Genomic DNA, 144,179 nt, shown 5'->3' with positions numbered 1-144,179 from the left:
TTTGTGTGGTGTTTTTTGTGAGTTTGTTTTTCCCAGAACAGTCCCAGCCCACACCTATAGAATAGGCTGCTTAGCAACACTTTATGGAGTAAAATAAGTATCAGGACACACTGCAAAACGGTTACCTCTGAATATCTGACCAAAGTATGCACACAGCTTGGTACAGCTGTGAGTGTGGTGCTTAAGTAAAACTCCTCAGATGTGAGTCTGTGTGTACTTTCCACACACAAGGCAATAGGTACATACCCGGGGATGCTTCTGTAAGGCCAAGATCTGCATCTCCAAAGCTGAAGGGTTTCTGTAGCTGTTGGGCCAGCACTGGAAGGTGTGTTACTGCTGTAGAGGGTATAGCATTCCTGCCTGAGAAGGTGTAGGTGGATCTCAAGTCAGTGTTGTGCTGGCGATCTGCAGGAGAAATGATTGTGAGTAGTCATGGACGTTTTCCCTTAAATACTGAGATGTGAAGCTTGAGCTCTAACTGCATTTCTGAAAGATACCCAGGCCTGGTGCGAGAGAGCTCTTCTGTAGCTGGTGGCTCCAGGGAAAGGCTTGAGGTAGGGTGTTGCAGTGGGGAAGGCAGCAACCAGATCTCCTCAGGCGAGCGGCACGCACAGACGCCAAGATGGCAGAAGGTATACTAGTTGACTGCGGGGGTATGGAAAGCTCCTAAGTTGTGCTGTTAGGGCTCCGGCCTCTTAATTTCTTGTGGGGGTTTCACGGTCCTAGTGGAAAAACGCCATGTACTCCTACCTCCTCACCTGGGAGAAGGGCAATGGACGGAGCTGGTGCGACTTGTGACGGCGGCTTCAGCCGAAGGAAAGGTCGATGCATGGCAGAGCTTGTTTGGCCGGTCACCTCAGCCTGGGTCCGGTCGAGGCAGGAGAGGCGGTTCGCCCTGCCTGACTGCTCCGGGCTCCGGCGGCAGAATGCGCGGCTGCAGGGGCGGTATGCCACTAGGTGGCGCCCGTGGGCCGGCGGTGAGACCTGAGCCGGGCGCCGGGGGCGGCCGGAGCGCCGCAAGGTCCGGGACCAGGCTGTCCAGACGCTGCGGAAAGCTGCTCCCGCGGCCTTGCAAGAGGTGAAGTCGGAGGCAGTGCTGGGTGCCAGGAAAGAGGCTGTGCTTGTTTCAAGTGTGCTTTGTGCCACTGGAAGAGCTTCTGCCTGACTGTATTCCAAGGCTTGTTTGCAGTGACACTGAGAGCAAAAGAAAAAAAGTGTGCTTTTTCATTTCTCTCACATTATTATAATTCTACTTGAAGTGAGTGAAATAAATAGATTTGAAGGACAGATGGCAGCCTGCCAATGTAAAAAGAGGACTTGCTATTTTTTCCACTCCTTTGCTTGAGGTGTCCTCGTGTTAATTTGCACTGTCCAAAATTGTGCTTGAAACCCAGACAAAAACAGAACAAACTTGAAGGTCCCAGCCCATATGCTCAAAGATATCTTTAGATGTACATCTTTTAGGAGTGATATCTCACATCATGTTTTCTGTCAGTGTAAAATGTGTCAGAAAACCTAACAGGTAAAACTGGGGAATATGATGCGAAATGAAACCTTTGGCCTCGGGTTGCCCTGAGCTGACTGGAGTGGTATGGCAGGAACCAGGCTGTGACTCCTAGAGAGTGAGGTCTTATGCACTAGGGTTTTGTTCTACGGAAGTCCCTCTGGCAGGATGAGGACATGTGTTGGCTGTTGCTGCATCAGCAGCTTTGTGACTGCATAAGTGGTCCAAGCACATCGATGGAGTCAGGAGCCTAGTAACAGTCACTCCATAAACACAGGAGACAAGAAGAAAACCAAGCACTTTGCTGTCTTTCTCTAGACCCCTGGTGAGATGCCCAAACTAGTCTAACTAGGCCCAGAGAGGGGGAGTAAGGAATGGATTCTGCTGATTAGCCAAAGAAGTGCTTCCTTATCACCCTCATTCCTGCGGAGACTTCATACGGAATTGAGCCTGTCCTGAAGATATGGGAGTGAGATAGACCTGCCTGAGACTATGGGTGAAATGAGGAGGCCATTTGGGGCCAATAACTGTTGGGCCTCCTTTAGAAGGAAGGATGGACAGCTACTAAATTCAGGCCCCTGGAGTAATTCTGCATGGGTGGCAAGCTGCAGCCTGCCACAGATTGCCTGTAATGGCCTCAGAAGGAGAAGAGACCCCTCAAGAGTTCACTGAGACTTCAGGTGGGTTGTGCCTTGCAACAACAGTGTCTGTCTCTCCATGGTTTCAGGATGGTTATCAAATAAGGGAGAGATGGCACTCACTTGGCAAACAAGAGTAAGGGTGATAGCCTGTGGAGCCTGCAGCCAGAAGATTTTTGGATCAAAACTGTCAAGTGCTGAATCCTGAGCTGCAGGAATGGTTGAACTCTTCTACCTGGATTAAATTTGTCTAGCTGCAGAAGAATTACACTCAGGCAAAATATTAAATACTCAGAAGATCTTTTTCAGAAAAGAAATACAGAGAAATTACTGGCACTGCAGAACTCTAGCATCTGGCCAGTTGTTTAAAAAAAAAAACCATAAGCCAGGGTTTTTCCTTAGAATTTTAGGCATATGGTTTGGAATTTTTTGTCAAATTCTTGAGTATTATCCTATTAACATGAAAAATGTTACTAGTTTTATAAGCTTTCTGATGGGGCTGTGAAACAGAGGTGCAAATGAGTCACAAATACTGGTTAGTGCTAAACCAAACAAGATTTGTCTCCTTCTGTACCCTTCTTCCCACAAGAGAATAAAACATTCTTTCCGGGGTGTTTTTTTTTTTTTTTTTTTGTTACTTGAATTCAATGTTGGGAAAGGAAACCCTCAGTGGTAAATAATTAGGTTAGGAACTAGCAGGATGGGCTTAAATGAAAGTGCCTCCTTTAGTGATTCCTCTCCCTTCTTAATTATACAATGGACTTTCTCAACTGCTGCTTCCTGGTATTCATCCAAGTCCTCAAGCCCTGAGTACCTGTAAACAATTAACGTTCTCCCATATGGCCCACAAATTCTTGGTCAGTGTTTAACGGGGTTTTTGTGTGTGGCAGCAGTTTTTAACCTCCTTGAGGAATCCTTCTGTCTTCCTCCTGCCTTTCTCTTCCAAGTCCTTTCCTTCCAGTTGTTTGTTGATGTGTTCAATTTATATGCAGAGACTCCAAATACAGTTATTTCCATGTGATGCTACCATCTCCTGTCCTGAGAAGCTACAATTTTACAAAAATGTCAGGTTTTAATTGTATAGTTTTAATAGTCCCTGTCTAATGTTGTCCACATGTGCTTTTCAGTTTGTTACAGAAATAAGCTGCTGATGGGAACATGCTGTTCCACTCTCTCATGCTGGAAGAAAAATAATTTCTGTCTGCCTTGTAAGGTTTCTTGTATTTCTGTTCTAGGTTTGGCCAGAATGTGCTGCTAGTTGCCTCTGACTGGACAGAAAGCACGATACAGGGATGTGGAAGCAAGATTTACAATGAGATGTACATTACTTAGTGTGTAGGTTGGCCATTGAGTGACAGGGAGTTAGGATGTTAAAATGCATTGAAACTCAGCATGTAATGTGAGACTCTCCAAAGTATGTATACAGGACTACTGATGTGGAATATGAACAAATGAGCACAGTCTGGGAAATACTTATTAGCCAGCAGCTAAGGGTAAGCAAGTAAAATCAAACCATTACTACCCTCAGCTGAAAAGTAACAGTGGCTGACTTCTGTGCCTTTCTAGAAAAGGGGAGGTATCTAAAGTGACAGTGTTCTGAGCTAAACATTGCTCAGCCCTGGTGCTAACTTTATTGTGCAATCCTGAGACATCAAAAATACCACATGAAAATGCTTAGTGCTGCAGTACTGCTTTTGGAAAGGAAACCAAGCTCCAAAGTTTTGAATAGCATTCCATTAGTGTTCAGTTTTCATCAGATGATGCACGGCTTCAAGTATACCTGAATGAGTTTTGTAAAAAGAGCTCTTTTAAATATGAGGCAGCAGTGAAAACCAGCATGGTTGCATCTGAGATGCCAGTTGTCTGAACATCAAGAGCAATTGGAGCAGTTCAGGATTCAATATCTAATGAATTGTGTAATGCCTGTGATCATCCTGGTTTGGAGCACGCAGCTCAAGAAACTGACTTCAGGGATCAAAGTTGTCCATGATTTACAGCAGAAGAGTGAAGAGCAGAGAGCTAGAAGTAATTTTTCTCAGTAATGAGTGACTGACAAATAGAGACAGACCTTCAGAATATGGAAGGAATGAACCTGGCCTTTATTTAAAGGGGGGTGGGTTTTTTTTTCCTTAAAGTAGCTATGGTTTCTTAATAAACTTTGCATTAAAAAGTGCAGATACTTTCATTTGGAACTGAAAACATGTAAGTCTTACTGCAAATACTAACTGAATGTTTTGTCTGACTGACCATCTCTTACTAATTACAAAGCTAAGAATAGATGGGATTGGTAAGTCATAACCCTGAAGCTGCTTCCTGCACATGATCTTTAGTGTTTTTAAAATTCTTTTCTTATCACATTCTAATCATGTCTGGCAGCATGACACATGCCCTCAGGGGATGACAGATCATGGTCATGTGGGATTTTTGGGTTTGTACCCTGACATGTAAAGAGTGGTACGGGACTACAAAAAAAAGATCATGCAGGCAAAGTCTAGAGTTGTTATTCTGTAGTTCAGGGTTTGTGCTGTGACCAGAGTAAGCTAAGATTGACAGATCTCTTAGCTGAAGGAAAGCCAGCCATGTAAATAAAAACTAATCTCACTGTTGCTTTAGTCGCAAAGTCTCTTTAAAAGGTAGACAGCTCTTCATCTTCACAGAAGCTTATACTAAATGTCAAAGATGTTTCTTGAAATAAGAACAAAACACATTGAAAAACAAGAACAGGGTGTTTTTTCTTCTTCTGGAAGCTTAATTAAGCTGACTGGAGTGCTGATATTATGTGAATGACTACTGCCGATTGTTTCCACACAAGCACCTCTTTGCTTCATAAAATCTAAAATATTCCATGTCTCTTGCTGTAAAATGTATAGCTGTGGTGCCACTGGCTGTCTTTAACAGGACTGAATTCATTTGATAGATCTGGTTTCTGAGTTTGTTCTGTAAAGTCACTGTATGGTGTATCAGGGCAGCAACTGGACAATGCTTCACAGAAGTTTGTAGTACCACTGGGGAACCTAGCACATCAAACAAAATGAAGATCTAAAACACTGAAAAAGGCCACTTTCTGTAGCATGTACAGCTCTGAAATTAACTCTCCTGAACTGCTGTTTAATGAAGGCAATTCTTGGGCAAATTGACCTTATATAAAATATAATTAGACTTAATAACTTTGGACTACTATTGGTGAAGTCTTTGGAAGCTTCTCCCTTAAGATCAAATCCATCTTTGATGAAACATCTGTACTCTAACAAAGGCAAAAAATATTACTTTAAAAGAAAAAGGCTATTTTAAAGTGTTCATATCAATTTATATATTTTAAGTTATTCATCAGATTTGTTTTTAGCTTGTTTTATAAAATGCTACTGCACTATTGCTATGGAATATGTTAAATTTAAAGAACTGGGATAGTTTCATCTGGCAAGTATCAGTTACTTCTGCAGGTTCCCCCAAATGCTTTTTTTTTCCATCTTTAATGGATGGTTTGTTTAAAAAAAAAAAAAAAAAAAAAGGGAAGAATTTTGAGTATGAATGTGTTTGGGTTTCTATGTTCATGTTGTTTTTTTCCCAGTCCTTTTTATCAGCAGCCTCAGGAAAACATTTAGAAAATTAAACTTTATTACATCACTAGTCTCATTTCCATCTAAAGTATTGCACGTTCTTGCCTGCCACTGGTTAACTTGGGCTAGACTTGGTTTTATTCTTCTCCCACTCAAGGATGACTTAGTCCTTGATGATTTTACAGCAGGAAAACTACTCATGGGAACACAGAAAGGATGCAAGAGGTAAAGATCAACAAGTAAAGAATCTGGAGAGATAGATGGGAGACAGTAATTACTTTATCTACTTTTCAAACAGTTCCTCCTTTCATTTGCATAGAAACAAGCTTATAGTGACCTGATACAACTGGTAATGAAACATCAGTGTAGCTCTGACCCGAGTGGGAGTTGTACACTTCAAAGGATAGCTAGGGTGTTGCACTCATCAGGAAATAAAGTTAATTGAGTTAAGGTGCTCCTGTACCACCTCTCGTTTGCTTAGAAAGCAAATACAATGGACATCACCATTCACATTTACAAACTCATTTTAATGGAGGACAATAGTTCTGTAGCACTTTGTGTTTTCACCAAAGTGAAGCAGTCACCCTGCTGGATGGGGGAGTTTGATCACAACTGTAAGACACGAGACTTCACACCCCACGGATCATTGGAAAACTGATTTTTGGCCTCTAGACTGTGTCAGATCAAACCCAGTACAAAGCCTGTGTGAGAGCTGGCATAGTTACTCATTGTCCTCCCCACAGGAGAAAGTACAAGTGTTTTTGTATAATCATTCTGGTTGGAAGCAACTTCAGAAGGTCATATTGATCTAACCTCTCAAAGCAGGGTTAACTGAATTTGGACCACCCCATATCAATGCAGGTTTTGGATTTCTGCAGCACACAGCAGGTCTTTCAGTAAATAAGATAGTGTTTTACTAGTTATTTCTTCATAACTTAGAATCTCTTTAGTAAATCTTGTGTTCCCACTGGAATGACGGGGATAACAAGGAAAAAATTCCAACTCTCCTTCCCTTGTGTGTATAGCTTTTTTTCTTTGAGGGTGCACTACTGCATCATGATCTGTTACAAAGAGTACGTTGACCTGTTTGTGTGACTTCTTCATGCATGGATGCTGCATGCTGAAGCAACTGGCTGCATGGTTGTGTGTGACTTGAGTAACAGTATCTTCCCGTGCTCTTAGGAGATTATTTGGATTCAATTAATTTCTAATTTGGTTTTCTTTTGGAAATCTTAATCTAGAAGCCATATTTATGAAATACAGGCTTAATGCTACTATTTAGAGATGGGTGATACACGATGGACACTGAGCTCTGTCAGGGCAAGGCGACTTGGTCATTATGTGGGACAGCAGGCCTTACTCATTCATGGCCTATGCATGGTCAGGGTTTTGTTCTCAGAATGTTTACAAGATCAGGAAAGTCTTCAGAAACAGCTGCTTATGAGTGCAAGTTTAGAGTACTTTGAAAGGAAAATATAAATAAAGCAATAAAGATTGTAATCTCCTAAATCTGCATGGTATGAAAGAAGGTTGAGAAACTGGTCGTTCTGAATGAGTAGAAATCTTGCATCTCGCCTTGAACTTCTGAGTTTATTTCCCTTTTGTATGCAGCACATCTGCATAAGCTCTCTTGCAGGCAGCTGAAGTTGTGTGTTTGTACTCTTTTCAGAGAAAATTTTTACAAGTGTGAATTCTTTCCAGGTAATTTGGCAGTAAAGGGGAAGTTTAATAAATCATAGCTGTGCTTTAAAGAACAAGAACAGCTCTAAAATTTCAGATGGCCAAATATGTCTAGAGCAATTTGGTGGAAATTGGATTTGGGTGGGGATTATCACAGAGGCTGTGCTTTGGTATCTGTGGCTTCTCTGTGCATCTGAGGGTAGTTAAAAAACTGTTCAAGGTGTCTGAGTGTAACAACCCAATTGCCAGTCAGTGCTGGTGGCACTGGTAGGTAAGTTGGCCATGCAGGGAAAACATCTTTCTGAGGAATTCCACTGTTCTGCACCAGTACTCAAATCCAAGCTCCAAAGGAAATGCATTCTTTTTAATTTTTTTTAATTTTTTTTTTAATTTTTACTGTAAGTTATTAAGCAGTGCTTAATTCTGCTTGTGTAGGGCAGATATTCATATACTTCAGCCACAGAAGTCCATGTGTTATATTTAAAAACTCTTAAAACAGCTAATTCCTACCTACAGTGAATTTATCTTTGTGTCATCTTCCTCCCCTTTCCCAATGTGAAAATGCAAAAGAAGATAAAGACTTAAGATGTCACTCTTAAGAATGAAAGTGGAATCGCTGGGCATAGATACAATGATAATGGAAAAGTGCTCACAGAGGGCCTGGTTCCATTGGCTTAGAGCACTATTTAGATAAGTGCAGCTGTGGTCTGTCTTTCCCCTTGCAGTGGCATTATAGTTTGTCTGACCTCATGGTGAACTGGTTTAAAGAATCAAATCAACAGGAAATTTCACTTTTTTTTTTTTTTCTTTTTCTTTTGGTGGAGTTAGCTTTCTGCTTATTTAAATTCCTGCACAGTTCCACCATGTGATCAGCTGAGTGCCAGTGCTGGCACAAGGAGGCTGTGTGTGGTCTGCACAGAGGGAGAAAAGCTGGTGGATGAAAAGCTGGTGGATGAAAAGCTGGTGGATGAAAAGCTGGACATGAGCTGGCAATGGCTCACAGACCAGAAGGCCAACCATATGCTGGCCTGCTTTAAAAGGAGCATGGTCAACAGGTTGAGGGAGGTTATTCTGCCCCTCTGCTTCACTCTGAGACCTCACCTGAAGTACTGTGCCCAGCTCTGGAGTCCTCAGCACAGGAAAGGCATGAACCTGTTGGAGCAGGTTCAGAGGAGGGCCACAAGAACTATCAGAAGGATGGAACACCTCTCCTATGAAGAAAGGGTGAGGGGGTTGGAGTTGTTCATCCTGGAGAAGAGAAGGCTCTGGAGAGACCTTATTATGGCCTTTCAGTACTCAATGGGAACCTATCAGAAAGATGAGGACAATCTTTATAGTGGAGACTGTTGTAACAAGAGAAAGGGTAATGGTTTTAAACTAAAAGAAGGTAGATTTAGATTAGGTAGAAGGAAGATTTTTTTTTTGTTTGTTTGTTTTTCTGATGAGGGTGGTGAAACACTGGAATATGTGGCTCAAAGAGGTGGCAGATGCCACATCCCTGGAAACGTTTTAAATCAAATTGGATGGGGCTTTGAGTGACCTGATTTAGTTAAAGACATCGATGTTTATTGCAGGGAGATTCCACTAAATGACCTTCAAGGTCCTTACCTTACACAGAAGCATTCAATGAAGAATGCAGAATCCCTGCAGCATTCCAAACCTATCTGGGGTTAAGTTGTGTCTTCAAAGTTCCCGGTTACCCAGTTCTTGTGTGTCTTGCTTTGCCTTGTTCTACAGGTACACCCTACTGCTTTTTCAACTTGACTCACTTTTGAGACTTTCCTAATAGTGGGATGTTGGCATGTCCTAAAATACTTGGGGATATTACTGCCTGTGATTACTGCCCAGATGATTAGAGGTTGGAACCCTTTTCCTGCCTTGTCTGCATCAGCGTGGTTGTCAGCCCTGGCCTCTGCCAAAACTTGCTGACCCTCCCCAGTAGAGAGGATAGAGTGTAAGGTGGTTTGGGTAGGTCTCAGCCAATTCAGGGGAAGTTTCAGTTTAAACCATGGATAAAGATGAGTCTGAACTCAAATGATAAGTAAAGAGTACATGCCCTGGGGAAAAAAGAAAAAAAAAAAAAAAGAAAAAAGCTTATTCTCAGCTCTTTTAGGTCTAGGATGAGTTAAGTAATTAGTGAAGATGAAGTCTTCCACATGACAGACTTTTTCGTAAATGTTTTTCCTGTAAATAACATTTGAGAACTTTTGTTGCTGGTGCCTTTCTTCAGTGTGTGATAGGCAGGTGGAATTCAGTCCAATTTAAAAAAGAAAAAAAAAAAACCAAAATGTTTTGTATGTAGTCAGTGGTTGTTGGTTTGCCACCTGATCTTCTGAGTCTTTTTCTATGGTACTATAACTTATTTTGGCGTGTGAGTTTTTGGTTGGTGATTGCTTTTTTACCTTTTTTTTTTTTTTTTCCATAAAAGCACTGGGAAAAGACTCCAGCAATTGAGTTTACATTTTCCAAAGGAAGAGAGTTATCTTTGTGTCTCATTTGTGCCGTAGTGATCTTGATGCACATAAGGACTTGATCTTGATGCACAAAAGATTGAGGATCGCTAGAATCGCTGAAACTTTCTAGATCTTCACTGCTAAAATTGGTCTCTCTTCAGTCTTATTGTGCTATATGATTCTGTAAGTATCTCCTCTGTGTTCTGTCCTTAGTTTGATTGCTTGATTTGTACTGTGCCCACAAATGCAGACTCGGGGCTGGTGTTTATAAACAGCTTCCTGTATCAGATTTACAAAAGTAGAAAAACAAGAAGGCTTTAAAAAAAAAAAAAGTGCAATGCACTCTTATTGTGTGTCCACTACTGTGCTTTTAATGAGGCTTTCAGAGGTCCCACATCTAAGAGCTTGTAGAGAAGCACAGTGCCAAATTGTGTGTTGCTTCCTCATTCAACTGTAAGTGCTGGGTTTTGGTATTGAAAGAGATGAGTTCCTCAAGGAAGGGAGGGGTTAGAGAGTATTAAAGTTAACTGACTGTTATTTAAAGGATGGTGCTCTGACATGAATTTGTATTTTTATAGTTATCTGTATAATACATCTTGTTAGTAGTTCAGCTTTGTGATCTATTAGGTAACTTATCAAAAAAATCATGCAGTAATTTCAGTGGTTTTTTAATGCTGTGAACATGACTACATTTTTAAAATATTAGTGTATTCTTTTAGAGAGCAAACTGCTTGATTGCAGTACATTATTGTGATTCCCAAAAACCAGTGACAACAAACTTCATGCATTTTTTTAAAATAAACAGATTAAACTTGATTTAGGCGAGTTGTGGCTATGAAGTACTTGCCAAAAGTTGTTACTTCATTATATCCTGCTCCTAGGGAAGGGAGATCCCAGCTGCAGCTGTGTAATAAGTAGGCCACACCATGCTTTAGCAACAAAGCCAAGAATATAATAGGTGTAGAAATCAGTTCATTTGAGGTGATACCTATAGTTAAGTCATGATAAACTGATGTAGAAACTCTGTAATGGCAGCAATCTGGTGTCCTTATTGTGTTTATTTTCGTCTGTACTCTTCTAAATATAAATCTTAAGAAGAAAAATGAAGCACCAGATTGATTCATGCAATTAAGAAATGCAAAACAAGCCATGTATCTCCACATGGCCAGCTGAACTGTTACCTGATCTCTTCTAGTGTTACACTGTGTGCAGACATCTGCATGCTTAAAAAAGCTGAATACACAGAGCAGGAAAGGGCTGGAGAACAAAGTTGTCAGATTCTCCAGCTGCAGTATAAAGCAGACTCAAATTCTAGTTGCTGAGGCTTCTACAGCTCTTGGCTAGTAATGCATTCTCTTGCTATATTCTTGACTTTGAGCAGCTATTGTGCTAAAGTGTGGGTCCTGGCTGTCGAAGTCTTTCCCACTTTCTGCATGCAGGAATAGATGGATCTCTGAGAGAACAGATTGTCTGGCTCTTTTTTTCTTCTTTTTTAGCCAACCTTGTTTCCAATCTGGTCTGAATGCAATCAGTTATCTGTAGATAGCAAAGAGTGACTGGCTATGAATAATGTCTGTGTTACTTGAAAGTGACATCTGTGACTTGCCAGACTGCCTACGTGAAATGCTTCGAATGATCTAGCTGTTGCTCATGCACTTGTGTAGGAGGGGATCATAGCCTTTGTACAAGACCAAAGTGCCTGTTTCCCTTTGTTGACCTCAGTCACAGAGTTTTCTAGCCCAAGATCCCCAAATGCTGCTCTGTGTGATCCACTTGGAAATGGTACTTGGGCTGATGCAGTGACACAAGCCACTCTTGTTGCTAATGGCTCTACGTGCTCCTGCCATTGTACTGAATGCTGGTATGCAGGAAGACCAAGGCTTTGGAAATCCTGTGTTTTGACACATTCTTTAGAATGTCCTTTGCTGAGAGAACTTGTGTCAAGGTGTCATGATGATTTCACAGAGAAAGCTGAATTCTCACTTCAAGGGTCAAAAACCACAAATCTTTTGAAAGTGGTAATATGGGCAGTAGATCACCCCAGTGCTGGCTGAAGGGTGTATTTTAAGAGACTTCTGAGCCTCATCTGCTTCTGAAAACGGAACAGAAGGAGAGTTGCTCAGCTGAGGTTAAATCTGGGGTCTAAAAGCTTCTAGTCTCTCTGAGTTGAGGGCTTACAAAGTGCCATACAAAAAAAATAATTCTGATTTAAAGAGCTGCAGTTACTGCTTGCAGTATCTGGAGAAGATACTTCTGACTGCCATGGAAACTTCTTCATTCCACTATAATTTGTGATGCTTCTAAACTTCAGCCTAGTGATGGTGGCATCTTTCCCTACATGCCCATAGTGTTTGTACCATTTATGTTTACAGGTGGGTCAGTGTTTGCAACTCTTCAGAAGAGATGGAGATACATTTTTGAGGAGGTAGGTAAACTAACAAAGACTGTTAGCTGCCCAAAATCCACTTACTTACCTGTAACCTCTCACATCTGTTGGCTGTCCTACGCGCTGGTTTAACAAGGAATCTAGAAATATGCTCTGAAGCAAGCTTGTTTGCCATACCCACATCTTTCTTTCCAGTTGGTAGAAGTAGAAAATGACTTTTTTATATGGGTTGTAGATACGTTGTGCAAATAAGTGGTTTTTAGAAAGAGTTCTAAGAGTGGCTTCTGATTACAGCTTTGAAACCTACTGAAGGAAAAGACTGAATGCTGAGGATGCTGTTATATCTGATTTTTTTTTTTAAGTAAATCTACAACACGAGATGTTTAGAAGAGGGTTGAACATGTTAATGTAATCATATAGCCTGAATAACATGGCCAAAACATAGCTATTACTTGGTTTTGACAGTTAATAGGGGTGCAGGGTAGTATGCTTCATAGTAGTGACTACTTTTTTGTGCAGCTTCTCTCTGGACCTCCTGGATATTCTTCTGAGAATTCTGTAAGGACAAATTAATAAAGCCTCACTGCTGTGTCTGTGTTTCTCAAGCCAGCAGAAGAAGTTTAGGGCTTGGGATTTTTACTCCAGAATTTCTGTTAACTTCTTTTTTTATGCTCTCCAAAAATCTGGTAGCAAACTGGGTGGATTGTTCTCTAGCATGTAGTTACTAATTGATTGTTTTGAGGGACTATAGTATGCAAATATGAAACCAGCCCTTCAATCTGCACAAAGGATTTCTCTTGCAATGGAAATATTTTAATATCTGTGCTTGTTCACAGGTAGTAAGCTGTGTATTTATAGAAGTTCCTTTTACTACCTAGCCAGGAGATGGCTCTGTCTATCCATTCCCAATGGACATGAACATTTCTGAAGCTAGAGGTAATTGATATTGCTTGGGAGAAGTGTATTTAAAACTGGTATTTTTATGCATCTGTTTTGTGAATTTCTGGATAGCTGTAGGAAAAGGCATGAATGAGAAGGAATTCTGAGCAGAATTACAGTAAGAAAAATGGATGCATATAGATATGTTTACCTGTAATTGAAGATCTGTTTGTGGAAGGCCAAGATAAAGGTCTTACAGTAACCAGAACCTGGCTACAACAGCCAGGTAGGCACTTCCTGGGCTTCACACCAATGGAAACAGCCTTTGGGCTGAGGCATATGCAGCTGCAAAGCACGCTTTTCTTATTTCTCTGCAAGTGTTGTTACACCTAGAAGCTATTCCCACTGATCCCCAAATAAAAATGGTACATGCTGACTGGCCTCATGCTGTTAAGCCGCTGACACTTCAGTCTGTGTTACTTGCTGGGAAAGATGGGCCAGTGGTCAACTCTTTAGTACTTGTGGTTCAGTAGAAGATTAGGGGAGGAATGAACACAGACTATTTTACTAAGTTGGAGGGACAAGACAAATACTTGGGAAGATCCATCTGCAAAGAGCAGTTGTTAACCACTGTGCAATATGCAGAAAAAAGTGAGGAGAGCATGCTGAAAGTCTTAGGTGAACTATGGACATGAAAGAAGTGTTAGGCATATGTTGCAGCTGACAAAACAAGAAGCACCCTGAGCATGAATTTTAGTTCAGAAGTGTGAGTACTGATGTCAGCGATCGCAGTTCTTGCGCCGCGATACTCTTGTGTCATCTAGATCTGCACAAGTGAAACCTTGCTGATTAGGTCAGGTAACATAAGAACAGGGTATCTTGTTTACAGTCACAGCTTCTTAGGTCACAGAAACAGTAGTGATTTTCTGATAGGAAGTAGGTTATTAACTGTTTTCTAAAAGTAAATTAAAACCAGTTAATTGGCTAGTATACAACTTCTTGCTGTTCCTACGTTGTCCTCTCTTTGCATCACAGAGACTCGTTTTAATTTACAGCTACTTGCTAAGCCAGCATTACTGAAAAAGGAAGAAACTGCAATTTCCAGTCCATAAAGCTTTAAGTGAAGTCTTCATCCAGATTCTTAAGTTCCATGACACATGATGTGTTTGAAAATATTGTTGTAAGATTGTCTTTAAATGGCCAATGATTTTTTTAATTTTTCTTTTATTATTTGTAGACATTTTCATCAGTATTTAATGCTGAGAGATCAGCATTCAAGTTGTAAACGAAAACCTGTATGTTTAAACTCAGACATTTCTACTGAAAAGAGGAAAACGACATAAGCATTTAAAGTTTCAATAAATACAGTGTTTTGATGGGTAGCATCTGTTCTCTGGAGATAGGACTCCATTTAGGACTTCTTATTTTCTGGTTTTCTTTGTGTGCTTCTTCCTTTATAGGCAAGATGGTTTACATTTTCCTTGATACTAAGATATGTGATCTTGAGATAAGAATCCCAAATGATTTAACATTTCTGAAAAACTCTGGCTAGTAAATATTCGTAAGTTTGGCATTGTTACTGTTGCAGCTTTTGAAAGGCTGGACTTCTCTGTGAGGTTTCAGTATGGTCAGGTCTTCTTCAGTTGAGAAACATGTATTTAGTCGTGCTTTTTTTCCCTGGAAGTTTCACAGAACTAAGTAGATTTTGGGCACACAAAGTTGACTTGTTTGTATGCTTTGTTATTTTTCTCCTCCCCCTGAGATATTCATCGTTAAATACTCAATTGACTTCTTAGAAAATCTTGTGTGGCTGAATGGTCTACTATAAATATTTTGCCACGTGACATAAAGTGTGAAGATCTAATCAGCAGAGGGAGCTGTGTGTAAGACCAGTGTTTTCTTCTTTTCTCTGGTCCAACTGTACAAACACATTCACTAAGAAAAATAATAGTACTTGATTTTTTTTTTTTTTTTACTTCGTCGTCTTTATCCTCCTACTTTTTATAGCTCTGAAGTAGGGAGGTTTAACAGCTGCCTCATGAACAGCTGAGACATCCTCATTGCCACTCATCTTAGAGCAGGGTGGGACAAGCAGGTGGGGAAGAAACATCTACAGTCATGTAAGGATGAGTTACTCTGAACTCCTGGTGCATCTAAGCACAAGAGGATCTAGAAAGCAACCTTAAGCTTATTGTGAATCTTTGATCCAATTTTGAGTCTTCTAACTTCATGAGAATTAATAAGTGTGGCTTTTAGTACAGCACTGCAGTATAGAAGATTTGCATTAATAAGCACTTCACTTGAGATGCACAGCAGCTGGTTGTTGAACATGTAATTTTGCCAAGTTAAAATAAGAGATTTAAGAAAGAAGCTTTTTCTTGTAACTTGTGCTTCCATATAATTAGTAGGTTTAAACTTTTCCATCTGCATGATTGTTCTTTTGCACTACGTAAGTCTTCAAGAGCAGGTCTAATTACCTAATTAAGGCTATAGTTGTTATTTCCTGTGGAACATTTTAATTACAAATAAAATGTGAGGTGAAGTATCTGCTGTTGAAGGTTTGCTCTGAGATTTTAAAGCCATTTATGCTGGTGTAACTTAGTAAATGTTTCCCTGTGAAACCCTGAGGAGCAGAAACTCTTATTTGCATATATCCACCCACAGGAACAATGCCAGGAAAGGTAGCCTGCAGAAGACATTTTTGAAGTTGTTTTCAAGCCACCTTTGCTTCATACCTCGAAGAAGGAGGCCTAAAAATGATTGCAGTTAAGTGGCATATGTTCTTTAAATAATAGTTTCCTTGACTTAGGTATAAGGGGTGTTGGATTAGAAAGCTAGGTCATGATGGCCTAGTGGTCAGGTTCTCCACAGTATGTGTTTTTGAAGCTCTACCAAGATATGGGACAGGAAATAAAATTTCTTCAGAACCTGTAACACTGAAGTATTAAAAGGTATTAATGCGTTCTTAATGATTAACTAAAAAGAAATTCTCCTTTCATACAGTAGGGTTTTCTTCATGATGAGAAGCCAATAGAGTGAATGCATACTTGTACTTTTTTCAAAGATCTGGATTCTCAGGAGGGAGACTGATCTTGCAGATCAGATGGTGAAACCTGGGAGCAGTTTGGCTGAGCTGCTTTTCTGGTTCTTCAGAATTCAGACTTCCCAAGAGAGCTGTGGCATTTTATGTAGGAAGATACTCTCTTCTCCACCCCCCCGGCCTTCAAGAAAATCTAAGTCCAAACCTAACTTTTTCCAGCTGTTCTGTCAACAACAACAAAAGCCATAATACTGGCACAAGAACTAATGCTTGTACAATCATCTGAGCTTTCTGTTAAACAAGACCCAAAGCTTTAGTGTGAAAACTATTTAAAAATAAGCAAAGCTTACTCAGAAAATGACTCTATAAATGTTGAGTCCACAGACTGCATTTGTGAAGTGGAGGAAGCTACATTCTCCTTTTTACAGTAAGAAAGGTGAAACAGATGGACCAAGTGGTTTGGCAGAAACAGAAAGTTTTATTGTTGGAAAGGATTAGAGTTTAGGAATTTGAATTTAGTGGCTTACACACACCCTTCTGAGTATTTACTTATTAAGTTTTTTAATAAGGATGTGGTTTGAAATGCAGGATTTCTTGAGGGGGGTTTTGGAGAGGTAGTCTTGCTCAACAATTTAATTCATATGTGCTTAATGCCATGCACTGAAAATGCAGCATAGATAAAGCTCCAGTGATGAGCTCCAGAAATCTCTCTTGCTGTGGAAAAGAATATCCAGGATTTGTTTGCCCTGGTGAAGTGAAATGTGGTCAGAGATACGTGCTTGCATTCAGGCTTTCCAGTGACTTAGAGTTGTGGTCGAAACAAAACAGATCTTCATGCCGCTTGCCAGAAAGAGCATGAGTCTGCACACTCAGGAAGTTTATTGCGGGGCTGGTAATGAGAGAGGTTAACCTTTTTTTTATTTGCTGGTGAAACCTTATGAAATGTAAGGTCTGTGGATGATTCTTTGTCCAAGTGGAAGAGGGTTTGCTTTTTCTTCAGTAGTCTAGAGCTGGCTTAGAGCTCTGGAGTACAGCAAATCAGGCATCAGGAAGATCTATATCACCTGGCTGCTAGGTTAGTTAGGAAAAGCATCCATGGCTTTATGCAAACTATAGCTACAGCTATTTACTCTCTGCCCTTAGAAAAAATGAAGAAAAAACCCCCAACATTTTAGGGTTTGTTAATCTGGGCAGGGATTTCAAGATCAATTTATTTCAGGTCAAACGCATCCTGTACCCACGCAAATAATTAAAGTTATCTGAAGCCTGTTTGCATGAATTGCTCTGAAAACAAATTTTACTGAATACAAAATGAATTATTCCACCATAAAATAGATGGAAGTACGTCTTAAAATAAACTACTTTGCATCTTTTAGCTGTCAGCTTACTCTTTTAAATTGCCTTATTACTTGCTTGTCTCAGCCTGTCTACTGCTGTCCTGAAGTGCTCTGGAATCATTTTGCCTTCATACAGTCTTGCCTGTATGCGTATGCATTTGTATACACACTGGTAGTGTATACCTTGTTATGTGTGTACAGTGAGAGCATGCAGCCAAGCGTGTCTTCAGTGTAGCTCACACTCTGTGTGCCCTGCTTCCCTGTCATCCTGGCTCCAGATCTTTCCTTTCCTGTACTTCTGAGCCTTGTCCTGAGAATAGTAACCTCTCAGACCATGGTGTACCACAGCTTTCTGTCTTGCTGCTTTGAAAGCTCTGCGTTTTAGGGGATGGTGGTTCTGCTACAGTGGTATCTCCGCTTCTCCACTGCAAGAAAAGCCACTGAAAGTGCAGATGCTGTAGCTGAGCCTGCTTCAGCTGTCCCTCCCCCCTGCCCTGTGATCTCTCAGTGCTTCTGGAGCCTGGGGGACCAGGATCCTCCGGACAAGCACAGCAGGGTATGAGGAGAAGAAGTAGGAGGACATGGTGATGTTTCTCTGCCTCCTGCCCTCTGTTTTGCCTACTTGACGTGCTTTCCTTTTGAGTACAAAGAAAATATGGTGGCATTGCTTCAGTATTAACTCTTTAATATGAAAGAAAACAGAAGATAAAGTAGTCTTAGGCTCTAATACATGGTCAGATCTCTCTTCCCAGTACTTTTCACTCCCTGTAAGTGGTTCCAGTTGATTTATCGAGCTTAATGGAAGTTATCTTCTGTTGCCTTTCCCTTCCATGTTCCTCACAGGAGTATCTCATGTTTTGGCCTGGGGCTACAGGCCTCCTTGAAGGTTTCCTCCCTTTCCTGAGTCCCAGCTTAATCTGCTGCATTGGGTTGGCTTTTTCCCAACACTGCCAAGTGCTGACTGTGCTGCTTATTTATCCCATTGGGCTTCATTAAAACAAAGCTTCAGTATAAGTTTTAGGCTATTTGGCAAATCAGTGCTGTTTGCATCTAACACACAGACATTAAAAAACCTTAGCTGAAAGCAATGATCCTTTCTGACTTTACTCTGATTTTTGTCAAGCACTGAAGTCCTATCTCAAATTTACTCTTAGACAGCTTTGCACTTCTAACATTTTCTTTTTCCTTTGCTATCTTTTTTCTTTTTCTTCAGTGAGCATCTGTTTCCAGATCCAGATTGTCTGCATTTGCTCTTCTGTTCACCTGAATCCCCCCTTCTGCTCCTGGATGTTGCAGCTGCTTGTTAGGATGGGGGATGGGGAAGGAGGTTGGTTGCTAAATCTCTTCCATCCTTTAGCTGGCAGGAAGACGGTGATTCATCCTGTCAGCTTTGACTTGGAGCATTTCTAGACCCCAGATGTGTGTCCCCAGTGTTCCCAGATTGGCTGCACTTCCTTGGAAGCAGAGCTGTGAGGGAATGCGATAGAGACATCCAAGTTTAGCAGCACAAGAGCTATGTAAATGCAGCTATATCGTTGCTGGCCCAAGCTGAATATCCAGCTGCACTGCGTCATGTGGATTTATAAGACTGAGTCTCCACTAGGTCATGAATCTCTGCTTCTGATCTGTTGCTTGATGTAAGCACACTCATCGTTGCAGATGGATGCGCCCAGGGGTCTGGTCTGAGGTGGTTGTAACTCCTTGTATCTTACCATTTCGAGTACTGTTTCTTGAGCTATGACAGGCAAGGAGTCCAACAGCCATATGGCAAAGGACGTGTTGCCTAATGCCTGATTCTCTTTGCTGACTGCATTTGGAGTCATATCTAAGTTTTGAACACTCCAGTCTTTTGGATGGACTAGCCTGGCCTTCCGCTTTGAAGCACTCTCCTAGAAAACAAGTGGGCAGCTGTGAACTGTGAAAGGAGGGTGTAAAACATCATGAAATGAACTCTCCAGCAAGACCTTTCTTAGGATTCTTATAACGTGGTTAGCAACATGAGACTACTCCATCATCATTGATTTGGCTTACTTAAGATAATGACAATGAATCAGCTCTTCTAGATCAGTAGTAATAATTTTAGAAATCAAGTCCATTGGTTTCTGATTAAACTTTCACATGCTTGCTTAGCCAGTTTAACCTGTTGATGTGTATTTGATACCATGCTGACCTCATACCAGCTTTGAATCAAAGGTGCTGGCTGGATCAGGGTATCATGGGGCTTGAAGTTTGGATTGTAACATGAGAGGCTTCCTGGTTCTGGTTGCTGCTTCCAGCTTGGGGTGTTCATCTTTTTCTGCTTGGGAGATGGGTGGGGTTGTTTTGTTGCTGGCTTCTGCTGCTACTTCTGCTTTTGCTGTGCTCTTCTGCAAAACAGGCTAAGGTAATTGTGCATTGTATTATTTCCGTTAAACTCCTTATCTCAACCACAGGACTTCTTGTTACAGTCCCTCCCAATCTGCGTGTGGGGCACTTGCTTGTGACAGCGGGCTGTGTTAAGCTGGCACAATGCTAAATCTTGCTTTGTTCAGCTCCTGGCTTGTTGGTATGTTACAGTATAAAGTTAGGTGTGATACTTTTAGTAAGTACTTATTCCTGTGTCTTCATTGAATGAAAAGATGTTTCAGGATAAGTTGGACATTGCAAAATCTTGTTTCAGTGTTTTGTTTGTTTGGTTTTCCTCCAGTAAAGTTACAAACTGGAAAGCTGCACTGCAGTTAAAGCAGTGCTGTCAAGGAGAGCCATCTAGGTACTAACTGATGAGATCTTAACTGAGCTTTTCACTGTAGAGCTGTCAGGTCCCTGCTTATGAGTGCGTTGGAAGAGTGATGTTAAATTAACTGTTCTCTTTGAGTCAAAAAATTGCATGTGCATCTTAGCCTGCTGCTGTCCCATAGTTTTCTACTATAAAACTTGCCAAAACCAGTGCACAATGTCATGATGTTTAAATGTCCTGTAAATTTCCTGTTTTCAACAGGTGTGTGCAATAAAGGTGGAAACTCATGGCTCTGGAGTACATTTAGTACTTACTCAGCCTGAGGTCTGAACACAGGCTGCTGCTGCTTCCCCCCCTTCCCCCAAGCCTGATAAACATCATTAGATCCTCAAGGATTATGGATAATTTTTCAGTAATACTGGCTTAGAATTTCCTCTGAAGGGAGATATATTAATGTGTTGCATGTATTTGCTAATGGCTGGATGGTCCCTGGCAACCACTGGAGTAATAAACCTTTCCTTGGGCGTGGGTTTAGAGCATCCTCTGGCAGAGTGCTGTAATGGGGAGCTGAGGGAGCACAGCTGATGGGGCCAAGGTACTTGGTATTGAAATGCTTTCCATTTCAACGTGTATACACCTTAAACAATGTGTTTCCAGAATCACAAAGACTTACCTGTACAAGTTGTCTCTGACACTTGAGTATTGGAGGGCTAAAAAAATTGGGCAGCTCTAGAAGAGAGACTGTTGGTGGATGTGCTGGTTTTGTAAGCATACCAGAAGTCATCTGGTAGATTTACTTACAGTTGCTTGCCCTTAAGCTTTGAGAGTCCTTTCTGAATATATTTGGCAGAAACAAGAACAAAGTTCTTGTTAGGGGTTGCTGGCATACATATTTAGTACATCTCCTACCTAATTCCTCCAGTGTTGTCTTTATTCTTCTCTGAAAAGCAGATTCTTTCTGGAAAGGTTGCTTCTAATGTTTATAGATAAAAGATCATCTAAGAGATCGGAGAACTGTGTGTTTTGCTGTACTCCTATGACTGATTGAAAGATAATGCAGTAGAAGGGAGGTGGGAGGGAGAGGACAAAAGAGAGGAAGATAGACTAGGTGCGTGCGAGTCGCAACCACAAGCTGTACTTCATTGCTGCCAGGGGCATGGAAGGAGAGGGTGTATAAATGTAGGTAGGTTAGCTGAGATGGAATAAAGCCCTAAGACAAAACTGTTTATGACTTGTGAATTGTATCAACATCAGCTGTCAACAGTGGAGATTAGGGTTTTATTTTGGGTTGGTCAATTTTATCAAAAGTGCAACATGCCTTGTGCGCACCCTGGGGAATACAGGAGTTGCAGCCTCTGCAGGGTGTCATGCTTGCATAACACCCAAGCCCAGATGAAAGTTTCCTTTTCCCTTCTGAAGGGAACTAGAGTAACCAGAAAAAGGTAATTCCTTCAGTGAAGACTGAATTTTATCCCTATCTGAGTTTAAAACTGCTTTCTAGAATTAAGACAATTTAATCATAATCTGTGCTTTCAACAGATTTCAGAGTAGGTGACCTTGGTTTGTAGCAGGTCCTATGTTTACTCCTTTATGTAAACTGTGGCCTGTTGATCAGACAGGAAATGTTTGGGGTTGAAAAGCTTCCTGTCCTGTCCTCATTCATGTGAAAACGAAGCTTCTCGATGCTGCAATCTTTTCTGGCACATCTTGTTACTGGTGTCCCAAGGGTTATGAGCTAACAGGTCGAGGGAACTGCACTGCAGACATTCAAAAGAGGTTGCAGAACTGTTCTATCCAAGGAGATGATAGTCTGAAAAAACAAGGCTGGGACTCTAGGACATAGCTCTGAAAAAAATTTCTGGGAGATCTATGTGAAAAGGAGTTTTAAAAGATGAATAACAGGCAAACTTGCTCTCAGGGCAAGAGAGTTTTACTTGGTTTATGTGTGAGGAAAGGTCACAGATCAAATGCTGGGAAAGGTCTGAGGCTAGTCATCTAAGATAAGGGCATGGGTACGTGCATCCAGCACTGATGCAAACTGTCAGATGTTGGATGACTGCATGTGCACCTTAATATGTGTGATCTGTATCAGTTGATCCTGTGGTCACTGGAGAATGACCAGGTGCTCCATGCTGACTGTGTTCTGTCTCCCCACCTTCGTTCCCTAGAGCAAGGTAACAAACAAGCACCGTGTCCCTTTAATCAGCTGAGGGAGTATTGGCTCTCCCGCCTGGAGCAGCCAGCTTAGAATGTATCCAGCCTGGTGTCAGACGAGCGACTAATCAGCAGATCTGCTCTTCCAAACGTCTGCTCCTGCAAGTTCTCCACAGCAGTACCCCTCCCTGTTCGTGTGTTCGCTCCTGCCGGGAAAAGGGTTGCAGGTTTGTGGGATATAACCAAGTCCTGCTGACCCTGGCTCCCTGCTACAAGCAGGTTAGTTGAGCTTTATACTATAGTAGCCCCGTTTGTCCCTTGGTCAGGTACAGGCTTCTCTCTACCTAGGAAAACGTGGGGACCTGCTTTGAGAGTAGAGGCACAGTGATGGATTTGCTGCATTTCACACGACTTTTATTACCTGCTTTTCATTTGCCCACTGAAGAGTATGACCTCTGCATGAAAAAGTGTGTTCGATAGTGAAGGCATAGAGAACTTAGCAAAAATCAAAGCATTTACAACATCTATATCTTTGAAGTGCCTATTTAATACCGCTATTGTCATGCCAGTTGGAGGCAACACTTCTCTTTGCAATTGAAAGGCTCAGCAGAGCTAGCTGATAAGCGCTGGTGCCCTGCTGGGAAACTGACCCTTTGAACTGGGAAGAATCCCTCCAGATAAGAAAGTAATGGAATTTTTATCGGCTCCTGCTTTTTATTGTAGCATGTTTAGAGTTGTCTTTCTATGCAGCAAAAGTATTTTCTCTCTGGTTTAGTAGATGTGTGGGTTCTGTAATATTCACACTTTAAAGATTCTGCTTCCAAACTTGGAAGGAATAACCATGCCGTGCTCCCTCACAACAGAAAGGAAGTAATGACAATATAGCTTAAATAACAAATGTGTGTTGATTTAAGAGCCAAACTTGCTAAGCATCCTGTCTCCCAAGGGAAAGGAGAGGAATTGTGAGGATATTCTTAGCATCTTCACAGGATAGAAAACTGAAAGCTCCTCACTAATTTTTTTTTAATAAATCAGGAAATGTATTTAATGAACTTCTGTTTTCATTTCACTATAGAAATTAATGGCCTCTTCTACATTAAACCACATAGATGCATTTGTCTCTAAAAATACAGCATTTGTCTCAACAACAATATTTGCAAGCAAAGCACTGTTAAACACTAAGCTTTTTCTGTGTGGTTGAGAGTCTGCTTTCACTTAAAGAAGGGATTGAGATTTTTCAAGGCTTTTCTTTGTGAGCTATAAAACCGAACCATTAGATTTCTTGTTTCAAATCTCACTACCAAAAATGCAAAGAGAAGGAAACTAAAATTCAGACTTGACCTGATTTTGAGCCTTATTGTGTCCCTGTCTTGGACTAATGATATTTCCAGTGTGACCATCCCATGTAACTACAGCATGGGTCCTGTGGAAAGGCTGCTGTTGTCTGGGGAAAGGGTTGAGTTTGCTTCGTGTGTTCTGGGCAGGGATGTTGCATATTCAGCCCGTACAATCTGTTTGGCAAAGCAGCCATCTCTGGCAGGCTACACATCCGATACAGATGGTTTGAGTTGAGATGTTTGAGACAATAACAGAGAAGATATGGCTCTATTAAAAATATTGATCCAAACAGATTCATCTCTTGGACAACCTTTAGAACCAAAGGAAATTGTAAGGAAGGGTTTTGCAAAGCCATGTGGGAAGCTGCTGCCATTGCAGTGGAGGACGGGACACATTGCTCTGAGCACAAATTAATCAAGTTCAGGCTGACATTCCTTCGTGTCAGATTTCCCTTTTGGTCTTGCTAAGACACTGCTGCAGTGGGAAACCTTTTTCTCCAAGCAGTTTTATCCTACTTACTTGCTCTTTAAAATGTGCTTTATTCCTTACTAACACTATAGCTCTGCTGTGCTGTATTAATGAATTTGTAATTTCAAGGAGGGGGGCAGGGAGGCACATATGGCAAATACATGCTTTAGTTCTGGTAAGCACATGATTTTGAAGATAAACAAAGCTGTTTCCTTATCCTCAGCATGTACTTATTTTGTTTTGCTGATAATGAGAAGCAATTAACCCTGCTAAGCATGATTGAAAACAGCAGTATCCCCTGAAATTAATGTCTGTGTGAGTGACATTGAAAGTCTCTTTTTGCATCTTTGCATTTACTCTAGAGTTCATTTATAAGTGTAAGATGAATTAAAAAACATTATCCTAACTCCAAAAAGTAGTTTCAAATATCTCTGATTTTCTTTTCAGCCTTGCAACAATGGTCTTCTCAAAGGTGTATAAGTAAAACCAATTTTTATTAAATATTGGATTCTATCCAAAACTTCCCAAATGGTGGGAGAGTTTTAACAGTGTTTTATAACCCAGGAGTTTTGCGCTGAAGGTTGTAACTACTTCCAGTACTTGGGTTGGAGTAAATCATAGTTCCAAAATGTAATTTCATTAGGAAACCTATGTGAGCCTAAACATTGAGAGAAGGCAACAGTTATTCCGCTATTCCACATGTTAAATGTGTTTATTAAAGTCAGCAGAAGACTTCTCAGAAGCCCAGGAGTACATCTATTTGGGCAGTATTTCTTTTAGCAGTAACTGGTCCCCTGACCCTGAGACCAGATGCCAGACTGCCGAAATCCTCCTTGCATAGCCTGTGCTCGTAGTTGCACTGTGCTGTGTGCCCCACCACGCATGCCCTTTGCAGAGACATGGCTCTTCAGTGGATTGTCTTTTTTTCCTTTCAACATGTCTGAAGTACTCACAAGGGAGCTGAGAGCATCTGTTGCATGTGTGGGGGTAATACATGCAGGCATGGGCTGAGTGGTTCAGCCAGTGCTAGCTCACGGCCTCTTTGAGCTAATGCTGGAAGACAACAGAGGGTGGGTGGAGGAAACCAAACCAAACTCTTTCTGGCCCACCTGTTAGGAACAATCTGTAGGCTTTCCTGTATCCCACACACTGTTCAGTAGTGCTCATTATTCAAAAACCATGCCATGGAGTGTACCACCAGTGAAATGGTATAGGTGACTGAAGGCAAGTGCTTGAGCTTATGCCCTGGCCCTGTTTAATATACTAGTGCAGGGATGACTTGAATGTCCTTCATGTTAAAGAAGGGTTGAGGAACTCTTAAGTGCTTCTTGGCTGTATTTAGCACTCTCCAGGCTGCAGCTGCACCACAGACTCGTGGCTCATGTCTCACTGGTCCTCCCAAGCCATGCTCCAGCATGAGTGCTCTCCAGTGCCTACTGAACTGGAGGCTGAATGCTTTAAGCACTGTCCTCTACCAAATTGCTCACTGTGACCTGCACGCTATGGCTGTCTGCCCAGTCTGTTCCTGTTTCCAGAGGAACAGCAGGCAAGGAATCCCCAGAACACCATTCTGCACAAGATAAATACAGAAATTATTATGCATATGCTGTGAGATGAAGAGCAGGGATGGGGAGGTGCTGTGGTGGGTAACTCTCTCAGAGTCTGAACGGAGATCAGTAGTCCGCTCAGAAAAAAAGCTGACACCACAACACTGTTGCAGAGGTGACATCATCTGTAACTCTACTGAAGCGTTATAGCAGAGAGTTGCACTGAAGTCATGGGGAGTGAGACTGATGCCATTAAAACCAGGAACTTAAGTTTATAAAGATCTCTGCCATAACCTAGTTTTTATCTCAGTTTGAAAACCAAAGCTTCTATTAATACAAAGCCCAGCCTCTGAAGCAGCTTTTCCATGAGAGCTGAAAAATGTGTCCTGGAGTTGTGAGAAGAGAAAAAGAAAAGCATGCAATTTGGATTGTGATTCCCCCCCCCCCCTTAATGCTATGGTGTTCTCCTACAAAGTGACTGCATTGGGAACAGTACAGAAACAGCAGCAGGTTGTTTTATACTGCTTCAGCTTCTTCTGCTTAATGATGTCTGATTTCTTCTAACACTTCTCATACAAGTGGTGTTCTAGCTCTGCTCTTTGAAATAGTTGTACAACTGTGGCAGTAATTAGATGAACTCCAGCGACCAAACTTTGCCCACTGTTCCCAGAGTGCTTCTCCTGTTTTTCTTGCATCACCTCCTAGGAGCAAGAGAGAGCTATGCAGAGTAAGACATGTTATTCAGATGGAAAACCAGATGCCGTTACTGCATTGGTCTTCTAGAGAAGAGATGTGCATGCTGCAAACTTCACTAATCAAGCTCCAGTTACTCAGAATAAATTAAGCTAATCATTGTAAGTATTTCACAGATGCTGCTTTGCAGATAAATTGAGGCAGCAGCACTGCTCCTTATCATGAAACAAGTTTTGTTGTAAAATAACCAATTTCTCTGAAAATTTTAATGGTGTCACATTAATTTCTCCGCTAATGTGAAAAGCTTCTCTTTACCTCCATTTAGTAGTGTCAAAGAAGTGAAATGCTGATAATACAATGATGTGCTATTTTCCAGCATTGTCAAAATAGTGTTCAAAGAAGTAGTGAACTTTTTCAAGACAGTGTAGTGTGAACCCATCTTTCAGATGAGGAAAGGTGACAGCGTAAAGGTTCTGCTGAAGATCTGTGAGTGGTCACAAGGTGATACCAGACCTTCATCCATATCTGAGGGTTTCAGTTTGTATCAGGTACTCTGTTTTCATAGCTGCCATTTAAATATTCCATTTAGTTCTAATGATACAGAAGCTTGGATCAGAGTTGAAAGGGTAACTCACACATGTCTTGCTGGAAAACGTGACTCGATTTGATTATTTGCCAGTGGAGTACACTAAAACATACAACTCTGCCTCAGGTAGTCAGTGTTCTCCCAAAAAAATGAATGCCCACTGTTCAAGAGATTCAGTCTTTCCCAAGACAGACCATGTGCTGAATTATTGACTTGCTGTTCCAAGCAAAGATTGGGCTTTCCATACAGGGGGATTTGCTTTGGGTTCTTATTAAACGTTGTATGCCGTAGTGTGACACACGATATGCTCTGTGGTGTGTCATGTGCTGTGATGCTAATCAACATTCAATACCAAAAGAGGAGAGCAGCTGCTCCCCAGCCAGCATGTCTGAACAGTCCTGCACCCAGCAGGGTATCGCTTAATTCACGCTAATGGATCAAGGACTGGCTTCATAACACTCACATAAATGAGGCGAAGGATCAGAGAAAAAATGCAAAGTAGTTTTCATTTATTCATAGGGATAGGTGTAATTAGAGGTAATAGCTGGATCCAAAAAACTTGCTCTCCAGCGTTTGTTTGTTGATGGTACAAAATGTGAATGGCTTGTTCCACTGTTTGTCTCCTGTGAAGTTATTAACTTCCTATAGCAGTTGAAGTATGTGAGCTCTAATGCTTATTGAGAGAGTTACAAGGCTTAATGCAGAAAAGCTGCAGATAATTGCATCTCCTAAGCTTACTGTAGTCATTTTCACTGTGTAGTAATGGATCTCTATTGAAAATCCACTGCTAAGATGAGCAGCATATTGACTCAGTTTTTTACCTTTTTGCATTAGCTCTGCTGTCTTCTGTAGATTAATCAAGAGGAGGCGGCCTAGCCATTATAGTTGTGGCAACTGGGTAGTAAGGTTATAACTAGGTGCAAAGGTCTTACTTCAGCATCTAAGTTGTAGACTACTAGCTACCCTCCTCCATTTCCCACAGCATTCTTCCTCTTTTGTGAAGTCTACTGTTCCTCTTGTAAGTCTGTCAACTCAGTGCCATGTGATTGATCATTCATGTCTCGAAGAATCAGTCAGTTATGGTGGCATAGTCTAGTGGTATCAAGCAGGAGCTGATAAAGCTGAAATTTCAACAAGTCATCATCTATTTGGGTGTTTTGTACAGTGCCAGCTGTGTGCTCCTGACCCAACACTACAAGCTGGTTTTGGCTATGCATTTCTCCAGGAGTAGTCTTCCTGGTGTGATACGTAGTGAAACAAATTCAGCTTTAATCTCATTTACAAGAGGAAGCTGAGTAACACTTGAGGCTCTGTGGTCCTGACAGAGAGCCAGTCTGGGTTGTTTTCTGTAGTTCAATGTGGTGCAAACTAACTACATAACATTCTGTGAGAGCTGGTTTTGCTCCTGCTGAGTGGACATCTTTCTTGACCCTTACATGGTAACAAAGATATTATCTGACAGTACACCAAGAATTAATTGAGGAAGGACTTTAGCTGCCTAATGGCATCAAGTTGGTTGAGAAAGCAGTGGCAATGGTCAAAATAAGGTCAGAATTATCCATTCTGTAACTGAAGTCTTCTTAATAAAGCTGCAGCTAATTTATCCTGATCAACTTTTTGTATTTTTTTTTCTTTTATTTAATGTGTCCATTAGTAATCTGTTAAGGTCTTCTTTCTGTGAATGAAGCTTACACCAGTCAGGAGGTGAAAGCTACTGAAAGCTGATCATCCAAGCCTAAAAAGTGATTCTTGCCCAAATTATTGCCCTGCTCTTTGTTGGGAAAAGTATTTCTTGCTTTAAAACTTGTGCAGTGCAAGGTTCAGAGTACATTCAGAAGACTCAATGTAGCAAGGCCACATCATAATGACAGACCGGCTGTCAATTGATTGCATTTACAAAACCAGTGGAACTATCACTGAATTATCACTGACTCATTACTTCTGCATATCAGGGCAGGAGAATCCTGAAGGAGCACCACTGAAAAGAAAGTAGATGATGAGTGAGGAGGGAGGGATGTGTGTGTAACACAAAAATCCAAAGATTGTATCAGGCTTGGAGAGTTATGTGTATATAGCTGTTGTGAAACATTTATTCTCATCTTTCCTCTGCTTACTAATTGTCTGAGAGCTAATCTTGTCTTAGCAATAATCATTGTAGACAAGAAACCAAGACAGGAAAATATGCAAGTTTAAAGGTACTAAATTGTCAAAAACTTAACCTAACACTAAACACACATGAATATCCTCAGGACTTTTCATGCACTCTGTATGTGACAACTGCGATTTCTCCAACCTGTAAGAATGCCATGTCATGACAAATCCCCTGTCAGACACATCTGAAGCTGTATTGAGCAGCTCTGATATTCACAGCTTTTACTTAACAGAATCTGGTTTGCCAAAACTTAGGGCTCTGCCTTGAGGTCACATTGCTATCTCAAATACTCGCTTTCAAAACCTGTTTAAAAGATACTACTGAAGCATTACATAGTGGAAAGATGTTTCAGGATAAGACTGCAGAAAAACTCTGACCTTTTTTCTCCATACAAACTTCAGAACCAACAAAGTTAACCTTGAACTGTCTTTGTGAAAGTGACCTGACACTTGAGCAGATTTCCTCAATCTCTGATGTAGGAACTCATGGTGACAATGAAATGCTTCACTTCATAGTGGTGGAATATAAATATATTCTTAAAAATGGGGGGTGGAACTTGTCCATTCTAGAAACAAGTGTTGTCTATGACCATAGATTGTATTAGCACTTTCAAACCTAACAATTATGTGATTCTGTGTTGGTACTCTTTCAAAGCTAGGCATTATTACTTCAAGGCTACACATCCAAAGGAATCCATCCTCCTGAGCAAGCTGGTAAGAAAAGCTGGGATATCCTGGCAAGCCCAGGTGGGTGTATCTTAAATCTCTTAGGTTGCCTGCTGAGTATCAGGTGTCTGGTATTGTCAAGAAGTTGCTGTTTCAGGATCTGACAGTACCATAAGGACTTAAGAGTAAATGGATGCTCATACAAAGGTCACTCATGTTCAGGGTACTAGTGGAGTGTTCTTAGAACAATCTTCATTTGTATTGTGTGCTTCATACATAAGGATTTTCGTTACTATGATAATCTAAAATCTCCTCCTCTGACAATTTTCTTTATATATTTTTAAGAAGAATCTGCAAGCATTTCTACAAATACAGTTAAGGAGGAACATATGTATTGGAGGCTCCAGACTCATCTGTAGTAATGTCATGATGATGAGGGGACTTGAAACTGATTTTCCCTGTTGTAGTTATGACTGAATATCTTGCTAGTGAGTGTGGAAAGGGTAATAACTGCTAGCTAGGAAACATAATTAACTGGGGTTCTATTTGAATGTTTGTCTGAGATCTTCACTATTATCCTACTGAAAACCAGGCAAAACTCACATCTTGAACAGACACTACCTGCCCACTTGGCCTTAAACTTCAAGTGCAGTGGAGATGAAGAGAAGGAAAAAAACACTTTTATGTCTCCAACCACCCCATCCTGTGTATCTAGGTTCATGGTGAAGTGAATACTTGGATGAGAAATTTGACATTCAAATGACTTTGGACTGAGGCATTTACTGATCTAGCACTTCTTGCCTAGTCTTTCTTCTCAGTTTATACCTGTGTGTCCATTATTCCAAGGCTACTTGGCAGGCAACCATGAAAGTGATGGTGAAGCCATCTTCCCTGGTTGCTTTTTGATGTGGTTTTGATGTATCAGTGTAGTTACAATACTTACTGACCAGGAGCGGGACTGGACAGTCTGGGCTTCCCCACAACCCCTCCCTAATACCAACAATTGCACTCAACTCATCCTGCAATAAACCTGTTCTGGGAGCTAAATCAGCAGAGAAAAACTAATCATACTTAGAAACAGGGTTAAAAAAGAAGGTGGGAAAAAAGAAAAACAAAAATAAGTAGCCTCCCAAATCAGCATTCCTCACTCTGTTAAGCAGAAAGCCTGTTTGAGTTTCCCAGAAAACATTCTCAATCATCACCTTCCTAGGAAAAGAAACTTGCATGTTTACCCTGGATCTTATTTAGTCAGGCACAGTTTAGATTCATGTTAGAAAGGTAGTTTGTACTAAGGGCAAAACCTCCTTACTATTTGTCCTGACATATAAATGGAGGCTGTTTAGGTGCCTCTTTTGGAGTAGTGGATTATACTGCAGCACTTCCATTGGGAAACAAGACTGGGAATTCATTTAGCAAGATGCCGTCTTATGAAGATTTGTGACACATTCAAGAAAGATGTGGGATTGAGGGGGGAACCTTCATGGCTGTCATATAGGGAACTTCAGTTAGGTGGAGGACTTTCTTTTTTTTTTTTTTTTTCCCAGGGTAGGGGAGAATAAGAAAGGGAAAGAAGAGATTTGAGTATCATTTCTGTTTTACGGTAGCAACAAAGCATGGGAATTAATTGTAAAACTGTGCATTAATGTTTGGAGTCAGGGTGTCATTTAGATGCTGCCTAGTCCATGACAAGCCTTCTTTAGTATGGAAAAAAAAGAAGCCTTATAAAATCAATAAAGCTACAGTAATAGTAGCATGAGAGAGTGACATGACCCATAGAAGAGTGATTAACCTCTGTTGAAGTAGAAGCATGCCCATCCTTGAGAGAGGGTTTTTTCTTTGCTGAGCAGGAAGTGAGAGGACTGTTCCCAGGCTTACCTGGCTGGGATAATTATTTAGCTATTGGTCTTTCTATGCAAAAGACTGAAACACTTACCTTTTGTGGTGATGCTTTTGGTGGTAGAGTTTCGTGGCCTTTGGTCTCAACACCTCAACAATCTGGTAGTCTCTATTTCTGTCTTGCAACTGCTCTAGTAAAGAAAGCCAATAAAGGTGTGATGTATCTTGTTATCCATTTGACATTTCTCATATCTTCGTTGTATCACTGTCTGCCTTAGGAATGGTCTGTGAGATTAACTTGGTAAAATGTACTCATAGTTAATTCAAGCATTGTTCTCTCCCCTGTGTGTGTAGTCTGCTGTAGATACGGCTTCTGGAAAATGGCAGCATAGCACTCTGCTGGATATTTGTTTCACTGACTGCTGGATTTCCCTCCTTCTGTGGATTTTGAGCAAGAGGAGGTTTCCACAACCTGCTGCAAATCTCATCTTCAGCTTAAAAATGAGTTTCGTTTTCCCTGGATGTAACGCTGCAACATCAGTAGTAATTCTCCATCAAACTTTGCCTTTGATTAAACTTAACCACCTGGGGTTTTTCTCTTAAGTTTAGGATGTTGAAAAGCTTTGCTAGGGCAGACTGACTAGTGGAACGTTACTTGTGTGACAAAACTGTATTTGTAAAGGATTTGAAGTGTATTTTTTAAACACTCATTTAAATATTTGTTTAAATAATAGTTTACAGACCAGTTTCTTTACATGGATGCCCCACTCCTGGGGTAAGTCTCCCTTTGTGTGCTTGTGTGTTACGTTAACCATAGCAGAAAGAGCCACACCGTTTGCACCATTTATGTTTTCTTAATCTAAATCAATTTCCAAACTAATTTAGATAAATTGCTAGGAGTTCTTTGGAGACAAGGCCCGACAGCGGAGCTCGACACAGATAAGAGTGACATCATTCATCATCCTCACAGGCTTTGGCACGATGCTTGGCTGAAAAGTTCCCTCACTAAGCACAGAGCGCATTAGTGCCGGCTCTGCAACACCTTCCCCGTTGCATAATGGAGTGTTTGCGCTGGGATGGTATCAAAAGCCCAGGCAGCAATTCCACCCTGCGTCAGCCTCTGTTACCAGCAGAGCGTTGCAGGTGTGTGTTGGTACAGAGCACTTCGTGGTGCCTTGTGCAGCCTGGCTGAGAGGGTGCTAATTAACCAGGGGTGTCGGTGTGGGTGGGAGAGCCCTGCTCACACCCGTCAGCCCGTGGCTGCGGTGGTACTGTGGGCACCTGGGCAGTTCCCCCTGGCCTGTGTGACTGTGGGCTGCCCGGAGCCAATTATGATAAAATCGAGATTGTTGTCTTCAGAAAAGCCTGTGGAGTTAAGAGTTTCCAGGTATGGCAACAGACCTGTTGGTTCAGGAGCAAGTCCTAGCCCGATCCAGCAAGGAAGGGCATTTTAATGAAATTTTAATTCTTTGCTCCTGAAGCAAAGCAGGGTTGTGGTTTTAAAAGGTGCTTTGGTCTCTAACTCTGAGAATTTTAAGCAAAGGAAATAAAAATCCTCTCTTAGACGTGCATTCCTAACACACAGTAGCTGATGCCAGCCAGTCCTCACTCTCCACAGCGAGCTACTCAGCCATTGTTTCCCTCCTTGATGCCTCTTGTGGGATGCCTTAGCAAGTCCCTGAGTGAAAATAAATATTTCACTTTTTAAAAGTTGTTTGGGGCATTGTTGCAGTTTTGTTGACACTGAGGCAGGCAGAGGGCAGACTGTTAGGATCACAGGCATCAAAGAGTGGAAACTGAGCATCCTGACTCCATCACAACCTCCATGGGGCAAGAGTGCTTATTTTTTTTAGCTTGTTGCATTTCACCTGCACATTTCCTTTTAATACCTGTATTATCCCCTCTCTATTGTGTATCATCTCATGTGTTTTACCTGCATCTCTCCTCCAGAGCTGATATTCTCTGTATTTTAAAATGTTATTTATATTTAAATGTTATTTAAAAATAGGCAGAGGTTCAGGCTTTGGAGCCATCAGAACTCATGAAGTGCTGCTGCTGTGCCCCTTCTTTGCAGCCTGAAAAAAAAGAAAATACAGGAAGACACCAGTCAGTGACACTGCTGAGAGGCCCCAATACACCAGCAGTACATGGTGATCCACTGTTGGTGCCAGACTCCCCCGTTCTGGTGGGCAGGAGGAAGCAGTGTTGAAAGGGGAGAACACAAGGAAGGTTCACCTATGGCTGTAGGTGCAGATTGGCAGAAACATGAGTGGCCTTGCTCTGGGGGTCTATTAAGATCCTTCAAGGCTTCAGCTTTGCTTCAAGGCATCCAGTGTGTCAGGTATCTCCTAATGGTCATAGAGAGCAGTAACATTGTGCAAAATGTTCCCACCTATGAAAGCATAATTCCACACTCATGTACTTAACCTGTGAGAGGAGGCCTAGGGCCATGTTTGACAAGATGCCCAACTATCTAGAGATGTAGGTGAATGCACAAAGGCGAACAGAGTTAAATTCCACTTCTATTTGAGCATTATGTATTGTGGTTTTGGAGATCAGGCCATTTATGCATTGGCTGAGCCTTACAGGAGTTGGTCCTGCTTTTCCTTGTGCTGACACTGGCAGGTCCAGGGAACTAAACCTGCATATTTGCACTGGGTTGGGTTTTCCAGTAGATCAGTTGCAGCCAAGGTGAAACCATGTCCCTTACTCTAGCCTTTTCTCTCCCTCAGAGCATGGACATGGGACCACTCTAAAGGTGGAAAAGACCTTGGAGCTGTAAACACGTCCTAGAGCTCCCTGTGTTGTAGCCTGCAGGCACGACCATACATGTTTGAGTCCTTGTCCCTAAAATTCCTGAAGGGCATACCCGCCTGCCTCAGGCAGGCTTTGATTTGTGCATAAACCCTTGGGGAGCAGCTGTAATTCCTGCTCTGTGAACTCCTCCTGTGCTGTCAGAAACATTTCGTGGTTTGTTTTGTTTCAAAACACAAAACCTGGATTATTTTAAATTGTTTTCTCATTGACTGAACTCATTCTCTGAAAGAGTTATTACTCACAGATTTTATTATTTTTTTTATCGTAGCTTCCATTCACCTTACTGCATACTTTCACCTTTCATAGCTGACTCTCGATTTTTTCTTTTAAATGAACAGGTGAGATGATGCTTAATTAAAACTTTTGGAGTGGAGGTGGTGATCATTACAGGGTGATGATGTAGAGGGTGAACTCCTCTGTTTATCCACAGAACTGATTGGGCTTGAGAGATGGGTGTTATGACACTGTCCCACCCAGAGAAGCCATCTCTGAAGCACAAAAGGTTAATTCATTTTCTGCTCCTTGGTCTCTCTTATGTGACTGCCAACAAAGGTAGCAATTACCAGTGTTATCTCAGGGATTGTTCCCTGATGTGGATAATTGCAAACTGAAAAACCACAGTGATACGCTTAGGGAATTTCTTACAGGCCAGGGAACACCCCTTGCCTGGTCAGTAGTACAAGAAAGTTGTTACCTAGACTAAATTTGTGCTAATACCTTAGGGCAAAAGGTTCCATATCTATTACAGGTCCCTTGAAACATCTGTTTGTTTGAAGGATCAGCGCTACCCAGCCACAGTCAAGAATTTTTAGCATGCCTTAAAGGGCAAGCCATTTTCTGCCTGTCTTTTTCTTTTTTTTTTTTTCCCCAGTTTCTTTGTTTTTTTTTTAAGGCAACTTCTGTAGCATTCTTTATGTTTTATGTAACAAATGTGTATGCTGTCATATTTGTTGTGTAAAAAAAAAAAATGTCATAGGAACACATTTGTTCTTGTGGAAGCAGCCTGAATCAAAAGAGAAGGAATGGCTTTCACCAGTTGAAAATGCCTAGAGGGAGTTATGATAGCTGGTTCTTTAGCCTAACATTCAAGGGTACTTTATGATCAGCTTTCCAGCGAAACATAGCTAGCTGAGATTTTTTTTTTTAATTAAAAAAGGGAGGGAAAAGTTTAAAATAGACTACTTGAAACAATTTAACAAGGGCTGTAGTGGATTTAACAGGAGTTGTGGTGGCTTTTCCATTGCTGGTACTTTCAAATCAAAATCAAATGTTTTATTCATGCAGACAGTAATTTCAGGGAAATCTTCTGACCATATGAATTCAGGCTAGAACGGCTGGTTTTGGCCTGATAATCTTTAAGTACATTGCCCAGAACAATATAGTAGTTTCTGTGTTCGTGCCAGGAAAATCCAGGAAAATAGAGCCATGCAGCCAACTGTCTCTGTACGCCCTCAAACACTTTAGTGTCAGGGAAAGTGTTAGTGAGATCTGGGACAGTTTCACTGCCCAGTAAAGTAAGTGAGTGTCTCCTCTTTGGCTTCAGTAGCCTCTAGGTCAGGAAACTTTGCAAATTTATCTGCAGCCATTGAGTGGGTTGTGCTGCAGAAGTCCCCAAATGAGATTCTCCTTTTTGCAGCGTGCTGTGCAGATGCAGTGAGCCCTCGCTGCAGGGAACTGCTAAGAAAAGGTCAGGCACCCCTGGAAAAAGGAGTAGACAATATATGCAAATTGTTGGTATTTAATTCAGTCATGAAGTGGGGAAGAATAAACATTATTCCTGACATTTCCATTTTTGATTAATGATGAATGGAGTTGGCAGATGTTCAGCTGGCCACCAGATGGGGTCTGCTCAGTCCAACAAACAGAATAGAAACAGTCTGGGTCTTGTAAAGCTAGCACTGACAAAAGCTCTGACAATCTCTAGTTCATCCCAGTGATACACCAACTTTGACCTCGAAACAACTTAGCAGTTTGAGAATGGGGGTAGTACAACCAGCGGAACTGTTTATGGAAGTGAAATGGGGTGTGGAAGGATTGGAGCTGGTTAATTTGCAGGAGTTTCAGCAGGTTTTTTCCGCTGCAAGAGCCACGGTGTGCAGCTTTGAATTCATGGGGCTGGATCCATGCGACATCTCGCTGCTCACCTACGGTGACAAATACAACTGTAAGGTCTCTGGGTACATGTCATGGCACTGTGGGTTTGTGATGGGGATCGGCTGTGTTTTTAACGTCGTTAACCCAGGATAGGCCTGGCGACTCGAGATCAGATAGCTCAGTATTGGTCCTGATCCATCAGTCTGCTTTTCTGTCTGGCTGCGTCTGGCGATGGTTAATCAGCACAACGGAACGAGGGGTGGCAGCTCTTCCTGGCCCGCCTTGAAACTCCCGTTAGCGCCGGGGTCGGGACTAGGGGGGAACACGCCAGGGACAGGGACGCTTTCCTGAGCCTCTGCCCGCTGCAGCCGCCGCACCTTTACCCGTCAGGGCCGTCTCCCAGTAGCACCCTGCGGGAAAAGTCATTCAAATTTAGAAGAGTGAATTTAAATTCATGCAAATTGGTTCCCGAGGGAAGCGATAAGTGTCCGCGAAGTGCCTCCGTCCGTCGCCGTCCCGCATGGGGGTTAAGGCACCCCCGGCCTCCGTGGGGGTTGGGAGAGTAGGAGGAGGCGAGTCGCTGCTTGCCCTACTGTTTGCCCCGTTGCCCCTCGCAGCGAGGTTGCCGCTTTGACCCCGAGAGGCAGTCGTTCTCTTTGATAATGACTTCCCAAGGGAAACAAAGAGCGGGAGGGGAAGAGGAAAGAGGAAATCTGAGCGCGCTGTTCACGGTTACATTCACGGTGCCGGAGGGGAAGCTACTCGCCAGCCTTTGAAGCCAAACCACCCGCCTCTCCTGGCGTTTTATGCCCACACTGGGGGGTGGTGGTGGGGTAAAACTAAAGGCCGGCAGTTGTTTGTCCAGGTAGCTCAAGTGCACTTTACTGTGCACGGGCAGGGTCTCGAACACCTCTTTATCACTTGAGATGTGCCGAGGAAGGCAGTGATGGTCATCTGCTCGCTGTGGTCCTTGGCTTCGGAGTGATTTTAATTTTTTAGTTACTTTTATTCATACACAGCGATCTAGAGCAAAGGTTTTCCCTTTGCTTACGCGGGGTCCTTAACTCTGCAGTACGCTGCGGGGTGACAGGACCGCGCTGGCCAGGCCGGGCAGGGTCAGCCCCGAGCGCGGCGTAGGGTGGGGTGGGAAATCTATTTCGGGCGTAAACACGAACAAAAGCGCTGTCGGTAAAACACGTCCGTCGTGTTCTGAGCGCGGAGATGTATTGCTTCTGAAAACGCTTGGTCCCCGGGGTGGGCAGGCGGCGAAGACGGCGGGTGGAGTGGCTCCTTGCTTGTCTTCCTCTCTCCCTCCTCCGCCTTGGGCAGCACTTTGAAGGGAAGATCACTGGTGAGAGAAACTCCTCCCGCGGCCGACGGGGAACCGGTGAGGGGCCGCTCTGTGGCCGCCGCACTCCTGTCCGAAGCAGGGGATGCCGGGGGTCGACGCTGACGGTGCTGGTCCGGGGCGCGTTTCGGGAGGAGCGCTCGGGAGGCTGCTTCCTCCCCGGCTGGCAGCCACGGGGGTGGAGAGGTAGGAGGGCGCGGGGGCGGCGCAGGTAGCTCTCCCGCCGCGCTCCCAGCAGGCGGGACGAGGAGGGGAAGTGTCGGCGCCGCCCGGCAGGGACTGGGCAGAAGTCCTCCCCTGCTGCCCCTCTCTTTGGCGGGGCTGTGCCTTGCGCTGGCCGCTCCTCCGGACCTGCTTGGGGAAAGGAACAGAAAGGGGAGCAACGCGCCCGTCCCGCATCTGTGGACGCCTCGCCGGGACTTTGCAGCCCCGGCGTGACAGCCGAGGAAGGGGGATCGGTTTAAAACAGTGAGTGCAGCGAAGAGGTCGGGTCAGCAGCAGGCATCGCTTCTCCTACGCCTCCGCGTCCAGCTCCGCCAGCAGCCCAGCTACCCTTCGGTGCTGTGAAGAGGTAATTTGCCGGTCCTGATGCCACTCTCCCTCGCGGCGGGTCCGCCGGAGCGGCTGGGCGGGGGCCAGTGCCGTGGCGCAGCGTTGGGGAGCCGGCGGGAGGAACTGGGGGGCCTCGGGTGCTTCTGACCCATGGTAACGGCCTTGAAACTTGGGAAGGACCGGGAGAATTTCTGTCCTTCAGAAATCGGCCTTATGAAGAAGGCATCGTCCCGGTCCCTCTGAGATGAGCGCATCTGGCTCGGCCTGCCTGTCAGAATACACTGGGCTATGCGCGGAATTAGTTTGGGGGGTTTTACAACTCCAGCCTTGTGACTTACTGAACACTTTCTTGAAGTGTTTTCTCTGGAAACTTGTCTGAAATGAGGGCTGTGAGCCCTAACAAAGAAGGGTGTTGTTCGGGAGCCAACAGGTGACGGGGTGAAACCCGAGCATATGTGTACATTGGAGTAAAGTCTGGCTGCTGTTTAAAATAGAATTTTAAAAATCAATGGGAGACTGTAAAAGTCAAGATTTCGTTCTTTCTAAATCTGTACACTCTCTTAAGGAGGGCAGGGGGGGAGAAGCATCCGTGAGAATACCTCTTCCTCTGCTAGAGGTTTAGTTCTTACCTAACTGCAGCGGGCGCTTGTATTCCCCCTCACCGCTGCGCAGCGCCAAGCATAACATCCCAGGCAGATGTGCTGGCGGGGGGCGATACTTTGTCACCGGCCTTCCTCCTTTTGTTAATACGGGTAGCCTGTCTTTGCAGTGTGGCTTGTCAAAAGCAAATACTCCGAGAAGCATCGTCGGACTTCCAGTTGTAAAAATGATCTTTGTGCTAGGATGCTAGAAGAGGGAAAGCAGTTAACTCTTCTCTCCTTGCATGCTGGTAAATGAAAGGGAAAAAAATTCTTCTAAAGCTCTGCTGATTGAACAAGTATATAGGCTTTATTCCTCCCCCCCATATTCTGGATACTTCATTATGCAAAGGACCCAACACCTGAGGAAGTCATTGTGTGATAGTGCTGATGAAACTCTGCTTATTGACTCTGAATTCAGGTTTCCCAAGTACAGAGCTGTCGAGCTGTCTGTAAATACATTATTTGTACTGTAGCTAGGGAATGGGACTTTCTGATCATTCGTGTAACACATATTGGAAATTGTTTTTAAATAATTAATGGTTATTCTATGGTAGTTTATTGCTGCTGTATTGTGCTCTTCCTAAACAGGTGAATGAGCTGGCCATGCTAATCTTAACTCCTTCATTGTGAATGGATGCATGCGATATGCATCTTGTATCCCCTATAGCCTTGTTAACAAGCCTTCTAACAAAAAAGTTGTTAAACAATTTGCCCTGCAGGACAGAGTAAAACAGCAGGGGATGGGCAAGGAGATGTTTGTCTAACTGTGCTCACAAATCATGACCTTCTCTATCTGATCAGGGGTGAACATAATCAGTGAGTTGGAAATCCTAGCACGTAGGAACCTTCATATGGGGTTCAGCAATAGCTTTGCTCTGAGTTTGCTATCCTGATACTTTGTTTTGTAGTTAGAAGTGTAGTTTGTCCTCACTTCTTAAGAACTTCATTGTAATACAGCTGGCTTAATACATTTGTGGAAAAAACGTAATAACTGCGTTTCTTTTTAAAATCAAATTTAGCTGTTTAATTTCAATTATGTTATTCATAGTTGTCCAGTTTCCAGTGAAATACCTTGCAGCCTATGAAGCTTTTTTTTGAGAGGTAATATTTGAATGGAGTTGAAACCTCAAAATGTTTCAGACTCTTAAGAAAGCAGAGCAAAACATCCTTGCTATGTTTGGTAGATGTTATGGCAAGAGTGGAAAGACCACCTTTCTACTCTACCCTCTGAAAGCATTTATTTTTTCAGCTGTTGTTTATATTCATTCGAGTTCTCCTTAGGATGTAATCATTTTAAACAGATCACTTTGAAGGATGAGTGTGGTTGGGGGATGGGGAGGAAGAACCCTGTAGTTTTAAAATGCAAACCAAATTACACTTGAGCAGGAGAGGAGGAAGAACTTCTAAACAAGCAATCTGTAGATCACCTGCTGTTAAGGAGGGCTGGTTTAGAAACCTCATTCTGAGCAACACCCCAATATTTGTGACAGGGCCATACTGATATATGGTGCACTGCCAGTCATTTTATACCTGGCTTAACATTAGCTCCATGGTGGCGTTTCTCTTTTAAAGTGAATGCTGTCCTTTCGGTCATCTCGGGTCATGGAGGTTTATGAACCTCCTCCTCCTTCTCTGGGGAGGAGCAGCACCCTGATGGTAAAGTTGCATTTAACAGTTGGCTTGATGTTCTACCAGCCATACTTTCACCCTGCTATGTATCACTGGGAAACGGGCTTATGGGTCTGTGGTTTTCTCATGTTGGAGCTGGAACGTGTGCTGTCTGAAATGGATGGGTCAAAGGCAACTCAGGCAGGATCAGTCTCTGTGGAAAAGCAGTGTGGTCTTGCTCACACCAACGCCTTGTCTTCATTTGGAATTAGGCAATGCTCCTGCACTTACGTACCTTTGCTATACAGCATTATCTGGTGTGGCTTTTTGCCACGTAGAAGCAGCATCTAGCCTTTGAAAGTTCAGAAATTCTCAGAAAAGTTAGCAAGGCCTCATGCATTCAAATTTTGGGTTGTCTCTGTCTTTCAAAAGAAAAAAGTAGTCAGAGAAGTTAATCTTTGATCTTATAGAGAAAATGTTTTGGAACAATCAGTATGAGGCAATTACTCAATTACCTGTGTGCTGGTGAGTGTTGGGTGTGAGTGAGCCACAGGTACGCCCTGCTTGAGTGCCTGGGGACTCGCAGAGCTGAACCTGTATCTTTGGCTAAACTGCATAGCAGATCTGATTCTGGTGGTGCAGTTGAGGTCAGGCTGCCTAACAAAGTGCAAAGATGTTTCGCCTAGTGACTCCTTTTATTGCTGGGTTATCGGACAGGAGTCAGTTCTTCAAAAGCGAGTCTAACCAACACAAGTTCTTGTGTTGCAAGGCTGTGATAATCGGAAATAGCATCTTGGGTGTCGGTGAGTGGCATGTAAGCCACGTGTATCTGTTTCTGAAGGGAAATTGCAAAGCAGTTCATCTACTGCTGAGGTCATCTTGGAAGGACTTGGGCTTCTCATTGACGGTCATAGTAATTTTACCCTTAAGAATTATTTGGGCATAGATGATGTGGAACACTAGCTGCCTACCTGAGCATCCCCATCCATCTGGACAGAACAGTCAGCACTGCTGTTGCTTTTTTGCTAGAGTGATTTCTTAACTTCTGCTAGAATGAATGTAAGACATTTATCTTAATAAGCTTTTTACTGAAGAATGCTTATGGATGTCGGTGAGGGCCTTCTGTGCCAGTTGTGACTCCTGCAGATATTCAGCTTTGCAGGCTTCGTGAATCAACAGAAGAATGTCCCTGTAGGGTTTTAAATTGACAGAACAATCATAAGGTATTTTACAGAGCCTAATCTGGCATAATTGGATTTCAGATATATAGCTGGACCAATGCCCTTCCCCTCCAAAGTTCTCAGAGGAATCCAGCAGATAGTCACTGCTCTGTGTCTACCTCACACACACTACACACACAACCAATAATTTATTTTCTGTCAAGTGGTTGTCATGTCTGTTGTGCTACTAGAATGGTGGTATTAAGGACTTGAGGAAGAACTCCTGAAATCCAGAATCTAGAAATGGGTAGATTCAGATTGGATGTTAGGAGGAAATTTTTCACCATGAGGGTGGTGAGACACTGGAATAGGTTGCCGAGGGAGGTGGTAGAAGCCCCATCCCTGGAGGTTCTTAAGGCCAGGCTGGATGTGGCTCTGAGCAACCTGATCTAGTGTGAGGTGCCCCTGCCCATGACAGGGGAGTTGGAACTAGATGATCCTTGAGGCCTCTTCCAACCCTAACAATTCTATGATTCTATGAGTTCGTGTCATTCCTTTTGTTACTATCTGCTCAGTGAGCCTTTCCTGGATAGACCTGCAAATAACTTGTGATGTGACACAAGCTGAAGTGTAAAAGCAGCTGTGCTAATACCTAAATACATCGTGGTTGTTGAACATGGTAGTGTGTGTCTAGTTTTCTTTTTCTTGATTAGTTTTATTTTTATAACTATTTTAAGCACCTTTGAATGACTTGTGGCAAGCTGCAATGATGCTTCAATCACTGATTGTTCTGGGCAACTCAAAGAATAGTAAACTGTTGAAAGATCATTTATGCTGATAATTAGTTACTGCATGCTCAGATTTATTAAAGCTCTGTTAATCTCTTCTTCCAGATCAATTACTTGATGAGCCGCAGCTGAAATATTTAACGCTTCACACTTATGCCATTGGAGATGGAGGCCAAAGCCAACAATCTCGTTTTTGGGTGTCAGCGAAGCTCAACATCTGATGATGACTCTGGCTGTGCCTTGGAAGAATATGCTTGGGTTCCCCCAGGCCTCAGACCAGAGCAGGTACCAACTATGCTTCTGCATTTTTAAAATAAGCCTTGCAAGGACTGTCTGAGGGAGTGATACGCTGCCTCTACAAATCTAATTAAATTTTTATCATGTCTAAAACTCTTCACTTCTTACAAAGTTCATATAGAACTTCCCACTCTTTGGCTTTTGTCCTATTCCAATAAAGCTGTGTGTAGGGAGCCTAAAATCCTCCACATTGAGGAGTTTTATATTAAAAAAAAAAAAATCCCAGTCAAGATTTTGCAATAAGTATGTGCTGCAGAGGTATATAGTGTCAAGTCTAAAAGCAGCACAGAAATTTGCTTGCTCTTTGAAATAAGTTGTTAGGATAAATTAAAGCTCATGGCATACCTCGTGGCATTGTGCTACTCGGCCAGTACTTCACTGCACTTGTACAACTCTAAATAATTAGGCATTTGACATCTAGAACATGTATGCTGCTACAGCACACATAAATGAAAGTGTTCTGTTAGTGTGACAAGCAGTAGTGTATGTTATGCTTGTTTAAATAGTTGTATGCTTGCAATTCGTTCATGCTGGGATTTCTTTTGTGTGATCTCTCAACCTGACGCTCACGGGTTGGTTGGGCTGTTCCTTCCCCTTTCTCTTTTCTTATTCTATAACATCACAGTAATGGAAATAAAAGTTGCTATGGGAGATGAAAATGCGGCTCTCGTGGGTATTCATTGCAGCTGTGCTGAAGCTGCGTACTTGGTAATATCCAGAATTCAGACCAGTGTTAAATGGAAAGTGGCTTTGTAGCATCTGCTAACAGAGGCAGAGCAGCCCTCCTTCAGATGGCAAGCTCATACAGTCTAGTTGAAAAGGTGCAGAAGATGTCTCCTTTTTTGCTATGCTCAGATTTTCTTAATCCTGAATAAAGTAACAAGTCAGCAGGAATGGCAAATGATGGGTTATTTTATGGGAAATTGTTTTTATCACTTACTTAAGCATATATAAAAATCCTGATGAACCAGACCTTAAGGCAAACAGCAAGCTTAACATTCTGCCAGAGCAATTAAATGCCCTAATGATGCTCATAATCCAGCTAGATCAAACTTACTGCAGATTTTTTTCCAAAAATGACTTGAGAACAGTGCAAAAAACTTGAGAAAAAGGCATAACAAATATCTTTAAAGCTTCACTTCTTACTGTGTGTTGTTATCTTTGCCTGCAGCTTCTTGAAATACAGTCAGCAGTGAGTGGGTTTACAGTAGACTTCTGATGTTTTAATTTTGGTTAAATGAAGACCAAGTCATGTTTTGTGTGACCTTTCCCAATTGCTTCGTGAGTCAGGTGACTGATGACTGCTACTTTTTCATCTGTCTTGCACAGTAATAAGGTGTTGACCTGAGCATTATTTAAATGTAGATGGCAAGTAATATTTTTGCCAATAGTCAGCTCTTATTTACAGCCCCAGGCCTCGTGACAAGCTGGAAACTGCATAGGAAAAACAATAAATCTGCAACTGTTCCACAAAAATATTTTTTGCCATTGGGCTTTGTCATAATGTTCATTACAGCTTTCCTGTCATAATTTTGTTCTGAAAGAAGGGAAAAAAAAAAAAAGAAGAAAGGTTGATAGGTGTGTACACATAATATTGATTTCTTTATAAAAAAAACCCAGCCTGTGAAAATTTCTTAGTTCAGTTGCATCTGATTGAAATTTTTGCTGAATCCAGCCTCCTCCCAAGGGAAGGATGTTTCCACCTTCTTACCAAAGCCCCACATGGAAGCAATGAAAGCTGATGCTTTGGGTGAACCTGATCAGCAGGAGACTACAAAACAGCTTTTGTCTCAACAATGTGTAAATGCAGAGAGCAAATTAAATGTGTTTATATAGTGGCTGTTTTCTGGAAAGCTTCATGCCTTATGTGGTAAATTGCAGAGGGAAACTTGGAATTTCCAAGGGGTTGTTGACCAGCCCTGAAGGAGAGTGGGAATAATGAGAACATTAAATGTGCATAATTTATGATACCCCCCTAATTGTCACTGCAAATTGCATTCCAGAAAGGCAATTCAGCAGCTGGGTGCTAGTTTTATCAGAGACAATTCAGGTTTGCTGAGCTGGTTCATCTGGGTCTCCTATTTCCAGCACAAACCCTGTCACAGATCTAATGCAGCGTAACCTTTTTCCTTCATAAATGAGACCTGAGATAAAACGGTAGCTGGAGAAAGCTTGCAATGCATGGATGATGTGCATCTCTTGGTCTGAACTCTGTGTTCCTCCTGGTCAGGTCCAGCTGTATTTTGCCTGTTTGCCAGAGGAGAAGGTCCCTTATGTTAACAGCCCTGGAGAGAAACATCGAATTAAACAACTTCTCTATCAGCTGCCACCCCATGATAATGAGGTAAATACAGGTTTTAGGATGCACCATCAGGGCTTATGTCTCCTGTCAGCTTTTCTTGGAGAATTACCTACCTGTGCATTTATTACAAGCCTAAACTGTGGCCTGCGGTGGCATCTGACCTATAAAGCAGCACGGTGTGTACACTGGGTCCATTGTTTAGCTGTCCAGTTGGCTTGTGTGCAGATAAGAGCTGTCTGGAAGGACACTGCCTTTGCTTGTTAGGGGGGCTGGTATCACTGCAATAAACTTAACACAAGTTGGGTTTATAGTGTTTGCAGCCACCCACCAATTACCAGGAACCTACAAATTCCTGGAATTGCATTGTAGCACACAAAAAGGATGCTTTGTGATAGTAAAAGGTTTGCATCTCAGATATGCAGTGTAATTTGGAGTAGAAGTGGAAATAACAAACAAGCTCTTTGTAGGGAGAGGGGGCGGGGGTGTCAACGCTTAAGATCTTGTGCATACTGCAATACTTAGTTGTGGGCACTTAACCATAAATCTAACGGACAATGTTACGACTGATTTAGGTTCATTCCATTACTTCAGGATAGCAGCAGGTTTTGGGTTGGCTTTTTTAAACCTTTTTTCTTGCTTAGACAACTTCTTAGTTTAGTAGGTTATTTTTTTCCCCTTGTAATGCAAAATGTCCCTCTGTACAGCATGATGCTGTATTAGATAACTATTCAGATGGTAAAAACAAGAAGTTGGAAAAGTTTAATGATTATTGCCAGCATGAATTTCTTTGCTATACCCACTTATTAACCTGTTGCTTTAAAAACTCAGTACCTAAAATAAGTTCTCCTGTGTTTTCACTCGTAGGTGAGATACTGCCAGTCTTTAAGTGAAGAAGAAAAGAAGGAACTGCAGATGTTCAGCTCTCAGCGAAAAAAAGAGGCCCTCGGCCGAGGCACTATTAAGCTGCTCTCAAGAGCAGTGATGCATGCTGTTTGTGAACAGGTAACACCACTGGTGCCACAAGCCAGCTAGCTGGCTGAATAGCCTAAAACAACACTATCTATCTCAATATTAAATGTAAACTTATCTCTCTCTTTGCACACACATACAGAAGATTCTTTTTGATACTGCATGTAAATAGAAAGAAGGTAGTGCTTGCTTAAGCAAAACATAGCCTTTGACTCGTGGGAATGAACTGAACTTTTGCTCTTTCCTGCTCAAAAAACCCCAAACCCTGTTGCTGGCCAATGTAATGACAATTGAAAAAATATCATATGCTTTAAAATGTCATCATAACTCCTATTCACTAGAGGTTAGTTGATGCACAGAGTTTGTCTAGACAAAAATTGAGGATATTTTTCCCCTTTTGGAACAAAACCTGCATATTTGGTTTGGTGTTTCAACTTAGGTTAAATGCTAGAAGCTAGTGGTTTGGGATGGGAAGTGTGTTCACTTTCTGTTTGTTTTTTTTTTTTTTTTCTCCCCAAGTGTGGTACTAAAGTAAATGGGGGTGAAGTTGCAGTTTTTGCCTCAAGAGCTGGACCTGGCGTGTGCTGGCATCCCTCATGTTTTGTGTGCTTCACATGTAATGAGCTGCTTGTTGACCTTATCTACTTCTACCAAGATGGAAAAATTCACTGTGGCAGACACCACGCTGAACTTCTCAAACCTCGATGTTCAGCCTGCGATGAGGTAAATAATTCACATTCTACAGCCAATCTTCCTTCCTGTTTAGTTCACAAACTGCTTCACCTGAGCAATTACTAACTTCAGATGCACCTATAAGGCAGGAATCTGCTGGATAGATGCTTGAAGGCTGAGGGGTGTTTGACTACTTGTCAAATTGGCAACATTACAAGCAGTCTGATGGTACTTAGAAGCCACCTGCCTGTTCATGTTTAGAATTGATTCTTGTAGATTGAATTAGTACAAATACTTCAAAATATCACCCTGATAGGAGTTTTTTTTATGGCTGAGATTTTATGTTCTCTGGGGGTTTTCTGCTTTAAAAAGTACAAGTTTTGTTTTCTCCTTTTTTGTTTCCTTTTTTTTATTTGTTATAGAAAAGATCAGAATGCTGCAGTTGCTGTGGGAGATTGTTGTTTTGATCTTTGTATTCTAAAGGCAGCTAAATAAGAATAAATTTAGTATGTGAACTGCACAGTTAGGCTATTTTGCATCTTCTTAATTCTTGAGGTGAGACTTTGGGCACTTAACTAAAACTTTACTTTTTATCTCTGAAAAGATCATTTTTGCTGATGAATGTACAGAAGCTGAGGGTCGCCACTGGCACATGAAACACTTCTGTTGCCTTGAGTGTGAAACAATCCTGGGTGGACAGAGATACATCATGAAAGATGGGCGACCATTCTGCTGTAACTGTTTTGAATCTCTCTATGCAGAATACTGTGAGACCTGTGGGGAACACATTGGTAAGTGTGTCCTTTTTAAGCATTAAGCTTAAAAGTAAGGGAAAGCCAACTTACGAAATTATTTCACATTCCAGAAGTGTAGATTGTGCAAGCAATCTTTTTAGAGAAGACCCAAAAAGCATTGTTTTTTTTTCCTCCCTTTCCAGGTGTTGACCATGCTCAAATGACCTACGATGGACAGCACTGGCACGCCACAGAGACTTGCTTTTCTTGTGCTCAGTGCAAGACGTCTTTGCTCGGCTGCCCTTTCCTTCCAAAGCAAGGGCAGATCTATTGTTCAAAAACCTGCAGCTTGGGAGAGGATGTTCATGCCTCCGACTCTTCTGATTCCGCCTTTCAGTCGGCTCGATCCAGAGATTCCAGGAGGAGCGTTCGCATGGGAAAAAGCAGCCGGTCAGCCGACCAGTGCCGCCAGTCTCTGCTGCTGTCACCAGCCCTCAATTACAAATTCCCTGGCCTTGCAGGCAATGCTGACGACACACTTTCTCGTAAGATGGATGACTTAAGCCTTTCAAGGGAAGAGGCAAGCTTTGTTAATGAAGACTTCTGGAAAGGAAGAGTAGAGCAAGAAATGCCTGAAGACCCTGAAGAATGGGCTGAACATGAAGACTACATGACTCAGCTTCTTCTGAAGTTTGGTGATAAAAGCCTCTTCCAGCAGCCTGCTGAAGTAGACATTAGATCAAACGAGCACTGGATTTCTGATAGCATGGTCAAGAACAAGTTGGACTTGAAAAAAAATAATCCAAGCCTAGCAAGTAAGAAGTATCAGTCAGACATGTACTGGGCTCAGTCACAGGATGGCTTGGGGGACTCTGCATATGGCAGCCACCCAGGCCCTGCCAGCAGCAGAAAAATCCAGGAACTAGACATGGAACACAGGGCATCAGAATACAAACATGACCAAACACCGTGGTATGGAGGTTCACTTGAATGTTTGTCTGACCTGAAACAGCAAGAACAAAGTGTTCGAGACTCCATGGATTCTTTGGCTTTATCTAATATAACAGGTAATGGGGGGGGGGAAAAGGACTGGTTTTGATGGAGAGGTCATGCAAAGCACGCATGTTGGACTATTTGTCTGTGATTTCTAAAAAGAAATCGTGGCAAGAAATGCGTGTAAAGTAGGCAATAGCTTTTATCAGGTGCATATTCTTCCACAAGATAGATTTCTGCTACTTAAAACTCTTTATTCTTCTTTCCCTTTTGAATTGTATTTCCTTTGCTTTATAACACAAACCCCATAAACACACCAAGAACGGTCTTGAACTATGTGTCTGTTTCATAAAAAACACTGCTCTAAGCAAATGAAGATTTCATTTTTCCATACCTTAAGTCGAAGAAGTTGCATTACCTACTAGGATAATATTAATCTGCAAAACACTTCAGGTAATTTCCTGATTTGCTTGTTAAAATAAGTAGTAATCTGAAAGGACAGTAACTTTCTTAGCCTTGGAAAATGAGCTTTTTCCATTGACTAAAGATAAACTGATAACCAACTTTTGTGAGCCTCCTTGTCAAATATGATTGAAATTAGACACAGGGATAGAAGTCAGATTTTTGAGTGTGTGGATGTGTGTTAACCTTCCTTTCCTGTTTCCCTACAAAAAACCACAAGCCCAGGAGTTTGTTATGAGATACCCATTTAAAAAGTTGTCCTATCCTCTTCTCAGTTCCTCTCCTCCTATAACCTGGAGCTACTGTAACTAATCCTGTAGCCCAGGACCAACCATGTGCTGCATTGCCCAAGCAGTAACGAAAGAACCGATAAGGGGAGTTTGGTTCAGGGGGCACAGGAGGAGGAACTAGAAGTATTGCACCTGGGAAGATCAGAGGACAGATGATGCTGTTGTGGGAATGCATGGTCATTGGACACAAACACAGAGTAAACCAGGCCAGCTTATTGCTGATTGTTTTTGAGGGTAAAGATCCTTCTCAGTGGGGCAGCAAGCTTATCCTTCCTCTAGCAACAGCTGAAATATCGAATAGAGCAATACCAGAAACATGGAATATTTTAGCCTTAGAAATGCCAGGCACGTACTGTAAGTTTAAGTAATTCTTAGAGAGTTAGCTGTGTGCATGCTACAGCTGTTCACAAATTTTAAACTTGTTGAACTTCTTCCGCTCTTGATATCCTAACTTTAGCTAATTCTTTAGTAATTGAACAAATACTTCAATGATTTCAGTCAAAACAAAGCTTATTTTTCTATGAAGTGACTCCTTCTGGTAACAGTTCCAAAAACCACTGATAAGGTGGTCTCTAATGAAAAGAAACGTTTACTATTTTGTTATAATAGTTCTCTCTTTGCTAGTCCTCTAATTTTCCTTTTCCTCATTTCTCCATTCCTGCCGCAGGGGCTTCAATGGATGGAGAAGGAAAGCCACGACCATCTCTCTACTCTTTACAAACTTTCCAAGAACTGGAAGCAGAGGACTGTGAGAAATTGAGCAACATGGGAACTCTAAACTCTTCGATGCTCCATCGGAGCACAGAGTCCTTGAAGAGCCTGAGCTCAGAGTTGTGTCAGGAAAAGGTCTTGCCAGAGGAAAAGCCTGTGCATATGCCTGTACTGAGAAGATCTAAATCCCAGTCTAGACCACAGCAAGTTAAGTTTTCAGATGATGTTATTGATAATGGAAGTTATGAGAACGTTGAAATACGTCAGCCTCCGATGAGTGAAAGGACTCGTAGGCGTGTTTACCATTTTGAAGACCGTGGAAATCGTCCTTCTCATCATCGTAGAAGAAGTAGGAAGTCTCGTTCAGATAATGCACTTAATTTGGCCACAGAAAGAAGATGTTCTCCAAGAGACAGATTTCGTTATTACTCACCTCAGGATCATGAAAAATTTATTCAGAACAGAAGCTCACGTGAGATTCAGGCATACATCCAAAATGCGGAGCTGTATGGACAGTATGCCCACACGCGGTCCGATTATGCACTGAGGAATCAGGTTGTTGATAAATTTTTTGGATTGTATGGTGAGGAAGATGACTCCTGGTGTTCAACTTCATCCTCATCATCCGATTCTGAAGAGGAAGGGTATTTTCTAGGACAGCCAATTCCACAGCCACGATCACTGAGATACCCATACTACACAGATGACCTTTCTGGTCCAACTACCGCGTTATCTAGTTCTCAGTTTGGACAAAGGACAACCAAATCGAAGAAGAAGAGGGGACACAAAGGAAAAAATTGCATCATTTCTTAAACTGTTTTTAACAGTTAGGAAGACCAGTTCATAACTCTGTAGCTACAGCCTGAACCACATCTTTTTATATTAATAATTATACTTAGGCAAGTTGCTAAGGTTCTTAATGCTTTGCCAGTGTCAATGATAACCAGAGCTTACAGTGTACAAGTAACAGTGGGAAATGTCACCATGCCAAATGACAGTCTGCTCAGATAGTGCTAGGTTTACTCTTACTGCAGCTCCTCATGCAGATGTTTTGTAGACATTTTATTGTGCTCACTATTCACCTAAGTTGAATTATCAGAGAGAGGGGATTCCACAAAGATCAGTAAAAGTGTCAGACCTGTGCTGTAGCTATACTCACACAGGGTGTGATCTTTGACTTTTTCTTCTTACCACCAAGGAAAAAAAGGCTCCATGCTGTTCCCATTCTTTATTGATAAAAGCTTACTCTTCCTCCTTCAAGTTTCTTTACAAAAAATTCGTTTTTTAATTTTTTTCTTCATTTGGGAAAATGCTTTTTCCAAAGAGTCCACTATTAAGGCAGCCAAAATCAGAACATGGGAGCTTGAATACATCAAGGCCTCCAGCATTTAAGAGCAGCAGCAAATGGTTGATATAACTTCCACAGCCTCCACATTCTTTTAAGAATTCCATCCCTCCAAAAGGATTTTCTGTGTGTGTCTGTTTAAAGGAAGATATTAATTAAGCTGCTGGAACTGGACGTGGCTGCCAATGAATGGTGATGCCTTCTATGCCATGTCCCCCAACCTTCTAGCAGCAAAAGAGAGAGGTACAACTGCTGGAGTCCTTTGCTCAGGCATGTAACCCCATTAATTCAATGAATTTACTTATGTAACAAATACTTTCATAAGGGCTTACAGGATTAGGCTCCAGAATTGTGTCTTTTCAAATGTGCATTATCCAGGTTTTAAAATGTATTAGCTGCAATTCTAAATAAATAAAAAAAAAGCCACAAAAAACTCCCCACAAAACCACCAAACATTGATATTTATAATGTAGTATTTCATAGGCTTAAATGTATTCATAATTTAACAGTGCAAATACTAATGTACATATTGTACAGTTAAAATTTTAAAAGCTGAATATTTTTATATCCCTGAATTTGAACAAGTTTGTTACAGTATCAAACTAGATTTGTTAGGGGTTTAAACAGCAGCATCATGGAAGAAATATTGCTTGTATTTTAGTCAGAGGTTTTAAGTTGAAAAATACTGAAAAATGTTTAGTGCAAAACAGCTTAATTTTATCTACTAGATATTAAAAGCTCTGTATGCATGGTGGGGCTATGTAAATACTCTCTAAACTATGGCCTTCTTAATCTTGCAAGTGTTATTTATGGGTCAAGCAAAATGTAAACTATATAAATGTAAAAACCACACAAGCCTGGAATATATCAGTACAACAGATATGCAACTACTGTGGTTGTGGACTGTTATTTTCTGTTCTTCACAGAATCACAAAACGTTAGGGGTCAGAATGGACCTCAACAGTCCCTATGCCATAGCAAGATCACCTATACCAGATCACACAGGAACACATCCAGGCAGGTTTTGAGTATCTCCAGTGAGGGAGACTCCACAGCTGCTCTGGGCAACCTGTTCCAGTGTTCCATCACCCCGACTTGTTCCCCTCCTTGCCCCAAAAGCTTGTGAAATCCACCAGCATCACAGAAGAGAGATGCTGGGTTGTTCAAGGAAGCAAGCTGGCAAAATTTATAAAGTAGTAGGTAATTCTGTGTGTAATCTCAGGAGTTGCCTTGAGCTCCTCCATGGAGGAGGAGCTATTTTAAGTTGCAATAAACAGCTTCCAGTTTTTTTAGGTAAAGGGCAGAAGTTTGTTACTTGAATTAACAGTGACACCCACCAACTGAGATAGTCAATGATAAAGCTATTGGCTTTCTGACCACCTTAATGAAATACCAGATACTTGTTACCAAAAAAAGCCTGGCAAATTGAACTGTGCTTCTCATTCTTGAGGATATAGAAGTTTTGCAATAAAAGCAAAGAAAAAAGGGAGGGAGTAGGTAGACACGTGGGTACTGACTTACAGGAGACAAAAGGAAGCTATTGCTAAGGAAGCTAAACCAAACCAGCAGTTATGGACTTGTATTTTTCAGGATGAAGTAAGTGGCAGATCCTTTACTCTCAGAGGTGGTGTTCACCATCTAAGTCACTTTTCTAGTAGAAATAAATCTTGTGTACCTGAAAGCTGATCAAAGTACTATCATGCTGCATCATGTGGGCCAATGGGATGCTCAGGGGATGCTTCCAGCTGGTGGGGTGCTGTAGTGGCTCAGGCAGCATTTGCTTTCTTATAGCAGCCAACTGGCAGTGCCCAAGGCAGGAGCTCTGACATGTTTTCCCTCAAGACCAAACTCAGCCAAGGAAGATCTGATTGCACAGCACAATGCCTAGGGGAGCAGCGCTCCAGTGTTGTTGCTCCAGTGGTCAAGCAGCTTGTTCAGAGCTGGTTTAGATACCTCTGCTGCAAGGCACATACATCTCCCTTACCTGTTCTGGGCTGCAGGACTGCAAGTAATTAGCAGCATTAGAAAACACTTAGAAAGCTTTGTTTTGCTGAGGAATGGACTGCTAGGAGTAACAGGTACTTGTAACTTGGATTTTTATCCATGTTTTAAAAATACACTAAGAATATAGCTATGTAACTTGGTTTAGTGTTTTCAGCTTGACATAGAAGATTTCTCCTTCATTCTTTCTGCTTAGGTTTTAGTGTTTCCAATCAGTTCTTCCACCTTAAAGATAACGGTACAGGACAGAGCGTATGCTACCAGCACAAGACTCAAGATACAATCACTAAAGCTGTACATTCTTTTTTGTGTTATTAGAAGTAGCACCTGTATTCCAAATGGAATTTGTACACCTAAGTGCTTACCAAATGAGCAGTTGCTCAATTGCTACTTCCTCAGCACCACCCAAGTAGGAAGAGGGGGAAAAGGCTGAGTTGAGATAAAAGACAGTTTAATAAGTGGGGGAAAAAAACAACACCAAAGCAAAATAGAGTCCCAAAACCACCAAGTGACAGAGAAACCCCCAGATGCTTCCACCAGCCAATCAATTCCCAGCCAGTCCCTGAGCAATAGCAGCTCTGGCAAACTTCCTCCCTCCCTCCAACCCCCAATTTTATTGTTGTGCGTGATGTCATGTGGTCTGGGATATCCCTTTGGTCACTGGGGTCAGCTGTCCTAGCTGTGTCCCCTTCCAGCTTCTTGCCCACCCCAGCTTACTTACTTGAGAAGCAGAAAAAGCCTAGACTGTGTAAGCCCTGCCCAGCAACAGCTGAAGCATCCCTGTGTTATCAACACTGCTTCCAGCACAAATCCAAAACATAGCATCACCTACCAGCTTCTGTGAAGAAAACTAACTTTATCCCAGCCAAACCTTCAGGACAGTGTGAAACACTAGGGTAATACATTTTCCACATCCTCATTAAAAGGGGAAGCCTTGCACAGAAAACAGTGCATGGAACCAATTTTCCTCTGATACGTGGCATTAGCTCTTTCTAAATCCATAGTGGTTTCATTGCTTGTTTTCAAAGCTACTCATGCTGTCACTTAAAGCTGCCAACCCACTTGGTGACTTTACAGATCAGTTCAGAATCACCCCAGCTTCAGCAGGAAGCACTGAATTTCCATGTTCCTTTCCTTTCTTCTTCCCCTTGTGTTCTTTTAAGAATATCTGCACATTAATACTAAGCACTAGGAGTAAGTTTTATTTTCATGTGACAAAACAAATTCCTCCAGCACAGCACAAATTCCTACCCCTTTCCAGGAGCCTCACTGAGGCTGTCCACCAGAGCAAGAACAACTTTTTTTAACTGAGATGGATGGAGTAAATCCAAAGTGTATGCTTGTTTCTACAGGAAGGAAGACTAAAAGCCATGTTTCTTTCTTAAGTGATTGGCACAGTATTTTACTTACATCAACAGAAGTATATAGCACAAAATGTGAATAGTCAATGTAACAAGTATTGAATGGAAAACCAGTTAATGATTACTCATTAATGTGAATTAAACCTTTCATAGAAACAGCACTTACAGAAATTTCAAAAGGCTCCTTAGTTCAGACGTAAGATTTGATTCATTTATAAAGGAAAGTCAGATGAAGCTAAGGAAAACCTAAAAAAGTTTTGAAAGATCTATCTGACCTATTAGCTGATCTGAAAAACCTGAGAATACTGGCTGATGGGTTGGCTCAAGGAGTTACAAGACATAGGGTTCCATCAGCTTGGCAGCTAGCCACCAGTAGGGTTCCCCAGGGCAGTTCTAGGACCACTGCTCTTTAGTGTTTTATAAAGGATACAGACACAGAAGCCAAATGTACATTAAGTAAGTTTGCTGATGGCACTAAACTAGGAGCTATGGACTCCCTCAAAGAAGACGTGGTGCTTACGGACATGGTTTAGTAGCAGACTTGGTAGTGTTAGATTAATTGCTGGATTTGATTTTAAAGGTCTTTTCCAGCCTAAACAATTCTGAGGCCTTGCAGAGAGAGCTGGATAAGCCACAGAGCTGGGAAATCACCAACCATACGAAATTTAAACAGAAGCAAGTGCCAGATTCTCCACCTGGGCCAGGGTAGATCTGGTTATATGTACAAAAGGGGATGAGAAGCTGGAGAGCAGCCCTATGGAAAGAGGTCCAGGGATTTGTGTGCCCTGGCAGCCAAAAGGACCAACCATGTCCTGGGGGTGCATTAAGCACAGCATAGCTGGCCAAAGGAGAGGACTGTCCCACTCTGCATTGATGCAGCCCCACCTCAAACACTGTGTGCAGCTTTGGGTGCCCCAGTATAAGGAGGACGTTAGACTATTAAAAGTGTGCCCAGAGGAGGCCACTGGAGAGTGTGCCCAGAGGAGACCAAGATGTTACAAGGCCTCAAGGGCAAGACTTACAAGCACCTGAGGTCCTCCTCACAGTCTACAGCTTTTTCAAGAGGGGCAGTAGAGGGGGAAGTGCTGATCTCCTCTCTCTGGTGACCAGTGACAAGGAAATGGAATAAAGCTGCATCAGGGAAGTTCAGACTGGACATCTGAAAAACATTCTTCACTGAGAGGATGGTCAGTCACTGGAACAAGCTGCCCAGGGAAGTGGTCACACCACCAAGCTTGCCAGAGTTCAAGGAGCGTTTGCAATGACACACACCGTCATGTAGTTTAGTTTCAGGTGGTTCAGCAAGGAGCAGAGCTGGACTCAGTGATCCTTATGAGTCTCTGCCAATTTGAGATATTCTATGATTCTTTGATTCTAAGCTTAGAATCAAATCAGATTATTTTGTCATAGTAAATGACAAAAATAGGAGTCTCAGGCTTTTAACAAAGGAGACTCCCAACTATACAGTAACAAGGAACATTTTTAATCTAAAATATTTTAAACACTATTTTGGCTTTTTTGTTGTTCATTAGCATTTCTAACCCAAAGCAGAAACTCAGATGTCATAGGCCGAAGGCTCCTGGTTCTGTAGACAAGTAGTGAAGTTCTGAAGTTATGCCTATGCCTGAGAGAAGACTTTGCCTGTGATCTCATAACTGATCTTGGCAAACCAAGTTGTTGCCAGAAGGGGCAGGGCAGGTCTAGCTACTGTGCCACAACAGGTTCTCACTCTGCCCCTATCTCCTTCCCCAAGTTAGCATCCTGTAGATTCCCTGAGCTGATTCCTACTCACTGTGCAGCCCATACAATCTCAGGGGCCACCAAGGTTAAGTTGCAGGCCATCTCCTTTGAGCAGTGTGAACTCTTAGAAACCAACAAATGCCAACTGCAAAAACCATACCCTATTGACACAAAAACTAAGCAGGTGTCTCAGGAATCATATTCCATATCAATATTTGCATGTGTAAGATGCTGTGATACGTACAGTACTTTGTACAAAAAGCACTGCTATTTCAATTTACATTCTGATGAAATCTGAAAAGCTATCTTAATAAGGAGGCTGAATTTAAAGACTTTTTAACTTTAAAATACTGTGCACTCTAGAAACAGTGAGCTTTGGTCGTAAGTCCTTCTACAGAGTTTCAAGTTTCGAAATGCACATGCATAGAAAACCAGTGTGCTTATACTTACCTCTCTGTGATTATGACTGGATTATTCCTTTCCTAAAACACTTTCCTAAAACAGTACCTTATGAAGTTAAATGCTGTACACAATCCAACAGTTGGGATACCATCAATGAGTCCTACTATTTTTCATCTCTGAAAAGTAATCATGTAGCACTGTCAGCTTTTTTATTCTCCTCAACCACTGGTCCCCAACTACAATCTGCTCCATCAGGTCAAAAGTGGTGCCAGACATTCATAGACTCATAGAATGGTCCAGAATCACCTAGGTTTGAAATGATGATGGATTTGGGGCCTTAGGTTTCAATTTCATGTTCTACCTAATAGAAAGCAACTTGGACTTACTAAGGAGACAGTCCTGCTTGCCTTCCTTGCCACTCCAAATTCTTGCTCCTTCTTCATGTCAGCAATAAAGATTACACACAGCCTTCTAATTGTTAAAATCAATGGATGAAAACTGGTGAGAAGATACAAACAGGGGAAGGAAGAGAGGAAGAGAAGGGACCTTCCTCTGCTCAGTGGCTGCCTGCAGTTACACTGTGTAAGGCGTAGAAAATATCATAAAGGAAATGATTAGCAGCAAATAGTAACAAAAAGTGGAAATCATCCTACATAATACTGCTTACTAGTAATGACTCGTGATACGGAAACCACCAACATTTAACTGGCATTTGAGGAACCTGTAATTAGGACAAAGAATACAGCACTTCTCACTTGAAGTGGCTAGAGCTGCTCTGGCAGAGCAGACAGAGAATACAGATTACAGAATAAATTTGAAGATTAAAATTAAAGTATGATAAATAATTTAAATCATAGCTGTGACCAGTTCTGCAAGTCTTCCCTTCCTGTAGTACATATGAAAACAAGAGATATTTCTGGGTAAGTAGAGGAATGCAGAGTTGCTTCTCCTTATTTTAATAAAAAATACAGTGTTTGAAGTTACAATTACAAACATTAACACACATGGAACTGACATTTTTTTTCCTAGGGAACTGCTTAAAAGTTAAAAAATAGTTTGCCACTTTACAGCATCTTTGAAAAGAACATCCTGTCAAAGGAACAGATGTCAACAAGTACAGGTAGGAAGAATGCACTTGTGGAGACCATGGGCAACAAGGTATAGCCACCAGAGCTATTATGAAGGAGCGCAGACCTTGGATTCAAATCCTCAGCAAGTTCTCCTCTTTCCCCATGAAATGCAGATTTATGTATTATGGCGTACACAATGCAGAGGATCGAAAAGTGTGTTTTTGTCTTTAGTATGAGCCCTCTTTGAAGGACTCTGAAAGATCTTGATTGGCAGCATCATACTGTGCAATGAAATGTTTGAGTTCTTCAATGCATCGCTCACCTATTTCATGCAAATTCTGCCTGAGGGCAAACTGAATGGACTTCTCCAATGATGGATCTTTATCAATTAGCATCTTCACTACCATGCCAAAGGTTTCACAGTCTTGTCTGTAGACCTAGAAACAACACATTTTAGAAAATGATTAAGGGCAAGGCTCTTCAGCTTAGCACACCAACAGCCCTCATTGAGTTAGGTGCTACTGCAGATCCAAACCAAAGAATACTGGATTCAACATGAGTTTCAGCTGTAAGGCGTATTTGCCTTTTCCTTTCTTCTGACTTGCACTAATGTAAATGTAACTAGTCCATAACTACCCAGACAAAAGAAATAACTTTCATTGAAAGAAATGCCTTAAAGAGAGATTAAGTTCCTCTTGCAGCAATATTTAAAACAGAATGGCAGAGCAACATGCAAATGCTAAACTAAATGAATTTTACATCTATTTGCAATGAAAAGCAACTGTGTCATGTCTAACAACAATTTTTTTACGAAGCTGCAATAACTTTGTCTGTAACCTTTTCTAAAACTTTAAATACAAGTTGTGTTTAAGTGATTTCACCAAATTATATTTGTTTGTTGGGTATCTGTTTCTTGCAGGAATTCTTGACAAATACGATTTTAATTACCTTGACTGCATTTGTGATTCAACCACTAAGGATCAGAGAAATCCTAGTGGTGGTTTATATCTGATCTCATACTGCAGGGAACTTGAGTACCACATCCAGTTCTGGAGCCCCTATACAGGAAAGATACGGGTGTGCTGGAACGTGTCCAGATAAGGGCCACGAGGATGGTCAGAGGGCTGGAGCTCCTCTCCTATGAGGACAGACTGAGAGAGTTGGGGCTATTCAGTCCAGAGAAGGCTCCAAGGAGACCTTAGTGTGGCCTTCCAGTATCTGAAGGGGGGGCCTACAAGAAAGCTGATGAGGGACCTTCTGCTGATGAGGGACCTTCTGGGGTGTTGGGTATTGATAGGACTAGGGGGAATGGAGCAAAACTAGAAGTGGGTAGATTCACATTGGATATTAGGAAAATGTTCTTCACCATGAGGGTGGTGAGACACTGGGACAGGTTGCCCAGGGAGGTGGTGGAAGCCCCATCCCTGGATGTTTCCAAGACCAGGCTGGATGGGGTTCTGGACAACCTGATCTAGTGGAAAGTCCCTGCCCATGGCATGGGGGTTGGAACTGGATGATCTTTGAGGTCCCTTCCAACCATGACAATTCTGTGATTCTGTGAATAAAGAGGCTGCAAGTCAGTTACATACCACAGTTGAGGAGAAGTAACTTCTCCTTATCACTGCAAACTGTTTTTCAAACAAACATAACTGTGCTCCAAGGTGGTTTTCATAAGTGAGTCAGTGGCCTTTCAAATTTTTTTCGTTCAGATTCCAGCTAAGGTTATTAATCTAAACACACTCAAAAAAGGGGAACATTTCAAAGTCTTCCATCTGCAGTTTATTTCCACACCTCTTTGGCCAACTTCTGTTTAGAAAATACACCATCTTTTTGAATGAAAACAAGTAAGTTTTATACCTCTGCACTTTTTTTTTTTTTTAAGGAGCAAAGAACAACCAAACTACTAAAACGTTGCTATTCCTCAAAGCACTGTGTGTTTGTGTCAGAACTTATTTTTAACAGAGATGTGTGACCATTTCCTCCCACATTTGTCTGTACTGTATACACAAATGATACAACTAAATACATGCAATTTCCTATTAGTAAAAGAGGAAGAATAAAAAACAAACAAAAAAACGCCCCCACAATCAAAATAATACCATGTATTTTTATCTGTAAGGGCCAGTCCAAAGGCAACTTAATCAAAAGTCATGTCAAAGGAATAGTAAAAAAGCCCCAAAACATTCTGTATACAAATTAAACTACTCTCAGAAACACAATGATTTAACGTGATACCTCTAATAAAGACAGGTCTCAAAAGTTTTAGATCAGGGACTGTTTAGAAGGGCCTGTGGTGATTGGACAAGGGGCAATGGTTTGAAGCTGGGGCAGGGGAGATGTAGGTTGGCTATCAGGAGGAAGTTCTGCATAATGAGGATGGTGAAACACTGGAACAGGTTGCCCCAGGGATGTGGTTGAGGCCCTATACCTGGAGACATTCAAGATCAGACTCAATGTGACCCTGGGCAGCTTGATCTAGTTGGAGGTGTCCCTGCCAACTCCAGGGAGCTGGACAAGATGACCTTGGAGAGCCCCTTCCAATGTGATGCATTCTATGACTCTATATTCTGCAAAAATAGTTTGAAATAGGACCTACTTTTTAAACACTGGCTGACAAATAAAAGAAAATGTTATGGCAGAATCTCATTTTCAATGGAGATTAAGAAGTCAAGAAGAGCGCAGCCCAAAACAAACTGGAGCTAAACATCTTAAGAGTGGAACCAGTGCGTGCCGGGCAATTTATGAGAGAGGGTTTGCTTCCTGCTTTGTATGCTTAGTTCTTTGGTAGTATCAGCATGAAACTCAGACTTTTCTCAGAGTTCAGGTTCCACAGCAAGTAAAACATGGCGCTTGCTAAGAGAACTTCAAACAGCGTAAATTCAGGTTACTTTTTTTCTGATTTTTTCCAAGGGAAAAGCTCAGGAAGAACTGCTGTCTCTGATTAGCCATAGGACAGACAGGTGGTATTTCACTTTGGGTAACTCATCCCTTTCAAGTACTTGCAGCAAGCTTGCTAGCAACCTTCACAGAATTACTCTGAAAGGTTTCTTCTCCCCACAGCCACTATGTTTTGGGGGAAATAGTTCAGACCTTCTCTCCCCCCCCTCCCCCCCCCATTTTTTTTTTAAATGCATATCTATTTGTCCTATTTTATCACCTTTGAAGTGGTTAGACCAAGGACATGTGTATGGTCTTCCACAGGTAAACAAACCTGGCAATGGTCAGTCTTCAGAGGACACTGTGCAGCACCAGCAAGAGTGAAACCCTGGCACTAATAGAGAACACAGACACATTGCTTTGTCTTCTCCATAGGAAGGCACTCAAAGCTCTAACTGGAAGAAATGCTCTACTTTTAACTGGTCTTCAAATTAATGGCAAAGACTTCCATCTGCTATTTCTCTCACATCACAGATGAAATTCTCTGACCCTCAGCACATAAGTATCAACACAATCTAAGCGCATTTTTCCTCAAAAGACTTGGAGGAGAATCAGGAGAGTAATCATCATTGCTGCATCTGGAGTCAGAAGTCACTTTGCCGTCACAACAATCTGGAAACTAAACACCTTCATACATGAGTTGGACGTTTTTAATGCTTTGTGTTAAATAGAACTGACCTAAAATAGGGGAAGAGGGTCAAGGTGGAGCAGGAAGGCAGTTCTCACAACACAAAACAAAGGAAATAGCTCAGGTTCTCTGACAATAATTGAGCAATTTTCCCTCAACAAGATTTCTAACCCAGATGCTAATTTCTGATCCTCCTGGTGCAATCTGCCTCCTTCTCAATTGTGCTGATAAACCTATTTGTATAGCTGAGATGTAAATTGCATCATTGAGATGATCCCTTTTAAAATTACTTCCCCCCACTGCAATCCAGTGATTCAATTCTAAAAACCAGATGCATCAGCACAACTGAAAGAACCATGAGCCACAGTTTTAAAGTGGAATTAACTTCACCAACCAGTTTATACTTGAAGCAGTGCACAACCAGCAACCCTCAGAGAGAAGTTACTGTGCTTTGCCAAAGGGAGCTAAGATTATCAAATACAAGAATATCAATTACAGAAGATATTAAATACAGCCTAATGGTATGGTCAACTATTTAACAGAAGAGTGAAAACACTCAAAGCCCCTTAAAAAAGAAGAAAGGTGTCATGGCATATTAAAATCCATCTTCTCCATAGAAGAGGAAGCAGCAATTTCTGGAAAATAAGCTCAGAATATGATGCTTGAGAAAGAAAGAAAACCGCAGAAAAGCCTCCAAGCAAAAAAACTCTCTGTTGGAGAAGAATACTGGAAGAACTTGTGACCCAACAAAGTTTGAAAACAATCTTATCTTTAAAATTCCAGCTGATACTGATTTTGAGCTCAGACCATGGAAAGCTCATCTGTAAGCATCTGGAACTTGAAACTGAAAATGATTCCATGTGTGGGTAAAGAAGAAATAACCTTTTAATATTGAAAAACAAGAAAGGGAATCATACCAATGACATGATTATTCTGTCTGATATATATGTCAGGTAATCCTGAAAACAGCTAAAGCCATAGGGTGATCATTTACCAAGGCTCTAGCATACTTTTATTCTCTGAACAAAGATACAGTACCGGCATAATAAAGAGAATGCAGTAAGCAGATGAAAGAGAAGCAGAAGCAGCTGTTCTTCTCCCAAATACACAGATATATTCATATTTATTTTATATACACATACAAAATATATAGCCTTGATTGTCCTATGAATGAAAAGTATCTAAGGTGAATTCATGTACACTTTGAAGAGTTTTCCAAAATCAGGACATCTGAGATCTGTGAGGCTGCAGATCTGAGCACAGGACACAATACTCAAAGGGCATGAGGCCAGTAAATGTAAGTTAAAATGGAGGTATTAGCAACTCTTGTTTCAGCCCACACCAAGTTCCTCTAGTGTAGCTCCTCAGCCTGTGCAGGATTTTTAAATTCTCAGAAGGTGATCCAGAAAACCTAAAACTACAGCTTCTCCAGTTCTCTGACAAACGGAAAGACTCTTCAGAAAGACAAGTCCCACCAGGCTATGAGTTGGCCTCTGTACCTTCCATATCCCCAGCTGGTAGAAAGTACAACTGAGTAACAAGTAGGAGATGCGAATTTCTCCTGGGAGGACTCAACTGAATCTTCACTTCTCATTCCTGGAAGAACTGTTCTAATGAATGTGCTTATTTTATATCAAGGTGGACAATATTATCTATGGTCTCCTGCTATTGTTTTGAGTTAATATGACTGTGGTACTTGTTTTGAATGCTCTTGGCTTTATGTGCATGTAAAAGCCTTTTAAATAGGAATCGAGAGCCTTGTGCGTGCAAAGCTCAAGCAGCTTTACACAAGAAATGGTCAAGCAAATTCACCGAAATGCAGAAGGTGGTACTTCTGCTTGCAAACACAAGCAGGATCACCAAGCATGAGAAAGATCACATGGGATCACATACATTAAGAGGATGTGATGATTTAACAAGTAAAACTGATGCTCATGATTTAATCTGGAATTTCCAATCCTTTGCTCTTTTTCAGCACAATCTTTCCTGCACTTTTGAGCATTCTTATCCTTTCATACATTTACAGATTAACACTTTCACACCTCCATCAGAACTCTTTCACAGCACCACAACACAACTCTAGGCTCTTTGAGCATCTCTGCACCACATGTATGCAGCTCACCACCAGTGCTCGAGTCAACCCTCATCTTCAGAGATGCTTGTTCTCTGCTCCTCATCCAGAAGGCCAAAGACATTCAAGGCTCAGTTCATACGTGGAAAAGAGTTAAGAGTTGTGGCTCACAAACCATAGCCTGCAACCCTTAGATACTAACTCACCCTTGAGAAGACCCAACATGCCCAGCAATCACTATCTTGTATCTGTGATTCATGCAACTTTTCATTTAATATACTTTCAGAAGACAGAAACTTCTCAGTTACTGAGGGCGCATCTCCTACAAGCATCAAATAGTCCATGGAAGGAGGAATGAAGCAGCATGCTCACTGGTAGTTGTTTGATTCCTGATAAAGGCAGAGCTTGAACTTGCAAAGCACAAGTATAGCCCAAGTCTGAAAATCATACCACATCTCCAGACACCGTATTAAGGAAACGGCAAACACCCTGAAATCTCTCCTGCTCCAGTGATGCCCCAGGGCTCCTCTACACCAGACAGAGGTAACAGCTTTAGTTCCTGTAGCTAAACCAAGACAGCTAGGCTGGTATAGCCCTCTGGTGGTATAAACCAGCTTCCGACTTCCCCTCCTCAGCAGACCTAAAACAAGTCTGACAAAGTGCTCTTCTGTTAATGCAGCCACATCGATGCCAGATTTTCTCAGCATGAGTAGACAGACTATGAGGTGTATTTTCTCTTGTACTCCTAACTGAAAGCTTTGCTAAAAGATTTTGTAATGTAGACCTAGCTCTAAGCCGACTGCATGCACAGTAAGGGTCTGTGTTACAATTGTGCATGCAAATGCTAGCAAACAGGGAAATTACTATACACTAAATTACTTCACTGTTGCTGGTACCAGTTTTTTTCCTTTGCCAAAACATCTTTTTAAAGGAAATGTTACCTCTCCCCACATCATTTGTTTTTAATTTATTTAGATACTACCTTAAGATTTTTCTCAACCATGAAAATTCGATATTAGCTTTACCCAAAATTTACTCTCCTTATATACAATAAGCTAATCCTCTGCTGAAAGTGCACAGAGAATTTTTCATTACTGCAGTGGCAGCATAATTGTAGTGCTACGTTTATGAGCACAATATATAACTTTATAGCTCCACAGTGCAAAGAATGCTCAGAACTGTCATTAAACCCCTCACAGACAATTCCCATGATCAAGACATTTAAAATTGGGTTTCAACTAAAGATGAACTATTTTTCATGGTTACAAAAAGCTGAATTAACATAACAAATTGAATACCTGGTAACAATAGCAGCATACAATTTTAAAACATATCAACAAGTCTATTCCTTTGTTAAAAATGCACTAATAATTTTGCCTTGAATCCGTGTAATAATTTCTGCACCCATTAACCAATGTGTTTATAGACCAATTCATTGAAATGCAAGTTGGGGGAAACAAGTTATTGAATCTACTATATAACAATGAACAATTTTGTTTTAATTTGCTACTTGCTGAAGATACGCAGAATATTAAAGTTGTTTGCACTTATATGTAATTCTGGCTCCCTTTCCATTGAAAATTTCTAGCACTTGGTTTAATAATCAGCATCTAAATACCTGACTGGAAGTTCTGCTAAAGTCCCTCATGTGGAATACATACTGATACAGGCATCATTTTAAAAACAGCATGAATTCCAATTTGAACTCTGCTTTGCCCTCAAGGACCAGGACTAGTGACATGAAGGACAGTGTGTGAGCACAGTGCAGCAGGAAGGGGTGCCGCAAGGAGGCCCAGGGGAGAGGGAGCTGAGGCCACCTCACTCTGTACATCCCAGGTGTTGGTTGCTGCTCCCTGCATGGGGGGCACAGCTGGCCTACATCTTTGCTTCTAGAACACAGCATCTCCTGCCTGCATTTTTATTTATTCCTTTGATTAAACTGATTTGAAAGAGGAATATGCAGTCTACAACAATACCACTGCAAGGCTTCCCACTTCATTTTAAAGCATAATTCTAGTGTGAAAAGAGGTGAAAAGTGCTCTGTAAAACTGGGGGTGGGTATGTATAACTACAGCAAACTCTCTGTTGAGTTTAAACATGCGTTTTAAGACTGAAAACCCTGAAGAGCTGGCTTGGATCCTGAGAACTTTTCCATGCTGTGTAATCCACTGGGAAGAAAACATGCAGGTCAAATTATTTACTTGCATGAAAGCATTATCTTCAGTTAAAACGAAGACATCATCTGGATACTCCTTTGCTTTGTATCATGCCCCTGGTGACACCTCTGCAATTACAGTAAAGTCATGCTGTTTGCACAGGGTGGTGACCATTGCAGCTCAGGGGAAGCCAGTGACTAGTTTTGGGTGTGCAGCAACCACAGGAGTGCCCAAACAGAGCATGCTGCCTCCTTGTCTTCTGCACGTCAGCCTCATCTTCATATCACTTCTGCTGCGCTGGGCTCTGCCCCTCAGCAATAATACCTCTAATCATCATCTCTGTAGAAAGCACCATCCCTCCTCAACTCCTTTCTTCCCTTCACCATCCAAACAAAAGATTATACATTTTTGTGCACCTACTCAATGCTTATAAAGCAATCTAAATAAAGAACATACAGCTTTTGTATCACACTGTTGAGCAGAGACAATAAAATTAAGAGGCAATTAAAATGATAAGTCCTCAACAATGATAGGAAGTGTCACACAGTCACACAAGGACAAATCTGTAAAGCAAGGCTATACAATTCTGAACAATCACAGCAAAAGCCAACCAAGCTGGTACTATTCAAAAAACTGTTCATGTCAACTATTGAACTGTCTCAGCTCTCTTTTAAGCCAAAGTGAACAGGGAAAGCACCACGCACAAAGTATTCAGCACGGTGCAAGATAAACATTAAACTGCTGTGACATGTACTGCATGGCAAATAAATTAGTAACTGCAAAGTACAGCAACAGAGTTTTCATTTACAAAAACTTATGTTTTCCCAATAGTTCCTCGTTGCTTTAAAATAACAACAAAAAGTTTTCAATAAAAAGGAAAAAGTTTACTTTAAACATATTGCTAGGAAACCCATACATTTACTTTAATAATTTTCAATACTGCAGTGGAAGACTTTAAGCAAATGTTTAAATGAAAAAGAATTGACACACAACAGAAATGTGCATCATGATACATTTCATTTAATGTTACGTTTTGGCAAGAGCAAGTGCGTTATTACTGCTTCAAGAAACGTCTTGCTCAGTCAAGCAGAAGTAGCTCCCATGTGGGAGAGCAAGAACTATTATGTTACATGGTTTTACTGGAGATAATTCTTTACTAAACCAATCAGACCACATAATAACAGCATTCTAACACCAACTACAGGCCCTTGGAGACCGGTTTGTGTGTGGCCTAGATTTCATAGGCTTCTTTTACAACAGATGTGTTGGACGAGGGTACTGTTACTTCATATATTAACTTGTGTGTTCCTTCAGTAAAAGAGCAGTTTAAAGTTCTACCTCTCACGTTCTTCTCATAGAAAATGTGTGCATTCTGCAAGCAGATGATAAATCTGATTTCAGATAATCCACAGCAATTACAATTCATCAGTTTCTGAACCTCACTAGAAGTGCTGGTAATCTCTTAAAGGATTTACCAACAACACCTTTTCAGCTCAAGCACAATACCCAGCTATATGTTTAAGAATGCCCAGCTACAAACAGCTATGAAGCTAAATAAAAAAATTGTCTGAAAGAGCAACATCTTATGTACCTATTAATTTATCTTTGTTCTACAGTGATCTTCAAGTCTAGAAACTGCATTTTCATAGGACCATAAATGAAAACAAAATTCTAAAAGCTGTCCTCTCTGATGGATGCAAAACAAAAAAAAAAAAATCCCATTATTTGAAATGCACCAGTTCAGGATCAAACAGGAAATAATCAGCTTTATGCCACAGGAAGGACCTCGCCCTGCAACTTTTTATTTATAAAATACCAAACTGATGGAAAGCTATTTCCTAAATATGCTCCACAGTAAACTTATTGCTCTATCCAAAACAGGAAGGGTGAAGTTTATCTACAAAAGACTCTATGTTAAATCTCTTGTTAAAAATGCTTTAATAGCTTTCAGTTATGTCCACTGACCATAAAGGAAAGCAATATTCACTTAAGCTTCATCAGAACGGGCTGTATATTAACAGCAACAACTACATGACAAAACCTTCTCCTTCATCATAGAAACACACACATTATTTTGCATGAAAGGGACAGTAGTTTGAAATCCACAAGTATGGACTGTACTGCAGTCAAGATCAGCAATGATGCATGAGCTTTTACTAAAAAGGAACTTGTGCTCATTTAATTTTCCCTTAACCAAAGTCTTCATACTTTCAAATCCAAGAAATACTCTCAGCTACAAATATTCTCAATGCAACTTTCTCCATTAAAAGGGCTCATTTTCATGAATAGATAAGACAGAATTTTATCCTGGGGTGTGGATCACCTGTATTTTTGTGAGTTTTGGTTTTGTTTTGTTTTTTTCAAAGGCACCATGTAAATGAGCAGCAAGAGAGGAAAACAAACAAACAAAATCTTCCTTTTTCAATTAAGAGCAACTCCCAGCAGCTCAGTTGCAGTTAACTAGAAGCAACATTGTTATTGTACAGTCAATGAGTTTTAAGCACCACCCTGTGAATGAGAAGACTCTCTCGGAATCACTGTTTAAAGAGCAACTTCAGGTTTTTCCTTAATTGTTAAAAAAATGCATGCTAAACATTAGGGGGCTTAATAATGTGCAGCATAAAGAAAATACAACACAAAATAGGTAAACTACTGTGTGTAATGGACAACTTATCAGAGAGGAAAAGCAACAGCTGCAAGAAGAAAAACAATTACTTAGATTACCAACATTTTATTACTTAGTTTATGTTAAACCTTAACGTTTCTGAAAGTTTAGAATTACTTCACACATTATATTAGCCTTACAAATCAGTTTTATTAGTGCTTCAATAAGGGATCACATTTTCTTCATGTCCAAGTCACAGTCCTGTTTCTACTCTCTAAATAGTAACTCTCATCATTTACTTTAAGTACTCCTTTCAAATAGGAAAATGTAAATTAAGGCCATGTTTTTGAAGACTTTTATAAGCTTTTCTGAGCTTGTGGATGGACATCTTTTTCCATATGCAGTTGTAACAGTTGAAAAGACTATGCCCCCAAACCAGCTGTCACCATTCCCATGTCACAAATCATCACCTCACTTCTTTGTGTGAGGCAACAATATACAGATTTACTCCTAAAATTCATTTTCAGGCAAAATCAGCCCAATTATGTCACATTCTAGCGCATCAGTTGGGCTGCAGGAAGGAGTCACCTGTTCTGAGTGAGAGGGCAACAAGCAGCTGTAGATGATGTCTAGAAAGAACATTTATCTATAGCTTTATTAGTGTGTTCAGTCTCTCTGCACTCATTCAGGACGGCCCACAGAACTGCCACCTAATCTAAACAGACAAAGCACACAGGATCTGTGCTGAAACAACCACAGATCTTAGTGTGTATCTTCAGCCAATACAAAGTACATGAAGACACACAACATAAACCTAGCATTACAGCTAGGGGAGGTGAAAGTCAGATGTATGATGAAGCCTCATTTCTCATTACAAACACATTCATTCCTTATGGATTTTTAGCATTCAACATCCAAACTATCCCTCCTGAATCTGTTCCCACAATTCTAGCTGTTTCCACTTATTTGAAAGCAGAAATCTGATCTTAAAAAAAATGGTAATAAGAAAGTATGTCTCTCCCCAGAGAGAAAGCCACAAGGAGCAGAGATCGTCTTTTACGGTTAGTAAATCGTATGTCTTAGAGTAGGGATTGCCATTTGCGGTTCCAAGAGAAGGTAGCAGTAGTTCTGCATTTATCACTACATACCACAGTATTTGGAATTAGTTATTTGATAAGTTTGGGTTACAGCTCCTAAGTAATACTGAAGAATCACAGCAACTAGCTGGCTCAGAAGCAGCTTGGGAATCATTGATTTTTAAATCATTAATTATTTTAACGCATGAAAAACAAGCCTATTTTGCATTTAAAAAGATCTTTTGAAACTAAGACTATTGGCTTCCTACTTCCTCCCTACAAGCTTTTATTAATGAGACAGTTAAAAATGCTGCAGCATTTCAGCACAAGAACTGTTACCTATCAAACTCATTAAAGGAATGTCTGCCCTGCTCAGTCCAGTGTCACCGAACATTTTCCAGAAGTTGTCTGATGGGGTGAACTGACAGAGGACAGATTTGGAACAAACTTGGCAAGATATGTGAACACACTCATGACTTTTTGAAGTGTTTGCTTGTCTTCAAATTCTGGCATCCACTGAAAAGCTTTGATTCTTTTCGAGTCTGGCTTCAGTCAGTCCTTATAAAAAGTATTATGACCAACAGAAGAAAATTGAGATCATCAAATATTCTTGTGTGTCTGGGGATCTGGTTTGGGTTTTTTTGTTTTCGGGTTGTTTTTTTTGTTTGAAAGCTTTAGCTCTGTATTCTTCACATAGCTTAAAGCAGCTTTGAATGAACCCTGACATCTATAAATTGTGAAAACAGCACATTGCAACAGATTTACTAAGAAAAAAATAAAACTATATTTCTAGTACTCAAGAGACAAAACTTGTACAAGGATACCAGAGGTCTAGACTCAGTTCTCTTACATTTACTGTCATGAAATGTCTTATTCATTCTAACCATAAACCAGGGAGGTTGGTTATGGTACCAAAATTGGTTCGCTAGTAATGACGGTAAAGCATTACCGTCATGTGTGAACTGACAACTCAGTAAAAAAAAATTAAAACTAGAACAAAGTTAGCAGCTGCCCAGCAGCTCAGGCTAAAGATTTGTTGGGTATCAACAGCAGCATTATTAATTGTGGCCACTGAAGAGATGCAGCAAGTTCTGCCTCTACCCAGCACTCCAATGCATAGAACTTCACTCTGGTAAACCACAATGAAGGGGTGTGTGTGGGGGGGAATTGATTCTCAACTAAACGCCTCCTAAGATTTCAAATTAATATCTGGAAACATACTTACTTTGTCATATTAATCTTATCTTTGATGATATATAAACTAGTGTTTGAATAGTCTAAAGTAATTCACACTTTAGGGCAGACAACAAAACAAGTAATTTTAAGTTAAATAGCAGAAATCCAGGGAGAGAGTAAGCAAATAAGGCTGTAATACAAAAGTAGATCTAAACTAGATAATGAAAATGGAAACCATTGATCTATATATTAAAATAATTACTGGATAAAATGTACTATTACAATATAAATAAACTTTTTTAGTGCTATATATCTAAGCAGAGTAATAGCTGTTGCTGATGAAGTCTACTGATGTTGGATTGATACAGTGTGTTTTGGATAAGAACAGCATGGAAAAGAGAGCAGCGAGGGATCTTTCGATAAGCAGAACTAAACAGTTTACTGCCTGAGATAAAAATAGGTTGCAAAAGGTCAAAACACTTTAATGCAATAGCCAAAAGAAACAGTACCATGCCATTTACCTTTTAACCTTACTTCAGAGAAGATCACCATGTGCTCTCAAAGATACAGAATAGACAGGGGTTATTCGTACAAACATATCCTGAAAAATAAGGCATTCCTCACTTGGTGCCCACCAGTTCATGCTAGTAAAGACCTGGCTGAACTACACTGTCTGGGAACAGAATTAAATGAGGAAAAAGTTCAAAGCCAAATTAAATAAAAAACTCCACAATGAAAAATAATTACATTTTCTCATTTCATTTAGAAATTCCAGTAGGCTTTTAAAATTACATTAAGGGTATAAGCATTGCAAAATTCCTATTTTCAAATCAGCAGGTAAAACATTTTGTTGTTTCAAGGATTAGTAGCCATAAAGAACTGATTTACAACTGAACAAAGGATTCTTTCATTTATTTAAGAGCACCCTGGACTGTGTAGAATGATAACAGTAACTGTTTCATTTAAAAAAAAAAATGTTCTTTTCTACAAGTTAAGTCAGTAGCACACACTCTTAATGAAGAAAATGCAACTAACACCTTCCATTTGTCAGCTACAACACACTGAAGCCAGATCTTGGAACTATTGCTTAGTTTTAATAGGATCCATTGACTCACTTCATCTTAGCTCAACTTATTATTAACTTCTCTTTCACTTGTTTACCTCTTCTCTTTGTTCTTCTTAGTTCTGCACTCCTCAGCAAACTACACTGTGGACAAAGTCAAATCACTCTTCCTGCTCCATAGACCCTGTAGTTGACCAACACGTACTTAATAATAAACCACTACTACCTCTGACTACCTTCACTTCTGCCACCACAATTCTATACAAGTCTTCCTTGTTCTCTTGCCAAGTCTTCACTCAAGCTCTCATCACTTAGCTCTCTGAAAAGTCAGAAATTAATTGAAATAAAGTTTCACATCAAGTGAAAGCTATCTAAGCATCCTTGTACTACCTTGCAGCATAAATGCATTTACATTTCATGCCATTTCTATCAAATGCAAAAAAAAATATAAACAAAAGGTAAGTTTCCTATCTAAATGGAAACATTTAAGGAATAGAAACAAACATTTCCCACTGTTATATTACAGTCACATGCACACATTCTCTCAAAGCTTTTATTTTAGATAATAATAGCTTCAAGGCATACAGCAAAAAAACCCTATTTGCTTACATGTTATACACAAATGCTGAGCAATTTATCTTAAAGTGAATAGCAAGTCTACCAATTAAAATCCTATCTGATATGAGGCATTGAGTATTCAAACTCAATTAACAGGTTAAATGACCTTGCCTCCTTTAAAACCTCAGTTGTTCCACAATAGACAAAAACAAGCTCATTGATTTATTCCTAACAGACCTCTGCATATCTTAATACATATCTTCAGCAATATGCATATATATATTTTTCAAGAATACTCAAGTCTTGCTGTACAGAAAGTCGAACAACAGACTGAAGAGAAGCTGAAGAAAACAAAGATGTAAGACACGAACCATGTTACTACAAAGGCACCAGACTTTAAAAACTAATCAGTATGATTTTCAGCCAAAGGGTTATTGAATCCTCTTTTCCTAAAGGAGAAAGGATCATTTTTATGATAAACGTCACAGTTCAAAAAAGTGAACAAACTGGTCAATATGCAGAGGTAAAGAAAAAAGTTTGTGTTAGAAGCTGAGGTTACATTCCCAGAAGTCTTCAACACACAGCACAGGCCTAAGGCAAGCAAGGAGTCGCCTTACACTTTCACTGCACTGTCAGAAATACATTCATGCAGAAGCGACGTTTCTCCCATCAATTAAAAAAAATACTTGGATCAATATAAATAGAAAAGGAGGGAATAATCTTTATAGTAGATTACACAGCTCTCTTTGGAAGCACTTCTCTGGCTGCTTACCATGACATCAGTAACACCTACACAAATTAAAACCCTCCAGAGCCAGCTCATTATAATGATACAAGCTTTTCTTGGTAGCAAAAAAGCCCATCCTGCTTAAAATAGAACACTCCTAAAACGGAATTTCTTTGGTAAGTCATCTGGGTCATGAGAGACTGTATAATTACTTTAAACTCAAGACTTTTCTGACAGCCTCCCCATTCTCCAAATATTGGTTGACTAATGATGTAGAAAATTAGCAAACCAAGGCAGCATACCGTATTTAACTCTTTTTTTTTTAGCATTTGTTTTATCAAATCATGTATATATTCTCAATTTTAGATTAATCATATCTGTATTAGGTATGTCAATGACTCAATACTGCAGCCATTTTACTGTGTATTTACAAGTATATAGATGATAATTGTCACATTGGGAGTACAGAGGTAAATCACAATCCAAAAGGAGATTTTAAGAATAACAGGACCAATAACTTGGTTGTATGTATTAGGAAACATTTCACTCTGTTATTAAAAGCACCGATATACATGGGGGCTCAAAAAAATCAATAGTCTAAACAAACCAAGGGGGAGTCAGACAGCTTTCCGGAGCTTGGAGTTAAACATTTAGGTATGCTGTTACTACAAAATCAAAGGGGAAACAAACAAAAAAAAAGCATTAACTGACCACGGTGAACTGGAAACAGAGTCTTAGGAGTTCATCTTTGCTTCTGATTTTAGCAAAAAACATACTTGCAAGAAAATACCCTTCAGTAGCATCACAAAAAAAGGGAAATTTTACAGAGTTGTAGTTATGCCTAATAATACATCTCAGAAAGCGATTTAAAAATTAATCAAGGCATTTTTGAGTTACAGCTAGACCTGCATTTGGGTAATCAGATTAATAATTTGATTTAAAACTCCTTTTTACATAAATAAATTATTCATATTGGATTTTTTATTTGTAGTTGATGAGAACTACGGTAAACCAGACCAAATGGACAACAGAACGATCCAGCAGCTTATCACACTCTTCAGTGATGTCAGGTACTCAATGCAGGAACGCTGCATTTCCTGCCTTATGATTGTAGATTCCTGCAGAAGCCTCGAGGGCATCCAGAGGGGAAGACATCAAGCTGGAAGCACCTGACTGCTTCTTTCTGGCACCAGAAATAGCAACGAGTTTTCTTGTATGATGTAGTGTCTCCACCCTCCAGCCAGGGAGAAACTCTACCGTACTTGCCTGTGGGCTTTAGAGCTGTGGAATTAATTCCCATCTCCACCCATGTTCCTCTTCCCTATCTCATTCTTTTCCCCACCCTCTTGGCTGCAGTTCCCAATCTTGGCACAAATCTTTATTTTTTTTTTTTCAACTGCAAGTCCAGTCCCACCCTTGTTCACAGCTTCCCACACTCCCAATTCCCAGCCCTACCTACCTCTTCTGTCAACCCAAATCCTTTCATCTCTTCCAAGATTTCCTCCACCCTCCAATTCAGAGGTCACCTCATTCCTCAGCTAGACATAGTTCTACTCCACCTCTTCCTCAGAAACACTTGAATCCTTTTGCCCCTGCCTTCTGGATGCTCTCCTGCATTCAATTCTCCTCCTGTCTTCCCTTTTGCATGATTCACCACTCCTCAGAGAAGGAACTCTCACAGGAAGATTTGTAACTTGATATTCACGTCTTCCCACACTGGCTTCACTCCTTTCAACTGTGTTAAAAAAAGCCCTGAACTTTTGTTGGAGGTGGAGGGGTGCAACAGTCATTGCCAAGAGATGATAAAGGCAGTGTCCATCCCCTCACTGGGAGAGCCATGGGCAAGACTGCCCCACCAGTAGAAGTCATTTAATTAGAGGTTTCAAGGAGGCTGCCTCTTGTTCACAGGTCTCCCAAACTAGACAGGGACATCTTTATCTTAATTTGCAGCACAGTCTTTGTTGCATGTAACAAAAGCATTCAAAAGGGTATTCAGCTTTACTTCACAGGGAGTTGTGCTTGGTGAGGGAGCATTTCTCTGTAATTGCACACTTCCAGTTCATCACATTAGGTGACAGGCAATGAAATAGATAAAACATTCAGTAACCTTTTGATCTTCATTTTCCTGAAGTGTAAATACTTTAATGAATTTTAAGATGTTAGAGTTTTAATTAAAAGGGACCATTTAGTGTACAAAGCTGAGCTATCTCACCACCAAAAATACCACTTATTGTGATTACTCTTTCAAGATCTACTGAAGAACTTTGGAGGCTGGAGCTTGGTTCACAATTAGATCAAAGTTCTGCTCCAACAGACCAGCTGGAAGAAGTTATGAGTGTGTCTAGTGAGGCACTCTGCTCCCAAATGAGTAAATTCTCCAAAATATGTAGAACCAAGGCTGTTTAAGCTAGAAGATGTTGAGGTGCCCTGAAGGAAGAAGAGTTCTGGTGAAAGCACCTTTAGACAGAAATTAAATAGAAATATTTTTTTAAGTTTTATCCTCTCTATGACAGAAATAAATATTACAATGCAAATACCACCACAGACTATAGCTTTCTGTAGGTTTCTGCCTGATGATTAAATAACTTTTGAGTGTCTAAGAAACCACAATGTGAATGAGATAACTAGGTAAGGAAATATCTGCAAACTTTTTATTCTTTTCTTCCGATCTGAATCATAGCCAGGCCACATCAACACTACATGTGAGGGACCTGGGGACACTACAACACAGGGACATACTTTCTTAAGCTATGGTTGCCACAAAACTCTTTGTAATGTAAAGCTGAGGTCTGCCTGGTACAAGTTGGAATTGTTTTTTCACGTTTTATTTGTTTTGGTTGGTTGGATTTTTTTAAAAACAACTCTGGCATTTGCATAAGGGGACTTCCTGATGTCTAATGAGATGCAACCATATTATGATCTTTCTCCACTGGAATTTACATAGTTTCTACTCCTGTCTATTTTTATAAAGGCTGTTAACAACTACTCACCTTGGTTTATGCTTAAGCTGAATTCAGTTGAAATCTGACAAGAGAGTCAAAAGATACACAGACACTCTGTGATTGCATAAGCGAGTTTCTCCAAGAAGTCAACTTAAAAAAACGTTTAATAAAATAGGCATGTTTCCAGTTGAAGATTACCACTGAAAAGCTTGTGTCAGCATATTCTAATCTATTTCTGATTTTGTGTTTAAAAATGCTTGTGTGAAGACTTTTTTCACTTAGGTAGCATGTGACCAAAAATGTTAATATATAAATTACCTACCAAGCTAAGGTGGTGAACTGCTTGTGGGGAGTAATTAAAGTCAAGTACACACAGAACCCACATAAGTACAACATTTCACATTGCAATGAAACCAAGCATTTAAGCTATCTGGGGGGCAGGAGAGGGGGAAAGATTGCTAGCAAGCCAATTAAACCATGGAGAAATAATATCAAGCCCATCCATTAAAGGTTATTAGTGCCATTTAGAGCAATAATCAAAGTTCACAGTTCAAAAAATTAATGTATAAACAATCCTTCTGTTATACATGGGGAGAAACTAAAGAATCATGAACAGCATGACACACTTGATTCTGTCAGTATTCAACTTCTGTAATTATAGGTCAGGTTGACTGCCAGCCTTTTAAAGTCAAAGTACCAAGGTAAAATAGGCACACTGCAACCTTTGTGCTGCGGGGAATCTCGGCCATTGTCCTTCTGCCGCATTTTGTGAAGTGTAACATTGTGATAGCCACACCAGTGTATGCCCAGGTAATCACTGAGGTCTGAAAGTCACAGCATTACTGCAAATAAGAGTTAAACAACACAAGAAAAATATCCTTGTGGGTTGGTGATAAATGATGATATGCGTTAGTCATTCACACCTCAAGATGAAAACTTCATGTTTCCATAACTTAGAGAAGCAGCAGATGCATAAGCATCTTGTGCAACAAAACACTTTTTTTCCATTTCACGTAGTACAGTTCCCAACTCTGATGCCTCTTGGGATCATCTTTCTAGGAATAAACTATGAAGAAGAACTCTAAGATTACATTTTAAAGTTCAGAGCAAATGAGTATTTTCTATACCAAGCTGTCCAGATACAAACCTATATAAACACTATATCCATTCAAAGTAATTAAAAAAACCCCAAACCATAACAGTCCTCTGAGAATTGTATCATTTTAATTTTAAATAATTTGCTTGCTTTCCAAATGCCACTTACTTTATGGCTGTGAAATCACTAATGTTCACAGAAAAGAACAAGCTATTAAAAGAAGTGTAGCCTACCCATCTTTAAACATATTGAGTTTAACCTGCTCAGTGACACAGCCATCAGAAGAAAGAAGACATCAGGCTAGGCATTAAGAAACTCAAGAACCAGGTGACAAACACAACCTGCCACAAAAGTGTCTTTGGTCACAGATGGTCCTGTATTTATACGCCAATGTTGTATACAAATCAGATTACAAATGGATTAGAGGATTAAATTACATGCACCAGCAAAACTAACACCTAAAAACCAAGTTTCTGTTACATTAAGATCAGTCCTACCATAAAAGACACAAGAAAACCCACAAAACTGCAGGTTCACACTTCAGCAGATTTTCCCTACTGACAGTCTTCTGTTGCTGTCTACTCCAACCTGCTGAGGCCTGAAAGCTCTTGTCAGTGAAGGAGAAATGGAAGCCAGCTTCCATACCAAACATCAAGTCCCTCCTGTCACCTACCATCCTACCACTACATTTCATTTATTTCTTAACAGGGTTTTTTGCATGTTCACTCAGTTACCACCCTCCCATCATCACATATGTGGTTTTGAAACCTTTCCTTTATGATTCTATTCTCCATTTGCCCTACATACAACCTGTTTTAAGCACCACCCAGACTCCTGTTTCATCTGCAAGTCTTTCAGAAGACTAATGCTAAGATGGTATCAGGAATGCTGATAGAACTGATGTGAAATCAGTTTTAGGGTGGGTGGAACAGATGCCAGGCAGCAGTTCTTAGGGCTAGGGCTATTTCTGAGGCAACTGAAATGTATGGTTCTAATTAAGTAGTTTTCACTGGTCCTATTCTCATGTTGTTTCAATCCAGGAAAATGCAGGCTTCCCCAAAAGAAATGAAGTATTCCTTCAACATTCAAAAGATGCCTTGTTCAAGAGGCAAAAGTTCAGAAAAATATTAAGTTAAAATGCTACGCCTCAGTGCACTGAAACAATTAAGACAGAACTTCATCTTCCACCCTTAAAACAGTTAAAAAATAAAATCAAACATTGCTAAAAAACACCTCTCAAGTGCACCAATGCCATTCTGTTAAAGCAAGAATAAGCTGGAACAAAGTTGCAGAGGAGGTTCTCTCTGCCCTCTAAATTAAGTTATTAAAGTCTGTAACAACAAAACCCCATCACCACCACCAACAAAAATTCACCCATAATAATAAATCTCACCCCTACAGAAACCACAACCTTTATCAAAGCTCAGACTGTTAATCATTTCTAGCTTTGTCCATCAGCTTTCTGAGGAGCTTCACCATTGTCAGTTCTGCTTATCCCTCCAAGCACCTTAAATTCTGATAGTTGAATTTCAGTGAGCAATTTCTCATACTTAGTTCCTAATTATATAGCTAGGCCCACACATTTTTAGAGTTTCTTCTCTTCCTAACTCCTTTTACAATACCAGTTACACTCATAATCATCTGAAACTATTCCTCCTTCTTCCTAGTCTACTCAGTGTTACAGCTTCCAAGTCTTGTTTCATCCTGGTACGTTCTTCTCGTTTCTTGTGACAGAAATATTAAATCAAACAAGCACTGCTAGTGGTGCATTGAAAAATACAATCGAGTGGGAAATCCCTTAGGTTTTCATTTTCTCTTACCAAGAAGATCATCCCATCTTTCAAACAGTTGATCACAGAATGAAACAGGTACAACCTTCTTCCATATTTTCTATGGTTTCAACTAAGTCCAGCAATTTTACCAAATACCTAACTACTTAACTATCTCTCAACTAAGCTTTCCAGTGATTTGTGATCAAATTACAACCTCTGTAAACAATCTCCTTTAAGACTGTCCTCTAGCCACCAGTAGTCTTTGACATCTCACAGTCTTCAGTACTGCTTGAACAAATGAAGCACCACTACATCAAAAACTGTGTCCATGACTACATTTGTTAGTGGGCTGAGCCCCCAGCATTTACCCACTTCAAAATAATATGCTCAGCAGAGGCTAGAAAATGTTTACATTAAAAAACAGAACACAAACAAAATCTCCCATAGATCAGTAGTGACAGAAAGCTAAAGGTGGATTCTATCTAATGGACTCAAGATACACCCTGTTGTTACTGGACACATGCACGCATTTCTCGTGTGAAGTTCTCTTCAAAGTGTTACCCTCTGAGCACTGCATATTAATAACACTCATTTTTTTATCAGCTTTCCAATGAAAAAAGCTGCTGGCAAAAAGCTGAAATGTGGTAATACACTTCCTTATTAAACTATACCTTCAGGTGCTGAAGTAAAATGCATGAGTTGGCCTGATTTTGCATATGCAGCAGTTTGTAATTACCAACACTGCACCCATTAATGTCCATGGAAAGGGAAGAGAACACAGCTAAAGAAATGGAAGTGAAGGACTGCAACTTCTAAAGCACAAAGAAAAACACAAGGCAAGTAGCATTCTTTTACAAGGATCCCGCCTTTAAATCAATGTATTTGTAAGGAGATTTATTGATACTATGAAGATATTTATCAAAAGCTTTTATATTCTCTATTCTGCACTTTCATAAACATGAAAACACAGATTTCTAATAGTCAGAATTAGAAAACGGAAAGATTCCAGCATAAAAGAGACTCAAGGCGAGTGTGAACTACAAAGATGCAAGTAAGCAATACAACTTAATTGATCTGATTTGCAACGATAAAAATTAAGGGGGACTAGAATACATATTAAATGACAGTACAAAAATCAGCAAGCCAGAATTGATATGGAGAAAAAAGTATCTAAGAATGTGTAAAAAAGTACTAAATTACTTGTCTTGTACATAAGGTAACTAATAAACCACAAAAGGATGACACAAGATCATAGGCAGATGATATCATTAAGCACAAGAACTGTCATCAATTTTTCTGATAGCAAAATGCCAAAACCTGAGACAAATGTTTTCTTGATTAGGAAAAAAATAAACTAACACATGTAATTACATCTTACATTTTAATGAAGTAAACATAAGGTCAGAGGAGGCATGATACATACTATGCTACCAGCCAAGTTAGACTGATGATGATGCTGAGTCCATCATTAAGGCCTTGCTCTGTGTATTAAGGACACAAAGTTTGAGGTAGGAGGGAACCAAAAATCTAAGTTTCCCCATCTTCTACTCTCATCTGGCCTGTTACTCTTGTCTGGTCTACTCTTACCAGAAACAAAGCATGTCTGACCTCATCCATCATCAGAAATAATCCTTTAACATATTTTCCAGCTACTGTTCCAGTTCCTTCAGCTTCACTTAACTTACTACCTCTTAGCTCACACTTTAATTAGGGGATATTTTCTAATCTAGACAGTTTAGCCTGAAATGAGCAACAGCACAAGCAGACTGACAAGCTCATCTAAGGGAACAGTAACCTGTTTCCCCAGCTCAGCTGAATTCGAAAGAAAAGGTACATCCAAGGCCAGCTTTGACAGCCTTCCTCACTCCTTCCTGGATTCCCATTAGCTCAATTTATTAGCTATTATTTTACAATTTATTTTACTACATCTGCTGAAACTTAAAAGTTTAGCATACTCAGGAAACTTTTCTGATAGATTTGTCACAGTTTCTCCTTAGCTTTTTCCTAGCCAAGATGCAGAACCTACTTCACATTTATATCCCCTTTTGCCTTTACACTGCTGAAGCACTGTTAATCCCCCCAAAATCTAGCAATGGATATCAGAAGGGCTGTGGAAGAAAGGCATACAGTATACTTCTATACATTACAGAAATTATAGGTATTTTATCGTGACAGAAATGCCTGTGCATTTCTTTTTAATGGTCTGTTATTAAAAACTAAACTTTAACTAATTCCTCACAATGTAAAGTTTCACTTTGTGACTTGTTAGTCTTCTGTTAGAGCAGCACCTCCAGAGAACAGAGACGCGTTAAAAAGTGTTAAATGCACACAAAGACAACTCAGTTATTACTATGTAAGATTTTACCAGAACAAGAGATCTGGCAAAGCAAGAGAACAAGAAACTGTTCTTTGGAAACCACACACTCTACAACTGCTAAACCTTAGCTGCTTTTCTTACTTGACTGTAACTTCCAGGCCAAATATTTAAGTACTATACCTAAAAAGAGCAAAGCAGTTAACAGCAGACCTGGAAATAGAATCTGGAGGGGCTGTTAGCCTAGCCACACACACATTTTTCCTTCTTTCTGTGTACTATATCTAGGGCTGCAAACAAGTAATACTAATTTGGAAAGTTATGTCAACAAGCCATTAATCCAAATGTTTGAACATCCAGAAACACCTTTCTGTCAAACATTTAAAAGAATTGTTGAACTGAAAGGATCCAGTCAGCCAATAATTCCAGTAAGAAGAAAAAAAAGGCATTCAAGAATGTATTAATTAGATGCCAGAGCTCTATGGTAATACACAAATGGAGATCTGAGTGTCAAATCTCATTCAGAAACTTAAGAGGTTTGATTTTTTTGCCAAAACGAAGGCAGGTACTTGGCTCCTTGGGTAAAATTTGTCTTCAAAAATAAGAGATTTTCAGAGGTAACTCATGTCACTTCAACTTGCACATGCAACATTTAAGAAACTGGACACATAATAATGGACTAATTAACAGAGTGTTGCAGACTTGATGTCTAGACAAGATAAGATGTTTCAAGATTCCCTACTACTCATGCTCATAAAAGAAAAACAAAGAGATAGCCTTTTGTGTAACACCAACGCTGAATTGCTCCAATTGTGAATTTAACACCAGGGACATGTTTGTCATTGCTTCCGGGGAAAAAAAAAAAAAAAAAAACAACACTTCAGCACATTATGTGCTAAAAGCATAAAGTGATCCTTAACTACTTAAGAACAGAAACTAAACAACCCCAACACAATAATGGATATTGTATGTTATTAAATGAAAAAACATACGGAAGTGCATGACATTGTTATATCAGCAACCTATGAGCATTCATTGACCTTGACAGTCTAGTGCAAAATTCTCTGCTATACACATTTCAAGTACCCAGACCACACTTTTAAAATGTCTACTCAATGGACTTTTACCCCACTCTGCTCACACAACATGCTGCACCAAGAAATGAGGTTACATTCCTATTATGCTCCAAGGAGGCAAAAATAAATCAACATGTTTCTAGTGAATCAGACCATTATACAGGTATATTATCAGTGACACACTGCCAAGAGGACTTACCTGCTCAATTTCCTTTGTCTTCGTCGCAATCGCTTTTGAGCGACCAAGAAGCCGGCTATCCTCATATAACTCCGTACTGTCTGTTATATTTGTTTCTGTTTCCTCTACTTGTTCAACGTACAATGGAGCTGAAGATCCAGCCTTAAAAAATAAAACAAAAATTTCAGTTCTGAGAGCAAAATGAAATCCCAAATATAGTTGTTCAGTTAGTTATGAGTCTGCATATCATGACCATCACTGAATTATTATCTAACAGGTAAAGAAATACACATTTTAAACACGTAGAAAACAAGGCATCAAAAAAACCCTTCAGTCTTAACTGTGTAAAGACAATGATGTCAGATAACCTTTACCTGCCCTTCTGATCAGAAGGAACTTGCATATGTGGTATTTGTAACACCAGCTAGCAAGAAAAATTCACAGTGAAAGTGGAATTAGTTTTCTGAGAAAGGATAAAAGCAACAAAATCAAAGGTAAACAGGCATCAACAAAAACCTAAATGCTGTTCCTGTGAGACCAACAACCCCTGCAGGATTTAAGACCACAGGTTTAATATTAAAGGAACAGAGATGCCTATTGCGTAGCAAAAGCAAACATGCAGTTAGAGGAATCTTACTGAGGTACTAAAATTGGATTAGCTTCCCTCCAAAACAGAAATTAAGACAGTAGGTTCCTAACCCAAGGAAAACAGACTCCCACTCTAAGGAGTCTATATAGATGATGTAAGAAGTGAAGAAATTACTGCAGTATATTTCAATCCAATATTACGGAACACATTTTGTATAGCAAATCTTACTTATTTTTGAAATAAGACTTGAGAATTGAAAATATTTTCTACTAGTCAAACGGCAAAAAAAAAAAAGTGAAGAACCTTAAGACTTCACTAACATAAGAGTGAAAATAATTAGACAAAAAAATAAGCTTAAATGGTCCTAGGAGCGACTGCTCAGAACTCAGCAGCCATATAAACCACTAAGATAGCATCCCAAATCTTGTTACTGCAGTAAACGACAAAATGTCTGAGAGAGAGCAAAGGCTACTGAGAAGTTCAATGCAACTCAAAGTTCAACTACTAAGCACTGTAAGTATGAACTACTAAGCATAGTCTATTCATCAAGCTGAGAGGTGTTCTTTCTTCTAGGACTCAGAATGAGATGCCTCACTTCACTATCATTCCTGAAGCACGCTTTTTTTAGTCATCTCAGACTAAATTGCTTCATTTTGAATCTTTCTGCCACTGCGATTTTCTTTGAGGCACAGAAGAAGCTTTGAACAACCCTTCTCCATATGAACCACTTTGTTCTTTGCTCCCCCCCCCCAATGAACTGGAATGACATTTCTCTTTACTTGTACTCTCCTGAACCTCTCAGCAATGCCCATACATAAATTTTCTCCTCCACTTGGCATTCATGGTTAGATCTGTTTGCTGTTTCTTTTTCCTTACTCCAACCCCTACCTCCCTCTTTCTTCTCTTTTCTTTTTTTCATTTTACATTTCTTTCTCCTGGAGGGAAACGAAAAGGGCTATACTCACTTTTCCATACAGCAAGGAGTAGAAGACAGTGAACAGCAAGAACAGACATGTGTAAACTGGCAGTTAGTTAATGTTGATTATTAATTAAATAAAAGTTCTGGGGGGAGAAAAGTATTGACCCACTGCAGTACCAAGGCAAAAGCTTAATTTTTAATAAAAAAGGGGACTGCTTTCTGCAAAAGGAGATAGGATATAGCAGGCTGAAGTAGCACAGATCTGAACACAATAAACCAGTTTCTCTTTTAGTCTTTTGGTTTACATGTACACTTACATTTCCATTCAGAAGTCTCTTACTAATTTTCATGAGTTCAGTAGGCGTACAGACTTTACATGAGAGCAAAAGGTCCATGGAGAATCCCTGGGAGAGCTGAAGCCTCATTTTGTCAGTTGTAGCTCAACATGAACTCAAATTATATTTACAAAACCTACTCTAGTTTTGTGTATTTTTTTTTTTAAACTAAATGAATAAACAATCAAATCATAAGGCTCTAGTCTCCTCTCGCTCCCCTTCAACATTTACTAGCGGTGCCAGACAAATTCAGGGGTGTTACAAAATGTCCCTTTCAGGAGAGGAGAGAAAAAAACCACAAGAGTCTATTGTTGTAACAGTTGACTTTAAATCGATTAATAATTCTGTCTTACATCATACTCTGTTAGTTCAGGTAAATTGCTTTCCTCAGCCTTCTCTGCCCTTTCAGCTGCCCATTTGCTTGCAGCTTCTGCAAGTTCCTTTTCCGATAGTCTGTTGCACTTATCCAAGGCCTGCACAGAAACAGTATAGTCAAGGTTTAACATGAAATATACTTACACATTGCAAAACATCTTCAAAAGAAACAAATAAACAAAAAGTTATTCAGATCTCCAAAACAGTTTAAAATCAGAAAGAAGGAAGCTGAAGTAATTAATTTTCTTTAAAAATAAAAGTGGGTAGGGAGAGAATAGAGAAAAAAAGAAGAAAAAAAGAGAGAAGAAAAAAAACCAAATTGGTAAACGTTAAAAAATATTAAATGTTAAAATATTAAATGTTAAAGCTAGCATCATACTTTTAGAACCAGTTTTATTAAATTCACAGGACAGAGCTTACAGAAAAAAAAAACACTTTGAGACCAGTTGATCTTAAAGTGACATGGATCAAATAGGCACTAAGAAGTCAAAGTGTGGAGTGACCTAAAAATTCAAATAGGATTTTTAGATGTAAGAAGTTGTAACTAATTCAAACTCAACTGTTAAATGCTGTATAGGATATAAAACCTAAGCTAATTAGGGTCAAAAAGTATTTTATGCATAGTTTAAATTATGAAAGCTGCTTCCATTACAATTCATTATTTTTTATTTGTGGTGAATGCTGATCATTTATAATGGAGTCAGTCATGGGTTTATGGCCTTTTAATCTACCTTTTCAGATGGAAACACTCATATAAATAATACTTTAAAATGGATTTCTTTCTAAGAATACAAGATGCCTTTTACTAACAGAGCAACAAACAATGACAAATACCCACGTACCAAAACCAGTTTATGAGCAGTTAGCTTTATAAATCTTGTTACCACTACATGGGTAACATACAGTTATTTTATTTTAATGAACTGCATGCATAGAAGCATCCGCCCAAGAATCTATACAGCCTTAGTGCTAAAATCTACAACACTAAGATGGATATATAAAAAACATACAAAAAGCCTGAAAAGGGTTGTCACCACTGCCACCCAATGCCTGTTCCATCACAGCAAACAGGACCAAAAAAGCAAAAAAACCACAACCAAAACAGAGAGAAAAAAACAACACTCCACCTCTCTTCTTGTCAGTTCATTCTAAATTGCATAAATTGCCAGCCACTGCTTCATCTGCAGACCTTTTGTGCTTACTTCAAGTAAGAAGTTATCTAAACATCTCTCTGTGCTTTAGTATAAGTACACGATTTACAGAATCCTCCCAGGATTCCATTTCAAAAAGACATCACCTTAATCTGAATCCAGAGAAGTGCACCACACAATGTTCCAATAGGAATCCCTCTTTTCTATAAATGCAAATTATAGAATTTTAACCAGTTAAGTCAGGAGATGACAAACTTCAGTATGCAAAAGGGCTCTTGAAAGGGGTAATAGAAAGAGGTAATATAATTCATAGAATAATTATTCAAAGTCACCTTTCCAAGCTACACAATTATTATTTCATTCACCTCACTAAAAACTATCTGTTGCCAACTTTGTCAGTTTCTTCATCAGATGTTTGGCTCTACCCTTGACTTTTCTCTAGCTGCCAAAACCTTGTACTGTGGTTCTGCTATGAATATGTCCTTTTCCTCAAATGTAGCTCCAACTAAGACTAATGAAAAGCCCAGTATCTTTGTCACTGAGTCAGCTTTGCATGATATAAAGATAACTAAAATTTCACATGACCTCCAGTATTTCCACAAGCTGTAAATAGAAACTAATCACTCCACTATCTGCTGGAATACAGCAAAAAGTCTGTTTAATTTCATCTCACAATTTAATTCTACAAGTCACATGTCTATAAAGACATGTCAAAAAAATTGAGTACATTTTATGCAGTAAAATAATGGTACTTCCACAGGGACCCTACAACTGAAGAGAAAGAAATGGAACATATTTCTCAGAGGAAAATGTCTGCAGCTATTTAGGCTGCAAGAAATTAACAAGATAGTATATCTTGTTAAAATCAACCAAACTTTACCCTGTACCTCAAAACAGAGGTGGGTTTTTTTGGTTTTGTTTTTTTCCAGCTTACGCACAACATCTGAACAGCAAAACCCTGTCAGTTTTCTGTTATCTTTGCTGGAAACCTTCCCTGTCTCACACATCTACTTTTTGCTCTAATTATGTTGGATAGAGCCTCCAAGGCTTGCAGTCCAGACAGTTATTGAAGAAAAACACAGAAGGTTTCATGCTCTAGTCAATTAAATGGGTGCTTAAGATCAGATAACACTAACATGTATTAATTCACACACATGAATATGTAAAAAATTAATTATAAGAATACTACATTCAAATCTGAAAAGTTAACTAGAGTGACAAGAGATATTGCTGCAGAAGCATATACCTTTGTAAGGTATTTCAAAGCTAAATTATAACCTAGAGCACTGACAATTATCTCCTTTAATCTATACAATAAAGTACAGAATTACATCACAGAATAGCACCAAAGATCATCTAGTTCCAACCGCCCTGCTATGGGCAGGGACAACTTCCATTATCAAATTGCTCAAATTTGAGCAGATTTTAAGACCCTGGCACCAGAGATGTTCATCATGTCTTGCCAAGACTTTTTCTGCTGGTATTTCTATGCGAGTGAAGTTCTTAGATAATTTAACTGGTCAGTGTAATCCAGCCGTCACCCCAAGAGGCTTCCCCGATACAGGACAGCGCACAGAAAAGCAGTGAAAGCTCACTGAAGTACTTCCATTTCTGCAGATGACGCATACCAAATAAATATTTGTATTGTCTGGGGAACTTATTTCCATAAAAGTTTCATTTGTGTAGCTTACATCAAGTGGATATCCACTGCCAGCAGATATATGCAAACTGCTGGCAAAAAACCTAATCCAGCATTGATCAGACTTGACTGAAGAAGAAAGCAGAACATTTGAAGAATACTTTATATTTCAGGCTCTCACTGTGTACTAATACAAAAGCACGAGATTTTGCAATGCCTCCTTGTTCTCAAAGGTTTGTATTATGCAAGGATTTGGTATTAAGCTGAGTCTATAAGCAATATACACGAACTAATTATGAAGTTTATTTTACTATTTATGGAGTCTATTTTACAATCCAAATCAGTAACTTGTGCATAAGAGCTTTTATCTTACTTTCCTTATTTGCATTACTGAAAATACTTTGTTTGCCTCCCCCCCTTAAGGACACTGGCAAATAGCTAATGCCTAGCACAGCAGTTGTAAGAGATGCATAATGGGTAAGTACTTAGAATGACATAGCACAACCACAGCCTGATTATTTTCACCCACCTAATTATTTTCTTCAGCCTCACCTTCTCACAACAAAAAGTACCTTTCTTTCTCCCCTTTTTTTGGTTGTTTTTGGTTTTAAGCATTCCATTGCTTTTATTAAAAAGACCTCAAGAACCAGGCTAGTACACCACACTACTTAGGGTGAATTCTAATTTTTAATAAGACTTTATTCAGTTAAAACAATATAATGCATTGTTTCCTTATTTCTCATTAAAGCATTTTATAGCAATTTAGAGAAAATACTCCTGTGGAAATATTCATTTTAGCCTTAAATACGATTTAGAGGCAAGCAGTCTGTAATGTGAAACTGGTTTTGCTGCCACAGGACAGGCAGAACAATATTGAACGTTGATTGCTCATTAGTGTTTATAAGACCGTCCATTTAATTAATTAGCAAGATTTGATGGAAAATCAAAGGGCATAATTTAGAACACAACAAAGATGTTTGCCAAACTATCTTGTAACATGGCTCCCTTCCTAACCAACCAACCTAGTGGCTTTCTATGATAAAGTGACTAAGTCAATGGATAAGGGAAGACCTATGGATGTGATCTCTCTGGACTTCTGCAAGGCCTCCGACACGGTTCCCCACAACATCCTACTTGCCCAATTGGAGAGTGGATAAGAATTGGCTGGATGGTCATATTCACAGCGTAGTGAACAATGGTTTGAAGTCCAGATGGAGAGCAGTGACAAGTGGTGTCCCTCAGGAGTCCACACTGTGATACATAATGTTTAATATTTTCATCAGTGACACAGACAGTGGGATCAAGTGCACCAACAGCAAATTTGCAGATGACACCGGATTGAGTGGTGCTGTTGATACACCAGAGGGATGATGTGTCATCCAGAATCCAGAGAGGTGGGCCCAGGTGAACCTCATGAGGTTCAACAAGAGCAAGTGCAGAGTTCTGCACCTGGGTTGGAACAATCTTCACTATCAATACAGACTGGGGGATGAGGTGATAGAAAGCAGCCCTATGGAAAAGGATTTGGGGGTGCTGATGGACAAGAAAATGGGCAAGAGCAGACAGTGCGCACTTGGAGCCCAGAAGGCAAATTACATCCTGGGCTGCATCAAAAGATTCATTGCCAGCAGATCCAGAGAGGTGATTCTACCAGTTTACTCTGATCAGGTGAGGCCTCACCTGGGATACTGCCTCCAGGTCTGCAGCCCTCAATATAGAAAGGACATGGGCCTGATGGAGTGGGTCCAGAGGAGGGTCACGAAAATAATAAGGGGGTTGGAGCACCTCTGCTATGAGGACAGGCTGAGGGAGCTGGGGTTGTTCAGCCTGGACAAGAGGAGGCTCCAGGGAGACCTAATACCAACCTTCCAGTATCTGAAGGGGGCTTACAAGAAGGACGGAGAGAGACTGTTTAAAAAGGCCTGTAGTGATAGGACGAGGCACAATAGCTTCTAACTAAAGAAGAGCAGATTTAGATTAGATGTTAGGAACAGGTTCTTTACCATGAGGGTGGTGAAACACTGGAACAGATTGCCCAGGGAGATGGTTGGGGCTCCATCCCTTGAGATATTCAAAGTGAGGCTCGACAGGGCTCTGGGCAGCCTGATCTAGTTGAGGATGTCCCTGCTTACTGCAGATGGGGTTCGACCAGATGACCTTTGGAGGTCATTTCCAACCCAGACCTCTCTATGATTCTAAGTAAAGTGCTATTCTTCCTGCCACATCCTCAAGCGGCCCGCTTCAAAGTCAACTAGGGTTGTTCAGCATGGAAAAGACGAGGCTCAGGGGCGACCTCATTGCTGTCTACAACTACCTGAAGGAAGTTGTAGCCAGGTGGGGGTTGGTCTCTTCTCCCAGGCAACCAGCAGCAGAATGAGGGGACACAGTCTCAAGTTGTGCCAGGGGAGGTATAGGCTGGATGATAGGAGGAAGTTCTTCACAGAGAGAGTGATTGCCCATTGGAATGGGCTGCCCAGGGAGGTGGTGGAGTCACCGTCCCTGGAGATGTTCAAGAGAAGACTGGATGAGGCAATTGGTGCCATGGTCTAGTTGAATTGATAGGGTTGGGTGATCGGTTGGACTGGATGATCTTGGAGGCCTCTTCCAACCTGGTTGATTCTATGATTCCATGAACTCTGCTATTCACATTATCTTCACAGTCAGTTAGACCCTTCACCACACTGTTTCCAAACCACTGAAGCACTGAACTCCATCCAAATACAGGCTTGTCCAATTCATTTGCTTCTCCTAAATTTGTCCTCATCATTCCTTTTCTAGCACTCTCCAGACTCTGGAAAATGACCATTTTAAATAGATACAAACCACCCTTTCTCTAAATTGAGATAATGCATACAAAATAAAAATGTCTGCCAGTGTCATCGTTAGATACAGAACATTTTCAGCACCTTCCTGTCAGATAAGGGACACCTATAACCTCCTAGAGTACAGAGCAATTAAAGATGCTTTTTCGTTGACAGCTGCACACAGTATCTCCTTCCAACCGTGGGAAAAAAATCTAACAATGAGCAATCTGAAACCACGGTGAGAAGCACTCAAAAATTCACCTTTGATGACAGTAGTGCTGTGGAGCCTGAAGGTGATGCATCTCTTGATGTTTTCAGTGATGGAACCAACGGCCTTTCTTTACCTACAATTAGGACAAAAAATAATGGCTGTAAAATTATATTAAAGATATATGTTGCAAATACACTCCTTGCCTTAGAAAAATTGCAGTGAAATTCACTCATCAGACATGAAATCTACATGCTCCACCATCTAATAAATATTGATAACATTTTCTTCTCTTTACAAAGAGAAGCTATATTGTTTCATGCACTTAAGAATACAAATTGTCCTTTTTTTTCCAACAGAAAAGTGAAAGGGTGCATCAATGTGATTTCACAAGATGATGTGGTTTTAGTTTTAATAGTCATGTAATAACACAAATGGGTGAAATATCAGACACCTGTAAATCACTCCAGGAAACCAGGCAGTGAAGGAACTCGTTTAGCAGGCCACAGTATGTTGAAAAGCCCTGCCCATGGGAAACAGTCCTATACTGGATCAACCACAGGCTAGATCCTATTTGTATCAGCAGTGTTTTTCTTGTAGGAATTAAAAAAAAAAAAAATCACCAAAATGGCAATTCAAATTCACTGTGCTAGTTGGCAGTCCACAGCAGCACAAGTGGTTGCAGTATAAACTACTAGTTTTCAGTCTGTGGTCCACAGATTACATCTAAGGGATGTAAAAGGTATAAACACAAACAGCATGTGTTGCCAGTAAGCCTAAATTAACTACACTGTTCACACTCACTGGGAAATGGCTGACTGTTCACAAATGGAAAATGACTTAGACTTATCTTGGCCTCCATTAAATTTGTTTCAATACAATTAAGAAAGGAATGAATTAAAAAGTCTATCAAAGACTTATGAAAACTGGGATATAAATTATTCTAGAACTATGAACAAATACAGCTTTAATTTAATGAGTCAAAGCAATGTAGACAAACATGGCATCTTAATCCTAATAGCTGAGCTTTTTTAACTCACTGCCATAGGATAAAACCACATCATACTGTGCATTTTCAAATACCACTATCTACACAAAAAATGCAAGGAAAAGTCTATGCAAAATGCATATTTTAACAACAGGAAATGTTTCACTGGTCTTCTACTCTTTTCCCACGTTTTTATACCATATGCAGAGTGTATTCTTAATACAAAGCAAAGCTCAAATAACTGCTCATTTCTGCTCATTGTTATAGCAATAACTGGTTTGCCTATGATGATAAAGGCCTAGTAATCCATGCAAAAATCATCACAGCTACTGATGGGTCTTGTCATGGGTTGAGTTGAATCTGCTGCTGTTAGTCATGCCAGCTTCAAAAATGAAAGTACTGGCTAGAGCAAAGTATTATGGGGCTTGAGGTTCAGATGGTAACATGGCAGGCTTCCTGTCCCGATTGCTGGTTCTGGGTTCTGGGTATCAGGGTACTGGCACTTTTCCGCAGGGATGGCGGCAAGGTGAGTGGGAGTGGGGTAACTGCTGGTTTTCTTTTATACTGGGTGGGTTTTTTTTCCCCTGTATTTCACTGTGCTTCTGCAAATTAAATTATTAGATTAATTAGATTATTAGCTAGGACAATTTTGTATTTATGTTATCTCATTTATTCAGTAAACTCTTTCCTCTTTATCTCACCTCCTAGTTTCTGTGTTTTACTTTCCCTCACTGCTGCTGGTGGAGCAGGTGGGTTACACAGGGGCGCGTTAACCCATTATACTCTTTGGTGCCCAAATCAGGCATGAAAGCAGCTGTCTTAATTAAGACAATCAGACTTTGACAGGAGATAAAAGGGTTGAGATAAACAAGAAGCAAGATAATGAAAGGATTCAATTAAGGCTTGAGGCATGCTAAGAGAGTATTTATGTAAGTTTTTTCTGTGCTGTTGCAAGTGCAAAATTCTGACAAGCTGGTGAAATATTTGGAAAAAGTCTGTTGTCAGCCTGGGAGTTCCTGAGAGACAGCTCAGAGTGCTCAGGAGCAAGAGAACACCTCTAGGATAGCAGGCATGACTGCAGCAGACAACCAACCTGTATCAGTATCAGCTGCCCCTTTAAGGATAAAGAGTAAAAAGCAGTTCATCCTACAAAAGGTAACTGTGATGGTTTTAAGACCGTCTTTAATTTTTCTTCTCACAAAGTTCAAGCAGAGAAAGTGAAAGAATGTAAATAAATCACTATTGGATGTAAGAAAGCAAAATAATGATTATTCTACACACTTCCATTGGAGAGAGAGAAATGTTTAAGAATCACTACTGAAAACAAGGTCGGGGAGTCGGGCAGTCTCGCAGTCTGTCTTCTCTCAGTCTGCCTGCTGCTTCTTTTCTGGCTGAGATAACGCACCCGCATACTGACCTTGACAAGCTAAGTCTAACAGCCTCTCTGCTTCTTGACTCTCTGCCTTCTGCCAGGAGGGTCTGGGGGGAGTCCTTCTGGCAGTGGGAGGGAGACCCCTTGGGGAAGAAGCACAGCCCCTCGAGGGGAGGGGGAAACCAGAGGGCTTGGTTGTGTTTTTCTGTTAATTGTACATATTCGTAAATGTTGTGAATAGTGTATATTTGTACATATTCATTGCATTTCATCATAGATTGTAGTTTTGCCTGTAAAATACAGCTTCATTTGCTTCCAGACTGAGCTAGCCTCATTATTGTCAGTGTGGGAGGGGGATTTCAGCTCTCACACTGTGACAATTATTGGAAAATGTTAAAAGAATTGCAGTGATGAGCTAGAAGGATCATTTTCTGTTCTACAAGGAGCAAAATGATACTTTGATATTTAAGCAACATTGACTAAATTCCACAAGACTGTGTCTGTCAAGAAGTGCTACATAATAGTCCAGTATGCCACTCTGGAAACACATTTTAGGCCTATTGGTGAATTTAAAAAAATATTCTTCAAAAAGATGCCAAAAGAAACCAACTAAAAAGAATATGCAGAAATGGAAATCAAATTTGATTAATTTACATATGCTGTACAAACAGCAATGCCTAAGATTCTAGCATACTAAAACAAACAACAAAAAACCCACTCAATCTCCAATTCTAACAACATTTTCAGAAAAGGCAACAATCAGCAATGTGTTCTTTAATTTCTCCAATTTTTTTAATCTGTCTTTTCCCCAAGTTGCAGGAAGAAAAATCATCTGTTAACAGATGACAGCAAAGCTTCTTGTAAGGGAATTCAATGAAACATATAATGACCTAACAGAAGCAGTTGACGCTAAAAGGAGAAAAAACAGACAATACTAGAAAAAACTGTGCGGCTGAAACTCATAGAGTCTGTCTACAGCTGCTACCGAAACAACACCTACAATCTCCCACATGCAACACACAAGGGAACTGAAAGTACAAAACAACCAAAAAGCAGACAATACATAATCGGTGCAAAATGTCTGGTCTTCTCATTATAAAAGACAGCAAAATAAGGGGAAAAAAAAGCGATGACAGTGAGCTGCAGTGAGCAGTTATCATTAATCCAGCATTACCTTGCTGAGAAGAGATATTTCTTTTATGTAAAGATGACATACTTCTGCTATGCTGGGACTGGTGGAAAGAATAGGCTTTGCTTCTTTCAGGAGAATAGCTTCTGCTACTGACACTAGAGCCAGATCTGCTGTGTGGAGAATCCCTTCGGCCCCCTGGTGATTCCCTGAAGAAAGGTGAGTCCCTCCTATGTGGGGATCGCTCTCTCACATAATGAGAAGGATAGAAGCTTTTTCTTCTGAAGCCGTCTCTGAAGCCATCCCTTTGAAGACAACAAAAAATTATAAGTTATTTCAATTACCCTTCCAATGTTTGTAGAAGACCATTAGATAATGCAGTGGCAACATTCTGTGCTTGGTAAATACAAATAGCTTAACTGTCATCTGCAGAACAGAGCTGAAATCTTCAGCCTTGTTAAGAGTATTAGGCAATGAATGAAAAGCAGAGTAGAAGAATATATATGCAATTTTTTCAGATTGCATTCAAGTACTCCCTCCCTGGAAGCTAATTCCTTTCTATTTCTTCATAATGTAGCAAAAATTGAGAGACATTTAAGAGATTGGGACTCTCGTATTTTGTTTCTTCAGATTCACTCCATATACCTCACCTAGAAATTAAGACTTCATTTACAATATCTGAAAATGCATATGCAGGTATTGATCACACCATTTGAATGTTTTTCAGCTCTGTTTTTCCCTTACCCTTATTTTCAAGGGACTATGTCCCTCACTTGATTTCCTATACCTTGCTATGGAAAATGCCACTGAGGGATTTCAGTTTGTATCTACCAAAAACAAAACTAAAATTGAATGATATCTAACTGCATGCCCACATGTTCAGACAAGGTCAAACCCTGAATGAAATAAATGAAGATTTATACTACTAAAAAGTCAATGTCTTTCACAATACACAATTTTGAACTTTGCTGTAGACACACTCAGTATTACATTAAACCAAACTGATTCAAAACTGTATTCAGTAAACACCAAAAGTTTTTATTAAATTGCTAAATTTTACTAAATTGCTATTCCAGACCATACCCCAAATGTTCTGTTTGCCTGCAAATTATATTAATACACATAAAGGTCAAAAATCCATTATCAGATTCAGCTTCACATAAAGCTCAAAGATAAGCTTCCCAGTGAACACCTACTGAATCTAGGCTTGCGACGCTACTCTTGGTTAGAAGACACGTTGCTAGGAGAATTGAGTACTTCTCACAGCTCCTACACAGCATTGCCAAGTAAAAATAAAGACTTTATACCATTTATAGTAAGGCAGAATGTACTTAGTTCACGGCTTTTCTCTCCTATTTCTCATCATAGTCCGGTATTCTAAATAAAGGAACATCTCACAAAAACGAGCAAAGATCTAGTGGTCTCATTTAAGTACACTGTAGGTATACCTAATTTTATGTTGGCGGAGGAAAGGAAGAAAAGCTCTCTGGTGTAGAATTCCTACAGCGTGCTACAGGCCCATATTTGGGACTGGTTGCAAGGGATTTCAGCTTGCCAAAGACGTTTTGGACTACTGAAACTACACGGGTAGCACCCACAGCAATGCAAACCCTATTACATTGATGTGTTTTATACAATACTCATTTACTTTTTGCATAGAATGCTGTCCATCTGCATGAGTGGTTCTGCTTTAGAGCACAAACATCCCACAAACATCATTGAGGCTATTCTGAAGCAGAAAAATAGCGGGGCAGAGATGTAGCTAGTAAAACTACAGACAATCCTTCAGTTTATTTCTCCAATTCCAGATGGAATACATTATCAGGAAAATCAAACACATCTTTATTGTGAAAACTTTCCTACAAGACTGAAGTATGAATCAGTAGCTCTCGGGCACCACACCTTTTTGTAAAATGCCAGTGAAGCAAAGACAGGTTTTACAATTAAATAATTATTTCACTGTCAACAGACTACTGGCCTTTTATAGGTATCCTGTCTTACAAAAAAAACCCCTTCCTTTAAAGGTCTGCATACCAGAACTCATTCAAGACAATGCTACACAGATCTGTACCTAACAGGTGTGCTAAAAACCAATATTCATTTACTTCCTAAACATCGGGTTTTTTTCTTAATTTCTTCTTCCCAAGCAATACAATAAAAGAAACAATTAAGGAATTGTTAAATACTACTGTATTTAATAGCCTCTTTACAGTAGCCATTAAAGAATGAATCATCCCAAACACACAGAAGGATAATCCTCTGCTTTCTTCAAAGACTTAAGAGCAATGGGCTCAACTTTGGACACTACTTTTTAGGCAATGTGTAGATTAAAAAAAGAGACTTGCCCAAAGGAAATAACTGAAATTATCAGGCACTGAGAAAACATGTTTAATGAAGAACCAGTCGAATCCCTTTGTCCACTTAAACTTAATAAAAAACTAATCTAAAGAGGCCAGACAAGTTCTCAAACCTATGAGGTGTAGCTGAAAAATAGACAACTAACACTTTATTTACATTACATATATGAGCATTTTATGTAACAATAGAGTTCAGACTTTAAGAATACTGGAAAGATTAGCTTAGCACTGACCTAGTTTGTCTAACAAAAAAACCTCAACCACTAATCAGAAATTAGTTAGGTACAGCACACTTTCTCTTCAGTTTCCTTCTAAATCTCTCTCTCTTTAAAAATATTATTTATTTTTAAAACATAAGCTTTCTGGAAGGCTACTTTTGTGCCCAAAACATATTTTTATGATCAAATTATTAAGTCCTAGTATACAGAGAAGTTTATTATGGAAATGTTTATAGAGCTCTGTCTGCCACATGCATAGAATAAATAGTCAAATATTCACATAAGAATTTATAAAATATCAGTGAAACACTTTTAAAATAAGAAAACACTTTGAAGCCTCCTTCTAATCTTTCATGAATTAATATTATACAAGAAAGAGTAAATTTGCAATTTCATTCTTTTAAATTTTCATTTCATTACTTCATGTTAATTCTTAACTGGACCCTATCTCATGCTGAGCACTCAAGCCACCAACTATAGTCAATCTGTTTTGGACAGCCCAGCATTTCTGATGTTTTCCATAAATGTAACAAACTACACTGAACAGAACAAAATAAGCATTGTTTTACTTTCCCCCAACCCCTTAAATACTTGAGCTAACATACACCTGCAATTTGGCAATGAAGGACTCAATTCAGCAAAAGCAGTTAAGCACATGCTTCAGATTCCAACACATATTCAAAAGGTTTATTGAGCAGGGACAATATTTGATAGAGATGCAAAATTTTATGCTTGGCTATGACTTTAAAACAGAACTACTGCCCTTAGTAACAAACAGAGGATTCATGCCTCTCATACAGAATCCCTCTTATCTTTATACTTTGTATTCATACCCCACACTTAATTCTGAAAGCACTGTTCAGTTCTCTCAGCAATATTAGCAGGAAGTATTAGCATGTTCAACTGCCACAAAACTTGACCATTAAATTCTTACTGAAGTCGATAATCTTGGCTGAGCTCCTGAAATTTTGTAAGTATACCATCCTAAGGAGAGCTGAGGGAAGAACATAAGCCTGGAAGTTATTTCAGTTAACCATCAGTTTCCTGGAGGAATACAAATGCAGACTGGGCAAAGGTACAGTTTTCTGCACAGTAGCAGACCAAGAGAACACAACACAGGGGAGATTTCAGTTGCCAAATGATCAGAGACACCACCTTTCCTAAGCCTCCTAGTTTACAAAATGGAGTGGTACAGCTTAAGCTATGTAAAACAAACAATAATTATAAGACTGACACCCCAGGTTAAGAGTATATAAAAGCAAAATTCAGTCACTTGCTGATGTGAAATACCTGGGAACGGGCATGTACTTTTGCACATGAAAGCACATCACATGCACATCTTTCTTGTTTTTAAGAGGAATCTTAGTTTTCTCTTGTTGAATTCATGCTACCGGGCAACTGTGTACAATACTTCATGCTCACTATTCTCTCAGACTTCTACAACCCAATACAGACACCCACCTGAATGAAAGAAGGACATATTTGTGCACTACACTTTTAGGGCCATAAGTGAATTTCATGTTCAGCAAGCTATTACTCTTTTTCCCAAAGGCTATCTTCAAAGTTCTTAAATAAAAGAATCCAGAAACCAGAAAATATCTGCTCAAAGGAGCTCTTAAGGCTTTTCATTGTTAAGCTGGAGAATGCTGTTATTGATACTTAAGGGAAAGCAACAAGCAGTGCACTGATCAACTCTTGGTTGACTTTCCAACACCATCAATAAAATCCTGCAAAAGGAAAGAGCAAGTTGTGGAACAGGTTTGTAAGCAGTAATACCTTATGTCAGTAATGCTGACACACAATAACCTTACTATATTTAGTTTTCTTCTCTTTCTGAATCTCCTAATGAGATCTATAAATCATAAAAACACTCCATTTTTCTCTGTATCAGGAAAATGCTCAAAAAATCACTATATTTTTAATCTTAAAGTGAGATTTGAAGCAGTTAGGTCACATAGGTTTCATTTGTATCACTATTACAAAACTCTGGGGCACAAGTAGACTTCTGTATGGCAAACGTCAATAAATATTAGCAAACTACAGCTGCTTTTGAATTTATCAAGATAAAAGATGTTATGTATATGAAAAAAACACTTTATTGTACCTAATTTATTTTACCTTATTCCTTCCTGTCAAGTACATAGTTCGCTCAAAATTAGAAAACCCAGAACCCAGACATTTCTCTTACAAATTATTCAGACATGTAGGTTTATCTTTTTTCTTCTCTAGTTCACTTTCTCCTTTTACTTTGATTACAGTTTACAGCCACTGTAACACACATTAATATTTCTTGCCCTGACCCCCCCCCTTCTTTTTTTAAGGCCATTTCCTATACATTATAAAATACCTCTTCTTTAAACACATTTAACACAGAGACACACTATGCTACTTGGGTAAATTCCTTATTAAAAGGCCTTTTGCAACTACCTTATGCCTTCACTCATTTCAGTGACTTAATAACAGTTAACTAACTTCAGGGTGTAGCTCCACAAGAAGTCACACTGATTCTAAGTGGTGCTGCTGCAATCCTAATCTTTTTAACCTTCCTGGAATCCACATTTCCACTCCTTACATAAGCTGGCATTGATGTTTTTCTCTCAGGCAATCAAACTGGTAGATAATTATTTAATTGACTGTGCTGGATTAGAATGCAAGGCCAGCTCACTAAAACGTGCTAACACCTAAAGCAGTATCAAGGAAAAGGAAGGACTGGAATGATACCAGCTTAGATAGGTTTAACTTCGTGTGTAAATAGTTTTTTTTTTTTATTTACTGCAGAAGATCAGTCTCCTTGCAACATTCATGACTTCAATTATTTCTGATAAATAAAACAGGTCCCTTGGCAGAATTTGAGAGTAGTTAAAGTTAGCATCAGTAAGACTCGAAGAAGCAACACATTTTGTTCTTCAAGAAATAGCAGATATGCATATCTCACCAATGCTGAAAATACAGCATTCTGGCTGTGAGTAATAAATGCAGATTCAAAGATTAATTTTTAATCAGAATACTGTTTACTAGAGACGTGTTTTAGTAAAGACTAAACAGTATCTGAAGCAGTTGGTTAAGAAAGCTAATTCATTGTTTTGTCATTTCAATCTCCTCTGTTAACATAATCTTTTCCTCACAAAATTCTAAAAAAACCGCATCTAGTACAGAAATTGCAGAACACATACTGAGCTTGCTGCCTCCTCAAACCTCAACTGGTTTGCCCCTCTACTCCACTCTGGTGACATCCCACCTGGAGTACTATGTCCAGCTCTGACATTCTCAGTACAACACATGACCTGTGGGAGTGGGTCTAGAGGAGGGCCACGAAAATGATGAGCGGGATGCAACACCTCTCCTATGAGGAATGCAGGAGAGAGTTGGGAGTTGTTCAGCCTAGAGAAGATAAGGTTCTGGAGAGAACTTAATGTGGCCTTTTTATACCTAAAGGAGGCCTATAAGAAAGATGGCGACAGACTTTATAGTAAGGCCTGTAGTGGTAGGACAAGCGTAATGGCTTTAAACTAAAAGATGGCAGATTTAGACTACATATAAGGAAGACTTTTTTTTTTTTTTTTTTTTAATAGTGGTGTTTGAATCACTGGAACAGGTTGCACAGAGAGGTGGCAGATGCTCCATCCCTGAAAACATTCCAAATAAAGGTGGACTGGGCTCTGAGCAACCCGATCAAGTTGAAAATGTCCCTGCTCGCTGCAGGGGATTTGGACTAGATGACCTTTAAAGACCCCTTCCAACCCAAACTGTTCTATGATTCTATAAGTCAACACATTAAAACACCTTTTCCTTTTTACTTACAAATGCATAAACACACTCTCAAACATCACTTCCAAAAAGGTTAGGCACACTAGACCAGGAAAGGTAGGACTTCACTTAACACACATAACTGTTAAAAAGTCATATCTCAGAAGAGAAAGACATTCCCATAGCTTGCTGGCACAACTGCGTTGCACATTATGGCATCAATATTCATTTCCACTTCAACAAAGCCATTTGTTACTAACTCACAAACTAATACTACCAGCTTCATAAACAAGGGAAAGAACCTTGTATGGTTATGCAAATATATATCATAAACAAATGTCAAGATTAACATTACAAATAACTGGTTAGCATGAAAAATAGCATCACCTTTTAAAAATAATGCTAATTCCATGAGAATTGCTTTATTGATAGAGACTTTTCCTCAGATGTATATGATAACACACTCAAACACAGCAGCAGGTAGAAATGGCATATTAAACATCTTCTTTGCAGCAAAATGCTTGACAAAAGGATTCTTATACTGTCAATAGCACCAAACTTTTTCCTCTCCTTTACTGTATCCTACACCCTCTCTCAAAGAGAATTAAATTCCCTGGAATGTTTGGTATATTTGAAATATAACAAACAGAACTTACCTTCCCAAGGGAAATTATGTAAAAGTCCTCTGTGACGATGCTCCCCATCCTGAGAAAGCCATGACTACACTCAAAGACATTTCATTGGCTGATCACTGTAATCATTTGCACTCTAGGAGAGACTCCCTTCTGTTTCCCTCCCCCCCAGTTTCTCAGTACCTAACTGTTTCTCAACATATTTGTTAGGAAAACTCTCCAGAATAATCAAGTGCTACCCATGGGTGTTTGCCTCATTATTTCTCAATACAGCATTAACTTGCTGTTTTGATACCATCTACCACCCAATTTTAATGCACCAGACAAGCCTACTGAGGTGTTATACAAGATCTTACAAAGTGAAGGCACAGAACCTCATCTTGTCATCAGACAAGGAACAATGGGTTCAAACTTGAACATAGAAGATTTCACCTCAACATGAGGAGAAACTTCTTTACAGTGAGGGTGACAGAGCACTGGAACAGGCTGCCCAGGGGTGTCGTGGAGTCTCCTTCTCTGGAGACTTTCAAAACCCACCTGCATGCATTCCTGTGTGTGGACTACCCTAAGTGATCCTGCTTTGGCGGGGGAGCTGGACCCAATGATCTCTTGAGGTCCCTTCCAACCTCTGATATAATGTGATACTGTAATCCTTTTGAGGATACATACAGACCATATTTAAATGCTGAAACATTTCTTATGGCTCTCAGTAGGAGTTAAACCCAAGATTTAGAATCATTCTACATTTCACATAATGGCTAAGTGCTACTGCATGAGCTTGTGTATTTACAAGCTCAGTGGGAAAAAAAATTAAATAATAAGGCAGTGGGAATTGACAATTTCCCTGTATAAAACATTTTGAAATGTTTTGATTAGAAAACCCAAAGCTTTCATTACATTATTCCAATATGAAATGGAACCATCAGAACTCTCTGAGAACTCTCACAGAGTGCAGGGTCCTGGATGAATGGCAGGAATACTGCCGCTGACCTCAGAAATTCATCAGGAAAAATGATTAAAAGAAATTAAATCATCAACAGAGCATGAATTATGACTTTGAAGTTTCAGCTCCTTCCCCTCAATGCAAAAATCAAAACTACATAAGCAATTAAAGCAGAGTTCTGTGAGACACTCTATAAAAGGAACAAAGTTAGCAGCACACAATTTTTGAAATCAAACTTCTTTTTTTCACCTTGGAATGAGAAATGCTGCATGGAAATAAAACAGGCCCTCCTCAAATATCACAGTCAATCACTATGCAAATAAAAACATTTTAAAATGAAAATCAATCACTGATCAATAACCAGCTGCCAGTGAAAGCAACATTCACCTTACAGAATAACCCCTACATCAGCTGAAATGTGCAAAAAAATGCAGTTGAAAATAAGAGAATCTTTTTCCATATTTTTGCATTATAGAGTGGGAACAAAACAATTCTACAACTTAAGCCATGCTCATCAGTCTCTTCTTTCCTCCCCATTCCCTCAAGTGACAAATATTTCAGTAGAGTGACAGCAGACTTGCTTTGATGAAATTTCTAGTGTAACCCTAGATATAAACAAAGTCCCACCAACTTAAATAAAAGCAGAAACTCATTTGACATAATATTCTTAGAGAGAAAAGGGCCAGTGCTCTCACATACAGTTTTAACTCTCAGGATTCTAAGTTAAATAGAGGACAGAGATGCGTTATATTAACAAAATCAGACTTGTCTGAAATGATTTTTTTTTACTTTCAATTGCAGTGACCTGCAATAGCAGACAGTTTTGAACTGTTCTTAATTATACATAGCCTTTAGTACAAGGCGATTTAAAAATGCTAAGTGGTATCTGCATGAAAAGATCTTAGTTCTTAAAACCCATCAAAAATAAAACCCCATGTCCCAAAGGAACCCAAAACATTAGCAATACAATTAAACACAGAAAATTTGGCCAACTAAGTAAAACCATAAACCATAAATCTCTGTTTCCAAAGTGGTTGTCCCAAGCACAAAAGAGTCAAAGAGATGGAGGGGCAGAAAACAGCTCTCAAAGAAAATGTAGCAACTACTAAATCAGTAAGACTGCTGCGTAAGACATGAAGTGTAATATGAAGTCATTAAATATTTAGATAACTTAAAAGTAGATTCTGTTTTACACTATTACCTATTATCTGGTTCCAAAAAGTTCTAACTCCTCGCTGCACCCACCAAAAACATAAGTCAAGGTGAACTAATTAAGCTAGCAGCCTAATATAATGGGTCTTCTGAACTGAATATTTCAACAGACAATTCCTTGCCTGGAGTTACAGACAGATACAATAGCTCACTGTGATAGATTCGTTATAAGAAAACTGTAATTTTGTATGTAAATAAACAAGTTATTCTAGTAGTTTGTGTGAATACCTGAGATGTGTAATGTTCCAGCAGATATTTTATTTATTTAAAAGGCATGTGTTAATGAATATGATTTGAATTCTGCTTATCAAGCTCTGTCAAAAGAGAAGCCATTTTCTTTGGGAGATTGCCACATTTATTCCCCCACATACATTTTTTTAATAAAGAATGAAGTTCTTGCATGGTGTCCCTTATGATCTGTCAAATACTGCAACAGAAAAGTAGACTTACTTCTACTTTTACTAACGTCTCATAAATCCCTTTGGCTATGTTTCTCTTCTACAAGCAAGACAAAGATCAACTTACGTTACAAGAAAATTTAAATCCAAAACCTGAAGACCTCCCACAATACAATACAATACACTGTTTTAAATTAGTATAAAGTATTTGAACAAGTTTTACTGTTTCACTCATTAAAGAATATATATGGGGGTGGTGGGAAAGAAAAGGAAAAAAAAAAAACAGAAGAACCTCCAACACAACAAGCCACCTCCTGTAATTCAAAGATAACTGCACAGTGATAATGAAAATATAACTGCTTTGGCCTACAACATGACTGAACCTTCAACATTAAATCCTGCCTTATCAAGAGAAGAGTTAGTGACACTTAATGTCTCTCTGGAGACTCACTCATCAATGTTTTTCTTTTTGTTTAAAATAGCCATTCTTGCCAAATATCAATTCTCTTCTTTCCATACAATCATAAGACCAGCCCTCTAGAACATTTTGCCCTGAATGTTTCTGTTGTCTAGAATATACTGCACCTGTAAGGGGTTTATCACAAAGTGAAAGGCTAGTTCAAGCAGATCTGAGAGGCATGATTCTTGGGCTTCTATCCCCCACTTTACTACCAATTTTCTCCACAGCCTTTGGTAAACACAATCTCACTGTGAAGCTTTGTGTTATTTATAAAAATTGTGGTGTATTATCTTTTACTACCATGAAGACGTGACTGTAAATGTGTCAGAAAGACACATACAAGTCTCAGAGGAACAGCAATGCGCCACTGAATTAAAAGATTTCCAAAACAAAATATAGAACTGACTGATGAATCATAGTTGCTCACATATCACCAATTGTTTAAAATTAAGTTTCAACACTTTGTCAGTTTTATTTCTAGCATCCAAATCACTTTATTACTTCTACTTTATTAAAGATTGGTCTAAGTCTACTTCCTAATTTCAAACAGGACATGGGAAAAAAAAAAAAACCACATCAACAACCAATAAATAAAACAAGACACATTGCAGCAGCAAGTTTCCTTCATTAAGAAATTAAAACCTGCATCAATAACTTGAGAGAAGATATTCAAAATGTCCTATGCGAGACACTTCTCAAGAATCTGTACTAATTACATGAACCAACATTACTACTGATGCAGAGCATTCTGTCTACAAATATGGCAATCCTGATTTTACAAAAATTTGGACCTCAGGTAATTTTAAGGATCAAATTTAATGCACATATAGCTGGGATTTACAAGTGCGTCATTTGGCAATTTCTCTTTGAAGATGAGTCTTACCCATCTTAAGATGCCAAGTTTCACCTATTTCACATCTTATGAAAAAGATGACTGAAAAAAAAATGAAGTAATGCTCTGTGCACTTACAAGGATTAAAATTTGGTAAGAATAGAGTGAACCTTCCAAAGCATTTCATGCAGAAAAGTTCACCCTACTTTATAAAAAACAAACTAGTTAGCAAAATCAGTCGCTATGAAGACCATACAGAAGTACTGTAAAAATGGAGTTCTTCAACATGTAACAGCCTTGTAACTTTTTAAAAAAAATGACATGCATAAAACAATTGCTTTGAATAACTGGGTTTGATATATCACTAAAGACAAGTAGCAACACAGCCTCAGGAGTGAGCAACATCAGTAAAAGATAAACATAAAAAGATGTCACATGTTATGTGATCTCTGCTCCTTTGATAAATTCCAAGTTTCACATTTCTCATTGCATCAGTGACCAAGACATTAGAACATGTGTGCAGAAAATTGGTCTCCAAACTAGGAGAGTCTGCTTTGATGTACAAGTCTTTATACATTGCCAACTAGACTTGAGCCAAGTGGTACTTCAAACCAGGCTGTGACACAATGCACATGAGGTGCCTGGAGTTCAGAAATCGAGCAAGAATCCCTTAGGTCAGAACAAGAGAATAAGGGTTGGGAACTCGTTTTGACATCTATGCCCAGCACAATCTCTGAATTACTTTATTTTTTTACATGTAAAATATGCCATTACTATAAAGAAGTCAGGGCCAGGATGACAGATGTTCATTGAGCAGAGCATAAAACAGAGCTAACAATTTCCAAGTATTGAATGGTCCAGAAAAAAGCAGAAGGATCCAGAAATGCCTCACTCAGTGGCAGACTACTAGCAAATGATAGCTGCTTTGAAACTGGAGCCTAACCCCCTAAGAAGAAAGAAGGCAAGAAAAACCCCACAGCTACTCCAAGTCGAGTAACTTCAACAATCCTCTCATCACACACACAAAATTACTGCTGCTCAGTGGACACATCACAGCTCAAGTAACACAGCATCGCAACTGCTGACTTAGCAGCAACTTTCCTACTTTTAAGGAAAAGACAGGAAGCATTAAAAAAAAAGATCCACAAAGAAACAATAGAAGCAACAGTAACATGAACAAAACTGGTAAAATCTAACGGCTGGTTTCTTGAAAGTTGGAAGCATTCACCCTCCAAAACTGTGCACCATTGAAGGATTTTTGATATTCCAGATAAGCAGCTTCTTTTACTTTGTGAAAGTCTCAAACAATGTTTTTCAGCACTCCAAATAAAGACAGAAGGAATAAAAAAAGTAAGATATCAGAAACTACTTTTTGACAGTTAAGCTGCCAAAAAGCAACGAAGAAAATTGTGAATGAATAATGTTTAAGAAGAAGTGTTAAACATAATATGAACAACAACTTAAAGCATATTTTTAGCTGCTGTATTAGTTTAGAAAAAAAAGGAAAAAAAAAATCAAGAAAACTGATTATTTTTGTCAATAAAAGCTATTACTTTTAGAATTTAGTGTCACTGCACTGACTACAAAAACTCATTAACTTTACAAGTCTCTTGGATGTTTACAGCTTCACAAAGCTAACTCTGTACTATGTTTTAGCCATGTTCCATGCAATTTTTTAAAAAAGTATTTCTGGTTAAAGTAGCCTTAAGTTTCCCTCTACCAGCACAAAGGTAAAAACAAATAAAATTTAAAGAACTCCAGAAGAATTTACCCCAAACAACTTCCAGCATATCCAAAGAGAAAGCATTATTGCATATATTAATTTAATTCAAGGATTTTACATCCTAGGTAACTGTTCCTGTGCACTTCTGTACAATCAGGTTTCTGACAGGCTAATGCAAACTACATTAATAAATCTACATAGTTTAACAGCAAATACATTCCCACAGCCTCAACTGAACCAAACATGCCTATGAGGTTCTTCCATAGGGCTACTGCAGTTGTGTGACAGATACATATTCTGAAATACAGCAAATGGGACTTTTACCTATCACACAACACATTTTTGAAGCTGACGTTTTAACCTCCCATTTTTAATGGGCAAAGTCCAGACGCATTTAAGACAACACTTTTGACCACTGGGTGCCACTCTTGTTCTGTCTAACATAAATTGCCCTGCACTAACTCAGTCTTAACATGTTTTGGGATTTTTTTGTTTGTTTGATTTGTTTTTTTCCAGCTTTAAACAACTCTGATTCTTCTAAAGTAGGAGGAAAAAAGGGAAGAATTCTTACACAAGTTTCTATAAAACATTTGCTACTTTTCTAAACTCTTTACTGTTGCTTGTAGGCCCAAGAATGCAATTTTGAGAAGTGTAGTGCACAGATCCTACAGTACATGAAGGATTTCTATTTTATGTTGAAGTTATGTAATAATCTAATGCTAGGTCTAAACCATCACATTCAAAAGGATAAATATTGCAACTGCATGGCAAGTTTTCTAACTAACCAGGCATCTGTAGCTAACTTGGTTTACTTTTGTTGCTCTTTGTACGATACAACCACAGTTCTATATACATGGCAGTAACAAAGAATTATTCTACATAGAACAAGATATGTATGAATAACACCAGAATCCAGTATATGGAAATACAGGCATGGTATAATAGCAGACACCCTGAGATGTGGAAACATAGGATGTGGCATGTAAAAGCACTGCCATCAGATTCTTAAATTAGACTAAATATTGCAATTATGCTCAAAATTTATTTAAGGTGAGTTTCATCCTTGTCCATAAATTTTAAGCGTAAAACTATCCTCTGCATTTTATCATACCAAACATCATCACAGGTGTATGTATGTTACAGCATTACTTTTTAATACTATTCTTTACGTTTCATAGATGGGAACCTGAGGTACTAGTTGTCAGTCCAGCTGAGAAAACAGGGAGGTCAGAACAAGGCTATAGTGAACTTCATAATCCCATTAATCCACCCCAGCAACCCTTAAAATGGTACAGGCATCTTTGCACTGTATTGTGGCACGAAGGTACTACAGTCACTGAAGCAACTATTAGACCTAAGGGTTCTCTGAAGTCATGTAAAAAGTGCGACTGCTATGTGAGATGCACTAAATTACACATGGTACCAAGCTGACATCCTGAAGATGCTATCATTATGCCTCCCATCCTTACTAAACAAATATTGCCATAGCCATTTTCATTTGTTTGATTTTTATTTCAAACAATACAACCAGAAACCAATTCTCCACTATCATCTTTTACGTCAACAAATGTCCTTTTCCACATCCCTGCTATTTCACTGCTCCACTCTAAAGCTGTTTTGATAACAAAGGAAAAAGCCCTAAGTAGCCCCAGTTTATGAACAGAACTACAGTGAAGTCTTACAAAATACCTGTATTCTGGATGCCGACTTAGGGAATGATCGTCCCGTGGCCACCTACATCCTGATTCATCCTGCAAAACACACACGCAAAACACCTGTGTGATGTGTATCTCAACATCAGATGACAGGTGCTTATTTACTGCAAAATGAAAGCATTTAATAACAGAAAATAAAGTATTCATCATTCACTGCAAGGTTCCTCTCAGGGTTTTTTTCACTTTATCCCATTCCTCTTGTTTTCTTCCCCTATCAATACTAAAAAGAGCAATTTTGCTATGCTGTATGAAACAAAAATAGCAACAATCACCAAACTGTATACAGGCTCTGACTTCAAAAAGAAGAAAATTTTCCTCATTGAAATGTCATCAATAGCTTGAAATTATAGAATTTAAAACAGCTGGGTTAGAGGAGGCAATAGTAATGACATTACAAAAGGACCAGAAATTTTGTACTTACACATAACTACTGGGGGAAAAAACAAACAAACAAACAAAAAGCCCAAACAAGAAGATTCAACATCAAGACAGAAGTTAAATTCATGATTACCTGCATGAATTGAAAGAATAGGTAGACAACATTAACAGAATCACAGAATGTTAGGGGTTAGAAGGGATTCCCTGAGATCATGGAGTCCAACCCCTCCCGCCAAAGCAGGATCACCTAGGGATGGCAAGGCATCCAGGAGGAGACTCCACAACCTCTCTGGGCAGACTGTTCGAGTGCTCTGTCACCCTCACCATAAAGACGTGTCTCCTTGTGTTGAGGTGGAGCCTCATGTCTCTTAGCTTGTACCCACTGTTCCTTGTCATATCACTGGGGTACCACCGAACTAAGACTGGCACCTTCATCTTGACACCCACCCCTCAAGTACTTGTTAAATAGAAAGCTTTTGCAATCATTCTATTCATCCAGGTAACTTCACACTGCATTAGAGAGAGTCAGAATCACAGAATGGTTTGGTTTGGAAGGGACCTCTAAAGGTCATCTAGTCCAAGCCACCCTGGGTAAGCAGGGACATCCTCAACCAGATCAGGCTGCCCAGAGCCCTGCCAAGACTCAGAGGACTTAGGGCCACTTCTGTTTTCTCAGTTCATAATCTGAGCTTTCCACTGTGCTGTACAAAGGCTCTTAGAATCTATGTCAACAGAGCAGCTAGGAACCATAACCAACAGCAAATAGGTATCATCATATAATCAAAAGCCTTAGAAGCACAGTAACAGCAAAAAAGCACCAAGTAACGAAAACAGAATTTTTTTTTTATTCATTCTATTTGTCTATGAGAATAGTACTAATATCAATGCCCTGTGTGAAATAATATTTCAATCATTTGGTATTCAAGCATTAATGAGAAGATAAAGATGGGAGTACAATCACCTTACGTATGCCTCGATGTGGCGGGCCACTTCTTCGGTCGTGGGCAAAACTGCGACCCTCTTCATAGTCTCTGTACTCAGCATAATTGTAATCATCATACCGACTGTAACTCCCATCCCCAGGTCTTTCAAACATTGGTGGCTTCTTGGGCACAACATTTACTACTCTATGATAATCATCCTAAAACACAAAACAAATGAGATCATATTGCTTTTAACAGTTGGAAATCTGCAGTGAATACAGAGAAGTAAAACCAACAAGTAACATCTAAGCATGGGACTATATAATAATCTTAAGGGGAGCAACAAACATTACAAGTCATGCCAGTTCGATAGCAGAGTAACTTCTTAACCCTATTTAGACACCGTTCAGATGCAATCCTTAGGCACTGCAGGTTTAATTATAGAGGGAAAATTTTCAACATAGTTGGAAGTTTCTTTCTAACTTAAAACAGCAGCATTAGCTACTTTCTAAGCATCTACTACTTTCTATTTTGAGCATCACCTACATATATTTCTCAGAGACTTCTACACTAACTTAGGAATGCAATAAATTGATACACCTGTAAAGGCTGTAAAACAAATACTATCAATTTCTAAATGTCAGTGATATACTCCACACTATGTAGATTATAGAGAAGACAGTCCATGCTTTCACACTCTGGATAAGCACCTTCTCAATATGATCTGAGGATTTAAGTAACAGAGTACTAACACTCAGTTTTTCTTTTATGTCAAGTTTTGAATAGCTTTTTATGATCTGAGGATTCAAGTAACAGAGACAGTTTTAACACTCAGATTTTTCCTTTAAGTTAAGTTTTGGATAGCTTTTTGCTAGAATGCAAAATGAGTTTATTATATTTCTTCTGAATAAAATGTCATACACCATTTAGCAATTAAAAATATTCATTGTTTATTAAGTGCAAATTGCACAGTAATAAAAGGTACACAGTCAGCTTTCTAGAACCAAGGGTTACATAAGCCAACAGCAAATAAAAAGCAAACAATAATATGAATGCAAGATCTTGTATTTTAAGTCTTCCTCATTTAGTAAGGTATTTTTTCTACAGGCCTTAAAAACACAAGCTATAAATGCAAAGCCTTGAGTTAGCCTATGCTATTTGGAGGAGGGGAAAGATACTCAAACTATTTTTTTTAACAGTAGTAGAAGTCACAATTTAATGCACCAATAGCTTTTGTAAAAAACAATACTGAATTCAGAAACTACAATACAAAAAAAGAGTTACATTCCGATTTCAGAGATCACCTAACAAATTCACTAGAGGGCAATCCAAAACCAGGCTACAGTCATACTAAAGCAAAGCAGAAACACATATATGTTGAGACAGAGACAATGCTTGATCTACCCTGCCTCATGGAGCATTCCCAGCATGTTTTTTTGGGGTGCTTTTTTTTCTTGGTGTCTTACTAAGATGTGTTCTGAAGCTAAAAGACAACTGCTCCATCCTTTAACCTCACGTCGAAGTCTCTATCAGATAACTACACTGACATACAGAAGGATAATTACATGAAATCTGAAGATGCACCCACTTAACAGTTATTTGTGCAAGTACTTGCAACTTCAGGCTATTTACCAGAATCTGAAAGCATGTGTTTCTACTACAATCCATACTTGATAGCATCTAGTTTAGATCGGGACAAGTCACCTGCTCTCTCAAACAAGAGATGCTTCATGCTCAGTTCCAACATACTAACCTATTAGCAAATACTAAGTACATTCATGGATTTAAGACATAATTTTTACTAGACAGGACACTAGAAAATAACAGAATTTAGGGTGTACTAGGAACTTAACAAAAGCACATAAAATCCAGCGCTATGGCACACATCATGGTATATAGTATAAAGGTATAATGCTGAAGATATGATGCAGAATACTATACACTTACATCAGGATGAATCCTTGGAGGGAGACGTTCTCTTGAAACTCTTTCACAGTCATATCGCCCTTCAGACCACATTTCATCTCTTCGATATGCCACTAAACACAATAAAATTCCAATTAGCCAAAGCCAGAAGGAGAGACTTACCATTATCTACTTTCACAAAATAAAACCGCAACTGGAAATAGACCTGGGAGGCTATATAAAACTATTGATTATTATAACTTGTTAAGTATCAACATGGAAAAAGGGTTTATTAGCTGTAGACAGAGGTAGGACTGTCACATACATATTTTTGTGAAAAACAATTAACTCAATACTTACTTTTCTGTCAGTTTTAACAGCTCTGCTTTTGAAGATCCATTCAATTACCTTCAGAAAAAGAACTGAAATCAGCAAAAAAAATGCATATATAGTCATAACTAATTTTTTTCCTATGACATTTAAAATCTAAATATTTCTACTGTCTGAATTAGTACAGAGTAATTCCCTACATGCTATTGAGAAAGAATATGAACTACTCAGCTGAAATTACAAAAATCAAAAAACTTCCCGTGACACATTATTACACATAAAACATTTTCCTAAGAAATTCCAGAATTTTGTTTCCCTTTTATCATCTTTTACTCCATCTTAAGTTTTCTTCCTTTCAAAACCTTTTGGAAACTACTGTAACTGCTTTCTTAAAAACACTCAGAAAAATATTAAATATTTATACTCATTTTTCTTTCAATATCATTAAGTAGAAAAAAATAATGCAGTTGCCAGAAAAGTTCTGTTTAACAAATGCTTTTGCTCTGGTAGCTGATGAAGTATTCTTTCCTCAACTATAATAAGCCTTTGTGCTCACAGATTTTGGCCCTACCACTACTGCAGATGAATCAGAGCATCTTAAAACTTTGTTCCAGCTTGTAACAGTACATTCCAGGACCAAGAGACAGGACTAGTCTGATGTAGCACAGATCAAAGATCAAAAGCTGATTAAACCAAGACTTTGACTGGTCCTGATTTTGGCAAGGGTAAAAGCTAGCAGGCCTGCTGTCCCTGCTTTTGCCAGTGTGCTCCACATAACAGTTAATTCTTAAGCCACTGTTAGTACAGTATATTCATCAGAAGCACCGTCCTGGCACCTTCACAGTTATCTGTTTCAACTTTTCTTCATTCCCCAGTTCAAAGACTTTCGCTAAAGCCTAAAAAAAAAATCTTATCAGGTGCTACACTGCCCTCTTTTTCCCACATCACCACAAGGATGCTGTACCTGCTCTTACACTGTCCACACACTCTGCTTTTCTTCGTATCTGTATAGTTCTGTGTTTTACAGGTACAAGCATGGACAGAAATAGCTGAGGCAAGACAACATCTTTACACTGGAATGGTGTCATGTTCTCTCTCCTAAAACACTTTGCTGTCGGTACCTCATGCCCAGCCCCTGACCCACAGTGGACATTCCTTCTGTCCATACCCACTGGACAGCACTTGAGTCTCCCACTGGCACCTGCTCCTACCCCTGCTTGCCACAGCCCCCACACTTCTCACATGCTATAGACTTTGGTACATGATGGCAAGCCTCACTCAGCTTTCAGACCAAGAGCAAATATGAGAAGCTGGATGCAAATAAGGTTTTTAAGCAGGTATTTTGCATTTTGACAAATGCAGGAGCATTCGTGCCCTTCTGCCTGCAGCAGTGATTGAAAATATTAATTGAGCACAACATTCAAAAATAAAAAACAACAATATATTTCAGGTAAGTGCCACTGAAGCTAAGTGTCATGATACTCTGTCACTCAAGGCACCTCCAACATCCCAACACACTCTACTCTCAGGTACTGTGTCATGGATGAGTGTTTTAGCATCCTGCTCAGTTTGTCACAAAATGAGTGATCTATAGGTTTTACACAACTCTGACACAGCAACAATTCAAGATTTATTAACACTTAATCAGAAGATCAATACGAATTATTTAAACAATACTTAATCATCAGAGCGGTTTACTGTACTGAACACAACGACTTACATGTAAGGATTCAAAAATGGCAAAATTCACTTAAGACAATGAAGTCTCCTATGCCAAATCACAGGCACAGCCACATATAGACTTACAGATTCAGTGGTTAACACACGGAGTTATACAGAGCTCAACATACACATAGAGGTCAACCAGTTTGCAGCTTGTAACATATTACTGGTACCAAATGATCTTTGAGTGTTGCAGTTGCAGTGAATTACTATTCCTTTTAGTCGTCATCTGTCAGCAGACAATCTTTGAACTCCTCGTTGTAATCTCACAGACTACCTTGGAAATCCTGGCAAAACCTGCTTCAAGTAGCATCCCAATTTAGGGGGAGGATACAGGAGGAAGATACAGGGTCAGAGCCTGCTGCAACCCCGGAAAGCTCTATGGGTCTCACTTAGCATTGTCATTTATAGGATCATACGATGATTGACTTTGCTCAGTATTTTTTTCATTTGGCCAAAATTCTTGGCAGGTAATTTTGGCTCCTTCCAGAACAGGTTACAATGCAGGCAGCAGGAGTTTGTCAAGGAATTGGAGTTTCAGGTACACCTAGGGAATACCAAATTGTACCAAGTCACTGCACTTGTAGCCAAGACAAAAACACATTGTTGGCTGGTCCTGACATCACAGCAGACTCCAGGAGGTCTGTACCACCACACAACCACATTCGTGTACATGCTCTGGCATATTATCAGGCAGCAAGGCTGATAAAAACACATCCATTTTGATCACTGTTGATGGACCTCACTGAACTCAGAAAGAATAGTCACCAGGCTTTTGACAAAACAAAAACACAAGCTGAAAAAAAAGATAGAGATACAAAAGGCAACAGACTAAAGAAAAAAAACAACACAATTACATCAGACAAGAACTACGGAGGTATAAGAAATATTCTCAAAAGTGGCAATATTTTGCATTCAGAGGAATGAAATTAAGGAAATTAATCAGATACAACCAGCTATTGAATATATTGCTAAAAACACTGGCAAGATAAAAACATAGAACACTAATTTTATATAGAAAACTAAACAGAAAAATTTTAGCTGGGACCAAGGAGACTTTTAAAATTAAACACTTAAAGGTAGGGAAAATGCATTTTCCAGCATCTTAGAATCATGGAATTATAAAACTATTTTGGTTCCAAAAGACCTTTAAGATTATCAAGTTCAATCACTAACCCAACACTGTCAAATCACCACTAAAGCACATCCCTCAGTTCCACATTTATAAATCTTTTAAATAACTCTAGGGATGGTGGCTTTACCACTTCCCTATGGAGCCTGTTCCAAGACTTTTACAACCCTTCTTGAACACATTTCATCTGTTTATAGAGGGGGAAAAGAAATTCAATTTCTTAAATGATGTGACATTTTTAATAACAATCATGAAGAGACTAAAGTCTTAGCATCAACATGAGAAGACCTCATTAACAAGGATTCAAGAGATCAAACCTCAAATTCACTATACTGTATTCAGATTAATCTGTTCTCAGTACAAAGTTCTAAAACAAAGATTTAAAAAATAATAAAATTTTTATTTCACACCTGATATCATTATCACTTTCACTATTTTCTATTAGCATATACCACCAGAGATGGTTGATGACATATAATCATTTGTGGTATTAACATAAACAACTCTTCCTAATGTTCATCTGAGGTGACTGCTTTCCCTAAAGCAAGGTTTTTATGTCAAATAAAGATACTGCAGCATATGCAGAAGCCATTCTATTAACAAAGTGCAAGCTGCTCCATTGTGGCTAGCTGCCAAGCATGGCTTTGCTCAGATTATCACAGCACCATGCCTTGCTCTATGCTGGTGTAACTGATGTACTACAAGGGTTTCTTCATCAAACAGATTACAGGGATAACGTAGACATTGCATTTTTTGCATAGCTGGGTTTTCTTTATTGATCAACCATTTATTTAGAAAGAAAAACGTTAGAAACATATATCTTAAAAAAAAAAAAGACAACCTGACAATTGCAAAAGCACTTCAGTAATCTACAACATTTTGCACACTATTCTTGCCTGTTTACACTTACTTCAGACATAAATTTTCATCAGTCTAAAAATATCTACTTATCAGAGATTTCTAATTTCCCAATGTGTATTATCAGCCTTTTGCAGAATTTTTCTTTCAAAACCATAGAGCTTTCTAAACCAGACGGCTATGTCTTGCCATATGTCAAAAAGCATAAAAACGATGCTGTGCTGTAAGGGCAGAGGCAGGCAGCTGCACTCTCTCTGATGCTACTGCTTGTATGACAAACAGTAGAGATTGACAAACATGGGCCAGTTCTCTCTCCATTTTGGAAAGCTCTCAAAAACAGATTAGATGCTTTTGTACAAATAAGACCAAGGAAATATGCTTAGAGAATTGCAACTTCTTAGAAATATCATGGCCAAATTTGCAACAATTTGTACTTTGAAGACACAATGACAGAAAACACTGCTTTTTCTTCCAACAACTGGAATCTGGGTTTGATAGTGCTTCAGAGATACTCCGGTATCTCTTACCTAGACAGGAGGCAAGGCAGATAAAACTGAGTTTTGAGGAAAATAAAGTAACTTTCTCATCCTTCCTCCATACAGAAAACAGTGAATAGACATAGGCCCCTATTGTAAGATGAAAAAGCAGAAGTGTAAAAGCAGATGGAAAAATCCAGCACAACAGTACATAAAATACTGTGAAGGAAGCAATGAGGTAAACAAACAAACAAACAAAAAACCAGAAATACAAAGAGAATCTATCTCATTTTCCAATAACAAATATTAGGCTGTAAGATTTTCAAAAGCACTTAGAAGCATGATTATGACAAGTTTAGGCATATTCAACCTAGACAGCAAATAGCCTCTTTTTTCAGGTTTTCTTCCAATCTCTCCTGACCTGTTCACAATAATTTTGACCTAAGAGAAAGAATAAAAAAGAAAAATAAAAAAAAATTTACAAAATTTTAAAGCACTGACCAAAAAAGTCACCTTAACTCTCACCTCAAAAGGGAAAAAAAGCCAGAAATGTGTAAACTGAATAAAATTAACTGCAGCATTCTGATGACAATGTACAATCCCAGTGGTTCAGTTCCTTAACACATCATTCTAATATACCACTAGGAGCAAGAGGCAATTCCCTGGGGGTTATGTTAATACAATGACTGATGTATTAGCACTGATCTTTGCCTGAATACCTGCAGTAACCAACTTCTCATCCTTCAGCACTAATGCTGTAAAAAGAATACTCTACAGGCTGCAATAAGGCTGCTGAACTAGCACTGTCAACGCAGACAATTGTATGGATCACCCCCTCCACTGTGACTTTCCATTTTGCAGCACAAACATTTCAACAATAAACTATGTCAGCTTATCATACTGTTGTCATAACAGGACAAAATTGCAATGCGTTTCAACACTCACACTTGAAAGGAACAACCAGCTCTGAATGTTTCACCCAGGGCAAATCAGTGTATCAAACTCAAGTCAGTGCTGGCACATCTTTTTCTGTATTTCTGTCAGTCTTTGTTCCTTTCAACTCCCAGCCACTTCTGGTAAAGAATAATTCTAAGACTACCCATGAAAACTCTAATGCGTTGTAAAGAGCCTACTTAGGGAGTGTGAGAACAAAGATCTACAGAGAGAAGGTTTAAAGTGTTTGAATACTAATAAAGGTTTTAAATATATTACAAGACACCCTTTGTATTAAGGTAACCATAAAGATTTATTCTGGTACTTCTAAGGAAATTAGCTAAGTGACACACTCATCTCTTGTTTCTCTCTAGAAACATAAGGATACTGACGCTGTACCATAGTACCCACAAGGTGCCTCCCCGACAGTGCTTCCAGCGGGATTTTTACAGCCTCCAAACATTCGTTACTAGTCATTCAAGTCTAAAGTAACTCTCAAAAACACAAATTAAACTGAGAATCAAAACCTTCTGTCACGCACGGTTTTTTTCAAAGGATTAAAAGGAAAGGTTTACAACAGTCACCCTCCGTGCTAACACCGCAGCCGCCTGCCCAGAAGATACGATGCTTTCCAGCCCTCCTGTCCCGCCATCTCCATTCACCCCAACTTCTGAGAAACCTGGGAAGGAAGCCCCACGACCCAGGCTCCCTGCACCGTGGAGGAAGAGGGAGCCCCGCTCCCAAGGGTGCCGTCTCCCAGGACGGGCCTCACGGATGCTTCAGCAAACACCCGAGCACGTGCTCGCAGCGTCCAAGCGCCGCGGGGCACGGCCGGGAGGGAAGGCAGCGTTCTTCCTGAGCCCCGCAACGCCGACCGCCTCACAAGGGAACCAAAATGGCAAACCGCCACCGTAAGAGCCCGCGGGCCGTCGCTGAAGGCCACGCAATCAGATCTGACATGATGAAGTTCACTCCGCGGAAGAAGGAGACCAGACAACCGGCTACGCACCAGCCCGCGCGGGCACAGTCAGCCGCCCGCTGCCCTAACCCGGTCCGGCCCCTGCAGCTCACCTGCCTCCCGCTCCGGCTCCCGCTGTGCAGCAGACGCCCTAGCCCGGTAGCACCGCGCCTCCTCCCGCTGCTTCCGGCGCTCCGCAGACGCTGCCGGAAACATTCTCCGGCTGCCTTCCACTGTCGCCACCGTCTATTGGTTGGGACTCGCGCTGACCGCTGCTCGTCGGCGGAAGAGCGCCGCCGGGCCGGGGGGCGGTGGTGTGTGCTTGAGGCGTGTGCCGCGGCCCGTTGGGGCCTCCCGTCGTCCTGTGTCGCGTCACACCATGGGCACCTGAGGAGCCCCGCCGTGACGGGTAGGACGCTGCGGGGCTGGGTCCAGTTGAGGGGAGTAGCCACGGGAGCAGGTGTACGAGGGAGGCAGAGGCAGGGCGGCCCGGCCGTGGTTCGTAAGGAGGGCACCGCGGGTGGCAGGAGCGTTTGTTTACAGCGCTCACTGGCCTCTGAAATGGCATCGCTTGTTTAGGTTGAGTTTTTAGGGGGTAACCTGGGCCTGCCCCTGCTGAGTGGAGTTCTGCATGATGCTAGATGCGATTGAACCAAGCTGTTCTTCTCACATCCTGACTATGCTGGAAATCCCTTTAAAAAGAAAGTGGTGTTAAAGCACATAATGTAGTCCCTGGTTGCCCAGTCTTGTCCCAACGTTTTTGTAATTGGATTACTACATATCAATAGTTTGATTGAAACCATGGATCCTTTTTGTCTACATCTTTGACTTGGACAGATTGAAAGACGTCTACAGTTTTTCTGCTGATTTATTATTTCCTTAATTCTGATCCTCTGTTATATTTTCTTTATGTTGTTCAAGTGACTATGTAGAGGTAAAACAGATTATGCTCTAATTGCTTATCATGTGGCCCTAGGGTAGCGCAGAATTGTAGCAAGTGGTCAATATCCTTTTCTGGGACCAGGGAGAGCATGGGTTACTCTGCCTCCTTTACCATGGATTATAAGCTTGAGTCAAACTCTGCTGCAACTAATGATTTGTCTATTTGTATCTACGCTCTGTGGTGCTGTTAAATCAGAAATAGAATAAGGCATGCTAGGGGTCACAGAATCATTTTGGTTGGAAAAGACCTTTCAGAATGTAGAGTCCAACCATTCTCTAACTCTACCAAGTCTGGGGCTAAACCATGTCCCTTAGCACTACATCTGTGTGTTTTGCAAACATCCCCATGATAGGGATTCAACCATCTCCTTGGGGAGCCTGTTGCAGTATTTGAGAACCCTTTCATGTGAAGAAGTTTCTTCTAATGTCCAACCTGGTGCAAGTTGAGGTCATTTCCTCGTGTCACAGTAGAACTCAAACAAGCTGACCTGAGTGAGTGTGTCTTGAGTAGTATACCCACATGCTTTAACAATCAAATCACAATTTACATGCTTTAGCAATAAAATCATGATTCTGATCTTTCTGTTGTATACTTAGAAACAAATGACCACAAAAGTTTGTGCTGAAGTTGGAATGTTGATATTAACTCAGGAAAATATCAGTAAATTGAGACTCCACTTGATGCCTCAGGTGATGTCCTTATGTATTCTGGGACAGAGTAGAAAAGCTAATTACTGAAATTAATCATTGTCTTCTCTTGTGGTGTTCTTAATGTGAGTGACAGATGCTACATTAAAGATACTGGATTAAAGCAAAACACACTTGTATACCCAGTATATTTTGAAGGAGACTTAATCATTACTGACGGATGGCTCTTGTCAAAGAATGACTTCTTTTAATTCAAGTTTTGGAAAAAGACAAAAAAAGGTCAAACTCAAGAAGTGACAGTAGTGAGAGACTACTCCATCCTGGAAGTTTTTATGTGAAAATGTTAAATAAGTAAGACATTGGTATTAGAGAGATGTTATTACGTTAATGGGAGCTGGGCTCAACTCCATGGAGATAATGTACTGGCTTCCAGGTGATGCTTTAAAGTTAAGTAACCAGGTAATACCCTGAAGAACAGAGAAAGCATTCATATAACACAAATATTTTCGTATGTTGGGGGGATATCTAGCAGGTTATAGAAACCAAATTGTACATAACTCTCAAGTGAATCTCCTGCAGCAAGTTGAAAGCTCAGATGGTTTAGGGAAGTCTTGGGGATTTTTTTTGTCAACCTGTATAGGGAAAAGCTATAAAGCAGAGAGACTGGTCATCCACAAGAATGAATGTCATGAATATGTTAATACTTGTGTTGGATAGTTTTATGGAGTTAGGAAGTCTCTGAAATAAAAGCATTATGAACCTTGTAATGATGAGCTTCCAGATGAGATGTGTTTTATCTGGAGAGTTAGCATAAAGCTGGAATTTACTTTATTTTACCACACCACAACTTCTCCAACCCTCCCCCCAGCTATACAATGTCTGAGCAATAATCATGAAGTTGTTATAGCAAGGCTGGCCTTCATAAATGAAGGAAGGCTACTGTTTATGTCGTGTTGGTATCCCCACAGTGGCTTTGTGATAGCTTTACCAGGGGAAAAAAAGTAAGTCTAATACATCAGTTAAGATTATGTATTTTATTAAGATTTATTGGGGTGGGATGAATTGTAACAGTAGTTGGATCTAAAACTACATTTATAGCACTGTATTCACAACAGATAAACAAAAATTTACATTTTAACATTCAAGCTTTTTGAGAGATTACTTTTGATAGAAAATTATTTCTGAATGTTCTGCAGAAGACAGTAACGACAAAGTCTTCAGCTAGATAGGTGAGTGGCTCAAATGTTGTGCAAACCTCTTAGTGTATGTGCTGACTTAAGATGGCTATAAACAATCCCAGACACCTTTATTTAGGAGAGAAACTCCTCCTGTAGATCTGAGGATGTACTCTTTCCTGGAGTGGTAAATTTGAACCTTTGCCATCTTGAACATGAGCATGCTACAGTCTTCCGTTGTATTTCCTCTTTTATTAAAATTCTGCATGTCTGGCAAATCAGACATTAAAAGTAAGAAATCTTGTCACAATAGTCCTAAACAATATCAATTGCTAAGAATATTTGGACAGTTGGAGCAGCAAGACTATTTTACTTAAATTTGTCCAGGGAACTAGAAACAAAGCTCAACCTCAGCTGTCTGGTAGACAGTGCTGCAGGCTGCACTATTTCAGCTCCTGGAAAAGGTGTGCAGCTGAAAATGACAGTTCTGTAGCTTGCAGTCATTAGTAATTTCCTATTGGCTGAGCAGTCAGGCCTGTAGTAAACTTCATTGGATGCATCACCTTCTCCGGAGCGGGGGTTGCATTTTGGTGTTGCAGAATATGCAAGCTGACTGCTCTCCAGTCATGCCATCCTCTCTGTTCATTAAAATGGGGCTTCCTATGTCTCCTGATAAAAGGTGCACTAGCATCTCTCCTCTTTTAAGCAGAGTTGAAGTGTCGTGTACAGCCATGTGAGGTTCACCTCTGCTGTTTGCTCCTCCACTGTTGCGATATATTGGTGAGCACTGGCAGTGTACTGTCATGCAGTGCTAAGGCAGCTTCCACCCAATCCAAACTGGTGACACATGGGTTTGATGGGTGGACCACGAGATGGATAAAGAACTGGCTTGATGGCTGCACCCAAAGAGTGGCTGTCAATGGCTCCATGTCCCAGTGGAGGCCAGTGACAAGTGGAGTCCCTCAGGGATCAGTCCTGGGACTAGTCTTGTTCAACATCTTTGTTGGTGACATAGACAGAGGCATTGAGTGCACCCTCAGCAAGTTTGCTGATGACACCAAGCTGTGTGGTGCAGCAGACACGCTGGAGGGAAGGGATGCCATCCAGAGGGACCTTGACAGGCTGGAGAGGTGGGCACAAGCCAACCTCATGAGGTTCAACAAGACAAAGTGCAAGGTCCTGCATCTGGGTCAAGGCAATCCCAAGCACAAATACAGGCTGGGCAGTGACTGGCTGGAAAGCAGCCCTGAGGAGAGGGACTTGGGGGTGCTGGTGGACAAGAAGCTCAACATGAGCTGTCAATGTGCACTTACAGCCCAGAAAGCCAACCAGATCCTGGGCTGCATCAAGAGAAGTGTGGCCAGCAGGTCAAGGGAGGTGATTCTCCCCCTCTACTCAGCTCTGGTGAGACCCCACCTGGAGTACTGTGTCCAGTTCTGGAGTCCCTGTTACAAGAGGGATATGGACATGCTGGAATGTGTCCAGAGAAGGGCCACCAGGATGATCAGAGGGCTGGAGCACCTCTCCTATGAGGACAGACTGAAAGAGTTGAGGCTGTTCAGTCTGGAGAAGAGAAGGCTCTGAGGTGACCTTATTGTGGCCTTTCAATATCTGAAGGGGGCCTACAAGAAAGCTGGGGAGGGACTTTTTAGGATATCAGGTAGTGATAGGACTGGGGGAATGGAATAAAGCTGGAAGTGGGGAGATTCAGGCTGGACATGAGGAAGAAGTTCTTCCCCATGAGAGTGGTGAGAGCCTGGAATGGGTTGTCCAGGGAGGTGGTTGAGGCCTCATCCCTGGAGGTGTTTAAGGCCAGGCTGGATGAGGCTCTGGCCAGCCTGATCTAGTGTGAGGTGTCCCTGCCCATGGCAGGGGGGTTGGAACTAGATGATCCTTGAGGTCCCTTCCAACCCTGACTGATTCTAAATCCTTTGTATCCACTGTGCATCTGGATAACTGCACTTTGTTCTCGTGACATATAGCCAAGTCACTCTGGTTAGGCTTGTCAAGGATACTAATGCCAAGCAGCAAGGAATCTGGGATAATGAATCCAGTCTGCATAACACCAGATGCAGTGTGTGGCTCTTACTGCAAATTTATTCTCTTCTCATTTGCTTAACCTTTATGTTGCCATTTCTGCTCATGTCGAAAATCAGTCTCTGAACGTGAAAAATCTCAAAATTCAATCACTTGGAAACTGCCACTCAAATGAATTGTGATACAATAAGCGTGTCAGGAAAGAGGCAAAACACTTGGATAATCAGTGACTACAGGGAATATCAGGTCTTCAGACGACTGAGTCGTGAAATGCCAGAAAATGAACCACAGCCAGATTAGAGTGTGATATTAGTTACTTTGTTGGCACTTTGCCATGCAATCTGCTCAGATTCTCTACCCAAACAGTCCCCTAAGAAACTGTGTGCTACAACAGATGTTGATTTTTAATACTTTACTTTATCCTATATCTTTACCCTATCTTTATCAGCTTTTGTCTGCATTTTGAAAGAAGCTGATCTTGCTGAAGAAAGGGCTTGATTAGCAGTTGGAAATTGGGCAGAGGTGCTAAGAGACAGGAATGAGGCTACAGGAGAAGTAGTAATTGGACTAAGGAGGTAGTAATTGGACTGTGTGGGGAATGGTTTTGCTGTATTTTTTGCTGTGCCCTCTAACAAGGGCTGTGCTTTACTCTGGTCTTAAATCTTACTCGCTAAGCTCTTGGACTGAGCTGTGGCTACAGCACAGATCAGAGGGAAGTCAGTTTTGCACAGACTTAAACACCTCTTAAACTTTTGGGAAATGTTCAAACAGGAGTTAAAACACAGGCTGTTTTTCAAATCAGATTGGCTCCTCTTCACCCAGTATTAGATGGTTTGTCTGCTGTTATAAGTGTGTTTCAACTGATTCATTGTTTCCAGACATACTTAGTTGTAAGAGCTCAAAGGAGATTGGAAATGAAAAGAGCTTTGAGATTTCTCTGGTTCTTGCCAGTATACAGCTGCTTAATCAAGAAGAGAAGGTGGGGGGAGTGCTTTGCCTCTCGGGTGGATACTGGCCAAGACCAACTCTGCACGCTTGCAGTTGCATAGTGGTGTAGATGCCTGAGCAACAGATAGAGGAGGAAATCCTTGCTGCTTTAGCATCTTAGATACATTATAAAGTCAGTGTATTATCTTCCCCTCTCCACAATAATTAGGACTCTGCTTTAGGGAAGCTTTTTTTTTTTTTCCTTCCCTAACCAATTGTGATTTACTGTGTTTTGAATGCATCAGAACTGAAATTTATATAAAGAATCAGATCATGCAGGTACTTGGAACAAAGGTCAACTTCAGATATAGAACATAAAGCTTAATAAATGGGCATTAATCATTTCTCCCTGGACCTAAATCTTTCTTTACTGCACAAATCAACAGAGGTTTATTTTAAGTACACCAACCTAGGTCTGTATTTCCATGACTTACAAATGGACTTTCATACAGCAAAAATATGCTTTGGATCCAGAGAGAAAAAAAAGAAATGTATATCTTCTGTAGCACATGAAGAGACAAATGCAATTTTCATGTAAAATGATTGAAATGAAAGCTATGCTTTATCCTGACTGTCTGAGCTAGATTGCAACTGTTTTTGAATTGATCTTTGTTACATACAATTTAACTCTTCTCTCTTTCCCCTTCCATCAGAAAAATGAGTGGTGGGTTGGCACCAAGCAAAAGCACAGTGTATGTGTCCAATTTACCCTTCGCTTTGACAAACAATGATCTATACAGGGTAAGTTTTTTAAGAGCTGCATTGTTCAGAGTAAACTTGTTGACAACAATTTTGAGTGTAAATACAAAAAAATCTTAGCAATTTGTCTTGATGAATTTATTACTAATGCAATGTAATTTTCTATTGTTAAGCTTTTATTTTGTTTTATATTTCAGATATTTTCCAAGTATGGGAAAGTTGTCAAGTAAGTGACCTGATACAGCCTACTGATTTTGTAGCTTTCGTTTTAAATATTTTATGTCTTGCTTCACTTGCAGGTCTTGTGCTTTTTATAATTTAAGTAGGAATGTGGAACTCTGTTGAAGTCCTGTTCATTTTTAATAAAGTATAAATTTAACAACTGGAAGTTCTTTCAGATGCACACATAATGTAAGAACTTTTGTGCTGGGGACAGGCTTTGCTAACCACCTCTTAAGAGCAAGCAGAATGTTATTATATGCAAATGGTCTTTCTCTGAATTAGTTGAAACAAAATTGTTTTAGTGAGCATTGTGCTCCTTCCCCTGAACACTGCCTGGGACACAAGTGGGTAAGTTTAAAAGTGGGAGGTTCTACCTTGGTGAACTAGATGTCATGATTCCCACAAATAGTTCCCACAATTGCAATGTATAATTCCTCTATTTGTGCTTCTCAAGGGACTTGCTATTGTGACTGTTTAATATTTAAGATCAGATGTAGGGCTGCATAGTAATGACTTTTAATATGTGGGATATTCATGAACAGTACTTATGAACACCTGCCTCAATGGTCAAATGATAGAAATAAATGCTACAGTAAGGAACTTGATGTTTTGTTTCTCTATTTTCTTAAAAGACTCCGAGTAATAAAACTCAAGACTTTCGCTTTTTGACCCTACATCAGTAAATATTTACTCTAACTTGCAGTAGCTGCTATAATAATCTGAGACATGTAGTTAAATCCAAAGTTTTCAAGGCTTCAGTAAGGTGTTCCAGGTGACAAATGGTAGGAAAAGCCAGACTGCAACATAAGAAAAACATATCTTTTTTAAATTGACTGAGAGGAAAACCCTTTTGTGGGGCTCTGGTAGACATGCAGTGATCAGTACAACTGGACATCTACAGTCTCTGTTGTTTCCAGAATGGAGTGTCTGACCTGTTTTAGTTCATTGTAGTAACAACATTTAACCAGGTGTTTATCCATTGAGGTGCCTCTTCTCTTTAAATTTGACACTTCTGACCTCCCTGTTTTCATTTGGCTATATACCTATACTCTTAATTTGGGAGTAAGGTTCTCTTACTGTCTTGGATTTTGAACTTGTATAAGAGGAGAATAAGAATTGTTTGAAGTATTGGCTGTATGATGCATTGCTTATTTTAAAGGTGTCATAGCAGCATTCTCTTTCTTTTTTCCCATTTTTAAATAATTTCTAGCTTTTTGTCACTGTCATAGATAACAGAAACAGTGTTCTCAGATACCTGTGAAGAAGTGCTGTACTGCATCCTTTGTGGAAGTACCCAGTTTAGAATATGCAATGCTATCTGTGCTGTTACTGTTTTCCCACACCCTTTTGCAAAAAATTCACTTGCTGATACCTAGTGATTCCTGATGTTTTCTCTAGTCCCTGCTAGAAGTTAAAACAAATGCAAAAATCACAGAATACCATGTGTAAAATACTGCCTTTTTTTTTACTTTTTATTTTGTATATAGCAAGATTTGTTTCCTTTTCACCCCTTTGCAAGCTGACCATGACTATGAACAGTGCAGATAATTGGGTGTTTTACTGCTTCCCATTTTGCTGTGAAATTGAGACTAACAAGGATCAGTTTTCCTATTTGTAACTAGTCACGCATTCCCAAGAAAAATCTTTTCAAATATTAGCTTGATTTCTGTAGAGTCTTTGTTCAGGGACTTTAAAACACTTTGCAGAGAGCTTTCCAATGCCATCTAGGTCAGCTTGAACTGAATTAAATAAGCTTTAATAGACTATTTTCTGAAGTGTGTCTTGACTCAACAGAATCATGCTGGCTTTTCTTCTGTACTGCATTTCTCACCCCAGTATATCCTGATTATTATGATTTCAACTCAGTTTGTTCAGTGAGAAATCAAACTTCCTAGGGCTCCAAGAAGTTGCTGACTTTTAAAATATTTGTCACACTTCTTTCTTTCGCTGCCTGTGTTATTAACTGGTACATTCAATATCCTGGTGAGAAGCCTGAGAGTCATATTAGAGTTCCGTTGAAAAAGTAACTTGGCAAAAGAATTAATAGAATCATTGGAACTCAGTACTGTCTGTTGGAGATATCCTTGTCCAAGGGGCTTTGGTAAAAAAAATATTCTGAGCTTTATCTTTCCATGCATGTATTTGGGGGGAAATTGAGCTTTCTTTACTGAGCTTTCTTTACTGAGCTTTTATTTCTCTTACACAATTTCTCTGCTAGGCCTTCTACATTGCAGGAGGGTTTGTGTGTTGGGTTTTATTTTAAATGTTGTTACAATTTTGGTTTGCCTTATGGCTGAACCTTTTGCTAGCTGTGGTGGGCACAAGGAGAATTTATTCCTGACCTTTTCACATACATGCTCACTGACATCCTGTTTCCCACTGTTTCGGTTTTATTGGGCTAAATACAATTGATGTTAAAACTGAAAGAATTAAGGTTGTATGGGCTCCCCCCTGCCTTTACCTCTTTTAATCTTTTTCATTATCTGGGTTTTTTTGTTGTGTTGGTTTTTTTTTTTTCTGAGTCAAAATCTGTCTTGAAGTTCTCAGTGTGCTACTGGAGCTGTTGATGTCAGTTTTAGGCTGAAGATTTTGACCTTCTATCTCAGGTGAAATAACATATGCATCCATGACCTGTGTAGAGTCCAGTTGGAAGTATTTGTAGAACAGTACTGCATATACTTTTCTTAAGTCTTCCTATGAGCATGTGGCCAAGTTAGATGTCCCTCTGAAGTTCTGTTTATTGAGCTTTAAATACACTTCCCTTTCTGCTATATAACAAAGCTAAGATCCTACTGAGATGTTTAAGGGAAAGACGCCTCTATTACTGTATCAATAATGTGGTTGTACATTTTCAGAGTTACTATTATGAAAGACAAAGACACCAGGAAGAGCAAAGGAGTCGCCTTTATTTTGTTTTTGGATAAAGAATCTGCACAAAACTGTTCTCGGGCACTTAATAACAAACAGGTAAATTGTGGGAATTGATATGGTGGGAGGATTGGGTTTACTATCCCAAAATATTTACTTTTCTTTTTTTTTTTTTTCCTAATTTGCTGTAGTTGTTTGGAAGAGTAATAAAAGCAAGTATTGCCATTGATAATGGAAGAGCAGCAGAATTCATTCGCAGGCGTAACTACTTTGATAAATCTAAGTGCTATGAATGTGGGGTGAGTAAAACCAGAGATTAACTTACATATTCCATCTTTTGACTGTCATGGCTTATCCACAGCTGGCAACTAAGCACCACACAGCCACTAGTTCACTCTTCCCGCAGCAGGATAGGGAAAATAGAATTGGAAGGGTAAAAGTGAGTTACAAACAGTTAAATAATTGAAACATAATTACATAAATTGTAATGAAAAGTAAAATAGCAAAGAAATAAACCCCAAGAAAGACACATGAAAATGACAATAATTGCTCACCACCAACTGACCTATGCCCAGCCAATCCTTGAGCAGCAGCCCCTGCTCCAACCTTCCCCTCAACTTCATATGCTGAGTATAATGTCATATAGTATGGAATATCTCTTTGGTCAGTTGGGGTCAGCTTTCTTGGCTGTGTATCCCCACAATTTTTTGTGCACCCCCCTCTACTTGCTGGTGGGGTGGAAAGAGGAGCAGAAAATGCCTTGATCTGTGTTAAGCACTTCTCAGCAATAAGTAAAACATCTCTCTATTAACACTTGTTTTCAGCACAGATGCAAACCCCCATACCAGTGCTGCAAAGGAAATTAACCCTAGCCAAAACCAGCACAGAATCCTACCTCATTTCTTCAGTTTGGCCATTGTTAATCCTGTTAAAATTGGGGGCTTTTGAATTTTCTTTCTCCTGTTGATGTTATCAACTTGCATAACAGTTGTACCATTTTCAAGAACCTAGTTTTTGCTTCAAAATAGCTGCTTTTGCTGTATCTTTGGAAATTCATTATATAGTTAGAAGTAAAATAAATATTGGAAACAACTGGTTTTATACAAGTGTGGTTTTTAGGCAATTCCTTGCTTTTCCTGAACATAATAGCATAGGAAATTGATACTTGGACAGCAAAAATGTTTGACTTGTCTCCATTTTTTAAACTGTTAATGCTGAGGTTTATATCTTTGTCTTGACTATAACCCTACTGTAGTGTATTCAGCTCTTGCAGGAGCAAAAGAGAATCTACTTTGCTCATAGCTTTTCTCAATTTGCAGTTAAATGTGCATATCACTACCAATCTTTATGTTTCCATGGCAAGCTTAGAGAAGAGTTTGTCTTCTGTGTGCTAATTCAGCATTCTTACTAATTACTTACCTTTTTTTCCCTGTGAACTGTCTTACATAAACTTTCTTCATTATATGTTTTAATATATAGTTGTTTGTAATGCTTTCTGTTAAGCAATATTTCTTTTTCTCCAAGGAAGCAGGCCACTTAAGTTATGCTTGTCCTAAAAATATGCTAGGAGAGCGAGAGCCACCAAAGAAAAAAGAAAAGAAGAAGAGAAAGAAAATAGCTGAGCCAGAAGAAATGTATGTGTGATTATTTACATGTTACTACTTTTAGGAAGGTTTTTCATACTGGACACTTAAAATAAAGCTATATATATTTTTCTCTCTCTGCACAATGAAGTGAGGAGGAAGAAGAAAGTGAAGAGGAAGGAGAAGACCCTGCTCTAGATAGCCTCAGCCAAGCCATAGCTTTTCAGGTACAAACTGGAAGCATTGCATACTTATTATTTATCATTATTTAAATGCTGCTCTATTTTCTTTTTTAGCTGCTTTTTGAAGGCTTTAGGTCCGTCCACTCTGTAGCACTCAGGACACTCTTGCCTGGCAGTAGTTGTAACTATATTTGCTTTCTTCTTTTTGCAGGCATGTTCAGGCATGGGTGGACTGTTGTTTGGTTAGGGGGGTTGTTTGTTTTTATGGGTATTTTACTGTTTCACTACTGCCATGTTTGTGCATTGCAATTTTTTATTTCCTTCAAGCTCCTTTCACTCGCTTTTATTTTTCTGACATCTCTGCTGTGATGATCTATTAGTGTTTCTGTTCACAAATCGCTCTTTCCTCTCTTAACTGCTCCATCCTCTGCCCTCACTCTAGAATAACCTTGAACAATGTCTATTCCTGAAGCACTTCCTTTGCCTGAAATAGGCCTTTCTAAACATACATAATGCGTTTTTTACTGTGTAGATAGAAGGTCTGACACCTGTATTACTGTCTTCTTTAATATTTCTTTACAGGCTTTTGTTTCAGTACACAGACCAAGCCTGACCTGATGTTCACATTTCTTGGCTCCCTACTCCACAGCTGTTCCCCATGTGACCCTGTTCCCCCACAAAAAAAAGCTTGAGAGTTTTAAGATAATTTTGTTCTGGATATGACTGTAATGAGTGCTACACCTTGACATAATGTAGTATTAAAAAAAAGATGCAAATATGCACAATCGTCCCCCATCTCCTCTGAAAGTTCCACAACTGGAAGTAAAACCTTTCCATTTCTCGTGCCATCCAAAGATTTTAGCTGGGATAGCATATTTCCAGTAAATATCAGAATCATCTGTTTAAACCTTTAGTGGAATAGCTTTAACCCTTTCCCTGAATGACCACAAAAGACAACAGACAGAATTGTTAGTGGAGCAAAGCTGATTCAGTACTGTCAGTTTAAAACACAGTGCATTCTTTTCTTCAGATCTCATCTGCTCTGTCGTTCTGCAAGTTTGCCATAGGCAAGGTTCCCCTCTTTGAACCCAGAGGGTGCTTCATTACAGAGGCTTGAACTGCTGCAGTTAACATTGGAGCGCAAAACTTCTTTTCAGAAGTGTTTTCTAGTGAATTCATCACACAGTTTATCTGGAAATTGAGATAAACCTTTTAAATTCTTCAACATTAAATAATTCAGTGCATATTAATATTTAGTGTTATTATTTGTAATGCATCTTAATTTTTCTTAATCCTAGCTAATACTTCTCCTTTCATTGTAGCAAGCCAAAATTGAGGAAGAACAACAAAGATGGACACAGACTGCAGGGGAATCCTCAATTGCAGATGATTCCAAGCGTCCACGGATAAAGAAAAGTGCTTATTTCAGTGATGAGGAAGAACTTAGTGATTGAAATAATACTGATGTATATGCATATATAATTTATATAGTGTACATTCTGTAAAGTGCTACAAAATTATCTGTAATACAGATTTGTTGAAGATACTTAGAAATCGTGTTGTAGTTCTACTCTGTCCCGTGAACCTTCAATATTTTGATATCTCTCTCTCTCAAAATTTCTTTCAAGGCAGCTTCTTAAGAAAATTACATATTTCTACACTTGAATCCAGAGAAATATCTGTGAGTGAAATCTTCCATAAGAGAGTTTCCCAAGTTGTTTTTTGTAAGAGGAGTTCCTCTTGGCATCACTGTTAGCATCACTTACGTTAGCATCACATTGGTCCGTTTATTGCCTGTTTGGAAGCAATGTTTCGGTAGTCCTGTAGTAGCATATGAATTTTTTCACTGATTCTTCTGCATAGGGTTGACTTTGAACCTTTATCGTTGTACTAATATTTTAAGTCTTCATACAGCAGTATAATAAATTACTGTCACATCAACTTGCTTTGTGGAATCATCTGTTTTCCAAAAGATATTAAGATGATGATTTTCTGCCTTATTCACAGTTTTAGTAACTTGCTGTGCATTTCATGGTATATATAGCCTGTATACAATATAAACTTCATAGCGCTTTCAAGTTAAAAGCAATGTAGTGATTAGTTCAGTCTTGAAACATTTTTTTTAAGACTTATAGTTCTGTTTGCATCAAAAATGATGAAGCTATTTGTGTCATAGCTTTTTCCAGTCTCTGAACTCTCTAAATTGTGTCAAAATTGCCGTTAAGCATCCTGGAAGAATTCATGACCGAACAGAACCTGTAAGTAATTCTGTCGGTTTTGTACGTAGTTTTGGGGTGGGGTTTTGGGAAATTAAAAATAACTATATTTTATAATTCCTGCCTTGTTAATTTAACCCAAACTAATACACTTGTAAGAATTAAGATTTCAATGAAGTCATTTTTTTCGATGTTTCAAACTTGTCTTTCATTACACTGTGTAATGTAGTAGTGGAACTTGCTGCGAGGACACTTTTCTTTTGGGGTCATAGGGTCAAAAGGATTAAACTTACATGTGGAATGTGATGTTTCTAAAAACTATTTTAAATACAGTCTCCACTCAGAAATATCCTAAATTACTGGCTATCTCTTAACTATAAAATATACAGAGACAGTAACAGTTTAGGATTTGTTTATTCTTAGACACTTCACTGTTTCACATTTGCTACTCGTGTCTTATCAGGAAGAGTGAAAGCAAAACTGACCTTTGTAGTGACCTAATACAGTACTCTTTCAAGTGTTCCAGAAGCTGAAGCATGTTGATATATCTTTCTACTCTGGTGCTTCTGCCTCACTGCTTTCCCTATAGGATTTGCTTTTGTCAGCATGAAGCAGTAGCTCAGTCCAGACTATTAACACTGACCCAGTGGTGTTTCTCCTTTCTCTTTTGTTCCAAGCATAACGTTGCTTGTGGCAGGTGATGTAAGAAAAGAACCAGATAAGAATGAGCCTGCTTTTGTGCAGAATTTGCATCTAGAATTCCTTACCTTAAATAATTTAACAGTTTTCTTAACTGTTTGAACCTCTGTTGTTTAGCAATGCTTACAGTTTTTGGCTGAGACTAAAGGTAAAGAAGCACGCATCTGGAGCCTAAAAGAGGTCCTAGAGGGACTTTGGTTTCCTGAATCATTTTAAGTTTCTATTAATTGTTGTCAAGATAATGAAGCATCTCTAGGTGAGAAATTCAGAACACTAGCATTAGATAGACATTAAGTTAGATAGCATGACTATTTGTTTTGCTTGCTTAAATCCAGAGTTTTTGCCTGCAGCACTCCCTGATGCAGCTGCCTCATTCTGAAAGAAGCCCAAAGCTTGTCGACTAAGTCCCTTTTTGATCTTTGAATGCCAAGGGATCTGCTCCTGTTTGTGCCTAACCTCACCTACTCCAAGCAGCATAGCTTCAGTTTTCCATCTGAGTGTTGAGAAGCTAAATGAGGTGCTAGCTAGGCTTCTAATTTAAATGTGGCCAATAGGAAGCAATTAGTTTTCAAAAGTTAAGCAATAGAGTGGTGCTTTTGTCAGTTTGGGACCCTCAAGCATCAGCTCAGGAAGCAGAAAATAGCTTTGGTGGCTCCATGGCTCTGGGCCAGACAGATGAGGCTATATAACCATGTTACCAAAAGAGACAAGAAGAAAAAATGCCTCCTAGAACACCCGCCCATTATCGTTAGAAAAACCACAAGGGTTTGTGGATGAGGATTTTTGTGTTGGTTTGGGCTTATTTTAGTACCGTGGGGTCCTAGCTTAGGCTAGCAAGCTGAATGTTAGTTTTAGAGTATATATATATATATATATATATTGTGCCTCTGATCATAGAGAAATTTACATTAAGTGGCAATTTTAATTTTTTTAAATAGCGTCCAAGACTCGGATCTTTCTGCAAGCATCCACTTACTAGATTTTGTCTTTTGTATTTTCAAAACAGCTTGAAAATTGTCAAAATACTGCTTTCTCGGTTATGAGACCTCTTGTCTATTTTAATGGGTAACCAAGTAGTGTCTCAAAAGATGACTTTTATCTGTCCTTGGGGAAGAAGCGGCTGTGGAAGGGGGATAAGGATGATTAGCTTAGCTGATTATAAATGGTATTACTCTCACTGTGCCTGTGCAGCACTTGTTAAACCGTTGTGGCTATGAGACGCTGGAGTAAATTCAGTCCATGGTTAGCAGGGTCCCACTATGTTCTTGGCATATTCAGGTTACTGGTCTCAGCAGAGCAATAGAAAGGGCTGTAAATATGAAGGACTATGTGTAGCTAAATAGGTGATGTCTGGAACAAATTGTAAACAATTTATCTTTGGCTTCTGGGTCACGGTGTTCTCTGGGATAGCCCTTTCTTAATCTGCAGAGATGATTTATTGTGACATGGGAAGGTGAGCTGTGCGTGCATGCTGTTTGGCTCTACTCTTTCCTGGTACAAAATATTAAATTGCTTAGAAAAGCTAGATGGAGAACATGACATGTAAAGTAGGATGTATTAAATGTTGGTATGAACATTTAGAAGTAACTAGTGTAGAGAGCTCTTAATTTCCACTTTTTATTCTATTTGGCATCTGCAGTGTCAATACAATAATATATACCATCACAATTCCATGAAAATAATTCAGATTACAATCTTCCAGATGTGTTATCTTAAAATAAGTGGTATTGGACAGCTGATTGGTTCTTTTTAGTACAGATTACAAAGCTGGTTTAGGTATCCTTAAAATATTCATGCTAAACAGCTTTGTTTATCTTGTGAATCTTAACAGGGTGAGGTTTTTTCCTGTAGCTGTTGATGGCAATATTAAAAATTACTACACTGTTCCTTATTTAGAGAAAAAGGTGTAAAGTGGAGGGTTTAATCACTCTCAATGTAGATGGTCTTGTTTCTTGTTACCTATTCTGTTGTCTGTAAAACGTGTTCTAGAAGGGATAAACTGAGGATATCATGCCAAAGAAAGCAGTGTTATTTAAGTGGAAGTATTGCACAGGTTTGTGAAACAGTGTTTTGTCAGTGCCAGGCTAACCCTAACCTGCTGTGCATTCAGACAGATGAGATGCATGCCTATACAAGTATTTAATGATGTGATGGGTAAAGCAACAAGTAATCATGGCAGGAAAATGTGATAAAAGCATGAGCGAAAAATCTAACCAATTTGGTGAGGCAACGTAGGTCACAGAGGGTTGAAGAAATACCACAGTTACTAATATGAGAACTTTCCTGTCTGATTAATATGATGCTCCAGAGAATCAAATGCAAGTCTGAGCTTGAGTCTATCAAAGGCAGCAGCCACAAGCCTACATTCAGATGAGCTGATCCATGAAAATTCAGCTTTATCAATATGCAGTTGAAGAATATTAGAAGGCATTCAAATACAGATACTGCATCAATCTTGGTGCAGTATAGCAAAAATTGTCGATTGCAGGAGTCAAGGTGCATTATTAATTAATAATAATTAATAGATGTACCATGGAAGGGGAGACCCTTAATAGAACCAAAAGGGATATTAAGGACTGTGTGGGTATGCTGTGAAGTTCCAAGGTACTGAATTGTATTTTAGAATGAATAGGATAAGAACTCTTTATACTATGTTGTGCTTAATTGAAGAAAGAGTGACTTACATCTGGAAATCATGAACCTTTTGATAGTACAAGTTTGTACTGATGTGCAAATATGCAAGAAAAGAAGAACTAAAGGAGGATACAGTTCTATAAAAGACCTCACTTGGGATGCCCTTGATGTGCAAATTTGATTAGGTGGCAAACAGCCATCTGCCCATGAAGCCTGGAGCCAGGAGAGTGAGTATAAAATTAAATGACTTAGTAGCATATGGCAGTTAGGAGAGACGAGAACATGCAGTACTTGGACATGATGGTTTTGAGTTCATGAACCATGTAGCTGGAATGAATGATTGTAGTCCTTGAAATTATGTTCTTCCAAAGAAAGTTTTTGAAAATTCATTAGCTAGATTTATTTTCATCTGCTGCAGCAGAACATTTTTAAGAAGTGTTTTTACTGTGGGAGGCTTTCACAGGAAAATCTTGACAGAGGAAACTCAGCTAATTAGAATCTGGAACATAATTCTGCCACAAGGGTGGATACTCTGCAAGTCCCATGCCTGTGGCATCCCAGAGAATGCACAGCCCCAGGGCATTATTCATGTTCATGTTTAATTTAGCTGAAGCTGCTGAAGGATGTCCAGAATCCTCTCCGTTTGCTGTACAATTTAGGTCAAGCCCATAATGGAATACTTGAGTTCAGGACAAAGTAGCCCTTGCAAAACTTTTACCTTTTTTTCACTCTTCTGTTATTTGTGCTAGGTTGATGGATTTTGTACTATATTGCATGTGTGCTGTGTACCTGCTAAACATTAAGAGTACAAGCTCAAATATGTTGCTGCTCCCACCAACTTACTGCAGATTTGGGTGTGATATTCTTCAGGATTGAATATGAGTGCAATCATTACTTACATTTTTGAAATGGCAAAACTGATTGATGGGAAGGCACTGGCCTCCCTTGATCTGAATGTGATAGGAGCACTGCACACAGATTGCTCTGCTCCTTTGAGGATGAGGCAATCAATAATTATTGTAACAGCATTCTCAGGATGCTTCTAGGACTGGGAGCCAGAGGAGGCAGGAAGAAGGTAGACAAGGCAAGGAAGTGAGTAGGACAAATATCCATCCAGAATAAGTGATATAAATTATGCTAAACACTTTCAAGTTTCGTTTTAGGGATTTCCTTCTTAGCAGTACTTCAGATCAGAATTTATGAGGATTAAGTTGCCTGTGGCTGTCTGGAGTATATATGTGTAAATTCTAACTGCAGAGGTTTGATTTCAGTCACTTAGAAGTATAACATGGATTATGCTCATGCAAATGGGACTCACTACATCTTCATGTTACCTTCATCCTTTAACTGGCTTCTCCTGGGAAACAATGACACTTGTCTGCCAGTAGAACTATTTATTGTGAACTATTTTTTTACATAGGTGTCATATTTGAATAGATTCTGACATGAGACAGCACAGTGGCTCTGTGGAAATTGAAGAGGGCTTTTCTAGGAAATGAGAGATTTTGCATATTGCAGTGAAGGTTTCTTTTTCACACTCAACTCTGAACTCAGTTATCTGATTTTCCCAGGTGCTAAACTTCACAGCAGCATGGCAAAGGTGGATGCAGCTCAGCTTTTTTTTTTTTTTTTTTTTTAATCCCCAAATGACTTCCCAAAGGACATCTTTCGTGTCACCAGTTACTGTTCAAGAGCTCTTTAGCCAATAAAAAACTTTCAACTATCTGGCAAAGTCCTTCTGTCTCTATTCACTTCAAAATTGATATGATTTGCACTGAGGGCTTTTTCCTAATTCATAACTTACTACTTGTTCTTCAGTCTATGATGAAAGTTTCCTTTCTAGTTTCTGACTCTCTCAGATGGAGGGATTTCTGCTCTCTGGATTTTTATTTGTCGATGTCCAGTCTGCAGACCAGCTTCAGGGTGTCTCCTTGTAACTATACTTGACTTGAAAGATGGTTTCTTAAAATAAAGAAACCCACATTGCTTTCCAGCTATGCAATTCATTTAGTTAGTCTGTCCGATTGATTTTCCACTTTTATTATAATTTATTTAATATCTAAATAAAGGCATAGATTTACATCTGAAGACTTTACTCATTCAGGTTCTTTTTCCTTCAGTAAAATGCTAATAATGTGAGAGGTTCAGTTATCTTCTGTCACATTTAGCCCATCTATTTTTTAATTTTTAATTAACCAGGAAAATAGAAAATGTTTAAAAATGGACATAACCCTAGCAAGCTGAAGTGAGCAACTAATAATAAAAGTTCCTCCTATGTTTTGTTCTAAAATTACTTGTATTAATAATGAATAAGGAACAAGAGATTAATTTAAAAATTTGCTGCCTGGAAATTTTCCTCTGTCATCTTTTTCTCCCTCTTCTTGCAATATAATTGTTATGGTTCCTTGGCATAATATGAATGAGTTAAATTGAATTCACTGAGATGATCAAAATATATATGGTCATCATTAACTGAATTACGGCAAAAAGCAACAATGAATCACAGATGCTAATATTTGTTGCCATGTTTGATGACAGATGTATCATACTTAGGCTTCAGCTGATTGAGAGGCCAATAAACTACATTTCAAATGTCTAGACATATTCCTTTGGAGAATACTCAAGTATGAGTTTAATGCATGCTTCCAGCCTGAATGATAAGTGCATCATTCATTGATAACTGGTTTTAAAAGGTAGTTTGTGCTACAATATTATGATAGGCAGTGGGTTTTGGTTTTTTTTTTTTTACTATCTTTAAAAGTTTATTAGCTGTTCCATTATCTTTTTTCCTCTTTCTTCCTTTTCAAGGGTTTAAGACTTCACCGTGGAAATCTACTCATGTTTGGCAGAAAATACTCACTTTAGAATCATATCTTCATTTCTGAAATAGAAAATGTTGTGGTGGGAAATCTCTGTAATATTTTTATATGATTTCAAAGATAATGTTGTAAGCTTATTCCATTCATTTATTATACTTCAATTATATAAGAATAAGAAATAAGAATTAGCAACTTGTCCCCTTTAATAAGAATAAGCCAACCCATATGATTGGTTATTCCATATTTTGATTTGTATTTCTATAGATCTATACTCAGGTTGTTCCCAGATGTTTGTGTTTTTACTATTGCCACTATAATTGAATACTGATTTAAGGAAACTGTATTTCAACCCAAATTTCAATCACAGGAGGGAACTGAGAGACTGCTAGGAGCCTCAGTAGGCTGCTATCGTTTACATGGCATGAATAGTTTGTTAAGAAACAGGAAGGTCATATGAAATAAAGAAGCCACCTTGCTGAGAAGAAATCCCACACAACTGATTATTTGCTCTTACTGGTTTCCAAATCTCTTTCTCTCGTCCAGAGACAGAGGCTCAAATTTCACTTAGTGAGACTATTATTGATACTATTCATTTTCAAAAGTGTCACAACAGAACTGAAGCAGTAAGAGGCACTCATAACAATTTTTGAAAGAAGCTGTGATAAAGGCATTATTGCAAACTACCCCAAAGTGGAATAAAATAAGTGTAATAAGAACCCAACTTAACCACAAACTTTTCAACAGAGCTAAAACGGGGGGAAAAAAAAGGGAACCTAGGAGGCCAGTTTGCTGAGTGTAATTAGCACAAGGATACAGAGGCAAAATCAGAAGAGCAGCCAATCCAACTAAAAACAGTAATGAGTGTTGTACAAATAACAAAGAACAAGGAGTACGTTCATAGGAAGGGTAGAAGCTGCAACTGGGAAAGAAAGGGGTAGAGAATGCTTGGATTAGTTAGATGTCAAAATTGCTGGGCTTCTCAGAGTACCTAGAGGCCCTAGGCAATTTTAGGAGTTGTCTTTGAGAATTTGCATTTACAGGTAACATACACTCAGATTCAGATTTTAAAAAATGTGAGCTGAAAATTTTTAGACCCGTGGTTAAAAGAAATCCTGGATCACCATTATTGAGCAAAGGGGTGGAAAGTAAAAATCAGTATGGACTGTAATCAGTCTGATGCCTTTCTATACTAGGGTACAGATTTTACAAGTAAAAGAGAGTGGCAGATATCATTTATTCTAATTTCACTAAGACTTGTGATATTGTGACATAGTAACATCATGGTCTAAATGCTGCTACTGTAACCCAAGTGAAAATTGTTGGGGAAAACTGCTCTCAGCACTTCACAGAAAAACTGATGAGATGTACTGAGTGGGGCTCTGCAGAGATCTGCCATGAATGCAATACTATTCAATTCGCTCTTTAAAACCTTGGATGGTGGAATGAAAAATATGCTTGTAAAACTTGTGAATAATGAGCAGCACGCCGGACACCAGCTGGCTTGCCTTTTCATCTGATAGTGCTGAATATTGAATGGGCGTAAGAATAGCTCTTTCCTGGCTCTTCCTGAGCTAATCAGTTACCTCCAATGACCTCTGTGAGCACCTTCTGCTCAACCCTTGCTTCTCCCTGTGGTTCTTCTACACTGGCATGGGCTTCTGCCCTCTGCTTATCACAGTAATTTCACCTGATCTGTGCTCAAGGGTTATGTATCTTTGTCTTATTGGGGACAATGGCAAGATGATCAGTAACTAAGAGCATCTTCAAGGAAGAATGTTTTAATGAAAGCCTTCCAGATAAAAATGGGACTGAAACCCCTAAATCTGAGAGAGTTTCACACTCCTGACTTATTTTCCTGGCTGATCTAAGCTTTCAGTAGATACTGTCTCTTTCCTAAAGAATGGAAGGTCTTGTAATGTTTGGTTCACAGGCACTTGAATATTTCAGGAAGAGCTGGTTGAGGTGGGTGTTTCTTTGTTTTGGGGATGGAGGCTGTTTTTTGGGGGGTTTGCACTTTGGTTTCTGTTGGTCATTCTTTTTATCTTCAAAGTCCCTGTATAACAAAACAAGATTCTTGTCCTTAGAGGCAAATTATAAGATCTTCAAAGCTAGTAATTGTCCTCTGTCTTTCAAGGCTATGTTGAAGCCTGGGGCCATAGACTGCATTTCCCACAGTCCCCAACAAGCTTTATTATGCCTCTAGCTGTGATGCTCCTCTAACTGTCAATAACCTCACAGCACTAACAAGGTCAAATACCATATTTATAATACTTCAGTGTTCTTAGATTGAGGGCAATCTTATCTGTTTCTGGCTGGTCCTCTGGTGAAGTGGTAGGGAGAGACATCCATTGCCAAGACAGTAAATGTCAACACTGAAATACATATTTTCAGGGCTCATTTGAGTTCAGCCCCTTCTGTCTGTCAGCATGGAGTTTATCAGCATGTGGGGGAAAGAATGAGAAGCAGACCCTGGAGCACAAATAAGTGACAAAACTGAGTTCTTTAAATGTGTTCTTATGCTTCAAGACTTTTTAATTCAAAAGAGAGCCTTGTGTGAGATCATCATTTAAAGAGGAAGCAACTAGAAATAATTTCTGTTAGACATCAAGAGACAGTAAACCTGGTGAGGTGTTGGTCATGTTCATTACATTTCTTATCTAGCTGTGTGATACTATCAAGCCCTACTCACTGGAAACCCAAACACCCTCATTAGGTATAGATTTGTGGTGCTACATAATGATGAAGTTAGATGAGAAGAGGCAGTCCTTTAACAATTTTGCAGCTTTTCTTTTATGTTTGCAGAGCAATATGATGAAAATTTCCAGGTCCTGCTTTGATAGATGACAGCTTGTAATTACAGTCACATTGCGTGGGAACGTGGACACACTGCTGGCTAGATCACAGAAAGAGACAGACAAGATCGAAGCCTCCCTGTTACTTTTTTCCCTCTCTGAGTGTGCTAACATGTGCCTATTTTAGGAATATTGATGAGAATGTTTTCATACTTTTTCTCCTTTCCTCATTTTTATAGCTGTGAAGGCTTTGGTGGTTCAACTTTGTTTCACTTCTAATAAATTCTTTGTTTGCTTGACATTTATCTATTCTCACTTGACTATGCTGTATCCTTTTTCTCCCTTCACCATAATCTGAGCTCTCCGCCCCCTCCACTGCTGCCTCCACCTCCCTCCCTGGAGGCAGCCGCTGTCATTATCACCTCTCCTTCACTCCTCTCCTCCCTGACAGAAGCGAGAAGCTCGATGACACACAGTTTCCTGCTTTTATTTATTTAATGACTCCCTTTCACAATGGTGCTTTACAATCTATTGTAGAAGATACAGGAGAGAAAATTGAAGAGCAGTTTACAGAGCAGTGCCATAGAGCTGTGGGGTCTGCCCACCATCCCTGGCTCCTGCATTATGCCATGCAGATGTGACAGCACGGTGGGCTGAAGGGCTGTGGCTCATGACCTGGCAAAGCACCAAGTCTGACTTTTGAATGCCTTGCACCCCATCAAAATGTTGCAGCTACATAATACAAAATTCAGGTCAGATATGAAGCCACTCCAAAAGGTGAAGTGTTCCCAAAGGGGTTAAGTGTTTGCTGATGGGTCTCATGACAGATCATGTACTTTCTTTTCCCACCTAGGTTTTACTGGAGCATCCATATCTTTCCTCAAGTCTTTTCTTGGTCAATTCTTTGCCCACTTACAATTGTTTTGGCCAAGAGCAAAAGTGATTCTTCAAAGCATCTATTCTCAGCCCTGCTCATCCTTTTCCCATACTGCAGCTGGAGCTCTGCAAACCTTCACCTTGGATCTTGCCTTACACCACAGCTCTCCATTGCCATAGCAGCCAGCAGCAGCACTGTCACCCACATGTGGCCCAGCAAAGGGCATAGAAATGTCACGTTTTCAGTCTTACCAGCTGTGATCCCAAGTAGTAATCCAGGAAGAGATCTGCTATGGCTCTGGAGAGGAGCTATTGTGCAGCAGTCCCTCACTGGCAAAATGGTCAGGGATAAAGAATAAAGTGCCAGTGCCTTGCGCATTCTGTAGGAGAGGCATCAAAAGGACTTGGTATAGTGGAATTTCTCATAAAGGCTTTGAAAAGGGCCTGTAAAAAGTCTAGGAAAGTAATATATGGTTCAGTGCCAGGAGATGTCCTGATGCTACCAGAATGAACTTGGCCATGGTTGGTGTGTGTGGTGGTTTTAAGGCTGTGGGAGCAGGGATGCGGTTCACGAGTACAGCAGGGATTTGGTGATATAGCCCCAAGCCTCCCTTCTGCAGGAGTCGCTTCCCCTCCTCTGAAGATGAGCATCCATCTACATTGATCAGAGTGAGAGCAGTCTCATGGTAGAGACAGTAGGTAAAGAAGACTTCACCAGTTCCCAGGACCACACCAGGTACTCTTAAGAAGGTCCTGGGCTAACAGGGGCACAAAATGATAGGAACAAGCTCCTTTTGCAGGTGCTTTACTTCCTTGTCATGCCAATTCTTATTTGTTGGTCATACTGACAAGAAGCATAGTTTTCCAGCAGTGCTATCCAGTCTTCTTAGTTAACCCATCCCCTAATCTTCCTGTGGGAACCAAAAGATGGCAGATAATGAGAATATGACACTGACCTTCAGATTATATGGGAAAATGTAGTAATAACAGAAAACTATTGCAGGCTGGGAAGCCACCTGCAAGAGTGAAAGGAGGAGTGTGAGTAATAAACAGATGAATCTGGAAGTCAGTGGGATATAGGAATGGAAGTAAATCATGTAAACATTCTAATAAATTGGAGCTTGCCTAACAGGGCAATGCCCTTTGCTCGCCTCTGCCAAGTGCCCACCTCTCCACAAGCTGGCATGAGTTTGTATTTTCAGCACGTTGCCCTGGGTATTCAGCAGGTCCGGCCTTGAGATATTGGCAAGAGGTAGTCCACACACTTCCCACAGCAGAGATGCTTCCTTCTCTGGCCCATCCCACCTCAGAAACTTTGATCAAGACTGTGTCACATCCCTGTCCTTCAGTGGCTGGGAGACTACTTCTAAGTTTTTGCTTGATCTGTCTCCCAAAACCTTTCCCACTGAACAGTCATAGACACAATTTTTAAAGTGATGGCAGTCACATTCACACGTGTCACACAAACCCAGAGCTGTTTATTACAGTCAGAAAGTGTTTTGGCAATGGTCATATATATTTGACATGATACTGGAAATGAGGTGACTGTCTTCTGGTGAACACTAGGCATACTGAGGCAGATTTGTGATGCTTTCTTGTGAAATACTTCTTATTAGTTATTTATTAATTTATTCATTAATTCTCATGAATTGCTTCTTATTAGTTATTTGTTTAATTCTAACCAGAATATAGTTTAGTTACCTTATAGGTTTGACGATTTAGGTTTAGGTCTGATTATTAACTCTTAAGAACTGCATAGTTTGCTTCTTAAAGAGCTACCAAGCCCCTTACAGAATGACCAGTTCCTTTTAATTTCATAGTAGAAAGCTATTTTTTTCCCAAACATTGACCTCACTTTAGAATGAAACAGGCCTTTGCTAACCAAACGCACCTAGACAATGCAGATACAGTAACTGCCCACAGGACCATGAACTGAAACTTATGCCTCCCAAACTCATGTTGCTCTTATTCCTATCCTCCTAGGAAGGAATGAGAGGGATGAAGAGATACTGCATTTTCACCCACTGTCCTATTCCTTACCTGACACTACCCATGACAACTAGAAATGCAAGGAGGGAAATGCTGAATATGCATTTCTTAGAGACGGATGCCTTGGAGCAACAGAAACACAAAGTACTTCCCTGAGGAGTAGAATAGGATTAACGATCTTGATTGTTTTATAATGGCCTCTGGTATGTTTTTTCTGCTATGAGGCAAAAGAAGCTATTTGCTACACAGAATGAGTATGGAAAGAGTCCTGCATGGATATGGATTCACCCAGGCATGTGATAGTGGTAGTTTATAAAAAGAAAAACCACTTAGTTGGAAGGAATTTTCACATATATCTCCTTTCTGAAGTGCATAAAATATGAATCCAGCTCCAGCAGGGGGAATGCCAATGAAAGGCAAACTAAAAAAGCCAATATTACCTTCTAATGTTACCTTCTAATATTGTATTTTCCCCAGTAGAAACAGTGGTCAACATGTTGATCTTCCAGAGTGGTTCACACTGCTTTTAATTTGGTACAGCTGTGGGCTGCCACCAAATAGAGCAGTCTTTCTGTCTTCATGGCCACACTCCTACGTGTCCCTGTTCTTTTCCTTGCATCATAGCAAGGGATTATGCAATTTGAGGGTGAATCAGCTCGCCTGATGCAACAGGAAATTAACAGCTTTTTGGTGGGATAGTTTCCTTCGGGCTGACCCAAGAGAATTGAGCTGGAGGTAGGTGAGGAGGATGGGGAAGAAAAACTGAGTGTGTGAAGCAGTGACTTCTTTACCTCAGTCAACTGTGCTCTGACTGCCATATTAGCTTCAAAACTGGGAAAGTGCACAGGGAGAGCTGTTCTCTATCAATATGCTGCTGGACCAACAGCAAAGATTCAAGGGAGGAGGAGGTAACAATAAATGTGATGGAAGAGGCATTATTCTGAGGGGTTTGAACGCTAAAGTGTATAGGATATTAGGAGAATGGGAAAGCATCATCTCAGTCCTTTTCTGGAGAGCAGAAGGATACAGACTGATGCATCTTCCATTACCTAGTGTCTGAGGAGAATTTATACTGTGGAAATTAAATTC

At 39.8% G+C, this 144,179-nt stretch overlaps 3 protein-coding genes across 3 annotated transcripts; 2 read left to right on the top strand and 1 right to left on the bottom strand.

Moving 5' to 3' along the window:
* Positions 1 to 38,415: 38,415 nt before the first annotated feature.
* On the top strand, positions 38,416 to 52,292 carry PRICKLE1 (prickle planar cell polarity protein 1). Its single transcript, XM_054399961.1, has 8 exons — positions 38,416 to 38,459; positions 42,743 to 42,922; positions 45,165 to 45,278; positions 46,101 to 46,238; positions 46,725 to 46,928; positions 47,482 to 47,668; positions 47,815 to 48,678; positions 50,024 to 52,292. Exons 2-8 carry the CDS (start codon positions 42,791 to 42,793, stop codon positions 50,878 to 50,880), a joined length of 2,496 nt encoding a protein of 831 aa, XP_054255936.1. The 5' UTR covers positions 38,416 to 38,459; positions 42,743 to 42,790; the 3' UTR covers positions 50,881 to 52,292.
* Positions 52,293 to 58,191: 5,899 nt separating this feature from the next.
* Positions 58,192 to 111,704, bottom strand: PPHLN1 (periphilin 1). Its single transcript, XM_054399496.1, has 9 exons — positions 111,674 to 111,704; positions 111,356 to 111,447; positions 109,447 to 109,626; positions 108,082 to 108,143; positions 93,916 to 94,175; positions 90,435 to 90,517; positions 84,558 to 84,677; positions 82,383 to 82,523; positions 58,192 to 58,423 (listed from the first exon to the last, which is right to left on the bottom strand). Coding segments are annotated over exons 1-9 (1,149 nt in total). The 5' UTR covers positions 111,675 to 111,704; the 3' UTR covers positions 58,192 to 58,213.
* A 6,375-nt stretch (positions 111,705 to 118,079) lies between these two features.
* Positions 118,080 to 130,976, top strand: ZCRB1 (zinc finger CCHC-type and RNA binding motif containing 1). Its single transcript, XM_054399688.1, has 8 exons — positions 118,080 to 118,131; positions 124,165 to 124,252; positions 124,408 to 124,436; positions 127,288 to 127,399; positions 127,492 to 127,599; positions 128,825 to 128,934; positions 129,035 to 129,110; positions 130,388 to 130,976. Exons 2-8 carry the CDS (start codon positions 124,169 to 124,171, stop codon positions 130,517 to 130,519), a joined length of 651 nt encoding a protein of 216 aa, XP_054255663.1. The 5' UTR covers positions 118,080 to 118,131; positions 124,165 to 124,168; the 3' UTR covers positions 130,520 to 130,976.
* The last annotated feature ends 13,203 nt before the right edge of the window (positions 130,977 to 144,179 follow it).

The sequence above is a fragment of the Indicator indicator genome, chromosome 3 (assembly GCF_027791375.1).
Source record: "Indicator indicator isolate 239-I01 chromosome 3, UM_Iind_1.1, whole genome shotgun sequence".
Classification (NCBI taxonomy): domain Eukaryota; kingdom Metazoa; phylum Chordata; class Aves; order Piciformes; family Indicatoridae; genus Indicator; species Indicator indicator.
The sequence above is the reverse complement of the archived record's forward strand: the minus strand, read 5'-3'. Positions and strand labels throughout refer to the sequence as shown.

What these genes read in the sequence shown, in the direction of transcription:
- PRICKLE1 (XM_054399961.1), top strand. Translation starts at nt 42,791, where the DNA reads ATGCCATTGGAGATGGAGGCCAAAGCCAACAATCTCGTTTTTGGGTGT. An exon ending in GATGTTCAGCCTGCGATGAG is followed by an intron (nt 46,929 to 47,481) that starts GTAAATAATTCA and finishes ATCTCTGAAAAG; the next exon opens with ATCATTTTTGCTGATGAATG. An exon ending in GGCTTTATCTAATATAACAG is followed by an intron (nt 48,679 to 50,023) that starts GTAATGGGGGGG and finishes TTCCTGCCGCAG; the next exon opens with GGGCTTCAATGGATGGAGAA.
- PPHLN1 (XM_054399496.1), bottom strand. An exon ending in CTCCAAGGATTCATCCTGAT is followed by an intron (nt 109,627 to 111,355) that starts GTAAGTGTATAG and finishes TTTGTGTTTTAG; the next exon opens with GATGATTATCATAGAGTAGT. An exon ending in CTGAACTAACAGAGTATGAT is followed by an intron (nt 82,524 to 84,557) that starts GTAAGACAGAAT and finishes TTATTTTTTAAG; the next exon opens with GCTGGATCTTCAGCTCCATT.
- ZCRB1 (XM_054399688.1), top strand. Translation starts at nt 124,169, where the DNA reads ATGAGTGGTGGGTTGGCACCAAGCAAAAGCACAGTGTATGTGTCCAAT. An exon ending in CTAAGTGCTATGAATGTGGG is followed by an intron (nt 127,600 to 128,824) that starts GTGAGTAAAACC and finishes TTTTTCTCCAAG; the next exon opens with GAAGCAGGCCACTTAAGTTA. An exon ending in GCCAAGCCATAGCTTTTCAG is followed by an intron (nt 129,111 to 130,387) that starts GTACAAACTGGA and finishes CTTTCATTGTAG; the next exon opens with CAAGCCAAAATTGAGGAAGA.